Consider the following 144,179-nt stretch of genomic DNA (forward strand, 5'->3'; position numbering starts at 1 on the left):
ACCATTGTGCGGGACTAGTCAAGGCAAGCGGTCCCTTCACTCGCAACAGTTAAAACCTGGACGCTGTTGCCAAGCACGTTAGGTGCTGAATATGATCCAGAAAAGCCATCCAGCTCTGAAGCTGGCTGAGCTGCCCCCATCTTAGTCATTATTAATTTGACTGGGGATAAAACTACATATAAAGGCCACTTTCTGCAACTGAGAGCAAGTGACAAAGCATTTGTCATTACACTCAGCTGCCTCTGGGGTAGGGAGTGAACAGGGCAGTCCTGGTGTGGGAGCAGGATTAAGGGAGCTGTGCTGAAGGAGCAGCCATGTCTGCATGCCAGGTTCATTGCACCCTCCCCTTCACCAATTCCAGCTTGTTGTCCCAGGAAGAGGTGAAGCAGGAGGGTTGCATGCATGAGGCTGGGGAAAGGTTTGAATCAGCAGCTTCAACATCGTGGGAAAATACCCTAATGGCTTTGCCACTGCACCATGATTATGGAAGATAAGAGTGAGGAAGTTTTCCACAGACTTTGTTGAATAGGACTTCATGGCAAATGTTAATAGCAGTGAGCCAAATTCCACAACCCCACTGAAATCTATGGCATTTTATGCCAGGTATGATCTAGGTCAATATTTTTATGATGGTGCCTTCACTGATATACTGTTTGCCTAAGAAATGGAATGAAAGTGATCACAAAGCTCAGCTTGTGCTTAAATGTATGGACATGTGAATAATGCAGTTCCTATATGTCAATAGAAAGGATGGGAGGAAGATCTTTTAAATTCTTTATTGATGAATTTAATGTAGCAGACAATGCCAAGTCGATGGCATGATGAAGGGGCTGGGGTTTCCAGGTGATTTGGGCCAGTCCAATGGTTGATGAAAGTGAGGATTTGGGTCATTAACAATTCATCTCCCTCCTGAGGCTGTGGAAAGAAGTGCCAATTAGATCACAGAGATCTCCAGCTTACTTTCATGTAAAATGGATCGCCAGTGAGAGGAAGCTGGTGAAAGCATCCATCATACTGAGGATTTGTAAGAATGTACTTACATATCACTGCCCTGTATATAAAAATCCCAGACCTCTCCTCCTTCATCCCACTGTCCAATGGTACCAGCTTTCTTTGGTTTTCTAGGTAAATCCCCAGTTCTTGGAGGTATGTATTAATGAATACTCATTTTTTGTGTAAGAAAACATGCAGTGCAAAAAGCACTGTAGATGCAGATGGAAAAAAAAAACAACCCACAACTCCCCCCCCCCCCACCCCTCCATGATCCCAGCATATCCTAAAGATTTAAAATAGACACATAAACAAGAATTCAAAACATGCTTGTAAAAAACTTCATGCATTTTTGCAGCTATTCTCACGCTGTTTGAACACAAAAAGCTAGGCATAATCTGGGTGCAGTTGACGTATCTCCTGCTATAACTCTGTTGGAGTTGAGATGAGCTACATAAACAGACAATTTGGCCCATAATTTTTCTCACGATCAGCAATTTAAAAAAATAATCTCTGAAGGCAGTGGGTGTTTGAACACTGTTGTCTCTGCTCATGCTGGTGCTTTTCCTCACTGCTCCACCCTGAACCAAACTGTAGGTGCTGTTTGAAGCCTTGGCAATAGTGCAGCCTGGAGATGGAGTGGCCCTCCACCTTGTCAAACCACCCAGACCACATTTTCCCTCAACCAGGCTGAGATTTGACTACAATAGGAATAAATCCCTCCCAGCCTGTCCTCTCACTTCCCCAAACAACTGACGTTTAAAAGAAAAATCCATCCAAAGTTGCCTCCACTTCAGGTATGTCACAGCAGTGTTGCATCCTCCCTTCTTCTATGGGTAAACTGAGGCACGGAAGAGACACCTGTACATAAAAAAAATAAATATATAAAATAGTATCTACAGTAAACAGCAGAGATTTCAACTCCAAACCCACATATCCTGCTTGTTGGAGTATTTTTCTTCTTAAACCCAACCTTATGTTTTAACTGAAAGCCTGTTTTTAAATGAGAAGAGAGCAAAACCTGTGGTTTCAGCAATGTGTTTCTGTTAGAACTGGAAAACCCTGGAGCTTTTGGTACATTATTGTGTTCATTTAAAATGTGTTAAAATTAATGGAGAAAAATAAGAAAACAAAAATTATTAAAGGAAGCTTTTAATATGTATAAACTCAAAAAGATTGATGAACTTTTTTTTTTTTTTTTTCTACACAAATGTTTTGTTAATGAAGTATTTTGGTATTTTGTTATTTATTTACCTTTACAAATATCCAAGGACAGCTTCACAGCAGGGTATATGTTATTCCCCAGGAAGTAGAAAATTTGTGGGTTTGGGGAGATGCTTTTCTTTAACATTTGTACCAGAATATAGATCTGATTCACATGCAGAATTTTGTCTCACTAAGATATTTCAATATAGCAATAAGATTGATATCAGAAAAAATTAAGCCTAAATGTAATTTATTTTTTCAAAATAGTTGAAGGGTAGTTTAAAAATTTTATTTTAAGTTAAAATTCTCCAGATATGACAATTTGCTTCATGATAATGATATTTTGGGGCACATTATTCTCTCCCATGGGCTTCAGAGTAGGGCTTATACCTGTCTACTTCAAAGGAAATGTTGAAACAATTTCTGTGATGCTGATACTTTCTTTTTATTTTGATAGAAACAAAATTCTTCTTTGCAAATATTTTGATGGCAAATCCCTAGCAATTTCACACAATTCAATGAACTCAGTTCCTTAAATGGTCTAAATTCCATGAAAACCAGCATCCCAAATCTGTGTCCAAGGGAAATATGTATATATATTTTTGGTGGATTTTTAATGTTTGAATCTTCCCTGGTTGTGTCCCTGTGCCCCATCTGATTTCTGCTGTTCCCACAGACGACTGAGCACTATTACAATTTTGGGTGCTCCTCATTTGAGTGCCCTGGCTGCTTGTTACATCCTGTAGATAGTGACCTGGAGGGCTGTGGGGAAATGGGAGAAGAGGAAGGATGCCTTCTGAGGAGCATCATTTGAGATCCAAACAGTTGTGACCACTCAGCCTTAAAATGGTATTTTTCCCCCATTTCCACATCCCCAGACAACAAATGAGACCAGTCGTACTCATCGCTAGCAGGTTGCCACTCATCTTTCCAGCCTATATATACTGATGTACCTGTGACAAACATGGGAACAGATCTTCAGGTGCAGCTGCAGATCCTTGATCATTTTGAGATGTTTCCAACAGGCTCCTTTTATCTCTACAACCTTACTACTTCACTACCAAAAGCCAACCAGCCATGAAATAGCTGGTTCAGCCACATGAAATTGAACACATCTCAGTCTCTTTTTTTCCCCGTGGTTGTATTTCACACAGAGTTTTGATGAGCTTTAGTTAATAAAATAACAATGAAATCCCCAAAGTACTAACAGGATAATATATGGTGAGAAAAGTGTACTGGGGAGAAAAAAGAGACAATATGAAGAAAAGGTGAGGAAAAACACGAAAAAGAAAGATGAACGAAGAAGGTCAGAAGCAAAATGAAAAAAAGAAAGTAATGGAAAAACAAAAATAAGGGAAAGGATAAAAGGAAAAAGCGCAGATGGAGGAAGCAAAACAGAGAAGATGAATGGGTGGGCTGAAGGAAGGCAAAGGAAGAGGAAAGCTGAGTAAGGAGTGATGAAAGAACTCCAGAGTGATCGGTTTTGCAGGTGCATCTCAGCAGGTTGCCTCTGATCGGCTCTCTCAGGGACACAGCATGTTACCTGGACTAATTTATAAAGGAAATGAAAAGGAAATGGACTTGCTATAATGAACACCATTAATTCACCTCTTCAGACTTCACTGTTTGAACAGAGAGTATCAAACTACTCAATTGTCATTTGTCTATTCCATTCTTCTCTGTTGCCTGTTGGAAATGACTGGTGAGCACATACGCCCCTGAAAGGCTGCACAGCCACTAATTAGCATATATATTGTTTGTCCTGGTACAAATTTATAGCAAACAGCAATATTTTACACTCCAGTAAAGTTAATAAATGAGGCTTTAGGCTATAAAAATTTCATGTTCTTTTGTGCAAAGGTCAATTATAAATAGTTAAGCACATATTCATCCAAAAGCTCTGGGCTTCAGCACTGGAAGAATAAAATATATTTTGGTCAGTCTGTTTGCCAGCTGGACAAATGCCTCTCATACAGCCTCTGAGACACCTCTCTTCAAAAGACCGCTCAGCTGTAGAGCGCATTTGGCTGTGAGATGACTGATGTCCCATTTTATCTTAGAGGAGGAAGATGCTCTGAAGTGTTGGAAGTACAATAGGATCACACTAGGCCAGGCTAGGGGAGACTTTAATGATTGGAGTTGTCTTCTCTAAGAAGGAGTTCTGGGGTTAGAAATCAGATGCATTCACCCAACAGCTCCAATGATGCTACAAAGGAGAAAGACACAGGAAGAAGCTAAAACTAAGGAATATGAAAGGCCTTCCTCATTTCCAAGATAGAAGTTTAAAGATACCTTTTATTTGCATTACGGGAACACGTAGGAGCCACATTGTACTCAACACTATAAATACGTGAAAGAGAGGTGGCCTGTGTTTTAAAGGGCATCATCTGCATATGAGTGATGGAAGGAGATGTTTGGCAGTTATGCGCATTATTACTAGTATTATTCCTTTATAATACAGTTGCAACAGTAAGACTATATCCTATTATATGAGGTCTCATGTGAACATATAAATATAGACATCTCTCCTCAAGACTGAGAGCTTATAAGATAGGGGATCAATGACATATGGATATATCTTCTTTCTAGTGCACGGGGAGAGGAAAAGTGTTGATCTTTCCTGCAACAGTCTTCTTGAGAATGGAGGCATTAAATCATAGAAATTTTTTTGAGGGATCCTGGGCAAGGGGGCCTGTGACATTGGAGATTACAGGATAGACTAGGCTGAACATAGGATGCAGGAGGCTAGTTACTGGGAAGAGACACTGCACATGAGCAGCTGAAGACTTGACACTGCAGAGGTTAGGAACAGAGAAGGCTAGAGCCCAGATCACGGAGGAAGCGGTGTTAAACAAACTGTCATCCAGCATTTGTCATCAGTGTTAACCTGGTAACCAGGCAACTGAGAGATATGTAAGAAGCTCACTGCATCATCCAGAGTGAAGGGATGTGCTTGGAAGGGATGAGAGCTTAAGAGCTCTGTGATTCATGGGATCAGCAACCCATCATCAGAGGCTGTCAGGCTGGCAACTCAGGGGACACACACAGACTTCATAGGGTAGATCAAGGGTGAAGCAGGTAGACATGGACGTGAAGGGAAGAAATCAGTACAGATGATACCACGTCCGACACCACCAGCTCCAACAAAGGGCAGAAGAGCCACTGGACTACAGTGAACTTCACCACAGCAGCAGGTGAGGATGGAGGAATAAAGTCATTGAAACAGACGACTGACATCCTGAGACTGGAGCAAGGACACCCCCAAGTTGGAGTGATTTCATACAGGGGAGGGTTAAAAGTTCCTAAACAAGACAGAGAAGTTTGTCAGGGAACAGAAAGCTGTGCAGGGAGATGAAATCAGGAATGCTTGGCACATGGAGAGATGCAGCAATGTTTTGGGACAAAGGAAGAGGTACAGAGAAGGGGTAGGAGGAAGGGGGAGATACATCATGCCACTGGAAGGGTTGTTAACACTCTGCATGCATCCAGAAAGGAGAACTCAGCAGTCAAAGCTGGGCTTTCTCACTCACTCCGCTTTTTGCTGGGTGAACTAGGAAGCTGGCCGTGTGAACAGAGGGGGTGCAGAGAGTTGCCAGTTCTCAGCTCCCTGTAAGGAAGAGCAGTGAGAAGGCACCTTAAACACCACGGATTTCTATAATGGGCTTAATGGTAATGTTGACTGAAGCTGAACTATTTCCATCATAATAGCCTATGAGTTCATGTCCCTGAATTTCCACTGGATCCATTTTTCCTGCTTGACGTTAAGGGAACTCTGCAGCAGCAGGCAATCCAGCAGAGAGCAATAACAGGATTGGAAAGGAGAAGCAGTCACCCAAGGTCAGTAGAAGCCTTTGGCTGCTAGTGCCAGGGTGGCTCAGCAAAGGTCACCACAAATGGGCAGAGACATCTGTTTTGCAAAAGGCCGATTAAACTATAAAAGAGGCCAGGCCTGAACTGGGCAGTCAGGGGGGTTTCAGAGATGCATCTGGCACCCAGAAAGGGATGGGATGCTGATGTCTGCACTTGGTCAGAAGGAGACAAACCTCAGCAAAGAAGACAATCCAGCTGTGACTGTCATGTTGGCTTTGTTTCATTTACGGCACCAGTTAATTACACAAGGTTCATGTTGGGAACAGCTGGCAGGGTCCCTCCTTCTGTCCTGTTTCTGCATCAGCTGGTTTGGTTATATTCTTCTCAGGATTTCAGTCACCTCCAGGTTCTGAAGGAATTTATTTGATTGTTCATCTCAAAAGTGACCCAAATCAGACCCAGAGGTTCTTGTCTTTGTGTGTCCAGGCACCAGTTCTCATTCTGGTTCTAGTCGTGTAACTTCCCAATTTTAAATTGAGATGTGAAACAATTTCAGAATTTCTTTTCATCTCAAACCATAAAGGCTGACAAAAAGAGGGGGTGGGGGGGAAAGCATCTTTCTGCTTGGGTGTTTTCAGGGCCCCTGTATTCTTCAAATTACAGGGACTCCAGGAGCCAGATAATTTCAGATCCCATTGCTTCAAACCTAGATCCTCCATATTGTACAGAGCTGAGGATTTTTGCCTTTTGAACTTTTGGAATTACTAGAATCAGAATGGAAAAGGCTTCTGAAGTTTAAGATACAGAACTTTTGTTACTCTCTCAAATTCAAGGGAGATTATATGTTTTATGCAGTGGTATATTTGTGACTGGAGAGATCGCTTTCAGAAAATGTTTACACAGATGATTTCAGATATAACTCCTGGGATTTTAAAGCATTTAAATAAAGGTTGGTGAAGACTTTGAATACAGCCTGGATCTCATTGAATAACAGCAAAGACTTGCATTCACCCACCGGTGAATAATATCTGGTCTGAAGGAAGCAAAAATGACAAGCCTTGTGACAGCACACCACCTTCACAAGGGAAGTTACAGAGGTCCTGCCACCCTGGAGTTCAAAGTGAGCAGAAATATGTCAGCAAAAATCCAGACAAAATGGGAATGGTAATATCTTGCATTAAGAGGAGATTTGGATGAGGGTGGCCCTTGGTTGAGAAGAAAACAGCCACACGAGTGTCCCTTTGGGAGACAAAACTGCTTTCAATGGTCCCCAGTTTCAACTGATGTGTCTTTAAACTTGCCACTGATGGTGTGGGTCAAACCCTGCTCTTGGTATTGCAGAAATCACCTGGTTTCTAAAATACTGAGTGCTGGACACTGGGCTGTAGCAAGGGCAGGATAAGAGAGGAATCAGCCCTACTATCCTGAAGACAGGAGGAGATGTTAGAGGAGGGCACACCCATACTAGAGCACACCCAGCTCTTCTGCTGTTATTTCCACCTTGGAAGTGGGGCTGCAGGTCCACACAGGGGGCTGGAAGGAGCCTAAGGAGTGTGAGGGGGGGTGTCCTGTGATCCACATCATCTCCTGTAGCTCCAGCTGTGGTGATCTGAGTGGTTGATAGACAAAGACAGGTTCATTGTCCACTGTCTCACCTGGATATATTAACCCCTCAGGAGTTCAAAAACTCATATGGATTCAGAAACTTGAAAGCTCATGCTAGTCTCGTCAAAGCTTTCAATGTTATTATCTCTGCTAGTCAGAGGTAGATTCCAAACACCCTCAGGAATTCACCTTTAATAAACAGTCATGGGGTGAGGGGGTGGAGAGCATCCAGCAAGGTCCCTGTTATTATATTTTCCTCTTGTTCAGTACTGCTCTCACTCAAATATCTCTGAGCCGTAGGGGGCCGCTGGTGCTGATGGGGATCTTATTGCAATTCATTTGTCATCAAATTAAAATCAGCACATTTGGTTCACCTTGCTGCACTGACTGAGTGCTTTTGCTGGAGCAGAGTAAGGCCAGTGGTCCTTGGCAGTGACTAAGATGGGAGGTGGACACTGGAGACTCACTGCCTGGGGAGATAAATGATCACCGAGCTATTGCAAAATTAAAGGTACCGCAAATTACCCCCTCATCTTTCCATTGAAGTCAATAGTCAAGCTTGGAAAGCCACAAGATTGCCTTCAGACCAGACTTGTGAGGATGTGATGTAGCAAGTGTCATCAACACCTGGACAATGCTGGAGCAGAAGAAAATACTAGTCCTACGTCAATATGGAATAGGTACAGCCACCTGAGTGCCACAGCTAGGCTGGGCCCCTGACATGGTGGTCAAACCGCTTTTCTCCTGGCAGCAACCATCCTCTGAGATCTGGATCTGCTCCATGTCTCCCCTCAGGCTCTGCTGCCCCCCTCTCCAGCATGCTGTACCAGGAGCAACAACAACATCCAGTTGTCTGCCACAGCCCCAGGTCCCTTTTAGTGTATGACGGTGGCAGCTTAAGGCAGTTTCCTCACCACAACAGGACTTGGCATCCCAGGCAGTGTGAGGAGATGTGGGGGGAAGCCACACCGATACAGCCCTGGTCTGGGTCATCTGGTGACTTGCAGAGTTCATTTGACTAAATAGCTGAAGGGGTTTGGGTAGTTGTTTTCGGGCTTATTCCCAAATCTATCACCACCAGTGATGGAGGAATACGGCCTCAGCATCTTTAATGGGAAAGAGTCAGTAGTGGGGCTTCTCTTCACTGCTGTTCAGAAATCTAAATTACAAATGCTTCCCTTTGAAATCTCCTTTTACTTTGGAGTAGAGGCATGGGCTCCAGGGTTTATGTTATGTTTTACTATTTTATTCCCATTCTTCTTTCTTGTCTTCAAAAGGTGCTTCTCACAATGGAGAGGGAGGATCTATTTCTTAGTTTAAGAGGGAAAAAAGTAAATGTGGAACAATACTTGACAAAATAAGCCTATAAGGGAAAATCTTCCAGCAGTCTTGCTTTTTATTGCAAGTTATTATGTACACCCCCTGCTCTGACATTATTTTATAATCCAAAATACTGCCATGCAGTAAAAGCAATTAAATACAAATATAAGATTACCCCTTCCCCTGGCTTAATGATGGACATCTTGGGTAGGGTTACCTGCAAGGTAAAAGCAGCTGGTGTCCCTGTTGCCTTCCACGATGGCTCTTGTCCCCTGCTCTGACTCTGTTGCCTCATACCTATATGCTGCAGAGCCTATTTACTTGGCCAAGAGCTGAGAGCCTCCCAGCTGAGGGAGAAATTTGAGTGTATGAAGCTATTTATTGTCATATATATGCAACCTCTGACAGCAATTTCATTTCTTGTTTTTATTGACCCACGTTGCGCTTCTGAAGTCAATTTTCTAAGCCTACTAGGGGCAGGTGTGTTCCCATGTCCTTGTTAAATGGCCACACTTTTTGGAGCTTCCAAAGAGCACAACCAAGCAGCATCACCTTATGTCCAGGTCTCATACTCCTGGTCTCAGCTGCTGCACACCTCTTCCCTGGAGCCCAGAAGTGGGATAGCCTTGGAGCCAGACAGAGAAAAGCTGTGAGATACAAGGAGGATGGGGAAGGACAGGAACAGACTCAGGAAAAAGGAATGGAAATAAGGGAATAGCAGCAGAATATGATTTGCCATAACAGATCAGGATGGAAAAAAATAAGACAGAAGAACAGGAGGATAAGATGGTGTTAACACAAAAAGCTCGGTGGGGGGAGATGGAGGTGGAAGAGCAAAGGTATGGGAAGAAAGGAGAAAAGAGAGAAGGCAAAAAGAAAGAAAATAATTGAAAAATTTGTCTGAGGAAGGCAAAGAAAGAAGAAGTATGGCAAAAAGAGTTTGTACTTATTTCTCCTGGAGCTGCTGGGTCCAGTTTGTGGAGAAGCATTCTGGGACTGGTTTTTGGAGGCTTTTCTCACTCCATACCTGAGTGTCAACCTTTTGAGCTGTCACTATTGATGGTGGCCTGCTAAGAGGACACTACAACAAGAACAGAGTGGTCCCCACCAAAAAGGTGCATTTCTTCCAAGGGTGGGATCCTGTTTCTCAAGACAAGCCAGGAGATGCTCTGGGTGTGCATGAGAGTCATCTTGGGCTTTCTACACTGTCAGTAATACTTCCTCAGGGCAAATACCCTGTGTCCAACTTTGGATCTTGCCAGCCACAGCCATGTGATTCACACTCAGAAGGCTCAGCCCTGAAAACTGCTGATCCACTTGCCCTTGCTCAAGGCAAAGTGCTTCACAGAATATTTAGAGCTAAACAGATACTTCAGTTCTGCATAGAATTAGGGCCAGCGTGCCCAGTACCTCACAGGATCAATCCCTACCAAAGCAATGGCTTAAGTTTTCATGTACTAGCTTGTGGTAGGTGTTTTAATGTTACAGACATTGTGGGTATCACAAATAAAACAAAAATATAGTTGATGAGGCAGCAGGAAAGGAGGGAGAGTCTTTACCATTTTTTAGCTAAATTCTGCCATTATTACCCTATTACTGAGGCAAAACTCTCTTAGGAAGCTTCTGAGGAAAGCACATCAACACATTTCACTGTCTTTTAACAGAACTGGGTCTGTGGATATACCCATTCCTGGGCCTTGAGAGTTCGACGCCAGCTAGTGCTGAGCAGAGACTGTAACCTTCTGCTTCCTCACTTGAAATCACTAGCTGCCACCCTTGGAATCTGCTGAAATATGCTCTCCACACCTCCTCTGAGCTACCCACTGTCAGAAGCCTCTTTGGATTTCCAATTTAACTCCTCCAGGGAGAGTGTGCCTGGAAGGAAGGAACATAAGCTTACTAAATGAATCTCTTAATCATTGTCATTTTAGTCCTAAAAACCCCAGCCAAAACAATGGCATATTTTTTTGCAGACAAATGGAAGTCCAGAAGTGAATTCTCCTTTCATTTGATCACATCTCTCTTGAGAAATCTTTCTTGTTGAGCTGATTATACTTTTTTTTTTTAATAAAGCATATTTCCTTTGATATTTTTCATATTCAACAAGGTGAAGATTCTAGTCAAAAATGTTTTATTTCTGTGCAGAGGGAAAAATAATGAGTATACCAAGCTTTGAAGCCTTCTTGACTAAACGTAACCACAAGGAGGATCCAAGCCCAGGACATGTCTTGCTAGACCAGGCTGTAACCTGCTATCAGTTTGTGCTAAGACTGAGAAGACTTTTGCCTGTCACCAGTGGTAGGCACAGAGCAGGACTGAACAGCAGCACAGACTCACGTTTCCAGTTCGTTATTGATGCAGCCATACTCATGACGGCATTAGTGTTGCCCCTAGCTCCCAGCTGGTCAAAGTATCATAGTTAGATGAACGTGAATGGGTAAAGTCTACTGTCATAACACATTCAGGGTCCAGGGAGCAGAAGTTACCCATCTTTCTACTCACTGTGAAGCTCACAGGATTTAATTATGTTCCAGTTTGGCCTGGTGATCCTATGCACTCCTTGTGAGTGAACTGCCTGTAGATTTATTGGGGTTCGCCTGGGATTTTCAAGGTCCCTTCCAACGCCTAACACTCTGTGATTCTGTGATTTTGGACAAACGACCAGTATAGATATTTTCTCCCTGTTACTAATTGTCCCGGGTTAAGTCTCACCATGAGGAAATAGCTCTGCCTACAAGAAAGTTGTCTTTGAAGAAAAGACTGAAATGAAATAGCAGCAAGCTTAGTAGCCACAAAGGCATTACCTGCATGCCACACATAAAGAGAAGGAAAGGTATGAATTGGAAGTGGAGCCCTACCTTTTATCCATGCAGTGGGCTTCCTACATGTGGGGAATGTTTTCCCAGATTGGTGGAACAAAAGAAATGCAAAGAAGCCCCACTATCCTCTGCTTCTTCCCCCAGATGGATTAAAATTGTACATTCAGCAAGTAAGCCGAAATGGATTCCATTTAATAAATTCTGTTTGAAAGCTGGAAGGAGGTTTGCAGCCAGCAGAGGAGGGAAGCTCTGGAACAGCCTTCAGCAGGAGGAGTGGGTGGCAAGCAGCAGCCTGACTAGTTTTATGATGAAGCTTGATCAGATTACGAGTGGGATTGTGTGGTGCAGTTGCCTGAGATAGCAGGGGACTGGATGCAATGACCTCTGAGATCTCTTTCCATCACATGTTCTTCAACTGCAATGGAGTCACAGGATATAATAGACATAGTTCAATTTTTTTCCTAAGTTACTTTGCTTTACACCAGCTGAGAATCTGCCCTAGTGTGGCCAAAGTCAAAGCTGGCAACCTTTAATCCTTGTAATGTGTGATAACACCTCAGTCCTCTCTGCCCACACCTGGCTTCCTGATAAAACCAATGATGTCTTTATTCTGCAATGTCTTTTTCTATTGCTGAGATGTTAGCAATGGCCTATCTGGTGGCCACATTCAAATATATATTTTTCCCTTTGTCTGGCAATAAAAGATACCTTGAAAGAGCAAGGATAGTGGTGAGAGTGTCAGGTGGGGTCACGAGGCACAGGCATTCCACAAAAGGGGACAAAATAACAATGAGAAAATACCTCAAAACAATTTCCAGAAATAACAGCTTAATTAATACAGCTTTTGTTTGCTCTGTGGCTGAACCTCCTTTTCCTATGCTTGGGAATAACTACTGGGTAATATTAGAAGGAACTCGACTTTGTTTCTAAGCTTCAGCCCTAACAACCTGCTTTGATAGAGAAATGTGTATGAAATCAGGGGGACCGATACACAGCATGTGACCTTTGGGTTGTGGCAGAACTAACCAGCGCAACATGAACATGGGGTACAGAGTACTAACAATGCACTGCCTGTTTTATATATATATATATATATATCACAGAGGGACAGTGTGCCTCCAATCAAAATGCTAGATGGACTACAGACACGGAACAAAAAAGACTACCTGCAGAAGCTCACAATTCAAGTAAGTTATGACACAGAAAAATAATTCCAGGAAAAAATATTTGGCAAATAAATCTGAAGAATTAGGGATCTCGGTTGTAGGAGGATAACTCACAGAACGACAAAATGAGTCTTAATAAATTAGAAAGAATTTCTAAAGCAAAATTAGCCTAACAACCTGCGGCTAGAAGTTAATTATTGCAGTGCACAGGTACAATGTCACTTCCCTCTGGGTGACCCCAAGCATGGAGAGTGACTCAGTGTGGATGTACCAGCCTGGACATGTCAGAGTTGGGGAGGAAAGTGGGAACTGAGGGTTTGTTTCACTCCTTTATGAAACCCTCCCAACCCATTGCTCATCAGATAACAGATGTCTCAGTGTGTACCCACTCCATTCCTGATAAGAGGCTGACACCGGGTTTGTAGATCTAGCTGTTAAGCTTTGTAAGACTTCCAGCTTTGCAGGGCTTTTTTCCCAGTTTCTGTGGTCAGCCAAAATGGCATCTGTTGTGCTGTTGTTTCTCTACAGGTCTTCAGAGATCTGCTGTGTAGGCACTGGTAGTGTAAACTGGCAGTGCTGGACTCATCCCTGTGCATTTGAGGAGACCAAAAGAAGGATCTAGTTTTATAACCCCATAAAATAAATTTGTCCAAGCTGCACAGGAAAGCAAGACCAGTTGGACTTTTTTCGGATGAACTGATCCTACGGGCAGCAGCTCAAGGGTACAAAAGTTCACTGTGTCTCTTACTGCCCCATATGACCGAGAAGCACGTCTACATTTGACTTGGGAACAGCGTGGAGATCTCCCTCCATCTATGCTGGTGAAGGGGCGGGTTAGAATAGGGAACATGCCAGGTCAGGACACCGCAGCCCCAAACTGTAGCCATAGAGGAGGGAATGATGTCCCCAGACAGACGTCCTCCTCTTGCCAGCACACACAATAGCATGTTTTCTGTGCGTCCCCGCTGCTAGTGAGGAAAGGCTTGAAGTGCTGTCAAAAACTCCACTTTTAAGAAACCTCAGCAGCTGCCCAAGGACACTAGTTTGCTTAATTGCTGTATCAGTACATTCAAAGATACTCACAATCTCACTATCGGCCCTAGCGAAACATGTATTATCCATTTGTCCTTGAAACCAGCCATCGCCTTGCGAAGTGATTAAAGCAGTCTTGTGCCGGATGAACCGTGCACATCTTTTTTTTCTCCTACTCCCCCCAAAAGATATCATCCCTCTGCCTTCCTACTAGTCACGACAGAGCTTCTTCCTTGCAATTTATTATGTTTGCACTCATTTGTTTTCTTTCAGAGAATCTTTGAGACATTGCATCCAGTGACCTCTGGCAAAGGAATGGGAATAGCACACACTTTTATCCTGGCACTAGGCAGCAGCAATGACAAATTGGTTTACTTTTCTGCCTGACACTGGGGGCTTTGAGTAGGGAAAGGGGGTTTTATTAGCCTGGACTTACTTATGCATCTGAAATATGCTTTGTAATCTCTCCTCTCTGATGTTATTTAAAATACTTATTTGGGCTTGTCTGTTACAGTCTGGGAATGCAGAAAGTTTTGCCCGAATGGATGGAACCTTCTGGTGGGAAATAAAGTTGTTATCATGATGTGCCAGGATTTTTTTTTTTTTTTTTAACAGCTAAATATACATGTTCAGTTATGTATGGATGTATTCAACTCTGGTAGTAAAAGGAACTGCAGACACATCCACAACCACACTTTCCAGCATGAAAATATCCAGCCATTTACCAGTGAAAAGAGATTAGAAGGTGTGCACAGCCACAGACACTTCTCAAAGCCTATGGGAACATTTTGGAAAGAAAGCACTTTTCCCACTTCTCCTAAGCAGAGCAGAAATAGCCCAGCAGATGGGGGACTCTGGGTGATTCTTGAAAGTGCAAAGTGATAATAGCGATGATTTTGGTCCACTAGTGCGTGTTTTGTTAGCACTTCTCCTGCCCTCCAGCGCACATACCCCCATGGGCACATGCACCTTGGGGGGTGCCCAGCAGAATGGCACAGGAACTAAAGCAATGGAGATAACTTGTGTGGAGTTCAAAATACTGACCCTTTTTGCAAAGCCTATAAAAGCTACTGATGAAAATCTCTCTCTAACAGGTGGGTATTGTTGCCGTTATTATATTCCTCATTAATTTAAAAATCAAGGAAAGGTTTTAACACTTGAGACTTTTCCATAAGAGTCTGCATAACCATTTCTAAACAGACACTTGTACATTCGACTATTCATCTTCTATTCTGGGTGTGCTAGTTGCTGTTGTTCGTAGGATGATCTGTGCCACACACTGTTCCTCTCAGTTTAGTGCACTATCAGAATAGCATTTTCAGTGTTCCCATGTTGCTGCTATGTCCTGACCTCAAAGGGAGGATCTCAATGCAGCCTCCTCAGAAAACTGCATTTGTGCTCCCTCCTCCGCTTTCTTTTTTGTGGCTGATGTTATCTTGTGTTATCTTAATTACATGCTTTAAGGATGCCTGCTGCACAGATCATTGATGGAGTTTGATGTTTGTTAATTTCACGTTGCGTTATGAAAATCTGGTACATTAAGACCTTGGTGTCTTTCCAAACTATTCTGAAGATATAAAACACTTAATAAGCAACCCGCTTTAACTAATACAGACTAATAGGTTGAGAAGGGAAAGGGTGAGTTTGGGAACATGTTTGTTTGAGGGGTTGTAAGTAAAACGATTTAAGGAGCCTTTGATTAGGACTTGCTATTCAAGGTCAGGATTTAGTGTCAAAATTAGGGTTAGTACTGGTGGGGATAGCAGATACCAATTTGTGGTCAAATCAAGCCAACCTTCATGCTTGTATTTAATTTTTCCCCAACCAGCAATTTGTCTTTAAATGCGAACACTTAGCTAAATCAGATGCAGATGGTTGTTTTTATCAAATGAATGCTGTTTTATCACTTTAAAAGCTTTTGTTTTTAGTCAAGTGAAGGAAGTGGGCAGCACTCCCTTGTTTTTGAAAGAAGAAGAGCATATGCTTTTTAATTTGAAATGTAGCACTAATAGCATTATCCACAGGGGGATAGGCTGTGCTATTGTGGATTGTGGATAATGCATTTATGCTCAAATATCCTTTATTCCCTCCTGAGTGAAAGAATTTAACAGCATATTGTATTACCATGCCATGGAGAATATAGTTTACTCTAAGAGTGAATTTTTTGACAGTATTAACTCTTCTTATAACACCGTGTTGAAAAAAATCCCCAACCTATCATGAACAATGAAAAAATACTGTTGAGGGGAGATCTGGAGATAGTGCAGACAAGAGCCAGAGACAGTTTCAAAAATAGCATTACTGGCACATCCTCTTTTTGTATTTCTCAGTCTCTGCTCTCTCCTCACCAGAAGTTGGTGCTCATGCTACAATGGTGCCCAGCTGGGGATGCAGTGAAATGGAGAGAAACAGGCTTGAGACAAGCAAACTCAGTCCATTTGTGACTTTCTGTAGCAAACTCCTTTTCCCCAGAGCTGTAAGACAAATGGTTTAATAATCCAGAATGCTGTGCTCTTTGCTTCAGCAAAGTTGACTCTCTGCATTCAGCCTTATTCACAGGTATCTCCAACAACCTCAGGGGAAAATGCTGAACAAACGGAGATCACGGCTTGGAGGCCCGGGGCTGGTCTTGCATTGTTTGCTTTTTATTGTAAGGCTTATCTTGCTGTGTCATATGGTTAAAAACTGGAGCCTTGCCTCCAAGATAGCAGTGTGAAGGCAAGGAAAGCTTGTGCGCATTTGTCTTTGGGTCAGTTTTATAAATGAATGTACTGATGCAGCCCTCAACAGAAATGCAAGGGAGAAACTATAAGCAAGAGAGAGCAAGAACAAGCCCTAACTTCTTTCTTGTCATGTGGTTTTCTGAAAATGAAAAATTTGAGCACTGCTCTCATGCTCTCTCACCAGAGAAGTGGCTGCTCTCCGATAATTGTGTGAAGTGCTGGACTGGGTACTTCCACTCCGAGACAGCGAGCACGGCCATAGCTAGCCTAGCCAGAGGTACATTTGGTAAATGAAACCAGGTCTTGTACTCAGTTCCAAACTACCCCAGGATCTTGGGAGAGGAAGCCAAGCCTGTTAGAGCTATCAAAATAGAAACAGATGACTAAGGATGAGAAGCTCAGTGGAAAGAAGGCACCACAGCCCACAGGGCGCAATGTCCAAGTGGGGCAGCAAAGGAGAGGGAAGAAGCTTTTGAAATCAAGCTGGACTCTGAGTGCTAACCCACTACTTAGTAGCAGGAAACACAAGGAGAATTCAGCTGAGGCCACAGCTTGAACCTGAGCTGACTCACTGATGGGCAGCAACTACTTCAGACCCGCTTAGGACAAGACAGAGGTCCATCCTGCAGCTCCCCTTGCCACAGCTCCACTTGCAGGATCACAGAGCAACAATGGTTTTGGTGTCTGTCACAGTGCTTTACTGCGAAGCATGGTAATCGCTGTGTCTTCTTCACCAAAGTGAGGATTAATTTTACCCAGTTATAGCCATGTAAAAGTTTAGATGTCTAAGCCAGTGATCTAGCCCTCCTCTACAGGCTGCGAAGAGAAACGGAGGCATCTCCAGAGAATGAGTCACCTCTTCCTATGTACAGTGTCTAAAGTGGGTGGGATGACTCACCCTCCAAAAGTAACAGTCTCTCTTTCTATGGCTTAAATGACTAGTTTCAGCTGAAAGCCTAACTTTTTGGTGGCAGAAGTTAGACATCTTCAGTGTTACCTGTATTTGTCTCAAGTTATTTTCAAAATTCAGAGCGAGGTAAGAAAGCTTACTTTTCAGTAGATGGCCCCTTCAAAAGACAATTTTGTGCCTTCTCCTGGGATCTGCGCATCTTTGTACCTCAAAAATGGTGTTGAAAAGGTTTGTCTAAGTTTCATGGAATCAGAGAAACTAAAGCCTGTTGGAAACATAAAGACAAGTCACTTGACCCATCCCCAATCCACAGGCAGATAGCTGCAGTTAAGTTTTGCTATCCCTAATGTTTCCTCCTTTCAACATTATCTTCCAGCAGTCCGTAAGAAAATTTCAGTTGTCTTCAATGGGCTTTCATCCAAGCCTGCGGAGAGAGCAATACAGAAAATTCAATTGAAGAGGCAAATCAACAGAGGGGAAAGGTAATGACACGTGAGAGCGAAAAGACGTAATCATGAGAGGGGGGAGAGAGAGAAACAAAGAGATGTGCTTTAAAAATTGAGCAGTGGAGGAACACAGAGGCAATGCTCAGTGGAGAGGAGATCTGGGCAGGGGGAGAGGGACAAACTCATACCCTTGAAATACGCATCTCTCCAACACTGCAGCATCACTTCCATTTGAAAATGCCTAACTGCTCTTCAGTTTAATCATTGCTGCACTTTTGGGTATAAGATGAATAATTAAGCCTGGGAGTAGAATACAGTGAGTGTTAATAGGGCAGAAGGTACTGCAAAGTCCTTATAAAAAGCTGTGCTTGCAGCACAAAGTGGTGGCTGTTCTCTGCGTCCCCAATCATGAAGTGAGGAGCATGAAAGTACTAAATTAAATGAAGTGCATCTGTATCCATTCTGCTGGACTTTTTTCCCCCTGCATTTGATACTATTGCTTGCTAAATAATACCACATCTCTAGCAAAGGATGAACAATGTAATTCTAAATTGTCCTTCCAAATCAAACGAGGACAGACATCCTGCACAGCCCTTCCTTCCATACCTACACCTGAGGACTCCCACAAGCACAGTCTTCTTCCTTATGTAAGCTGGTGTTTAAAGAAAGTATCTGGTGCCTTAAAGAGACAATTCAGCCTGAAGTGGCAGTGTTCTGGAGTTCATCCTCTTTGATGAGATTGCTTCTTGTTGCTGTCAGAAGATCAAAAACAAAGAAATAAATGCCCACTTCAAACCACGAGAGGCAACAATTAAACAATGTCCGAGGAGACACTGGGCCAGTTACACTGCCCGGGCACCTTGCAGTGCCGACTCGTGCATATAGCAAGAGAAGGCACAGCAAGGAAAATCTGTAACTGCGATAAGATGCCGCCCGTAATCCATGGACAAAGCAAGTTATTGCAGTTTGCTGCTTTGTCTACTGTTTTCCCCTCAATCTGAAGTGTCTCTCTTTTCCTGAGCGCACTTCTTCCTCAGACTGTGGACCCCCAGGACAACAAAGCAGTAGCTCAAAAGCAAGCAGTTCATATTTGAATCACCCAAAATGTATTCAGGGACAGTGTCCGAGGGGTGTGGTTCATTCCTGTGAGAGATCCGATTGAGTGCCACACTAAACAGCAAATGCAAAGCTCCTCTTTTAGGTCTTCATTTTCCGCATGCACCAATTAAACAGAGCTATATAAACTAATCAGATTAAGCTGGGAAGGAAGAAAGACAGATAGTTATTTTTAAATACTTGAGAGATGTTTGGGAATGGGAGGTCATAAAGGTAAAGAGGGAGGTCAATAAATAGAAAGGAGGAAATTATTTTTAACCATTGCAGATAAGGTATTTTTAGAGCAATCACCTGAAAGCTCCCTGAACTACACAGAATGATAAGCACTGCTCAACACGGAAGCAGTAATGGGAGCTGAGCTGCAGCTTGGCTCAGAACCATGTTCCCTTGCTCCTTTCAAGTGAGTTTTCAATGTAATGTTGGGTTTTTTTTCACTTTTTCTCCCATTTCTGTGATTCTGTGATTCCTGTCCTTACTGCTGTCACTGAGTATATCTCAGAGAGTCTGGCTCTCATGGACATTTGAAGAGCTTTTCAGTTGTTGCTAAGTGGATATTTTTCCCCCTCTTTGGTTTGTTTTTCATCCTTTTCTTTTTGACTGGTCTCCTCTCACTTCTGCACTAAGTGGAAGAGATGAAGAGCCGAGCCTCCACCAGCAAGCATGTGTGAAAAGAAACCAGAGGCTGACTTCTAAAAGGGCTGGAGGACCTTGGGGCCAGGGGAATCCACCTCTGGATGAAGTGTCATTGAGGGATGCCACACACGGGGCAGGGGGCAGGGTTGCTGCCGGAGGAGCACTGTCCCCATCCATGACAGTCCTATGCAACAAATCTCCAGACACAGGCAGAGCTGCCTGAGGAGCCTGTGTGTGTTCGTCTGTGGTGGGACAGAGGGACATCACTTTTGGTCCTTTTTGCACAATATCCCACAGAGCTTCACCAATTATCTATATCACACTTTGTCAGCAAGGACACAGGATCACCACCTTCATTTTTCGTAGTCTGGACAATGGTCCAGGCAAATTTAGGTGAAGTAAAACACCTTTGGATTGGGGCAAACTTTGAACAGGCCCCCCACAGACATTCCTCACTAATGCTGCAGACAAAAGCACAGGATGCACTGACTGCACTCTGTAGAAAACACTTTTTTTAAAAATCTTTTCTTAGAAAGGGCCAGCTCTTCAAGATTATTCAGCATATATCATATGTGTAAGCTGTGAGTTTAAAACAGATGTTTTCAAAGGTAAGGGAAGATGTCTGAGTGTCTTCCTCAACCTGAATAAGTATTTTTGTCTCCTGGATGCCAAGCTTTTGAATGCGTCAGTATGTTGACATGCCACAGTTCGGGGAAAACAACTGTTTTGGAGACATCTTCCTATATTGTATCTTAGGTTGATCATCTTACTGCATCTCTCTGGCCACTCCGTTGAAAAGGACTGTGCCCTGCCTTCATGGTTTTGCAGAGTGAGGGCAATGAGAAGGGTTTTTCTTTCTTTCAAGGATCAAAGCAAAACATAGAAGGTGCCAAATGATAAATATTTGACTTTGAAACATGAGAAAGAAGAGGAAGAGCATCGTGAAGGGAATAAATCTCTTGGGATGTCCTGCAGTCTGAATGTACATTTTGTATTGCTAAGACAGGAGTTCTGGAAGCAGTGTGTAAAGATGTGTGTTTTACAAGAAGATAGAATCAGCCAGGAGACCTCTGGGAAATCACAGAATGTGTGTACGTGTTATGTTTTGTATAAAATTAAGTTATCTTTTTTTTTTTCTTAGAGTTATTGCTCCTTGTTGTTGTTGTTGTTATTATTATTATTATTAATATTATTTCTTTTTTCCCACTCTTATTTCATCGTCCATATCCCTGTCTTTCAGATCCCTTGTCTGAATGAGTCCTATTTATGTGAAACAGGTTGATAACTCTCATCTCTTCTCTCTTTTGCTCTCAATAATTATAGGTCTCCTAGGAAAGCCGGCCTTCAGTATAAATTTTGTAAAGGTTTTGAAAGATTTTATTAGAAAAGATTTGGATCCTGCACAATTATCAGTTCTGAAAGGTGCTTTGCCCACCTCCTCCAGTGGAAGTGTTATTGATCATTTCACAAAAGGAAGGCATGTACTCACAGAGAGAAAAGTTGAGGTCTGCTTGCCTTTTCAACATCAATGATAAAATTGCATCTCATGTTCACCTCATTCACCTTAACTCCACTGGTCTGCACTAATTAAGGTGGAGCAAGCCGTGCCGTTAATAAAGAACACTGTAATTCAGCTTGTGCTGGCCAGTGATTGCAACAAGAGGAAAAACCCAATAACTGATTCAAAAGATGGCCTTTGATTAACAGAAATATCTGAGGCTTTTGTTCACTGATTGTACAGCACACACTGTAAATCCCTGCCACTATCAATGGCTCAGATGTAAGACTCAAAAGACCTCTGTCCCTTTTAAGTTGGGCTCTAACTTTTAAAGTCCTGCTTTAAAATATTGCAGATGATCATCATAATTCTGCCTTCTATTTTCCAAAAACACTGTTCTACTTGGCCATATGTGCCACTGTCTTGCTCCAAGGTCCTATACCCAGGGCAATCACAACTCACAGGATAGCTGACTCCTTTTGGAGGAATCATCTTGTTCCCTTGAAGTTAAACACTGCTGTAGTTTACAGAATTTTTTGCTCCCGGGTCTGTTTTAGATATCCATACGTATACCATATCAACCAAGTTTGGTTCTCTCTCTCCAGGACAGTTCCTCATCACTACCAGAACAGATTTACTCCTTCCCACCACTACTAGCCATCCTCAAGACATGTCCTGCAGTAACCAGCATGTCCTCTGTGCCATGCTAGCAGGGCTGCAACACAACTCCTTGGCTACCTCCACCACTTCGAGGTGAAAAAGTATGCACACAAAATAGTTTTCTGGGGCCATAGGAAGCCACACAAGAGCAAGAGCCAATTTGGGTGCTGTGTGATATCTCACCATCATGGCTGATTCCTTCTATGGAGCATTAGCCATGGAGAGTGTGATGGACACCAACTTTTGCAGTCTGGCCTGAAGATCAGGGCGGGGTTGTAAGCACATGGAGTAAACCCAAGGGCTTCTCGCACCCCAGTCCTGTCTGGATCAGCACATTACAGCTGTATAGACAGGAGGCAGAGTAACCAGGGATCGCTCCTTCCTCCAAGGCCTCTCAGGAGCAGTAAGAAAGGTCTACAAGGCCATTAGCCCAGATGTGATGAACCTCACTTTTCATAATCAGCTCTTCTGATAGAGCTGACCAACTTTTTTTTTTTTTTTCCCCAGATGAACAGTTTTCTCTTACTGAAATGCAAATTCAGCAAAGTATAATTTTTGTTGACATTTTTAAGGGGAAATTATTGAAACACTCCATTTCCAGTTTAGCATTTGGCCAGTTCTGTCTCATCTGGCATGAAGTAATCAAAATCCAGCAGAGAAGCCCGTGCCTCTTTCAATCATTTACCAGAGTTTCCCTTCAGGATTGCTATCCTGAGATTCCTGAGCTGAAATATAATGGGATGTTGCCTTTTACCCTAAACTTTAAAAACGGCACTTTCCATTTAATTTTAGAACTTTTCTCCTCAGAATGAAAACAATGTTTCAGAAAGCTGCATTTCTAGGGAGGAAAGATGCCTTGCACCAGCTGAATCATAGAAAGGATGGTTTGACTCAAGGCTTTTAAAGAATTAACAGTTGCCACAACAGGACTCCCTCTTATGCAGCCAAGGCGGTGCAGAAAGGAGTTGGTACAGGGAGCCCTGTGTGGTTTAGGCTTTTTATAGTGACAGATTTCTTTGCATAATACATTTTGGGTGAAGCTTCAGGTTTATTTTGTACTTATCTGATGTCAGAAAAGTATATATTAAGTCTTCAAAAAAAAATAAAGGAAGGTTTTTAATCAGCTTATTACAGCTTTCCGTGTATAATAAAGCAGTTATATGCCAGTAAACCTGGAATCCTGCAGGAGTTTGTTGTAAAGTGACAGATTCAGGTCTGAGCTGTTAATGAACAGCCAGATTGATGTGTGATGCATAATGATGGGAGAAATGGCAGCATTGTTTTACGGGGGGGTGCAGAAAGGTAGGATATGCCAGGTCCGTTAGAACAACTGGGTACCCTGGAGTTTCATACCTTGCCTCTGGCCAACACCTGATATTTCAGAGAAGTTAGAGCTCTGCTACAACTGATTAATAAAGTAGCCACACAGTAGACATGAGGTTTTGGCTTCTTAGCTCTCTTCGCCCTAGCAGCAAACCCTAAATTTTCCACTTGACTCTTGCTTCTGTAGGTACAGACATTGAAAAGCACTGACATGGGCTGGGTATGATCTGAATGGTGCTGCAAGAAACCCTTTTTTTTTTTTGTCCTTTGCTTCTGCCACTGATTAACTATGTGACCATAGGTGACTCTTTCAACACCTACTTCTGCCCTCTTTCTTCTTTTAAACAAATAATTTTTAGAGGACTAGTTTCTCATGTCCATGTCATCTATTTGTCTTTTATTCTATTTGTTGTTCCAAATTTGCTAGTCCTTATTTTCATTAACTGGATCCTATAATAAATGAATAAGTAATGCTGACCTGAAGGAAATGCTGCTCACCCTGTAAAGAATATCAGAGAGGTAACAAAACATTTTGCGAATGGGAATATATGCAGAGTGGCAAAAGCAATGGCTCCTGTTCAAAATTTCCTGGGAAGAGAGGGCAGCAAAAACCCACCCTAAAAAACAGATGAAAGACTGGTCCATCTTTATGGGACTGACCCTTGAAAACCCACTGGGAACTTCAGCTGATGCCACACGCATCTTCATCTTAATTAGTGCTCTTCTGAGAAGCTTCTTGAAACGAGATCTCCTTTTTTCTTATGTCTCAGTAAAATGCCAGCTACTCTGGGGTCTTGGTGCATGACTGAGGTCCCCCAGTGCTACATCAGAGATATTAATTCTCATTAGGAAGTGATGCAATTGGTGTTCATTTAGACACGTGTTGTGCACTTCACTGGCTGTTCCAGGGTGCAATGTAAGCGTTCATCTTGGTCTAAAAGGCTCTGTGTATGCTCCATCACAGCAGGCCTAGGCCTGCTGAACCCAACCCAGCCACTGAGATTAAAAAAGTAATTCAGGCTAGCAAGTTGTTTTTTTGATCTTGGGACCCCTGGGCCTTTACAGCTCTGAGATCTGGGATTCCTCCAGAGCTCAACACACATTACCAGTTATTGAGAACTCTGAATTTGAGCCAGAAAAATATATAGGCATGATCTTAACTCATATGGTTTCAAACAATCTCTTTGACTTTTGTGCATCTGCCCGCAGACACTCAGTATTGCAATCCATCGTGCTCAGTACCTTGCAGAACTGAGCCCTTCACTAATCCTTCTAAACACAAGTCTATTGACTTTCAAAGCAACCCGCGAGGGTTTCTTATCTACATTTCCTGAACAAGCTGCTTGCTTAGGCTGAGCCTTTTTGCATTAGTCTTCAACTACAGTTGATTTTGAGCAATGAACAGGATTAGATTTTCATATCAAGAGAGACTGAAAGTACGGAGATAGTTCCCAAGTATCCTGGAGTAAGTAAGTCAGGAGTGAACTCCCTTCACTAAGTAGCTTGTAAAAACAGAAAAAGATCCGAATTAGCCCCTAAACCCAACCCAGGCAATATCCAGGTTTTGCTTTCTCATCCTGGAATGAACCTTAACAGAACCCTGAGTCTAAATGTCTTAAGCAAGTTTGAAAACCAGATCTCAGTAGTTAGATGCATGACATTTGTATAATATGATCCTGTCATCACATTGCAGAAAAAGATTCAGTCCTAAACTACACCACAGCCCAATTCAGAGGGAGATGCTGCACGCTGTCAAGAACCCCAGAAAACAGACTGAAATAAGTATTGCTTCATCTCCAGAAAATGTCTATTGCGGGCTTCTCTTTGCACCAAAATCAGACAAAGGCAGTTCTTTCAGGCTTGATATAAGCATTTGGGATCTTAGAAGTCTGAATCAAAATCCACATCGTGGTAGCATATCATTATACATCTTTCTCAAGGTCACTATCAATGCACGTGAGAGTGGGACGCTCCGACACCAGGAACTGGTGGTGGAAATAAAAGCATACCTGGAATAACCATTCCTGCCCTGTTGTCTCTCCTCTTCTTCATGCAACAGTCAGTCTTAAGACTGAGACTCAAGACAGACTCTGGTCACAGTTCTGTGCAGGTTTTGCCATAGCAAGCCAGTCTGTCCATCTTGGGCTTCCCTCTCCCACCTATAAAAATCAGGCTAGCCCTAAACTGAACATGTCTATTTAAGTGACAAGCTTGTGTAATTCTGTGTGTGCCCAGGACCAAGCGCAATGGGACTTGGATTGTAATTGAGACCTCAAAATAGATTAATAGATAAATTCATAGCTATCTATTAATAAGCTAAAAGATATCTGATATACATGTATCAAAACTTAACTAAATATATACCTGTGTATAGAAATACAAAAGGTATAAGTTGTGTTTCTGTCTTCATAATGTCACATTAAGTCTTTTGGCTTCCTCACTTGAATTTAATGGCACCATAATCCACATGTTCTTTCCTCTGTTCCTGGCAGCATCTTTGAGAACATTTGACCTTCAGCTCCCCTTGGCCGTTCAAGGAGATCTCTGAGAACCTTGGAAAATCATCCCAGCTGAACTTCTTTTTCCTATTTAGACAAATCTATGTTCTAGGCAACATCACTGACAGTATCAAAAAAACGGGTAGCTCAGATACTCAAAAAGTAGTATCCATCCCATATGTTTCAACTAGAAAATCTAGAATTTAAATTTCTTTCTTTTAGACCTCTTTTAAAATTTCAGTCAAAATAACTCAGTTGGATATTTTCTACTGGAAGCTGTTGTGGTGTTAAAAACTAAGGCATCTCACAGCAATTTATCACTGGCAAAAGCATCCCTAATAAACTGAACGAGACTGTGTGCTTTTCCCATTTCATTTTGCTGCTTTTTGTTTTTCAGTTCAATTTGTTTGACTTTTTTGGTAGCATTAAAATATTATTTTAGGCTGCACTTACATTATGTGTGTTATAGATAAAACCTAATGGGCTGGTTTTGTTCATTACTGAGCCAAAACTGAAAAGAGGAGATGATGAGAGACAGAATGGGTTTGGGGAGTGAAAGGAGCCCTCCCTGGGCAGTGAGGTCAGTAATGCACTTTCTTTTGTGCCTGCCTCTGTCTCTTCGGGGTTACCTAACCAGATCTCACTCCTGCACATGTTCACTGCCGTGATCATTTTTTTCTAGCAGTACCTTTTGCAGTCCTCCTGGGGAGGGACCCATGTTTTTTTCCAGGTCTCTACACAAGGTCAAATTTCCTTCTTGTCTCAAAAGCAAGTACTGGAGGCCAACAGGAACCACCCAGAGATTGCACCGCTGTGCAGATAAATACTAAGGATGGAGACCAAAAAATGGTGTACCTGGGGCTGTTCCTGTAGATGTCTTTGCACTAAACTCATTAAGATGTTTAGCTAATTACATCCCATCTTATGTGTCCTGCTAAACTTAATCCAGCTCAGACTGGAAAGATACTCCTCTTGTCAGACCCACCCTCACCACAGCGTCTGCTGATACACTTGTTGGAATTTATCTGACAGGCCACAGAGTTGGTAGTTTGGGCAGTACCAGTGCTCGCCTGTTCCTTATCAGGATTCATACAGTCTTGCATGTGAGAAGGTTTTTTTTGTGTATCCAAGGGGCATAGATTGGTACCATTTGGTTTTGGATTTTTTTTGTTAAACAAAAGGAAAGTCATTTTTGGTTGAACAATGTATTTGTACAAAGCACCCATCTTTTGCCAGTTGAAAATTCAGGAGGAAGGACGGAAATTTCCAACAAGGTTTTTATATAGCTTTTTAGTCCTCACTGTTTTCCATATTTATTTAATTTACAGAAGAGTAATAATCCTGATGACATTAAGAGAAGGCAGTTTTAGAGTACGGAAAAAAGGATTACTGGAAGAAGTCGCAAAGAAAATGTGAGGGGGTGTTAATTTATATGTGGATTAGAAAAAGTATCGTGGAAAAGAAGATCTATAATTTGACTGGGTCCAGCAGGTCTGATGTATCATTTCAAACTTTCCAGGGTCGAAAGAACATGGAAATACCTCCCTCGTGACCTCCTTATGCCTTATCTCATCTGTCTCCATTCTGCCTCTCCACTAACACACACTAACACACACCACCGACCACCCTCCTCTGTCTCTGCTTTCAGACAAGAAACCACAACATCTAACCCTTGTGCCATTTTATCCTTTCAACAAGGACCAGGGTGGATTCATCAAAGAAAGTGCTTCAGCTGGAGACAGGAAGGAGCACACAGTTTGGATTGCCACTCAGCATTTCTCCTTCAGCACTGGGAGCTGAGCAGCCAGGCTGGGGATCTTGCTGCTCCCTGGTGAAGGAGATGCCATCTGCCAAATGTCCTCCTGAGTGGTGTTTTAGCAAGTGGGCTACAAAGCTAAAAAGAACATCCTGTACATGGCAGCTGAAGTCCATCACAGCTTGCTTACAAGATTCTGGCTCCGAAGGGAGGCTGGGCAAGTGGCCAATAAACCTCTCTTACGTGCCCATGTTTCCCTTTGGGGAAAGGGATTCCTGGCTTAGCACGGCCAGAGAGGGCTCTGGGGAGCAGGATGGCACCAGGGAGCACTAGCATTCACTCATCCCAGGTGCAGCCCACCCAAGAAGATGCTAGCTCCATTAATTGAGTTCGCCAGGGTGGTGTGGCCAGTCTTGATTTCTTTGAGGTCACTGGCATAAGTCCCGTTGGCTCAAAGAGCAGCAGATCTCTTGTGTTACTCACGCAAGACCAAACAGGCAGCCTGGGGAGGGGGAAATAAGAGGGGAAATTGTCTCCATTCTTTATTTACCTCCATGCCTTCTGCCCTTGTCACCCTCTCCTCCTTACTTGTCCACCCACTTCTCACGCCTCCAAGTGGACATTTCTGCTCCAGGATGTGGTTGTTCTTGGAGCTGTGGAGGGGTCACTGGGGCTATGCCCTTTGCCTCTGAGGAGGGCAAAGCTACTGAGGTCCAGATTCTTCCTGATGATTTCATGTGATAGCTAATTAATGGCCTCCCCATGTTTCCATGGCAACCCCATGCTGTGCTCTTAGCCCTGATCCAAATGGGCATTCTGCACACTTCTGAAGCTGTAGCATCAGCATGTTAATAAGACTTGCTGACGTCCGTTGCTTTCTGCCACATTGGCTGGTAAGTCTAAATTTGAATAACTTAAAAAAAGCACATTTCTTAGTGAGCTCCCAGTATATTCTGTCATGGGACTTGAAGCAACTGACCCCAGAAATCTTCTGCTTTTGAAGGGAAGAAGCAGGTAGAGTCTGTTCTACCTGCTGCTTTTTGCCATGCTTTGCCCTTGGGACACCTGACAGCTGGCTTTTGGTTTTTTTCCTCTGGATTATTTGGAAGATCCAGCTTTCATGCAGTCTCTAATTTAATTGCAGCAAAGGACAAGTATCTGCCATGATTTGGTAGGACCACCTCTGTATTAGCTGAGCTGGACAACCTCATGGATTGCTCCCTAACTCCTTATACAGGGGAAGGAAGCTGAGTTTCATTCTTGTACAGTCAGAGAATGGTTACTCACATTTCAAATGTCCCTTTTGTCATTAAACTCTATAACAATACCTACTGATCGTGCAGTTTAGTGAATCTAGTTTTAGTGGTGAAAGGACTCTCTGGGCCTCACCTAATTCTCCTCTATTAATTACCGTCCATTCTAGTAATTGTCTTGTAAAAACATCTCTTTCTGACCAAGTGGAGGATTTGCACATAATTTCCTCAGAAGCCCATTAACACCACTGTAGCACTGGTGTGGCCTCTGCAGAGGGATCTGAACTACTTTCTCTTATCAAGACAGAAGTATGCCAGATGCCTCCAGATCTCCTGTTGCCTGCAGAACAAATACCCTAAAGCACACTTGTGAGATATGGCTCTGGATCTGGCTGTCACAGGCTGTCCTCTTACCTGGGGAAGGGCTGATGGGACTGAGCAGTGGCACCAGAGCATGTGTCCTGTTTGCAGTAGACATTTCTTGTCTAGCATCAAAAGCAGAGTGTAGCATGGCCCAGGCCACATTGGATTGGGTTGTTTGGTTTTGGTTTTCCTTTTTCTGACATAAACTTTGAGGCCCAAACGGTGTCTGAGCTGCCAGATAGCTTCATTTTCCCCTACCCTGAAGGACAAAGGAATGAATTCTTGGTATTTTGGCTTCATTCCATGTTGCAACACAGCTCCAGATTGTTGTGTTGATGTGCCATCATACCCTGCTGCCATGCTGCACCGTCAGGTATCCCTAGGTAAGTTCTGTACGCTGACGGCATATCGATGCCAAACTTCCTTCCGCCTCCCCACACTGGTTTGCTATGCTCCAGCTTCACTGCTACCAGCCGTGGTGGAAACGCCAGCTCATGTTGGACAGTGCCTCTCTGACTCCACGGCTGTCTGCCATTGCTTGGGGCTGAACTGGACAGCAGCCATTTGATGTTCTGCTGGCGCCCAATGTCTTGCTTAAGGTTTGCAGTGTTGCCCCCCTTGCTGAAGCCCAGTAACACTGGGGGCTGAGCATCCCAAGGCATTATTAAAGATACACGGGAGCAACCAATCTGATCCCTAACAGTCCCACAAATATGGGGCAAGATTTAGCTAATGTGTCGCTAGGTACCCACAAGATCTGAGATTTACTTGCAACTTCCTTGGCTTCTAGTCACTTGAGCTGGATACTCATCTCATAGGAAAGAAATTTATCGAATTAATTTCACTTTGCGTTAGCACATTCACTATTCTCAGCCATGAACAAATCCCATCATTGAATGCAGGCTGCATCTCGGGCTATAGGTTGCTCATAAGCAGTATTCAGTATTTTTAGAGCAATAACTATAGTTCTTTTCAGTGTCAGCTCTTTGGGTCATACATGTAAATTAAACAGTACATTTCTATTCCCTGCTTGGATGGATGTAACTGTCAGGAACATTATTTCCACTCATAATTACAAATTTGACATTCATTTCCCACGAATACTCTCTACTATTTGCTTAAAACTAACTTCCATGCATACTATTGCTGGTGAATTTTCTCTTAACAGCAAGCTGATGCAGGAATGTCACAACTATAAAGAAACCTCTTTGAATGGTGGGGTCTATAAGCATGATCCTCTACTACACAAAGCAAAGACCAATCAAATGAAAAACAAATGAATGAACAAACTGGGAAAAGCAGGCAACCTTGCAACCTCTTGCATGGACTGACCAGTAGAGATAGAAAGAGATCTCAATGCAAGTGAGGGAAAACACAAAGGCACTACCAACGGAAATCGATGGACATCCCTAGAAACAACTGTTGTTTAATTCACCCAGCCCTTCTTCAGATGCGTGCACTTCGCCACCTTTTGGTAGAAAGACAGGGACTGATGTGAGCTTTTGTGACTAGGACCCCTTCTTGTTCTCTCGCTAACTGCCCAGACTGTTTCTCTTATGCCCTCAACTGCTGGGTCTGCAGGAGAGTTCAGTGAATGTATAGTTTCCTTAAGGTATCTAATTCCTTCTCCATTTGGATGAGCATCTACCAAACCCACACAAATTAAACTAAACCTGAAGCCAAACTTAATTGTCTAAGTCCCTGGTGTCACACAAATAACACCACAATGCATTTAGCTCTTTCAGGAAGAACTGACGTTATTCTCAGAATCTGAGCCAAGGTCTCCAAATAAGGTCAACCTTTCTACAAGACTACTTTGAACTTGATTGAATCAACACGTTAAATCTCGAGTCAGATCTGAATCTTGGACTTTGGATCAGGACTGTCCCTCTTGCTCAGGCCTGTTTTTCCCCAGGGGTCTCCTCGAGCTCTAGAAGCCAGCAGGATCAGAGATTTATTTCTCCCTTCTAGGAGGGCAAAAATTCTAGTCTCTCACTAGCACGTCTCACAATCAACTTTAACTAAAACCCAGTGAGATTAAGAGAAACACCCCACTACTCACCTCCCACTGTGTTCAGGCTTCATCACCCAGCTCAGATGATCCTACATTCATACAATCCATTCAATATACATATTTTTTAAAATCCAAACATATGTGAACACACACTCCACAAAATTTTGCCCACCTTTTAGTTAGTTCAGTTATTTTTTTTGACAACTCAACCTTTTTTAATTTGGCTTTATCCTTGCAAATTCAGGGTAGATTTGGTTATTGTGCTTTTCTCTTCCACCCCTCCACTTTTACTACTTTTGCAGATACTTTAATAAAATTTTCTCATCTGTTTTCTGTATTTTTTTTTGTGGACAAGGGAAGTGTAAGTGAAACAAGGATATTATTTTACAGCCATGGAAACATAAGAAAGTAAAAGGGATTTTTCCCACCCCAAAGAACAAAAGTGACGTGTATACCCTTCAGTGTCTCCAGGTTTCCTTGGAAGTGTGTTTTCTTGCATTGTGCTTTGGTTTTGGTGGTGATCAGGGTTTCCCAGTGTTATTGGAAAACCCAAAACCTGAGGCAAAAAGCCAAACTCAGGTTTGCCTTTAAGTCTAGGTTTATCAAAGTGGCATGTGATTTTGGCTTTCTCTGGTTTAGGGACTCTGTTGAAGTACCTTAAAGATGAGCGACTCTGAAGATTTACAGGTGCTGATCCTCAAGGGGTTAAGCTCTGACATCACTGAAGGCAACAGCAGTCTGATGCAGGGCATGAACTCCAGTTCAGCAAAGTAGCCAAAGGGACCTGACACGTCCATTCTTCAGCAAATGCTGAGACTCTAACTCTGGTGAAAAGTCTTCCAAGATGGAAATTCCAAAGTGAAGACACCCGAGACCTGCACCCACCCTCCACCTCTTATGTGCCTTCTCACCAACGAGGCATTAGTTTTACTCTCAAAGGACTGCCATCACCTTCTGTCCTTCAGCAAAGCTCAGCACAGGCTGCGTGAATAACTCAACATAAAGCTGGCATAAATCTCAACAGAAGAAATATCTTTTATCTTTAACCATTTACTCCCACTATAGGAATAATGGCAGTTCTCTTACATTTACATATAACTCTCATTTGTTTGTTCACTTTGATTTTTTTTGTTTGTCTCTTTGTCTTGGCACCTGCATAGCAGAAAACTTTACAGTTCATTACAGAAGTTTGCCCCTCTCTCTGCTCCTCCCTTTATTTACTCTGCTGCCCCTAAGGACTAGCAAGCAACACCCCCAAGGTCAAGAGAGAGTAAGGTGTTACCCTTTTATGACGGATTATAGAAATAACAAACATGCCTGACAGTTTTACACAGCTGCTAGAACGGGTTTAGTTTTCAACAAATGAAGAATTTCCTCTTTTTTTTCCTCTTTCGTATATTAATTACATTTTACAAATCTTGGTTTTCCCCCCTTTCTTTACTTTCCCCCCACTTTTCTTTCTTCCTTTTTACTTTTTTTTTTCTCTTTTTTTTTTTTTCTCTTTTATTTTTTTACAGCAAAAGGATCAATCACCAACATGTCCATCAAAAAGTCCGGGTTAGCAGAGTTTGGCTGTCATCTGGTCCGACTGTTTGAGGATCTCTGTGTTGTACAGGTCTAGAGCATGGTTCACACGGATGATCTCGCTGTTGGTGAGTTTCAGGCGGTGCTTGAGCATACAAGAGAACAGATCCAGCTGGGGCTTCCCCGGGGCCACGGGAGGCGCCAGTCTATTGATTCGGTCCCGAATATCCAGCAGCAAGAGCATGACGGAGGACGAAGAATAGAACTGCCCACCTTGTGTGTACGACTGGTTGACCTGCTGCACAGCACTGCGCAGTAGGTCAGCGTTAAAACGCAGGCTGTAGCCATACACCTGCACATCCGAGATCTTGATGTAGAACTGACGCTTGGTGGGGTCAGAAAGGTCCACGGGCCCTTGGCCAGTCTCATTTCGCAGTAGGGAGGGCAGCCGAGTCCGGCTGCGTAGGTAGATGTGGACGGTCTCAAAAAAGGTTTTCCACCGGTTGCCCAGTAGCAGGGTCCAGTTGTAGCACTGGCTGTTTTGGAGGCGGATTTTCTCCCAGCGTGGGTAGCCATACTCCCCAAAGGGCATGTTCCAGCCCTCGGAGTGACTACCACTGAACGGGTTGACGTAGACAAAGAACATGGGGTCCAGGCTGCTGTTGCGCATCTGGCAGATGCGCATGGAGATCCCGATCACCATGTGGATGAAGTCCATCCGGTTCTTGTTGCTCTTCAAGGTGAGGGACATGCGTTTACGCCACCTGGGGTCGAAGAAGGTGTCCAGGCGGATCTCGTTGCTGATGAAAGTGGTGTGCACATACAGGCGAGAGTCCATTTTCTGCAGCAGGTACTTCAGCTCTAGGTCTTGGAAGTCCAAGTCCGTCTCAAAGCTGATGAACTGCTCGCTCCGCTCCGAGTCTACGTTCTGAGGCTCGCAGCGACCTCGGTAAAGCTTATAGCCCTTGTTGCATGAGCCGCAGAGAGAGATGTTGGCAAGGCTGCACATGGCACAGCTGTTGTTGCCCCCAATGATGCAGGGGATGGGGCGCTGGCACAGGCTGGTGCCGCCATGGCAAACGCAGCTCCGCTGGCTTTCCAGAAAGGTCCCCCAGAACCCATTCTCATTGCAGTAGAGCAGGGACTGGACCCGGGTAAGCCATTCCTGTATCGTCCTGCAGGCAGGAAGAAGAAAGCATTAGCATTGTAGAGCCTCACAGTCTCTTTGGTGTTGGTGTCTTACTAGAGCCACAGTGTTTTCAGGGATATATTTGAGGCAGAGCACTCAGAACACTGATGCCCTGCTGCGGCATGTGCAAGCTATTCCAGCCTGTTTCTACACTATATCTTTCATCTGCTGTTTACTCCTTCGATGGAAAGCAAAAGCCCTCTAAGAAATAGCTAGAAGTTAGAATTGATCATCTGAAGTCTCTCTCTTCACACTGCTCTAGGAGCTGAGACTGGCACAGTCTCCTGCCACAGATCCTATCAGTGCCACAGTGACAAAGTTCAACCATGGGAATGGAGCTGATAAAGCCATGCCAGAGGCTGAGGTGCTATCAGACATTGCAGGTCAGCGTAACTCCTAGCCTAGTAGGAGGAAACTCCTCTCCATATCATTGGCAATTCCCCCCATTCACCGAAAAGAGACCTGTAATGGGATAAGGCAAAGCCAACAGTAAGGTCTGCTTATGGTGCAGAGCTCAGTAACAGCAGAAAAGAGGGTGGAAGCCAGGGTGGATGGAGAAAAAGCTGACAGAACAGTTTCTCCTTAAAAACAATCTGCTGGCAATTAATCTCCTCTTAGAGCATCTCCCCTTAACAAGTAGCCACACTTGCCCATTCCCAGGCCCCACCACTCCCATAATTGCTGTATCAGCACCCTCACCTCCACGTCCTGCAGCCCTGGAACAACTCCTAATGAATGACACTGTAACCCACATTTGCTTTTTGTATAACCCACTTGCTATGTCGCCTTGCTGCCCCCCTTTCCCTTCTTCCCACCGTCCCGGGAAATCTCAGCACAGCGACTCCTTTCTCAGCAGCCTTCAGCAGAACGCCTTGTTCAGCCGCCTGCTCCCTCCCCTCCGCCTTCCCCTCAGCTAATGAATACTTCATTGTCTCCTCTGGGCAAAAAGTTCTTGGTAGCACTGCAGTGAGAGGACTGGCTAATGACAAATTAGGATTCAGTCCCTGTAGAATGGGAGGAGTGATTATGGACAGAGGCTCTCACAGCTGGATTAGTGAAATTCATGGCACCTGCATCGCCTGACCTCTGAATAATCATTAAGCTGTAGGCTGTATCAAAGAAGGCATTAAATGATACAGCAGCAAAGAACAGCAAGATGATTAGGGGGAAGAGAGAGTGGAGGGACAAGAGTATGAAATAGAGGAAAGTGCTGGAAGGAAAGAAATAATCAGGAGCAGAAGCAGAAAGGGTGGGGGAAGAAAGAAGGGGAATATATACAGGTAAAAGGAAAAATGAGAGACAAATGCAGTGGGCAGGAGGAATAAGGATGGAGAAAGAGGAAAAACTGAAACAACAGCAACAACTGAAAGACAGAGGACAGGCAGGAATGAAAAGAAGCAGGAACAGCAAAAGGAAGAAAAATGAGACAGTGAGGGAAAAGGAAGTGTGTTAGCAGGAAAATTCTGAAGCCTTTGATGTGGGAAGAGATAATTTTCACATTCCTTCTGTGGCACAGGGCTGTCAGGGTGTCTCTCCCCTACTCAAAACTAACGGGAGTTGTCCTGCTAGTGGAAAAGACAGGGTTGGCTGGGGAGCTTGGGAGCAAGGCAGTGACCTCTATAAATATCTGCTGTAGAGGGAGATCGTGACAGCCCTGGTCCCTAGAAAAAGTGCACAGGGTTCCTGGTTTCTAGGACAGCTCTGCTTCAGAGAGGAGGGGACAGCTCAGCACAGTGTGACTGAAAAACACGTTGCTGACAGCAACAAGCATTCTCAAAACCATCCCCTGGGGGCTGAGTCTGCCTTCTGCTCACAGGTGAATTTTGCCTCACTTTTTCAGCAATACAAGTATTTTTTACCCCACCTGAAGCCTTGCAGTTCCTGTTTGGAAAGCCAGCCAAATGTACTTGAATTTGGCAAGGCACCTAGATTCCAAGTTTCAATCTCCCTAAGGTGCTGCAAACCCACCTTGATTCCTTCATGCACCTCCTTGAAAGCTTCTTTCTTTGCTTCTAAGCACTAACCTAAGCATGAAGCTGAGGGATAATGAGCAAGTGGAGGATGAACTAAAAGCAAAGCAACCCTCCAATATATGCACACTGGCTGCCTGGGTTCACTGGGTTGGGGGAATTGGTGAAGGGAAGCACCCAGTTCCTGCATGCTGCCTCTTCCCATGATAGGGGTTGATGACAATGATGAAAATCAGAGGCTGCTTTGAAAGGAATTCCTCCTGCAGCCCCAAGCTTTGTCCCTAGCTCCCAAACCCACTGTAATTTCTATCAAGACAAGGAGAAGCCCAGCGGCACAAAGAAAAAGAAGAGCTGAGGCAGGAGATTGGTGGCAGACAGATGGTAAATGTCCAGCTCCATCAGGCACCCTCTCAGCATCCCTACCCCTGTCCATGAGGTGAGCACAGTATTTCCCTGATTTCCACAGCTCTCTCCATGTTCACATTTGTTGCTTTTTGGGACTGGGCTTCCAGATAAGGTAGCAATGGTTGCTCGTAGGGTTAAAGGTGGTTTCTCAGGTGGGTCTGATGAGGTATTTGGCACTGTCAGAGGTGTGCCTGTGAGCACACACTGCCACCGCTTTCATACAGCTGCCAATAGCCTCGTACAGCTGCACATGCAAACCATAGCCAAACACATGCAGAGCAACTACCATGCATAGATCTCAGTTCCAACTCTGTGCAAGTGAACACAACTGTCCCGATTTCTTCACGCACTTGCTTGTGCACAGGATTCCCAGTGTATCTGTGCAGTGCTGGTTTCTTGCTTTACACAGGTTTTATATATTAATAAGCAGTGCCATGCTATACAGCAGGGAACGCGATAAAAATTAAAAGAGTCAGATGACCATGTGCTGTCTGTCTTAAGTGGGCTCTGTCTTAGAGGAAAAAAATACTATCTTTCTGTCCTTCTCTTATACTAACAGTCTCACAGAGCAAAACGAGAAAGGAGTCTCATCTGATATCTTGCAATCAAAACTAGAAATTTTCCTGTTCCCCAGATCAACTTTGTAGAGGAAGGACAGGAGGAGATCAGGAGAAAGAGGTGGTTGGGTTTTTCTTGAGAGTGCGTGTACATGTCTTAGCATTCAGCAAAGACACAAGTAGGGCAAAAAAAAAAAAAAAAAAAGGTGGCTACCCACCATCTGCTGATGGCAGCAATAAAGGATGTAATTAAATGAAAATGCAGAATCCAGGGCAGAGCTGGGCATCGGCTACAAACATGACAATGGGAAATGTGATAGAGTGAGAGAGAGGAAAAGTGGTGTAAATTACCCCATTTTGTCTTGCAACTGGGACAGGATAAGAATATACTGCAGGGCTAGTCACAGCCCTTCAGCTGACAGGAGGTAACTTCTTAAAACACACCCCCGTGATTGCTCAGACTCATGTGAACACAACCAAGAGATGTCAGGGCAACACGGAAGCTGAAAAGAGCTGCTGTTTAAAAGCTGAAAGCCAGTAGCAGAGTAGCCATTGGCCTTCATTTTAATTATTTTCTCTTTCATCAAGGAGTCATCAGTTTATCTTCCGCCTTAATTTCATTGCAAAAGTTACATTGCTTAATGTTTGCTACTTCTGCCTGTTCTAAGTATAAAGAACTAGAGCACATGAAGTTAAAGAAAGGAAAACTATGTCTTCAAAGGTCACTGCCAAGCAATTTTACATTCAACTTCGATATCCTACATTCCAAATCTAAAATGAAAAAAAATTACATCCAGGCAAAGCTGTGAGTGATTTTGCCGTGTTTTCTTGCTGTTTCTCGCTGGAGACATGCAGTCCCCTGGCAATGCTGGGAACTGGGAGCCAGGTAATCATGCAGAGCTGTTTCACCATTTAAAATCTCTTGTGACAAAAAGATTGTTTTGCAGGACAGTGTTGGGCTTTCAGATCAGAAGCAGAGGTCAGGTTATACAGAAAGCTGATGAATAATTTTCTTTCCCCCTAACTTGTCATCTTTTAGGATTAATCAGGCCTGGGAAGGGGAAAAGGCTGATGGCTGTCAGCAGCTTTGTTATAGGTGGTGTCTGAGCTGATTAGAAAACCAAACCATACCAAAACAAAACAAAAAAAACAAGCAAACCAAACAAAAAACCCACCCACACACACACAAATAAATCAAAACCATGATCCCGCAGGATAGATTCTTTTCTTTTTAATTGCAAGAAGAAAGGTAGGAATTTAAACAAGTTTTCATTTGCAAACTCACCTCTCACTGTCCAACCAGCACTAGCTGCTGTGGAGGTACTTTTGGGCTTTCTGTATGGAACAGTCAAGTAAAAAATGCTGCTTTTATTCTCAGCAGCTGTGAGAAGTATTCTTAACTAATGACAATTTGGCTGGAGCCCAGAACTTCTATCAGCCCCTGCCTCCTTTGGATGTTATTTATATTTTACATCCAGAGTTTTAAAAGGCAACTATAGGCACTCATTCAACATGGAAGCTAACACAACTGAGGAGTGGTTTCTTTTTTAAAATCAGCAAACTTGCATACAAAGAGGTGTTTTTTAAGGAAAAGCACTGCAGGGCAAATATATATATTTTTGTTTCCTTCTCAGCTATTGCAAAAGGTCATGGAGAATCAGCCTCAATGCCAAAATCCCTACTCTGTCTTTCTTTTGGAAACTCCACCTCTTCCATTCCCTGAGGAATATCAACAGTAATACTATTTCTTTGTTACACTGCTTCTGAATATATAAAGTAGGCTTACTATTATGTGTATCAAAGAGAGAGAGGCTTGCTCTTAATAGAACCTTTCCATCCTTTCAAAGCCACTGGCATGCTTGATAAGCATCTGTCGTTCTGTACAGTAACAATTAGAAAATTAGATAGAGTATTTCCAAGCCCTATGAAAAGAACGATGAAATGCATACCTCTTCTGCTACACATCTGTCTCCTGAGCCCCTCCCCTGACTAGCTACAAATGCAGAATGACAAATAAGAAAAGAAATGATAATATGCCTGGTAGTGTTGACTTAAACAAATCAGGCACATCAGTCAGTTAAAAGCGCACCTGCCATCATCTGTTTCGTCCTCCTTCCCCCAGATTTTATAGTATTAGTTGGAGGCTCCCTTTCTGCATGGCTGACTTTTTAAAATAGAAGAGAAATGTTAAAGACATATTTATCTGAATGCTTTGCAGCAACATAGTTGGCTGGATATTTGCTCATTGTTGCTTCACTTTGTTGTTGTGGCACAATTCAAAATAACACCTGGACGTGCCCGTGACTCCTCCACCAGTTGGCTTGTTTATAGCAGCTCAGTCAATTGGCAGGAACGGGCCAATCTTAGGAAGTTCTCCAAAGACATTTTTTCATAATCTTTTAAACTTAATAATATTTCTCCTCATCCCTAGTAAGTCCATCAAGTCTTTGTCCAGAAACATGACGTTTCTTGGTAATTAAAGAGATGTTAAGCCCTGGAAGACTGTCCTGGGCTGCACAGTGATGAAAAGAAAACTGTGTGTTTAGCAGCCAGGGGGCTGGATGATAACAGGAGACAGCAGTCAATCAGTTAATTTTCTCTTGAGACTGAAATGTAATGAAGTTACAAAGCTCTTCATTCGCAGGATGGAGAAACAGCAATGATGTCTGAGGCCATCAGAGCTCTGCTAAAGGAAGGTGATGTCCATTAGGTAGTGACAGAGGTGAAAGAACAATTCCTCTACAAATGTAATTTGGCCTGACTCTTCCAAGAGAAGCATGGAAAAAAAGGCACTTGGACTCATTTTTTCCAAACCTTTCAGTGTTACTTCACTCCAGACAATGTAGAAAGAAACAGCAAGAGATGTTTATGAAAGTTCACAGATGCAAGTCTCCAAAAATGATTGGAAGCAAAGTTACACTCAGCCATAGGTCAGAACTGAAAGGAGGTAGTGGGAGGTGGCTATTGGATATCAATAGCTGCTGCAGCTGTGATGGAAAATCTCCTCTTTCTATCTGTAATATCATTGTTAAGCTTCTGGTCACTGCAGGTTTGCAGGTTCACTCTATATTTTGCAGAAGATATGTGACCTATTCCAAGTGAAACTAAAGCTTCTGTCTCACTCTGGCTATAATCTTTGAGGAGCAACTCAAAATTGAGCTGAAGCATCTCGTGCTCCATATGTCCACTTCAACAGCAAATGGAGGCTTAAAACTTGGCTGTGGTACATGAGGCAAAACCTCTTACACAGCAGCTTAGACTCCTTGGCTCTCTGATGTCAGCCCTGTAATATTCTCGCAGAACACCACGGAATAAGTGTGCGCCCTTCACCTGTGTAGGTAAGACCACACAGAAGGGATGTGGATATGCTTAGGTATGTGATAAATGTTACTTACAGCTCCAGAAATTTCAACCCATTCCCAGACTTTACCATTTTCCCCCAAACCTCCGTGTTAGCACACCCTATATCCAAACACTTAGGCAGCTGGGTTTAGGTCCAAGCCCAGGAGCAGTTCCAGCAGTCACCCATCACACCACACCCCTCCCCAATGAAGGATGAAGGTACCTTTCTCTAGGCAGCTGGTGGTTAGGATTGTGCCGACACCGGACACTGAGGCCAAAGAGTTTGCGGGCAGTGCGCTGGATCTTCTGGCGCTGGGCTTCCAGGGAGCTCTGCAGCAGCTTGTAGCGGTTCTGCAGATCCCAGTCATTCCCCCAGTGCTGGTGGATGCTCCCAATGGTCAGGAAGTGGTTGCTAGGTAGCCTTTTCATGAAGGATTTAAACTCATCTAGAACACACAAGAATGTGGACAAATACAGAGGTTTCTGAAATGTAATGAAGTTACAAAGCTTTTCATTAGCAGGATGGAGAAACAGCAATGATGTCTGAGGCCATCAGAGCTCTGCTAAAGGAAGATGATGTCCGTTAACTCACTGGTCTGTCATTCTGCCTCAGGAAGCCCACTAATTCCATGGCTGTTGCTGCTCCCATATGGGTAATAAAACCTGGAGAGTATTAGGGTTAAACACTATGGTTAATGTGTGTAGGGTGGAGGAAAAAAAAGAGAGCAAATTCCCTGGAGCATGGGATTATAGTCTAGAGGTTATGAACAAAAAGCAGAGAGTTGCAATCATTGTCAGTTAGAAAGTTCTCATTCAAATTGTTTTTCAGCTGCTCCAAAAATGCTGCTGTTTGTTGAAGTCAAATCACTTTGGCTGTGTCATTTAGAAAAAAAAAAAAAAGGCAAAAAAAAAAAAAAGCTTTAAAAAAATCCCCAGAGGAAGAATTTGATTTGTGTTAAAATGTCCTGCTTTCTCATTTTTTAAAAAGAGCATTCTCATTCTTTTTTCTCATTTAACTTCTTTTGAAGTTAAATGAGTTGCTTTATGTAACAATGAAAACAAAATAAAATAGTTCTCAGGGCAAAGGTTAGAACAAAATGTGTCAATTTTAGCCAAAGGAAAAAATCTAATTGATCCAAAAACATGTTGTTAAAGGTTGTTTTGTGATGACTTCATTTCTGTTTGATGTTGTTCAAGAATGAAAAAAACATTTCACGAAACAGAAAATCTGATCCTGTTTCTGTTTATGATCACCCCTTTCTTCCTAACTGAGAAGTATAGTTTGCTTAGACTCTGATTACCAGGCTGGGACATCCTCACATGGAAAAAACAGATGGTTCTGACTTTCTTATTTGAAAATAACCCAATTTTTGATACCAGAAAACTGTGTTTGACAGTGAGACCTTGAGAAACACGAGGAGTGAGCCAACAAAAACCCCCATAAAGTACAATAAAGAAAGGAACAAAGTTCTGCACCAGGAGAGAACAACCCCATCAGTACAGGCTTGGAAACCACCAGTTGAATAACAGCTGCTAGAAAGGTCCCGGGGGATATGGTGGGCACCATGCTGAAGGTGGGTCTACACTATGTCCTTACTGGAAATAACAGAAACTGCATACTGGGCTAAATCCAGTAGGCTGGGGAAGTTAATCTTCCTCTCTTCTTGGGACTACTGAGGCTGTACCTGCATTTCTCTGCCAGCTTTAGGGACATCCAACTAAAGACGGGTGCTGAGAAACTGGGGAGGGCACAGCTGAGGGCTACCGAGATGTCAAGGGCCCAGAGCACAAGTCCTACAAGGCCAGGTGGGGGGAGCTGCACTTGTTCAATCTGGTGAAGCAGATGCCAAGGGGCAATCAATTACAGCCTACCACTGCTTAAAAGGGACTCACAAATATGGAGACAAACTCTTCTTATTAGAGACAGGTGATATAACAAGGAGGAATAGAGAGTTTTCAGCTTGAGAAATTCAAGTGATTTATTGAAAAACTTCTTCACGTGGAGATAATGCAGAACTGGAACATGCTGCCCAGTGACATAGAAGAATCTCTCATTTTAGATTCTACTAGACAAAACCATGGCTGACCTGATCCAGTGCTCGTGGTAGTCTGGCTTCTAAAGGGAGGTTAGACTACAGCCCTGCCATAAACCTCACAGTGTATCCAACAAGAAATACAGCCATCTTTCCCTTTTCCAAAACTACATTTTGTAGTTTCCATCTACAAAATAATGTAGAAAAAATCTACATTATTTTTCTTCTTTTCCTAATCCTGCTTTTTTAAAATTCCTTTATCCCATTTTCAGAAGGAAAAGAGGACAATAGCCAAAAAAAGGCAAAAAATGAAAGCTTGTAAAGGCTGATATCTTTTCAAAAAAAGAAATAATCCATAGAATTATTGCAGAAAATCAGACCAGATAATTTACAACCTATCACACCAAGCTTATCTGTATTTGCATAATAGATTTCCTATTATTCAGCAACTTGCAGTTCATGCTTAACTGCCTAAGAATATCTATGCATTAGTCAGTACCATCATTACATAGATGGTGAACCAATGTCCTACTCGTCACATGGTGAAACTGAGCACCTTATAAAAATAATTATCATTGCACTATCAAGAGACATGGGACATCGGCTTGCCTCCTTTCTTCCCCAAAGACAACTGAGATATGTATTTTTTTTTTTAATCATCTCTCAGGTTTTCACTCTATTTGCAACGCTGCTTTCAGTGCCCTTCTCCTCCCCAAAAATGATTCTCTCCTGTTCAGTGGTTCTCTGAAACTATCATCATGCATAATTGCTTCTGTTGACCATGCTGGTTACTCCTGGTACCTTTCAGCAGTAAAAGCCTTGCATTTGCTTCCCGCCCCTTATAAATCAATTTCCTCAAAAGCCTGTTTGTGCAAAAGAACAAGCTCTTTTCCCTCTGATGATGAATGCGCTACATTTTTCATAGAGACGGGTAAGGGAGAAATTTCAGTGCGGTATGCACATTTTGATACTGCAGTGCAACGCTGTGGGAAAAACAAATGAGCGAAGAAATCCGGTAAAATAAAAGCTGGATGGGGTTGTTGTTGTTTGTTTTTTTTTTTTTAAAAAAAGGGTGAAAAAGGAAAATACTTTCTAAAAAGAATAGTTTCTTCATTATTTATTTATATTTATCCCTGGAGGCCCCAACCAAGACTATTGGCTGCATTGTGCTAAACCTTGTACTTTTCTGCAAACAGTTCATTCTTAACCCTGGGAATTGCCAATTAACTAGTAAGTCTGATTGCATTTGTTTTTATTTTCTTTATCTGCACAGAAGATGTTGATGATGGCTAGGACTACATCTCCCATAACACAACACGCTCTTTTTGCTGTGTCACCCGGTCCCTGCAGGCATTCCCATGGCAATGACTCATCACCACAGGTGGTACAAGGCAGAGTCCAGCCTCTGGAGAAGAATGGTGGCATCACAGTGAAATGGCCACGTCAAATGTCTTTCAAAGATGAAATTTTCATTTTTCCAGTGCTTGTCTTTTCAGTTAAAAAAACCCAACACATTTTCATCAGAAAGCAATAGTACTGCAAAAAAACCCCATGACTTTTAATCAAAAGGCTGTTTTAAAATGCAGAATCACAGTTCTGATGCAGAATTTTTTGGCCAGCCATACTAAAATGCCAAGAATAAGGCAGTGTTATTTTTCTCAATTTATGCATGAGCAATGAAGCATAGGACTAAGAGAGCTTCTGAGCTGATTTAAAGCAGCATCAGTTCGCTGCAGCCTCCTTGACTTTGAAGATGCTATCCCAAATCACACCAACTCTTGATTTGCCCCACACGATTTTTTCAAATTGACATAGGAATCCAACACAGATCAGAAACAGAACATGTATCTTTTAGGCTATCAGCAGCTTCCTGTGCAAACGGTATTTGCTTTCAGAGCGCTCCTGTGCCTTTCAGCCCACTTTATTGGAAAAGCCTTCAGATGCCATTAGAGATTTCGTTTCTGCCGTTCATAATGAAGAATCCTCTAGTTATTGGGAATATTTATTAAAACAAAGAAGCAAAATACTAATACTATAGTCTTTTGTGACAGCAACCTTCATCTCAAAGGAGAAGTTCACGCATGATGCAACAAAGTGATGAATGAGATGCAGCAGCTTTAAACATAAAGATAATCACTCCATCTAGCCCGGAAAAGCCTCCAGCCCTGGGTGGAATACGGCTACAGCACAGCGTTGCGCTGCGCTGCGTCACTTTAACACGGCAAATGAAAAACACCTTCCCCTGTTGAAATCTCAAGGGGAGGGAGACTGAATATAATTATCTACCACAGTCTTTGCTTAGATCAAGTGCAACAAGTACAGAAGGTAACAGTAAAACAATCACTGTGGGACTGTAATTCTTCTCTCTTCATAGGGCTCTCACCTTCTAAGTGTCTGGGTTAGATCTCCTGGGAATGTAAAGCGGTTTGATGAGTGGTGGCCAATACGTGGCTCTTGAGCATCTTCTGTGAAGAACCTGTGCCAGAACTAGCAACTAGTAACACGCAACTAGTAGCAGAGCTGTACTGGCAGGCACTGCCAGTAATCCTAATTTGTGTAGTACTGAGCTAGCAGAAGCTTCTGAAATCCACCTTTCTGATTTGCCCTGGTGTACCCACCCCATCCATGAATCTGTACAAACTCCCAGAAAACCACTGACCTCTTCAGCTAGTGACCTACTGCGGGAACTGCCCCAGCCCTGGGGCTACCCACAGGATATGGGGGGATCTTGTGAAGACGGTCATCAGCCTTGGGCCATTAACTACTACTCTGACTTTGCTCAGCTGAGCACCAAGCTGACAGCATGAGTGGGACATAAGAATCTGTGCAACAGCAGACATGCCAGCAGGGTCCACATATTGAAGCATGAAGCAGTCCTCAACAGCCCATTGAGGACACATCACAGGCCGCTTTGTTTCAACCATTAAAGGGATTAAGGTGACCTTCAAGAGGAAGAAAGAAACTGCTGCTGGGAAGACTTCTGAAGAATTCTTCAGTGTCTTGAATGGAGCTAGATGGTCCCTTCCTCATAGTTTTCTTTCCTAACATGGAAACATGGACAGTTATGACAATAATCATTAAAGAAAATGTGTTGGAAAATAACTGGCTAACACTAAGAGATGAGAGTCATCACAGGGATAAGTTCTCAATGAAGTTCTGCTTAATGCCCATGTGGCTTCAGGGTAGGCAGATCATTTGATAAAGGAAAGGATGTTATTGCACTGATACTGTTGCCCTCTTCGCTAGCTCAAACCCTTGAGCATGCACATCACATAAGTATTACAGCATGCCTGCTAGGGGTGTTACCAGCATCAACGTGGAACAAACTCTGCTGATACCCTCAGCGTCACGCTGGCAGAAAGCGGAGGGAGAAAAGAAACGTTCACACCAGCAGACATCGGCACTGTAGGAGACAGAAGTCATTTTCTCTTCTCCTCTCTATCTCAAATGAGGTGTCATCTGGCCTGTGCTCTCTCTCTGTGAATTGCCTTTCACCAAAGCAGAATAAATCATTCATGCAAATCTGAAAAGCAATTTCTGCATCATTCATATTGTGGAAGTTTCTCTGTAGAACTATTAAAGAGAGATTCTGAGTTGAAAAATAAGATCTTTTAATCAAACAAATTCTTCCATGGAAAATATCTCTATACAAAGAACTATGTGTGGTGTGTGGTTTTGTCTGTACAGGTAACAGAGAAAAAAGGCACTCCCTCAAGACTAAGATCACATTTTTGGGTTCAGTATCCTCTATTTTTTATCCAAACTGGAGCATTATATTGAGGGAAGAAAAGATTCTTAATTGGTATGACATGTTTTGTTTGAAATAGGACAAGGGGCAATGGGTGCAAGCTGGAGCACAGGAGGTTCCACATTAAGACAAGGAAAAACTTTTTCACTGTGAGGGTGACAGAGCCCTGGAACAGGCTGCCCAGAGAGGTTGTGCAGTCTCCTTCTCTGGAGACATTCAAAACCCGCCTGGACGCGTTCCTGTGTGACCTGCTTGGGGGGGGGGGGGGGGGGGGTGTTGGACTAGATGATCTTTCAAAGTCCTTTCCAACGCCTGACATCCTGTGATTCTGTGAAATAAATCAATCTGAAAACGTGTTTTGCTCAGTTACCTGAATTCTCCAGATCTTTATAGGCTTCTGTCCAGGTCTTGGCCATGTTTGCTAGTGTGTACTCCATGATCTGGATGTCGGTGATGGGGCAGTTGCACTGCGGGAACTCCTCCGCACACTGGCAGCCGCACTGGCTGTTCCGGCAGATGTACTCCCCCTCGCCATTGCACATGATGTAACTCAAGGCAGACTGGACAAACTTCTCTTGTAAATACTGAGGGAAGATGATCTGGAGACCTGGCATAGAAACAAGAGGCAGGGATGTGGAGAAAAAAACAAAAAAGTCACTTCAGGTACCTGTTCATCTTTTCAAAACCTGTTTCATTAACAGCTTGGGAAAGTGATGCTGAGGAATTAAAAGCTGCTGGGATATTTTCCTTGGAGCTGTCAAGAGTCAGGAAGGTGGGGTACAAATTGCTGTCTCCAGTGAAAGCAGTGAGTTAGCTGAGAGCAGAGCCCATCTGCTCTCTGGGAGAAAGGTGACAAGTAACTTCCCCCTCCCCAATGCCCAGTGTATCCTCTTCATCCCAGTCCTGGATCCCAGTACAGTACAAAGCACATAAATGCGAAGCCTTCCTTATTCCCAGGTGTGGGTTTTTTCATACTTTGCAACCAAGTGCTAGTTCAGAAGTGATGAGCATTATGCTATTCTGACCTGTTTTGAGAGACTAAATAGGTTTGGTACCACAGAAACAAGGAAACTACACACTGAAAGAGAAAAGAAGAGAGAAAGGAAAACAGGAGAAAGGAAAATAGTACAAAGAGGGATTTATAAAAGACCCTTGCAGAGCTAAGTGCCCAGTATAAATATAGAAGTTGGGTACCTGAGTCTTTTCAGTTTGCTCCCTGCTAGGAAGGCTACTTGCCAAATCCTATAAAAGTGCAAATGGATTTAGTGCCAATGATTTCAGTGGTGCTCTGAAGATTTACATTAGCCAAGAGCTCTATCCCCACGTCTCTTTCTCCATAGCAAGTGTTTGTGTATCCATCCATCTGTGCAGGCATTAGTGTAGGTGTACGCTTGCTCAGACACCAGAGGACACGATAACAGTTTAAGCGTTTGCCCTGTGTACAGCGCACATGTTTTTCCATCCTGTCCTTCTCCAGCCCCATCTCCAGGCTCCCTACAGATGTCCCTGAGGATTCACAGCTGTTTTCTTCTACCTGGCAAGTCCTGCTTGTCAGACTTGGTCAGCATCTGTGGTGCACGAGGCAGAGATGACAATAACGGAGCGAGCCTTTCGCAGGAAGCCTGTTCCCGCTTTGCCTTCCTTGTGAAAGGTCCAGGGATTTCAGTGGCAGATAAAGGAGTTTATGGCTCGAACAGCAGCACTGAACTCCAGTGTAATGAAGGCACGCAGGTCAATTACCCATCTGTTTGTGTTTCTATTGCGCTGAATTACTGTACCCGTGGCTGACAGCTCATTGGAGTGGAATGAAAATAAGACAATAATTCAGAGGATGAGAATGTGCAGGAAGGGCAGGAAGGGCTGTGACTCCTTTCAGGAGTTCAGGCCCATCTCTGTGATGGGTCATGTTCACCTCAGACAAGAGAAAAGCGGTGCGCAGTGCCCCCGGGACCCCCATTACCCTTTTGCTTTTGGTTCCACGGAGACACCTCAGCCTTGACAAGGCCCCTCTGGAAGCCCAAGTTTGGGGGGATCAGGGAGCTGTTGAAGGCACAGGGGCCTCCGTTTCCTCTCCCCTCCTGCTACTGCCAGGGCATGGTCTCTGTGAGCACCATGCCCGGTGGCAGCGAGCTGCCCTGTTGTCTGACCTAATGCACAGCTGAGCGTGGAGCAGTGGCAGCCACCAGGCAGGATGAACACAGAGCAACCCTCAGCTGGAGAAGACATTTGTGACCCTTGCACAAGAAAGGATTTCAAGCCTGGCATTTGGAGACACTATGTCTGCGTAGCCCCTGCTGCCTTTTCTGCAGTGCTGTTGCAGGGATGGGAAGGAACATGCAAGGGGCTGACCAGAATCTACAGCATCCCTGCAAACACCTTAAAACTAGCCTAAGGAGAACCAGCATTTTGAGGCCTCTTTGGTCTTTCCTGAGACGTTTCTCAACAAGAAGCTCAGCTTTGTTCCTATTGTCCCACTTTCAGGGATTTATCTGAAGCAACCATCACAGAGGGATGGTACCTTTTCAAACCTTCACACTGACATTAGGGATGCTCCCACCTGCCAGGCTCCGACTTTCCTTCAGGATGGAAGGAAATTGCAGCACTACTGGAAAACAGAGATCTACAAAAGGGGTTTGGAGAGCCTGAAGGCTGCAGTATTCACTGAGATTTCAGGCTCACAGGAGAGGGGGGCTGGACTTCTTGATGTGCATTGACCCTGTTTATTCATGGTCCAAGTCCCATGAATAAATCTTTCCACTCTCTGCTTCATGGTGGAGCAACCTGCCTTGGCCTCAGCCTTTGAATATGAGGCCCAAACGACCGCAGGCACTTCAGCTCACCATATTTTGTCTTTGAATTTCAACTGGGATAACAGCACCAACAAGCTGTGTGGTCCCAGCTACAACTGATACTGGCTTTGGAGAATATTTTTTTTTCTGGAAGGTAAAAAAAGCAACTGAAGTTTCAGGGGAAATATTTCCCATTGCAAGGGGTATCCATTGTGTGTCTCAGCACACGCAGAAACATGAATACCCTGTAATCTCCAAAACGAAACATGGTCCCATCATGGTCCCATCCTATACTGCAGAGTGCCTCATGTGGATGCTTGCTTTTTGCCCATAAAACTCGTGGTTTCTAAAAAAATATTTCCAGGATAACCTTCTCTTGTAAGAAATAATCTCAAGTTTAAGAGATCATCAGACCCTCTGGACACTTAGCACCAATTCAAAAAAGCACTTCTATAAATACTTAACTCTAATCAGGTAAGCAGTTCTGATCCGTGCAGTTAACTGTAGCATTTAACAAGCAACATATATTCAAATATGCGCTCAGATCAGGAACACAATGACACACAAATCCAGCTACTCATCGAAACACAAGTGTGCATACACCAAACACAAAGCCCTAACTAAAACTGCAAACATGCTGCAGGGATTGTGTGTAACTCCAACTCCAGCCAGGAATTTCCCTGCGGAAGAAATTACTGTTAGGGTTACTGAAATGCAATCATGCCTGCTTTCACATTTGTACTTTAACATATACACACACACAGTTTAACATATACATGTATGCATGTATAAAAACACCCACACATTTATCATCATACCCAGAGAAGGGCAGATCCATATCAACATTTTTGGGTTTGTATTGAGCATCCTTGTGACTGGATCCTAGCAAGTTATTTTACAAGTACTGGGCCAGTAGCATCTCACTCAGTCCTGGTACCCTCCTCATTCATATGTAGCTCCATACCACACCCATGACTAAATATTGCCGAAATTGAGTTGATTATAGCTATCGCTAAAGCAGAGGTGTGATTAATCATTTTTAAGGTAATCTTTACAAACATGAGATTGTAAGAAGGCCATACTGGTTGAGACCACTGCTCTGGGTCCTTCAGTTGCCACCTTTAAAGCAGGAAAGCTGTAGTCCCAACGACTGTAACAGCACACCAGCCCCACAGAGCAGCTTGCAGCTGGCCATGCTAGCTGGAAAAGCCCTGCTGCCAGCCATGACCTTAATAAAACATCCCAAGATGCTATTTTGTTCTCTGAGAAATTTATTTGAATATTGAAAATATGATTTTAAAAATTATTTTTAATCTTTCAGTGTTGTCTACTGATAAAGCAACCTCATGTCAGCAGCCAAGCAGGGGGGGCAACCTGGTCTTAAAGACAGAGATACTGGACCATTTTCACGGGGTGAACACCTCAATCCGAGCCAGGGTGTACAAGGAATGGTCTCATCCTCCACAGCAGCATCAGCAGCTTAAAACAGATGCAGAAGGTTAAGTTTGCTGGTTCGGGAGTATTCAGGAGAATATCTCAGTTTTGGAGGTAACTTACTGGTCAGAAGGAGGAATTCTGCCACACTGCAAACCATAAAGTTCCTCTTTAAAAATTAAGAGCACCACAGATTTGGTATAGGTTTGTCTTCGCTAACTACAGGCAGAATATGAACTGTATGAAAAGGGAACATGTCCTTATTTCACCTAGAAAAACTATTAGAGAGAGATGTTTGGCTTTAGACTGTATATAAAAGGCTTCCTGCATTAAAAGAGGTAAATTTTCCCAGCTCTAAATTAGAGCTATTTGAAACATTTTCCATAGAAGAGTTCTCTGTTGAAAATGCAGTTTCGTTGAAGCATTTTGTGAGAGCATGTTGACTCCAAAAGCACTTTTGACAGGGAAAGGTCTAAATGTATTTTTTGTATTTCCTCATTTTGTTTCGCTGAAAAGCTGAAATGTTTTGTGTTGTCATTACTGCTCTGCCCATCTTGGCAAAGACTTTAATGTTAATTGTAATGTAAATTTTAATATTCTATTACCATATTTGACGTAACAAACTACCCAATATGCAGTATTTCCTGTTTAATGTCACCATGTATAGCACAGATTGAAATAGTGCCATGCTGCAATATTGACATATACTGTCACACTGTCCAAGAGGATATTTCTCTGGAATTTTAATTTCCCAAAACTTTTCTAGGTGTTGCTCAAATTTGCAAATTTCAGCCTAGGACACTTTCCCACCACATTGCTGTACAGCTGTTAACATCTTCCCCTCCCCCGCTCTGGTTGACTCCTTTTCCAGGCAGCACAGGCATCTTGTGCATCAGCCACACTAGAGGCAGAGACAAGTGAAGGGACGGTTTCACGCCAGTGGCAGGGACAGGAGAAGGCAAAGTGCAAGTAAGCGTGGTCACCTGTGAGATCCTGGCCCACAACAGGAACCCCCCAGTCCCGTGCAGGGAGGCTGCATCACCGCACAGCCCTCCCCATGCACAGGACAGGGAACCTGCCCCCAGGTAATGCTAGGAAATTGGGAAACCTTCTGAGCTACTGTGACAAATGTACCTGTATATAAACCCCAGGGCAGGCGTCTAACCCAGAGGTACATGCGTACTGGGTCCACAGGGGTAACTGGTTTATCAATGAGTGATGTTTTTCTGTCCATGTAACCACAGGTGCAGAACCAGACATCCCACACTGTGCATGCATGCGGGTCCTCCCCTAAATCTCCAGGCTGGCTGACCTTCCCGAACCCTACACACAGGCATGAAGGTAGCTTAGCTCTGGGTCTGGCCATCAGATCTCCTAAAGGGCACATCTTTGAAACCATGACTCTCAGGGCTGGGCAGCAGCAAGCGAGTTCAGAAACAGAAATTCTCCCTGTCGCGAAGATGCTGCTCTTTTATTGAGCCAGCCTCGGAGCCAGAGTGACACGAAGGTAGTAACATGGATTTCTGTCAGCAGCTCATGCTCGGCTGCTAATCAGATCAGAGGAGACTCGGTCATGATCCATTACCTGCAGCCCTGTGACTAATTCCTAATGAGGCCTCTCAGAGCAGAGGAAGGATCCTGGGTAATTATCCCAAGAACTGCACTCCAGATTAGGCAGAAAACACTCAGGTGTAGCTTTAAAGGTCACTTTGTTCTATTAGGAAGAGCTCTTACCTTCCTCCCTTCCCTCATCGTCTCCCTTAGCTTGGCTCTAGCCCCTCTCTGCACTGTGGCTGACCCCTGAGGTCCTCTGTCTGCTCCCATCAGAAATCACAGCCTCATCCACCCTATATCCCCTCTGTCTCCTAAATTTTGCCTCTTCCTTCACCTCCTTCCCCCTCCCAGGCATCTCACTTTTTCTCTTCTCTTGTAGGATCAGATAACCAATACAGATCTATTGATTCACCTACTTACCACTTTGTTTGCCTATAAACCGAGCTGTCTGCTTATTTAGCTGTTTACCTAGTTATCTGATGTGTCATCCTTGGGTTCTCATTACCAGCAGCCATCATCACAGTATGCAAAAAGCCTCAATTTGTTTATTGTTAATTAGGTAAGAACCAGAACTCAGTGATTTAGATAATCACCGGAATAGTGAAAACAACCTGCCTATTATTTTTAAAGGCAAATAATAACAACAATAATAATACATCCACAACATGACTCAGTAAATGAAACTCAGTTTCTGTGAAACCAAGATTAAAACAGCACTTGCCAAATTATACTCAAAGCAGAAGATGTAATGTAGCCCATTCATCTGAAAAATTAAAATTTGTGCAAGTACAAGGATTCCAGAAATAAAACCATCTGGGCAAATGAGCAATTAAATCCCACATTTCCTTATTTTGTCAAAAACTTGGGAATAACCTCAGTAAATTACACACCCAGTGAATTTCCTCCTTCTACTGAAGTTGAATTCTTGCTAACCAGCATGTATTTATTTATTAATTCAGTCATGACCTCTATCTGTTGACTTCTGGACTAGCTCCCCAACTGGGACTGAAGCCATGGCTTCTAGCATCCGAACAAAACCTCTGTGACTTTTCCCAAAGATTATGGTCATTAGAGAGTCCCAAAAGCTGATCTGCAAACCTCTTACGCAAATCAGCAATTTGGGAGGAACACAGAGAGACACGGACAGAACGTCCCTTCAGTATTAATGGAAAAGGTCACATTTATTTATATCGGTGTATGTATAATACACAAAAGTCCATCAAAATTCAATGGCAGGGGGCACCTAGACACTTCCCTGGGGTCCAGTCTGCAGTTCCTTGCACCTTCAGCTCAGTCCCTGCCAAGCCCTGGCTCTGCTGTGCCGAGCATCATACAAAGCCATCAGAAGCCACTAGTGCTGCTTCAGGGAACTCAAGTGAAGAAGGGGATCACAGCAAACAGAGGCGGGGAAAAGGCTAGAAAACAGGCCACCCCTCCCTCATTTCATCCCCCCACTCCATGCCCCGTTACCATCTCCCTCATGTCTGTGCCCTACCTTGCAGGTGGAGTTTGCTCTCAGTGCTTTGCAGAAGGACAGAACTCACAGAGTCCAGATTGTCATAGCTGTTACAGCCCAGGGGGCCAGTCCGAGTTTCTGTTACCTATGGAGGATGTAGAAAAGAGAGAGCATCACATCTTCCCCAGGCAGGTTCAGACCTTGTAATATACTGACCCCTTGTCACCAGCTGATTCAATCCAAAGCACATCTTCCCTAATTGGGAAAAAATGCCCCACACTGGACAGACACAGCTAAACTTTGGCAGAGTCACAAGCTGAAGAAAACAGAGTAAATTGTGTCTGCTTTCTTTTTAACACTGTGTGTTATTCTGGGCTTGGCAACAAGGTCCTGCAGATTGATGCTTCTCAGAGTATTTCCATTGGAGAACATCAGAAGCCAGTAGAGGAATTATTCCCTGGCTTCTCTTGTTGGAAAGCAAGATAAAGAGATAGACTGCCAGCCCACAACGATGCCTAGTGCTCCCACAACATATGTGCACACCATCCTTGTGCTGAGGATAGATGGGGGCAGTGCTGTTGATGGGGTTGTTGCTGTTGGTTTCCAGCCATGGAGGAAAGCTGCCCTTCCTGAATTCACAAAGGGTGGTTATCTGCTGTCACTGTTTCAATATCTCAATTCAATTTCCCATCCAGTAGGGAACAGACTCAGCCATGAGACACCACAGAACAATAACAAGAGCTGAAACCTTTCAGAAATGGCTAACAATGACGACTCCATCCACATTACCTTCCCGAAAGTGAACTCTGCAACAATAAAATCCCTCCCCAATATAGGACGATTGCTTTCAGAGAAGGCAGCCTTTGTCTGCAGAGCCATTTTCCCTATTTTGTATGCTCTGAGCAGCTCCCCTTCCTTCCTGCTGCAACTCCCAAGCTGTCTCTCAGTCCGTTTATTCCAGATGCATCAGTAATGCCACACTGAGTTTTTCACCTTTTCTTGTCGTAAACTCAACTGAGAGATGTTTAGCAGTCTTACACCCACAAGAGGAAAATACTGCTGGGTTGCACAGGGTTACCCATTTCACAGACCTGCCTTGCCCTTCCCACATCCATCGCTGATCTGGATTATCTGTTCCCTCTTTCCCTTCCAAAGGTCACTGCCACACATAGTGAAAGTCTCCAGTCCTACATGAGCATTACTCTGAATGCCCACCCCTTTCCAGATACTACTGGCCCTGGGAAAATCAATTCTTCGGTAAAGTCTGTAAGAGACCTATTTACCCTGGGAAATCAGTGTGGGAACAAAACCACCTGTGATCAAAAAAGACATCACACTGGACTGGCAAAGTCCTTCCCCAAATCCCTAGTGTTGGTACGGACACGCAATCTTCTTTCTCTTCTCAAGGCAAGATACAGTACCTTGATTGCTCCGGTAGAGATCTGGATCTCATGGAGTCTCCTCATGGTGCCATCACGGTCTACAAAGTAGGAGGAAGCAAGTTGGTGCAATGCTTCAACGCTCTGGGTAGCGTTTCCTGACTTTCTGTCGAGGCGGCTTTTGTCCATGTACATGGTCAAGGCCTCCTCTCCTGCAGCAAGGAGAACAAAAAAAGATTTCAGTAAGGCCCAGGAGGCTGCCTTGTAGGGTTGTCTTAACAGGAACACATGATGTCACATGCTGCACCTAAAGAAAGCAAGCCCGACACCTAAAGCACTCTTAAATGAACCCACCATTCCTCACCAGTACCAGAATCTCAGTGTAGTACATATGAGCCTCCCCTGGCCAGCCAGAAAGGCCAGGTTCACCACAGCTGTAGATCAGCTCCACCAACCTAAGTCGATAACATTTTGGAAGTTTATCAGCCAGCATAGCTTTACTATAACTGTTGGAAAGGATTCAGACCATTTGGCCCACTTGAGGAACACTTTCCTCTGTGGATGGCACCTCTTGAACGATGCACACCTGACCAGAGAAGATGCCACTTATATGCAATTCTCTCTGACCCGATTTTTAGAGGAAACAAATGACGATTTAAGCTGCAAATAGGACATAGGGACATAGGTGGGTACAGATGACAAACAAATGCTAGTTATACCTCTTCAGCTTCCAGTGATCGTGCAAAAGGGGAAGGGCAGGGGGCTGAGTGAAAGACAGCAATCAGGGGAAAGAGCAAATGAGAAAGTTTAACTATCCACCCTTTCTGCTCTTTTTTTTTTTTTCCCTGTCCTCAAGTCTTATTCAGTGAATTTAAGTAGAGAGCGAACAATATCGTGCTTGAGAAGGGACAATAGGTGATTTTCAGCCAGTAATCACAGAGAATCTGGGAGTGAAGGAGTTAAGACCTGATAGCACCAAACATCCTAAATATTGGCAGAAACCTGAATCTAACAAAAGATATACAAAAAGCACATAAAGCTAAGAAGTAATATTTACCTAAAAGTTCAATTTGTGCTGTATGAGTCAGATTAAAATCCAGTTCATTCTTAACATAAGGCTAGCATTATAGACGGAGTAAAAGGGTAGAATACCATTCTGCATTCTTAACATCTGCAGTTCTGATTTTAATAAATGATGAGAATAGATACCTAGGGTAGGAATGTGCCATTTCTACATAGCTCTCGAAGAGAAGAACAGTACTTGTTCGGATTTGATAGATGAACCACTGATGAATACATTGCCTCTGGCAATGATAGCATGGTCAAAAAAATGCACCGCCACTTTTTAGGCCAAGGAATATTTTGCTGTTCAGTATTTTTACATTTTAATTGTTATTTAAGAGAACAAGCACTTTTCTTAAAAATTTGTATGAGCTGAAATTGTTTGATTTGTCCAAATAATTTCTTTTATTGCATACATGCAAAAAAAAAGACAACCCAGTAAGCCCTTCCCCTTGCTTTCCCTGGAAATTTTCCAGCTTTTATCTGGAAGCCAAATGCCTGAAAATGAACCAAAAATATTCTGGCTGAAAATCAAAATATTTTTATTGGATTTCAGTTTTTCAAGCGATTGATATGTTGAGGATTGAGCCTTTGGCTTTGAGATGAAAAATGGAAATTTTTGGTGGAAAGAAGGTATTTTTCATGAAAAGAATTGACCACTTGAAATCTTTTAATTGGCTTCATGGGAGCTAGGTGGAGAAGTTTGGCATGTAAAACTTTCTCACTTTAATATTTTGTTAAAAATAACTTACTATCCTTTGACCATGATCAAAGTTGTAGTAAGTAACAGTATCATCATTGTTACTTCTCACAAAAACACTTTCCTTGGAAAATGACCACCTTTGATTTCCTTTATCACCGTTAACAATACCATGTGTTGAGCAGTGTGAGGAGACCTTGGCAGGGAGGAAGGCTCTGTCACGTCAGGCTCTATCCAAACAGCAGAAAGATGGTTCCCGTCCCAGGGGATTTAAACCCCACACATCTGATGAGACACAACGGGTGTATACAGCAAACAGCCGGCAAGGGACACGGCAGTAAGACGACTGTGATTAGTGTGAGAAACAGCGAGCGCTGCACACCAGCTGCCTGGCTGCTGTCAACGCATTTTCAGGTCTCATCTTTGAGGTGAGTTTTACAGGAGGATTTGAAGGAAGGTCAGACTCTGTGAATTTTCAAGGAGGCAACTCATTTTTCTGGATGGGAGTTAGTCAAGAGGCTTGGGGGAAGATGGGCTGGGTCGGTGTGAAAGTGTTGTATTCTGAACCAAAGGTTTTGTATCTATCAGGCAACGGAAGTATTGATCTGCATGGAGATGCAGCAGACTTCAATGATGCTTTGCCTCCATTTCACAAGACTGCAAAAGGACAGGGAATACCTGGGATGTTCTCTCCTTTACTGCCATTCTCAAAGGAACCTGTGGGACCCAGGTATCAACTCTTCTTCAATTCCACCAGTAACTGGAAAAAACAGCTTTTTTTCTGGAAAAATATCATGCCAAAAGCGCAAAAATCAGGACCTTTTCAGTCCAGACCAGCTCATTCTAGTAGAGTAATGCTGGTGCTGGAGGTCCCTTGGACATAGAGCAACTGGGAAGCATGGGTTGAATTGTATCAGGCAATAACATCGGTTTCTGATCACCAGGAGATCTTTGGTCCCCAGAGAACATGAAGCAGGCAATGAGCAGCTGAGACAGCTCCTAGACATCAGACAGGAGAAACCTGTGCTCTAGGGCAGTGGAGATCTGTGATTTCCCCACAAAAGCTGTCACTTTTCCTCCCTGAGGTGTTTGGACCCTTCCACTGGGAGGAAGAAGAAAGAAAATAGGAAAGTATTTGATGCGTCTCCTGAGGGACAAATACTGTCCCTAGGGGTGAAGGGTGCTGAGCAGAACTAATATTGCTGGAAACCTATTCTGTGTACATGTGTTCAGACCTGGAAAAGCACAGCATCCCCATGGAGAGTGCGCATGAGAAAGCAACCCTTAGATCAAGAGAGGTTAATAGACTTTTGCTGCATTATTAAGTCTTAATTTCTCGTTTATTAAGCTGATGCTATGTTCAAAGTTGTCTTTCCTTCAGGGCTTTCCCTGCAAATTGGCTCTCAGCTCTGTGTGCTCCATCCCAGAGCATGGATGCCCTCAAAATGACCCTTCACCAATCCCTTTGTCAGAACTAAACTGGAGCAGAGCTGTGTTTTTATTAGGCTCCAGGGGGACCTGGCTGCTCTGTAGGTTGAAAAGCATCAGAGCTGTTCCTCATGTGGCCAGGTGTGAAAATAGCTGCTGTATTCAGGTGGGCTGGCCTGATCCATCACCCAGCCTCCCGGGGTCCATGCAACAGCTGGCATTTAAAACCAAAACGATTTCCTGTGTGTTTGTCACTTGTCTGCAACCTAATAAGACATCAGGCTTATAAACAACTGTAAGCCAAAGCAGAATTCTTGTAACTTTTCCAAGGAGGCGTGAGGTCTTGGGAGAGCAAAGGTGCCAGGCCACGTCTGGTTTTACATCCCAGTGGTCTTGTTGGGCCCACAGACTGTGATTAGAGCATGTCCTCCTTGCATAATGCATGCCCAGCTTCATCTACATTTTCTCTGGGACCACCATTGCCAAGATAAATCCTTCTTTTTTCCCCTACCGTTGCTCACCATGCTCTGGGCTGATGGAGCATTTAGCACTCCTCTCCAACACCAGTTCTCGTTACAAGTCTCTGCATATTTAAAATTGTTGTGTTGTAAAATCAGGAGAAGAAACAAGCCCCTGTGAATAATTCACAACCTCACCCAGGCAAAATTAAAAATATATTTCACCATCAAAGGTCTTTCTTATTTCAAATTTTCACGGATGTAAGTGGCAAGAAGAAAAGGGCACGTCAATGGAAAGAAAAGTAAATCCACGAAAAAGTCCTCTCACTTTACTGGATTCTTACTTGGCTGGCTTGGGCCTCAATTAAAAAAAAAAAAAAAAAAAAGAGTTTATCCTTATGCAGACTTCATTAAGGCCTGATGCAGTCACTTGTACTCTTCAATGCATGGAAACCTGCTTTCTCTCACATTTCTTGCTGATGGAGTGGACAGTTTGAGTGTCTGGACTGGAAGAGCAGCCTGAGGATCTTTGAAGGACGTTTGCCACACAAGAGGCCATTTGACTTGATGGAACTGTGCCAATTTACCTACCATCTAATTTGTGCAGGAATCATATGCACACATCTAATCTCATCTATGCCTCATCCCAGTGTCTGCAGAACGCTTTGGGAACAGACAGATGGCCAGAAATTCCTCAAAGTTCACTACAAACTTTGCAATGTGGCAAGGCTGGAGGTTGGGTACGTTAGAAGAAACAACGGCAACAAACTGTACTAAAATTAAGATCCTTTACCACCGCGGAATCCCTCTTAACAGACAGCAGTTCTCAAAGAAAAGGCATTTAAATGCACACCCCAAAAGGATAATGAATCACAAAGATAATAATACAAGAGAGAAAAAAAAAGAAAGCAGCAGCAGATATCAAGAGGGGCTGCTGATTTTCACCCCTCCTGTTTTCAATACTCAGTACTTGAAATGTTTATGCAGCACCAATAGCAGTGCACACTCATGGGTTAATGGCCCTACAGTACTCCGTCTTATGTCATCACCGCCATACCCTGCTTGCACATGCAAACCTCTCTGCAGTCCTTGCATATACATTTTGAATTTTACTTAACTACTGTTTTTTTTTCAAAAGTCTACTCCATGTTACTGCTTTCACTTATGCATTCAGCACAGGCCTTTCTGGTGGTCTCTCCCCCTGCTGCACACGCTCCCTGCCCAACTCCTTGAACTCCCTTTTCCTGAAGCTTTTTAAAATTCCTCCAGTTCCAGCAAGAAAGGATGATTTTCCCCCTGCATTTTGTTTCATTCTAAAAAAAAAAAAAAAAAAAAAAAAAAAAAAGAGGGATCCACACATTCTATTGTCAAATTAAGGACAGAGGCGCAGGAATGACAGACAGGCTCCCCGGCTAAATGAAGCATGTTTATCTTGACGCACACCGGTACACACACGCCGTTGTCAGAGGAACACAGGTGCACACGTACCACAGATGCTGAACTCGCACACCTCGCGCTGCGAATTCATTTGCAAAGGCTATTCATACTCTGGAGGTTTTCACACTGTCTGCTGATGAGACTGGCTTTGGTTGGGGGAGCTGCAGCCTGGCTCTGTTGCTCCCAGCCAGCCTCCACACAGCACAGCCGAGGTTTGCAGGTGCTCTCCAGTGCCTTCACCACCCCACCCTCAACACCCACACAAGAAAACAGCCCAGGTTGCCACCTACCTCCCAGGGTGGCAGAGATGAGGATGTGGGTGCCGTACTTTTTGATGATGGTATCAATGAACTGCTGCGTGGTGGGTCTCCTGCCCAGGAGGCGGATGCTCCTCTGAAACTCAGGCATCAGGGGCAGTGGATTGTGGAGCAGGTCCCTCCGCTCGATGGCTGTGTTCCTCACCTTCCAACGGGCAAACTCCCTATGTGACAACACAGAAACGCAACAGGGGTGAGGCTTCGAGTCTGGAGGGGCGGGAAGGGAAAGGAGGAGGGAGAAGGGGACAATCCTGTTGGACACCCCCAACTGGATACACACATGAGGTCACAAGGCTAGACAGAGGGGAAGGGGGAGGAGAAGAGGAAAAGTGAGACATTACTGCACAATAACAATACACTTTGAGGATCAGAGTCTGGACTGATGAGGAAGTACCCTCAGAGTCTCCAGAGATGTCTGGTAGAGGGCTCCATTTCCCTACAAAGAAAGCAGGCTGGTTCTTTCACCCTCACACACTTCGGGGTCTTACACCTCTCCATAATGCAGCAAATGCTGGTTTCTGTCAGCAAAAGAGCTGGTCAGTTAGACAGACTGTAGATCTAGACCAGTCTGATCGTTGCTATATCCCTGTGTCCACAGGCCTTCCTGGCACGCTTTTGCAAAGCAAGGCTGAAGCAAACACTTTCCCCAAACATCTTAATCTTTCAGCACCGGGAATACGGCAAAAAAATCACTTTGAAAAACAATACATTTGATAAACCATCTAAAAGGATCGATCCAGATATAAGCAGAGGCCAGGATGAAAATGGAGGATTTGTTTGTTTTGAGTTGTTTTTGTTTTGTTTTGTTTTAAGAAAAAACCTGTGAAGTGATTTTCAAATCCTTTTTTTAAACTGATAGCAACCGGGAAAAAAATAAAGCTAATGTTTGCAAAAGCAGCTCTTTATTGCAGGTATCCATTTTGAAACGACACAGAGGGAAATGCCTAGAGAAAACCTTGCACACCTGCAATCTAAAAATCAGGCTTCTGAAACACATCACCAGCTGAGCACCTAAAAGATGAGAAACTTATTCATGTCCCTTGAAAAATATTGAGCAAGTCCTTCTTAAGAGGAAAGGATATTATTTATAACTACTCTCTCACAGTGCACCTGCACTATCTTAAGCTACCTCCCAGATAATCAAGTCACAAGCTTCTCTGTCACTTTTCATTCACTTATTCCTGTAACTCGGGTTTAAGACAAAAATGTCATTTAAATAATAGTAATGACAATACCTGGCACTGACGCGTCACTTTCTATCAATGTGTGTCAACCAGCACCGGCAATCCCACTTTGCTGGTGGAGAACCTGACGTGCAGGCAGATTTAGTATATGCTGTAAGTCAGGTGCAAAGCCACGATCACAAAACAGACTTTTTCGCAGGTTAATTCTACATTCAGTCCACTTTATGTGTGTCAGGTTATTTTAGTTAATGCAATTATGCATGCATTTATTTTGATTGCACCCCATCACAAAACCCCAGGCTGCCTAACAGCAGCTGCATTCATTAAAATAGCAAAGTGCCAGCTTTTCACTTCAAAATATCTCCTTACACTTGAGCTAATGCCCCCTCTTTAGCTCCTAGGCTTTCATAAGCCAAGTAAAAATGTCAAAACAAAACACCCCTCTTACCCCATCCTTAGTCATTAGTGTCAGACCTTGAAATCAACAGAAACATCGGTCTTTCCTAGAAAACTCTTTGTCAAAAGGCCAAAAATCCCCAAACTCAACACAAAAAAACCCATACACCAGGATCTTAATACCAGGAGTGGAGAAAACATAGACCATTGGCTCCAAAGTTGTCTACAGATATCATTACCAATGTCCATGTATTCACTGTATAGAACAGAATATACTTTTTTTTTCCCCTCTACTGCCCCAGAATAGTATAAAAGCACTTAGTATCTGTGGAAGGGATATGCTGGGGGTCCCACAGTTGACTTAATGATTGATAAAACCCTAAAAGTAAAGCCAAATAACTTCTCTCTGACCCTACAGAGAGGGGTTGCTCTAACAATTCCTGAGCAGAGTTGCAATCCCCAATGACAGTATACAAGGAAATACCCTCTGCATGAAGAAGGAATGGTCCCTTCAGCAGTTACATTGCATAGGAAGTTGCAGATCTGGATGCTAAAATACAGGCAAGGTTTTATAATAAATAGCGATTCCCATGTTCCTATCACAAAGATCATCACTAGCAAGCATAGGAAAAATGCCATCTGTGCTTCCTCTCCAAAGAGACAATTATTACTTCCTGTAAAACTCAAGCACACTTTTGCTCTCAGATTCTTGATAATGCTTGCAGGAAGCAGTAAAGTCAGGAGGGACTAGAGCCCTCCAGAGCCAGCAGGTTTTCAGAAAGGGCTGGGGGAATGCTTCGTGTTCCCCATGTCGTGGTCTGAGCCCCTGCAGCCGCTGCTCACCCCTGCCCCGTCCCCTGAGGGATGGGGAGGAGAAAACACAACCAAAAGGCCCGAGGGGCGAGACCCAGCCCAGGGGGGGCTCACTCACCAGCGATGGGCACGGGCAACAGGCAGACTCAACCCGGGGACAACAGCAGCAATTTAATGGACAACCGCCACCATCAAGGATAACGAGAGATACAACCAGCTCTGAACAACCACCCACCTTCCCCCCACCCCTCCCGCCTTCCCGGGCTCAGCTCTGCTCCCTCTTCCCCCCAGCAGCGCAGGGGCAGGGAATGGGGGTCCCAGCCCGGCCGGCACAAGGGCTCTCCCTGCTCCTTCCCCCGCAGGCAGAGGGGCCCTCGCAGCCCTCCCCTGCCCCACCGCGGGGTCCCTCTCCCGGCAGACATTCCCCCGCCCACCGCCCCAACGCGAGTCCTTCCCGCGGGGCCGCAGCTCCCCAGAGCCGCCCCAGCGCGGGGCCCTCCCGGGGCTGCCGCCCTCCCACCGACGGGCGGCTCCAGCGCGGGCTGCCTCGGAGCCACGGCCTGCTCCGGGCCCGGCCCCTGCTCCGGCCCGGGGCCCTCCGCGGGCTGCAGGGCCACGGCTGGGCCGCCGCTGGGCTCCAGGGGCTGCGGGGGCTCGGCCGCCCTCGTACCGCGGGCCGCAGGGGAGCCTTTGCTCCGGCACAGCCGCCCTCTGCCCCCTCACTGACCCGGGTGTCCGCAGGGCTGGGTCTCTCCCGTCCCCTCCTCTCCTCCGCTCACCGACAAAGAACCACGAACAAACAACTCCTCAACAGGTTCTTTCACTTTTAAACCGAGTTATTCGCAGAGGCGCCACTGGCCTGGCCTTGGCCAGAGGCGGGTCCGAAATTGGAGCCGGGGGAGCGTCTCGAAGCCTCTCACAGGAGCCACCTCTGTAGCCCCCTCCCCGCTACCAAAACCCCGCCGGACACTGAACGACCGCACCCGACGGAGCATTTGGTTTTGTTACTGCCAAGTTACCTATTCCAAAGCAAAGACCGTACAGTTGAAACATGCAGCTGATCAACAGGGCCCTATTGATACATCAGAGCCCAAACCCTGGGAGTGTCTCCCTTCAGTGCCTGGAGGTGGACAGGGCACAGTTACAATTGGGACCATGGACTAGAAAGCAGTGGGCAATACAGATGGGAGACAGTAGGAACAGAGGATGAAAATTTGTTAAACAGTGTGTTCATTTTTTACATCAGGTCCAACATCTTCTCATGACACCACTGGCAGGAGGCAAAACGAGGAGTTTAAAAGAAATCATTGCCTTATCTTCAACCTTGCCTGCTGCCAAGGGACAATTGCAGTCCCCATTCGTGCAGTAGACAAGCCCTTAGCAGAATCCACATCTAAAACCATGGTGAAGGACACGTCTTCCACTCGGTTCTCATGCATGCCATCCCTCCCCAGGGTTTCCTACTCCTAGGGCATATCATTGAGGTGAAAGCCCAGTTATATTATACTTTCCAAATGCTTAGTTATGTGGCTTTCATAGCTGATGAGAAAAGCTGAGCAAATACGTTATGATGAATAATTTATGCAACTAACTTAGATGTTTATCTTCTGCTCATAGAATATCCATGAGCCAGTTGCAGTTCCCTCTAATTTATGCATTATTTGAATTTACTTAGTGACATTTTTCAGGCACTTTTTTTTTTTTTTTTAAGATTTTGCATAGTGTTTGGCTGAATGCTTTCTTTGTATGCTGCTGATTGGTTGGGATTGGTCAAGCAAATTATGCAGTATTGTTTAAGATTTCTGATTAATGATCATAAATACATTCTAAACTTGGCTTCCCCAGTTCCAGAATATATTACATTAAAAGCAACCCTCTAAATTCTAGCAGTCTTCCACACAACCTATAGAACTCTGTGCTGTAAGATGCACCCAAAGCCAAGATTATGGTACCGTTTTGGAAAAAAAGACTTAATGTTAATGGATATGGCTAGTGAAATCTTTTAGAATTATCAAGGTGATATTTGATAGAGGGAAAAGTATAGCTCTGGCCTTAGGGAATGATCAAACCTGTAACTCCTGAAGCCTGTGAAGAAAAATCTTCAAGAACAGGTTTTCCGTTAGCTTTCAATGCTAGACTTTATTGCATTTTCTGCAGAAGCAGCTGTTATTGGCCAAAATTGATTCCATGGCATTGGGCCAGGTAAGCATGCTCTCGTCTGTCTGTCACCACTGAATCCTTGAATCTGTGAACCTTTGGAGGATCTACCAAGGCCTTGGATTCATGGATCATGTGTGCAAAAGGGCACTAAAATCATTCCTCCCAGAAATCATTCTTGGATACCATTTCACCGATCATTGCTTCTCAGAAGCATCAGTGACATCAGAGTCTCAATACCACTACCTGGAAAGCACAGGTGAGGCCTCTACAGGTCTCAAGGCACTTTATACAAGAGGAATATTGCACCGTGGCCTGCTCATTTTCCAGGTGAAGAAGCTGCAGAAACTTGACCAGGATTATGAGGGCACTCCATGATATGTTTAGGATTAGTACAGTCTTCTGACCCTCAGGGGGAATCCCTAGCAAGGACCTGAACTTCTGCCAGTGGGGAAGCTTTTAAGAGCTTCGGAAAGATGATAAACCTCTTAGCAAGGAGGAGGAAGAGTCTGTATCCCTGATGCAGAGACGGGATAAGAAGAAACTATGACCTAACGTCTGAGTAGCGGGGGGAGAGACACTTGTTTATGCTCTAATGTCTCGCCAGTGTAGACAGCCAGTGCTGATGTGGAGTGCACCCAGGAAAATGCCTGCCAGGTCAGCGAAGGGGAGTCTGCTCTCTAATGTCTGGTGAAAGCACTGAAGACACTACTCTTCTAATGGCTGGGCGGGGTAGGAAGTGCTAACGCCTAAAGGGGGAAGGGAGGTGAGAGGAAATAGAGGGATGAAGTATTGCCTCACAGAGGCAGATACGCATATTTCAGGCCTTCCTCCCTGTCACACTAAGGAGATACATTTTATTTGTGCATGGCTATATCTGAGAAAATACTCGCCCCTTCAGAGTTTGTGTTAATGAGCTCGCCATCAAGGCCATGCATGTCAGAGACAGAGGGAGCCACTAGGGATGTCTCAGTGTTCATTAGCACTATGACCCCTCCAGGGAAACAGAAAAAAGGGGAAAAATACGAAAGAGGGAGGAAAAGTCAAAAGCCTGGAATGGGTACATCACCCAGATCCCCCACTACACCCCCTAGGAGAATCCAAGGGCATGAGCGCCTCTACCCAGGGAGAGAAGTCTGAAAGAGAGAAGCCGTCGGACCAAATTAAATCCCCCATCTTCAAACGGCCAAGAAAACCAAAGGACGTAAGTGAAGAAACAAGTTCAGTACAGACCTCGGGGGCTGGCGCTTGAAACCAAAAAGAAATTAAATGCATTAAACAATGATCGAGACAGAGTCTGTTTGAAAAAGGAAAAAAAGCAGAGCGGGAAGACGCTGAACAAAGCCTGTAACTGTCACGCTAACTAGAACACCCCAACACCTCCTGCTGCTGGATACATTGCCTTCAGGGCAGTTAGTGCATCCCACTCACAGTGCACACTCAGCGAACAGGACCAGGCCCACTGCTCCCTGGGAAACGAGCAAGGAGAAGGAACTAGGCTCCTTTCTGTTCAGCCATTCTTTATCTTTTTTCATAGATCATAGCTTAAAAGCCATCGACTGCTCCCATAGGTGATGAGCAGACAGAGCCCTTCCAAAGGCACACCCTCTTCAGTAACAGCAAGGTACAAACATTGCTTGGTGTCCTCTACCTGGCATACTGCACACATTATGGGCTCTGATCTCAGTAGGATCCCAAGTTGGAGCCTTCTTGCTCTCTTGGATTTTGGTGTGTATACAAAGGCATGTGCCTAGACACATCTCTACCCCTTGTTTTCATCCAAGCACCTCACAATCGTTAAGACAGGCATTTTTTGACACCCTTATGGGTGTTGCAGACAAGTGTGATTAGCTGCTAGAATGAGTGTGACCCAAACCAGACAGAGTTTAGGTCTTGGCCAGGTAAAAAAACCAATTTTTATGTTAGCATCAGGAACTTAGCCCAAAGTCCTCCAGAATACTCCCAGATACTCCTACAACAGAGCTGTTGGTTTGAGAGTTTTTGTTTTGTCTTTCCTTTTCTCAGCCTAATTGTCCCCAGTCACAGGCTGCACAAAGTCATAGTTATCTTCACTCCTCAGGGTGATAGCTCTTCCAGGTTGTGTGAGCCCTTGACTCTGCAAACAGTGCCGTGGGGGCAGGATACGAGTATGACAACAGCACTATAACGCTTATCTTTGACTTCCAGATCTGGCTTAATGTGAGTCTGTATGGGGTATCTGTGATTATGAAGGGGGGGGGGGGGGGGGGCAGTGATGTTTTATTTCTAGTCTATGCCCTCAAAATGCCAGACAGCCCCAGGCTGAGCAGTGCAATAGTCTTTTCACAGTTTCTTCTGCAGCTTGGCCTCCTCTCTATCTAGGCCAGCATGAAGAAATCAGTCTTCAAAGCTGAGCTTTTCAAAGGACCTACAAGAATTAGTTTCCTGTGAGGGTTTGGCACTCATCCCCCCTAATCTATTTAAGAAAACTCCAGTCCGCAGATTCAAACTAGTTCCAAATTAGACAGAGGATGAAGCTTTGCCATAAAAGAAAGAAAAAAATACCAAAAAAAAATCCAGAAGTATGAAAAAGAAATCACTTAAGCTGAAAGTCTGACAGCATTTTGCATAACAACCAGGCAAACAGACAGGCTCACATATGACAGCTGGCAAGTGAATAAGATAAATAAATTGACTATTGATCTATTGATAAATGCTGTGCTGCCTGCAGCAGTTTTATTCCTATAAGGGCATTTACCTGGATAGGACCAAACCCAAGGAGAAGACCAGCAGTGTTTGGATCATTCAACAGAATCACATGGCAGAAATAAAACAACACTGTTGAACTACGTACTCCTTCACCTGTCTCCACATGACAATGGAAGAATCTTCTTTTGTTTTTTTTCCCTTGGTCTATGCTTTGTCCACATGCTTGGTCTTGGCTGGGGTGTCTGAAACTTCAACTACTTCCCCTTTTCTGGGAAATCATTTCAGCCTGTTGGATTTTCCTGTTACAAACAGAGTTTTGTTTTCATCTCTCTGATATCTTTCTTAAAAATTTTAAATTGTTCCAGGATTAAAAACTTGAAGGATTTGGGGTTTTGTGGGTTGTTTTTTTTTTTTTTTTCTGTAGAAGGAGAGGGAGGTAAATAATAGGTCCAGAATGACACAAAGTTTGCAAGAAGCATGAAGAAAGAAAATTACTTCAAATTTAGGCGGATTTCACATGACCTTGAAAGTGCCTTGGTAAACAGATTGTTCCAGCACTGAATTAAAAACCAATCAGACTGACATGACTCCGAGTCTTGTCTTCTCTCTTAGGATGGGGCTATACTTGGGTCTCTTAGGAGGCAACGTGCAATTGTTGGGTGTTGAAAAGATCAATTTGATTAAAAAAAGATGAAGTTGGAATGAGTTTATTACTAGAGAGATAAAGCAGAGTGATTCAGCATAGGTAAGTACAAGTTAAAAGATAGGTCATTAAATTTGATTATTATTAAGTTTTCTTAATATTAAATTTGGTCTTGGCCAGGACATGGCTATGATTCCTAGCTCTGACTTCAAATCTAAACATAGCTACTATCGTGATCAGACAATCACAAGCAAACATGGCAGAGTAGGTTACTACCCCTTCAACTGAATGGGGTCACCTCCAAGTTACTCACCAGCTACCTTGTCTGTCCTCTGTTGATCTGTTCCCGTACTTCACCAGAGTCAGCTGCTACAATTCCCTTTCATCACACCCATCAGGTTACGGTGCAAACTGCTTGTGGGACATTTATTCCACTCAACTGTCCCCATAATGTTCTTTGTGCAGATTTCATTGCAAAAAGCACACACCTTGGGCACAACAGATACCCTTTCCAACACCAGCCTGCTTAAGCCTTGTCCACCCTGGAGACTTGCTTGTAAGTAGTTCCCATTACTGTTAACACCATTTCAGCTGTTTTCAGCATTGGGCTGACGGCACTTCTTCTAAGCCACTACAATTTACGTAAAGGTTGATACTAGCTGCTAGAAGCTGGAGTGACATCTCTACAAGAGCTCCCAGCATTGTTAGCACCGCTGCAGCTTAACAAACATTATCAACAATAGTAAATGTTCTGTTCTGTTGCTGCTTTCTTCCTAAAAGCTTACCTTAACCAGACATGGTTTATTAAGCTACCGAGGAAGCTATCCTAATAGGCTGCAGGGCCCTGTGCTCAAAGCACTGGAATGGACAATATAGAGACACCCATTCCTTCACTGTGAATTAGGATAAAAATCACAAGAGATGCAGCCAGAACAATTCTCCACTAAATACCTGAGGCAGCCTAGAGAAACTCATCTGTGAATGAAGCATTTTGAGTTCTACAGTTATGATTTAAATTACACTGATATTATTTTTCATGGAATGGTCTCCTGGATTTATGTTTCTATGAGTTTGACCCAGAATTCAGGATCAAGCAGATCCTGTGAAGTCAAGGAGCTGTCAAGAAGATGCTTTCAAAGAACAGCAATTCTGAAGCAACAGATGGAAACATCTGAGTCATTTAAGGAATTTTAGATAGTCTTGAGGAAACCTTCTTAGCCAACAGCAGGTTGGAAGGGGAGCTAAGACACAGGGTGTTGAGACAATTAACTAAGGCATGGGGCATAGACAGGAAAAGGCCCCAAATTGTTCAGTCTTGTGCTGTAGCAACTGGTTTGGGGGGCGGGGGGAACAACACTGAAGTGTTTGGATTCTAGTAAGTTAGAGGATCAAACTCTTGATGAAGTCCCTTCTCCTATGGCTAAGTAGTACATGAAAGTATTTAAATCTGTTACTTTTGAAAGCAAGTTTGAAATGGAAGACAAACAGACAGATTTGGTTTTATGGGGCAGGTAACAAATCACCCAGGGGAGGACTGGCCCATGCTAAGTCATAGTGAGCAGTCTTTACCCCGTGGAGCTCCTCAGCAAGCTAGGCCTGCCCTGCCCCAAAATTCACCATATAAATGCACTGCCTACCAGTGTTCATATGAGCACAACAGCATGAATCAAAGGCTGTAACAAGAACACAGGAACAAGTTATTTCATTAAATTGCTCTTGCTTCATTTCCCAAAGATATAGGTGTGTGGACTACAAGCTTTTTTTCCTTATTTCAGCTGTAGCAAGCTGATAACCTCAGCCTGTGACTCCACAGCCCCAAGTTTGCTCTTTACTTATCATGATTCACAGTTAACTCAGATGAAAAAAAGGTGAGAAATGTGGACTTGAACCTTAATTTCTCATGTTACAGGCTGAGGTACCTGGCCACTGCACTACTGGCAACTTAAGCACAGCATTTGTCAATATTGGAAAAGTAAGTATTGGAAATTTAGCCTTGATTGCCCTTTTTCTCAAAAAGCACAGTTTTCTCCAACACAGCATGCAACCATGTTTCAAAATTTGAACTGTTGTTAGAAAATGGAGCCATCACACCCCTCTGGTCAGTTGTGCTACTCAGTTGGCAAAGGCTCAAATTCACTATGTCACAAGGAAAAAAAAAGTGATGTTCAAATACAAAGGCCCTCCTGCCTCCCACGCTCAGCTATGCCCTCAAGGCAGTCCTGGCAGAGCCACCTGGGCACAGCTACCACACTTGTGGGCTCAGCAAGAGCAGGCAGTGACGGGAAAGCTGTCCCCTCGCCCACCCACTCACCCCTGAGTCATTCTCAGCTGATGGAGACGCTAGCGATCATGTAAGGTGGGGGTGGCTTGGATGCCTAAAGACAGCCAGCTGGCAAAGCGACCAGTTTACATCAGGGACCTTTTGCTGCAGGCCAGTTGAGGGGCTTTTGTCCAGATTAAGTGAAGTGAAGGGGGTCCATACCCTTCCCTGCTGCCGAATATGCTTCGGATGGAAGGGCATGCTTCAGGCTGCATGTAGAGAATGTATGGGGGGATCAAGACTTGGAGATAAGCCAGGACAGACGGACCAATCACTGCCTGCTCCTAAAGGCATAACTAGATCCAACATGTGGTCACCAGCCTCAGAATAACCCAGGACATGTGACGAAGACTAGCGTTCTTCATCATCCTGCTGTTGCAAGGGATCTTGCAGAAAGTGTGAGTACATGGCAGAGGTATGACAGTGCAAGTAGAACAAAACCTGTTTTGACATCGTAAAATAAAACCACACTCCCCCCCCGCCCCCCCGCCACTGATCCTTGCTACTTAATTCCTGTAGTGCTGTGACATTATTTCCTCCAAGTCAGTTTAGGAGAAAACAGTGGTTCCTCCTCACTGTTCCTCAGGACACTTGTTTCTGTGCCTTCACCCTAACAGCTGTGGCTCAACATCCCTTTGGTTTCCACGCTGTGCTGTTGCGTTCAGTCCACTCGCCAAGGGCTGCTATTTTAACAGTGATATCCAGCAAGCAGGGATATACTCAGTGGTTATATGCAGAGAATGTCCTCTCTCAGCATAGGATTCAGATGGTAACTGGGCCTGAAATTATTAGCAAAGCACATGAGGTAAAAGGTGAAGGGCTAAAAGAAATTAGACTGCAGAGTGTAGCTGCAGCAAATTCAAGCCATCCACAATCAGAGACATTTGTGCTTTGTTCAAGATTAAAAACCCCCAAACCTGTCCCAAAAAGCCTATGACATTTCAGAATTACAGTAAAATTGAAGAAATTTTCTCTAGGAAAAAGGTGACCCATTTCCTCAGACTACATCCCTCTTTAGCAAAAAAACCTGAACACAAGCTGTGAGAAAGCCTTGAACGTTCCCTGGTTGCTCCAAAATCTCATTTCAACAAAAATCAGTTTTGATGTATTTAATTTTCATTCCTAGTCATGCCATTTCAAACACAGACTTGTTTTGATGGAGGAAATAAGAAGACTACAATAAAATAAAAATTCACAAACTCTTGAAGAAAGGCAATATTTTTGCATGTTGCAAAGTGGCCTCCAATAAAGAGACAACCATGCTTTTTGTGCAGCATTTCATAAAGGAAAAGCTTCATTTTTGTCCTGTCCTATCCAGGGAAGAGGGACTAGTGAATGCAAATGCTTTTCTTTTCTGAGATCTGTCTGTGAAGCTTCGAAGCATGTGCCTGAATAGCCAAGTGCTTAGCAATTTCCCAATCATGAGTCATGCTTCCTTTAGCTGTTATTTGTGACTTTGATAGATGGATCTCAAAGCGCTTTTAAACAAATATGTCACTGTAGACAGAGAAACTAAGTCAGCAGGAGACTAACAACTTTTCCAAGGAGGAGATCCAGCATACAGCACAGCCATAACCAAAATTAACCTGGATCTAGAGGAAGGCCAAAGTATTTCACCAGCAAGGACTAAAGTATGTTGTGGAGTCATGGCCAAACTTGCTGCTCCAGGCAGCTGCCCATTTTGCCTGTGTCAAGAACCACTCCTGCCCAAGGTCCTTGTTGCCTGCTCAGGGCTCGGTTCAGCAGGATGCACTGCTTCCCACATCACACTCTGTAAGGCTAACAGTGGCAATGGCCAAACACAACCCCACAATGGCCAGGCAGAAGTACGTGTCTATCAAAAATCACCACTGCGCGTAGATTCCCAAATCCCAGCCCTTTGGGGAGGGCTCAAGAATCATGTGCAAGCAGTGGAAAACCATGAAGCGGAGCAAGCTGGAGGCATGCCTCAGGGAGCGTGTTGGACCTAATGTATAGCAAGAGTGAGAGGGATCAAGTGCACACCCCTGGTATTTATCTTCTACACGGTAATAGGACCCCAAAGGCAGTGAAATCAATCTAATGAAATGCTAACCGCTTCCTTCGGAAAGGTTATGCTGATTGCCAACTGTGCTGTGTTCAGATCAGCAAAGAAGAACATGCTGGATGATCTGGGAGAGAATGCTGGAGACCTCTAAGGCCTTCAGCAATGCTAGCCTGTACCACTTCAGGTCGTGCCTGTCTGAATTCTTGCCATTTTATGAATATACCATAGCCAGGAGACTGTTGTAATGTAAAAAGGACCACCAGAGTGCTTCCTTAGCTAACTAAGCCTCACACCCAAAATAGCTGAGAGGGTTGTTATACCTATGCTGTGGGCATAAAATCTGCAGCATTCTGGAAAGTTCAGTGAAATAGCAGTACATGCAAACTGCCCTATAACACGCACAGAGCCACCTAAGTAGTTGTCCACACAAATCACTAAATTCAGCTATTAAAGCAAAATCCACTCACATACTAAGGTTCAGATGTGAAATTCAGGTCCTGGAGAAGTTGAGAGCAAAACCTCCTCGACTTCAGTGCAGGCAGCATCCAGCCCCATGTGCAAAAGCAGTCTCAGAGCCCAGCAAGTCTCTAGGCTGTAAGCAGAGGTACCCTCCTGTATCAAAATTTAGGGTTTGGGGCAGAGGGCTGAAGCCAAGCCCGGCAGCTACGCAAAGGGCACAATCCCCTTCCCTAGATACAGGGCTGCTCCCTATGGGGCAGAACAAGGCCAGCTGCAAAGATTTATAGCCTCACCTTTCAAGGTCTATTTAGGGGGAAAAAAAAAGAGGTCAGCTGTGTGGGGAGGGTTGGGATTTTATGGATATTTTATATTACTATTTTTTGCACAGGGGATTGGTGTTTGGGTTTTTTAAAGTTTAATGGGGAGTGAAATAGAGGATGAAGGGGTTTTTTCTTTAGTAAGGGCTCTTATGTCTCAGATTTTCATTTTGGCTTGGCAGGTATTTGCTTTGCGCTTTTATCATGGGTTAGGTTTGCTCTTTCCCTCTCACCTGTGCTGCTTTCTGTCATGGTAGGCTTTTTTGTTTGTGTTAAGCTAAAGTCAGGGTCTCTCTGAGGCGAGGTAGTGGAGACTTAGTCTGGGGGGATCAGATGCTGCAGAAAAGCTAAGGGGAAGACCTCCCCTCGTGGTTATTTCAGGGGGTGAGGACTGAGCAAAGTAAAAGCACAAGCTCTTACGGTAGCTAAAGCTATACATGTGGCTGAATAAGGGATTATGTGCTATTGCACATCTGAGCCTCTGCTCAGAAATAATGAACTGGACCCCGGAATTTTGAAGCACATGCATATGTATATATTTATCTGCTGAACAGAACAACAATATCTGCAATGCTTTTTATTTGCCTTCTGGGTTTTGAGATTTAAAGACTCATATTTTCTGGCTTTTCTTTGCAATCCTAAAAAACAGTCTATTCTTATTTTTTAAATGGAAGTTGTGAGTTACACAATTATATGACCCAAGCTTGAGGTACTTAAAGAAGACAGGAAAAAAGCTAGTATGAATCCCCCAACTGCTACAAATACTGGAGGAAAAAAAAAAATAATATATCTGCACATTCTTGTGGAGAGCCGGTCCCAATGTTTCCTGCTACTAACTAGAAATCTCACAACTCCCAGTGCTGGAGCAAGTGTCAGGAAGAAAGGGGACAGGTGAGTCTGCCCCCTTGCCATGGGCTAGGCAGTTATCCCCTGGGCTACAGTCCTATCTTCTGCTGAGCTAGGGTAAACTGCCAGCTTAGCTGAGCTGCTGCTCAGGCCAGCAGGATGCTTTTTAGCACTCCCCTCCATGCTGAGGCACTCAGTTTTCTTCTTTCTTCTGCTCTTTGGTGGAGTTGCTTCCTCTCTTCATGCTTCCCAGCCGTCCTTTCTTTATTTTTCTCTCTCCCAGCTGTTGCATTGTGCTGAGCAGTGCAGGTTTAGGGTCCTACAGACCTTATTCTTGTGGCAGGACGTAGAACCTGATGTAAACTTCAACTTGTTCAGGGCAGGGGCTGTTGCAAGCCTGATGGAGGGGAGAGAGGCGTCCTAAAACTGCCTACAGTGGGAGGAATCAATTATACGGTCCTGTGTAAGAGCATCACCCAGAGGCCTCCACAATAAGTGCATGGTTATCTCGGATATTGTGTCTGCAGCAGACCTGTTTGTCCCTGCTCCTCGTGCTGTTACTTGCGAAGCCCAGCTGCTGGTGTATTTGCTCATCTCTGGATATAAGAAGCAGCGACTCCATACTAAGGTGTCTTTCTGCAGCTCTGCTCTGCCCCTGATTTAACTTGCTCCCAAGAGGAGATGTGCTGGGTATTCCCACTTCCCTGAGCCTCATCCCCCTGCCTGCCCGTCCCTCCTTGCCCCTTTTATCCCCGTGTTTGGATGGGCAGGTGGTGGCTGTATTTAAAGCCTCAATCTTCCTGGGCACTGAACCATTACAAACAGCGCACTCATCAGCAGTGCTGAGTTTCACTGACTGATTGTTTTCTGATTCTGTTTGGCATTTTATCCTGGCTGCATAGAAAACTTATTATAAAATCATGTTTGTGTTCCATAGATTATATCTGTGGCTCACTGGGGCGGGAGTATGAAGCATGACAGACAGAGTCAGACGGGCATGGCTGATGAAAGCCCCTGCCAAGGTGACAGGGGCGAAGCTGCAGTTCAGTCACAGTGTTCGCAGAGATCAAAATAAGAGAGCCTTTATCAGCCATGGGTTATTCTGGGGGTAGTTTAGCTGTTGCAATTCTCCTGACCAGATCTGTGCCACATGCCACAAATAAAAGTTCTAAACTCAGATTAGTTTTATATCAGATGACTGCAACAGTCCCTGCTGCTATTAAAAATCTGTTAGTCTTTCCCCCGGATAGCCCCAGGCTAGAGCCTGCCATCCAGTCTCACCTGTATCAAGTCCAACAGCCTCTGGTAGAACTGGAAAGAATTATTATTTAGGCTTTTGGTTGTTACTTGGGTTCTGGGAGCAGCCTTGGAGCTGTCTGCAAAGAGACCCCCCATACTGTCCTAGAAGTTTAGGACTGTAATTCTTCGAACGGCAAAATCTGGTGCCTGGCAGAGTGGGAGATGGGAAGCTGTGACCCTGGAGGGTCCTTTTATTCCCATGTTCCTTGGTTTGTGATACCAGCTGCTAAAATCTCTCTGTCCTTCCACTGACTTCCATGTGAGCAAAAAAAAATGGTGTCCTGCAAGATCATCTAGGCATGGCAAGAGAAGAGACACTCTGAGTTGCATATGCCACAAAAATAAAGGCAACCAAACTTTTCTAACCGTGCTTTTTCTGTCTTCCTCCTAGCTTCATTTCCTGAATGCCTCCCAGCAATGCACAGAGCAGCATGACCAGGATCTGACTGATGGCATTCAACCTTCCTTCTCCTGACCTCTCTCCTGGGGAGAGCTAAACAAGTAGACTAGTGTTTTGTCAATTGCTTGACACAAACATTCCCAAAACAGGAAAGGTGTCCACGGGAAAAGGTCAAGTATGAAAACAAAGTGTCACCTCTAGAGAAACAACCAGACATGGCTTGTTGGAGAGGTGGAAAAATGTTACAGCCTCCCTCTCTCCAGAGTTGTTTTTGGTCTCTAAAACATGCATTTCAGGAGAGGGCTTCTCTCTTGAGTACAGACAGACCTGCCAGATTCTCCTGCCCACTTCCACTGCTTGTCTAAAAGCAAGCGGTCCCCCGCCGTTCACAAGTTGATCACAAGATGCTGGTGGTGCAAGAGGCTTCACGTCAGTGGGTCTGGCCATCTGGAACACCCTTCATGTATCTCTCCATCTCATCGACTTTGTTCCATTTCAGTCTCAGCTGAAATTGTATCTTTTTTCTCTCCTCCCTTGCCTGTGACTCTCTTATTTTCTCCCTCATACGGTCTCTGCTGCTATTTATGATTTATTCTCTGTAACTGTCCTATTTAATGCTGCAAAACGGTTGGGAAGGTGGTTTCTGTGGATGATATTGTAGAAAGCAAGTGGCCTTCAGGATCAGACTGGGGGCTCCTCTCCTTGCAGTGAGCTTGGGTATCACCTTACTCCAAAAGGACTGAATGCCCTTTCCTGGAGGAGCAGCATGGGACGTTACACATGCCATCATACAGTCTTCACCCAGGGTGGAACATGCCTTTGAGAGCCCACAGGTCCTACGGTCTCACCATTTCTGGAAACCCTGGGGTCTGCAGGAGTCAAATCAGCAAAACATGATGAGTCTCTGAGGCTTCTTCCTACACTGGGATTTTTTATCACATGAACTCCATGCTGCAGCTGGTTCTGGGAAGGCCTCTGCCCACACACTAAATAAATTCTGGTGCGGTGCGCTGCTTCTCTATGGAAACCGTACCCTGCATTTCTCTCTATAGGATTTTTCTCATTTCAGGCTCCATAATAAATTAACGAGAAGATGTTTTCTTTACACCAACCATAGGAGAGACTCTTTTCTGTACTTGATTAATCTTTAGTGATCTATATTAAATATTTATCTGAAGAAACGAGGCCTGTATTGCAGCAACATTTTCTATTATGAGACTTTATCATATCAAAAGATATTTTCCTGGCACTGACTCCTTTGTAGATACCCAGCCAGAATTTCCAATGGAAGGGCACCCTTTTTTTTTTTTTCTCTTTCTCTCCGAGTGACCTTTTCCCTCCATAACAAGCTGCTGATATGTTAGAATTTACTGGGTTATAAACATTTTTTATCGAGTGGGAGGAAGCTGGGTGATTTGGCATCAGCTTCCCTAATAAAACCCAGGGGAGAGGCTGTGATGTTTGACACCAATAAAGGCATGGAAGGAGCTGCAGCCTTCTGGGATGCTGGTCACGAATGACAAGGGGAGTTAGTGAGTGTCAGTCACGTAGCTCTGCTCTGCTGAGGCACTTTTGGAAGGAGGCCAGCTTGCTGGCACGAGAGAGGGAGCTGGGAGGGACCTGGAAAAGGGCTCCTCTGTTCTTTCCCAGCGTTACTGAAATTGTGTGATCTATCACACGGAGCAGTGAACTGGGATTCCTAAACCCTCTTTTCCTGCAACTGGGAGGTGCATAGGCACCAAACAGTTTAGATATCTAAGAAGGGATGAAGACCTTGATGTTGGGTTTCGGCACTGGTCCTACAAGAACATGGAAAATGCAGGTCATAGTTTGATTTTGAATAAGTAATTGAATTTTCCTACCTGAGATAGACCTGGCATCGGCTACAGATAAACAGAATTATAACTCATTTTATTGAGGTAGTGTCAAAAGGAAACCCAGACACAGGACTTTGCTTGTGGTGTCAGGTGCTGAACAACAACACGGCAAAAAATGGTCCAAGTTCACCAAGAGCCCACAACCTAATACATCTCTGCCTCCCAAGGGAGCAGTCATTTAAACTGGTCAATAACTAACTCATTCCACAAAAGCCTGAATAAATCATCTGATGACTAGATATACACACATTATAAATGTTTAGGTCTGATAATATATGACTGAGCTGTTATTTTGACAAATAGCTAGTGAATAATATATTTGATGAACTGCATAATATTTTACTAATGATTAATTTATTCATTCGAAACAAACAAACAAAACCCAGCTATCATAAGGAATTCTAAGTAATAGCTACAAAGAGCTTTGAGATCCCTGGATGAGCTGTGTCTGTTATTTCTCCTTTTATCATTGTGTATTTCTAGTGATTTATTACCAGGGATAATAAATTCATGGCTTATGTTATGGACAGCCTCATTTATGATTGTGACAGATCCTGTTCAAAAGTTCCCGATTCTGTAATGCCCACTAAAAGCTACAGGAATTTGGCACTTAGAAGTTAAGTATCCTACAAAGTACTTAAACACCCTTTTTAAGTCTGAGCTAAGCTCATCTGAAACATCACCTGCTGCTTCTGACTGGACACAGAGTGTTGTGGTTGCGGATATTTCCAGTAGGGCTAGTTACTACAGGATGGCAGTCTGTAAGATTTAGTTGAGGATTGCCCTGGCCGTAGTTCTCTTTCTCCCTCACTCTTAATCCCATTCAGAAATATAATTTCTGTGAGTTCACAGAGAAGATAAAGGACCAAAGAGCAAAAGCGCTTCCTGAGAGCTCTTCTGCAGAGGCGGACTGATTGATTACAGATTGGACACTGCTCCAACTTCCTTTCCTAAATGAAAAATTGAGAGCTCTTAAAAATTGAATAAAATATGCTGTTCTAAGAAGGATTTCCACTGGCACAAGCACAATAGGAGGTAGTAGTGAGTTGCTCAATATTTCTGTGTGCACTGGCTAATCCTTTACTACTCAGTCCCTTTGCACTGTCCCTGTGGCATCTGATCATAACTCATCTGTAATTGGTAAGAGCTTCAGCTTTTTGTCTCCAGACAAAGCTTAAATTGCTCGCATTTGGGAGAGCTCTGACTTCAGCTGCAGCTGGAGCTGTCCAGGAGATTATTTCTTTCTGTAGCTACTTTCAGGGATGCAGAATCTGGCTTTGTTCCATGCTGGAAGAATCTGGAACAGCTTGTAATGTTTTCACTAGACAAAATGTTGTCAAAATAGCTCATTTCTTAGATCTCTCTCTTTTGCCATAGTCACTAGTGACCAGAGAGGCCAGAACTTCAAAAACGTGTTAAATCCAAGTCATCAACCTGAAACACTATATACTACTAACATAAAGCATTTTGACAAAACCCTACTTTGGAGAAAATACTTTTCTGCCTCACTGGGACAATCTTATTAAACTAAATTGCAAAGACTTTGCCATCCTGTCATTTGCCTTCCTCCATCCTTGTAGAACTTCACCAAATCTTCTCCCCTTTTGGCGCACATTCCCCACCACTATGAATGAAAATCCCACCCCAGTGTTACAAACACTTGCAGAACTGACAGAGAGCTGAGATACATCTGTGCCAGCTAGCAGACAGCAGCTGTGCATATCAAGTCTTTCCCTTCAGATGCTCACCCACAATTGTACAGAAGACAGTCACCAATGGAGCTAATACGTTCAAGTGGGGAGATAAAGCACCGTCTTTTCTTCCTGTAAGCTTATTATATAGTAGCATTCAGGCTCTTCCACACTCTTGGTTCCTCCTTTGTTATATGTTAGAAGAGCTGGTAAGGCTTTTCCTGTCCCCTGCCATAGAGCCATTTGACATGAAAGTATTCTCAGATTTCCTTTAATCCACCATAGGCCACCCAAGATGCTTCAGACACCCCAATATCTGCATGCACCTCAAACATCAATGCTCTTGTCTGCACAGAGGCATGTATGAGGCTCTGTGAACAGCTACAAGCATGCTGTGCTCTGCTACTTCCCTACCTCTTCAGTATGCGTGACTGTCAGACTGGATGTGGACTGGCTGAGTAACCACGTGTGTGGAAGGCAAGCCCACCACTTAGCAGTAATGGTGGCAATCCCCCTTTGTCTCACCATACCAGCATCCCTGTCTTTCTGTGTGTGTAGGTATTCCAGGAATAAAGTGCCCCTGGGTGGTGCGTATACCTCATAGAAATTTTGGAACAAGTTGTTTCAACAACCAAAGGCTTTTCTCCTGTTTCAGACCAATTAAGTTCATCTGAGATTATCAAACAATTAGCAAAACTTCAGTTCTGACATTGCTAACTTATTCACATTTTTCTGTTCGGTTTACAATCTTGGGGTAGGATGGAAGACTCTAGAATATAGTTCTCTCTGGGTTTGCAATACTATTGCTTTGTGTATTGCTTTCCCTGCTTATGCATGCTGACGAGATTTACTATTATGAATTGCCCCACAAAACTACCTTCAAACTCAAATTTAATAACCTAAGTTTTATGAAGATCAATATTATGGCTATTCTCATTCATATGATTAGTACTAATATAATTTTGGGAAATATTTATGCTGCAGTAGTGACTAGAGACCTGGATTAAGAGGAGATCCTCAGCATCTATACAGAAGAAAAGACACTGTTCTCTCCAGCAGTGTACTGAAGTGCAGTGCTCAGTCTCTGAGTCTCCATGGGTTTGGATATTTTATGTAAGTTATCTAATAAGATAACAAACCGGCCTTACAATCCCTACAGCCATATTGTTAACTGTTTGAAAATCGTGAGTCAGGTTCCAAAAAAGAATTGAGATTGGTTTTAAAATTCATGAGACTTTTTAAATCTGATAAACTTCAGGGTGGTGGGTTTTTTCTTCTTTTTTCCTTCTGCTCTCTGAGTATGTAGGAGTTGTATTATCAAGTTTTCCTCTGCAATTATGAGGCCTGTAAACTTTAAAAATTGAGCTGAGGCTCTTACATAATCACAGGACTCTCAAAGTGTGGGCTTTGAAAAGACATCAAATAGTCTTGAGATACAATTCATCATGTGACTCGGCAACACTCTCCTGCTGAATCAGTATGGCACAGATTTCAAATATCAAATACTCCCAAGAAACAGTTGGGAGTCTTTTACGGGTAGGAAAGGGGAATCTGAAACTTTCACAGTCTGTGCATGAATGGGGGGTAAGGGGAGGAAAACGGGGGAAGGCAAAATGCAAGGAGAATGTGTTAGTCTGGTAGGGACTATTCGTTTAGCTTTAACCAGAGATGAAGCTAACAACCTTCTTTTCTTATTCCTGTCTCTCCTGCTTGCTCTTAACCATGCAACACGCAGTTCTCCCTGTGTACCAAACTCTCTTATTAGCCTTACCCAGGCTGTGCGCCTGCACTCCCCAGGGAGAGCCCCAGACATTGGGAGGGGAGTAAAAAGTAATGTTCTTTCTGGGTTTTTGCTCAAGAGCTGGAAGCTAATACTGAAATATTTAAGGCTGAATACTCAATAGGCAGGTTTTCCTTTACTGAGAAGGGAAGAACAAATACGAAAGAAAGGGGAAGAAAAGCAAAATGAGATTGGGCAGGGACACACGGACAATGAAAACACCTTTGCTCTCCTGATGTAGTGCTGGTTCTTCCACCTCCAGGTAGCTGTGGGGAGGCAGCATTCCTCATTGCTCAGTGTTTGCATCCTCATCCAAGCTGAATCCCCTGAGTGCACCGTGACAGTCAGCTACTGAAATCAAGTGCTTAACCCCAGCCCGTGCTCCAGCAGGCCTGCCAGTTGCTACCAGTCCATGAAACCTTTGTTTGCAGCTTGCAAAGAGGCACTTTTATTGCAGAAATGACAAGATCTCTAGCCACATCAGCAGGGGGGTCAGTGTCAAGATGGTTGCAAGAGCTATCACTAAGTCAGTCAGAGTCCAAGACAGGTCCCAGCTATAAGTTATAGGGGAACTGCTCTTCCACTGACTTTTCGTGATATTCATTCATGGGAATGAGAGGTCGTTGCAGTATCAGGCATATTTGAGCCTCCAGACCCTGGTGTGCTAACTGAGAGCACAGCCTTCAAATGGGGTTCTTCCTCAATGAACCTTGCCAAAGGTGTAGCCCTAGGAGATGGAAAGCATCCAGATGCTTCTCCTTAACTGATCTCTAAAATACCTAGTTGCTCCCTGCCCTTGCTGAAACTGATGGCAGGAGAAAGCGTAACATGGGTTTTTGGGCCAGTGAGTGTTGGAAGGTACCATGCCATATGAGTGTACAAAGGAGTCACCTCAGTTTGGGCTAAGGAACTCCAGGAGGCAAAACACCTCCTGCCGTAATCCCAGAGCAGAGAATTTCTATGTTGCTGCTTAAAAAGTGCTGCGCCCCATCGGCACAATTCAGCCTGCCCGAGCACAGGGGCAGTCACCTGGCTCTTGCCACCTCTAGACGAAGGCTGTCCGCAAGCAGAGGCTGTGTTAGTGTAAAATTTGGCCCTGCAAGGCTGTCTGAGAGCCATGTACAGCAAGAGAGGTCATTGTTGGTGCAATTCTGCCATAGCACAGCTTTTATGAAAACTCTCCTTTCTCCAAGTAAGCTCTTTCGTTGTAAGTAGACAAGGAAGCAGGCCTGACCTGATTGGGAATTTGATGTAATGGCTTCCTCTCCCGGCTGCTTACCCCTCTGCTGGGAGCTGTCTGTGCATTAAAGCAGATGTTGGTTGCACTCGGGTCATGTTTCCAAGCTTTCTTTTGCAGTCGTAAGGGCTAGAAACTCTTCCCTCCCTCCCCGCGCTCATTTCTTAATTAAAGCTTAAATTCTGATGTCGTCACATGACTGTAGGAGCAGAGCCCCAGGCAGTCATTTAGTGCTCTGTGTTGTCAGCGGGACTTTGATTTAGAAGCATAGCAGATACTTTAGAGAATCCCATCCCTCCGCTACGCCCCAGCCTGGCCCTACTTGCAGCTGCCGGTGTCAGACCTCAAGGCTTTGCCTTCCAGGGCAGGTGCTGGAGCAGGTCGGAGGCTTTCCCACGCCGCAGAGTATGGGGCTGGGGAGGTTCTCTGTCCTGTTGGAAGAGAGTGGTTCAAGACCCAGGCAGCTGCGAGGAGTCTGGCAGGAGGGGAGGAGGAGGCAGCACCTGCCTGCAGCCTGCGCTGCACAGTGCCTCCAGCCCAGAGAGCCACCGTGACCTGCAGCTCCTGTCTCTAGCCCTCTCCTCCCCTCCCTCTTGATATTTCTCACCTGACTGGATGTATTTAACCAGCAAAAATGACTCCCTGGTGAAGGGAACCTCATTGCACCTTCCCGTAAATACTTCGTGGTCACTGTGTCAGCGGTGGAAGGCTGCGAAGTGCTGCGGGTGTGAAACCGGGTGTGCTCGCCCCAGACACAGAGCTTCCAGGCTTGGTCACCGGGGAACAGCATCCCTGATGCACAGACCTGGCAGCCTAAATACTGCCTCCACCCCGCTCGCCAGGAGCAGACCAGGCACCGCCTGCCCAGGGCTCTCTATTGGGGAAGACGAGGCTGCACCACGCTGTCTGTGTGCTGTGTCAGCTCCTTCGCTGGGCGCGTGTGCTGCGGCACGCAGCGGAACCCTTGGCTCCGCACAGGCGTGTTTGATTTCACACCGCCCGGAGAGGAGATCCTGGCACTGAGGGCTGACCCAAACCCTTCTCCTTCCCTGCTGCAGGCAAAGCTGATTCCTGGGTTTCTTTTCAGATCTGTCCTTGGGTTCTGTACGTGAGCTTAGTAGTTTAACATGGGAGACCAGCCTGGATGGCTCCAACTACCCCGGTGGGACGCATCTTGTTCCATTTACAGAGGCTGGTGGGTGGCAATCAGCAAAAAAGAAAGGGAAAAAAAAAAAACTTTCTGGAACCCAAGGGAAACATTAGAGGGATCCAGAAATAGAAAACCCCCTATAATAGATACATTCATGCCATCTCCCATTGCTACTGGTGCCAGTACAAAATTACTCCATGCATCTAACAGGATGACTTTTTTTTTTTTTAAATGTAACAGCTTCTCTGCTGAAATAAGCATCTGCCTGATTTGAAAGCAGAATTAATAATTTGCTCACAAAAAAAAAAAAAAAAGAAAAGAGTGAAAGCTTCTGCTTGGCTTGTTAGCCTTTAAAATACACTCCCAAGCTACTGGACCATTGTCTGCTGGTCTGAAGTAATCTGAGATGAACGTGCAGAGTCATTGCTGTCGCAGCGTGCTGGGGAGCAGCCTTGGGAGGCCTGCTTGGCAAAGCCCTCCGCTTTTCATGCAGAGGTGAAAAGATCCCCCCACCAAGTAAGGCTTCGGAGGGCACTGTGTAGAAAGCTCCTTCCTGGCCCAGCAGGATGCAGATCTCTTTAGAAAGGTTCAGTGACTAAAACTATTTGTCTGTACTGCTTCTGGGATTCATTGGGAGCATGATTAAAATATTTCATTCTGGATTCAGAAGGGGAATTTTTGTGCTTGAGCCTGCAGCTCTGCAGAACTGTGCTAACACTCAGCCGATCCAGCTAAGAGCTTACCCGGGTCAGCAGGCAGGGCAACCAGTCAGTGATATGCCTTTCTAGGCATACAGCTCACGTGCATGCTTTTCTCCAGAGGAACTGCTGTGTCCTCTCCACAAGCGGCCTATCAGAATATGAACTTATCAACCGCATTGCTTCTGCGCCATTCCCTGTGGCCTAGGTGTGTGCTGCCACATTGAGATGAGAGTCTGCCCTTCCCCAAAGCTTGCCCAGATGTTCTGTTCCCCTCTCTTAGCAGCTCTGAGCATATCAAAGGCTGGTGCCATTTATACTTCCATTTGCCTTCTGTTCTCAAGACTATCAAAGAGAAGGAGAGGTGTGTCCTTCTGTCAAGCCCTGCAGCTGCCATTGATGTTCGCAAGCCCTTGCCATCTGAATCCAAACGCAGCCAGAGCAGCTGCTCCTCCAGCCCCGACAAGGACCAAGCTCCTTGTCTGCTCAGCCCAACACCCCCAAGACTAAGTGCTGTACAGCTCAGCCAGAGCCATTCCCTGCCATCCCCCACTCCTGTCTTTATTCTGTTTATGCAAATACGTTAAAAGCTTCGCAAACTCAGGGAGAAGCATTATGCAGGGAATGTAACAACACTGGTCCCTGAACTGCATGAAGAATGAAGGTTGTGGCTAAAGGAGAGGCTACGTGATGGAATCGGCTGGTTTACACCCATCACTGAATGGTTCGTGTTTGCCAAGCTGCTGTGTTAGAGCCGGTGAGACAGGAATGTAAATTGTGGCTCTCTTGTAAAGTTACATAAACTTGTAGTAATGTCATTTTTAGATTAACATTTACATTGAAAAGAACACTAGAAGGCTTCATTGTTTACATGCACTATGGAAATAGATTTAAATTTTTGGTTTACACACATTTATTTACAAGGCATTTACTGATTACAAACCAACGTACATCACTCGTTTACATGCATAATGTAAACTATGGAGATTTCATATTTTTTGCCGTGCAATGCTGTACGGATTTCCATTGCTCATTCCAAACAGAGGCAAGAGCCTCCTTTCATCTCAGCTCCCTCTGTCCTTCAATAGCTCTGTTGCCTCTCCTAAAAAAGCCTTGCCTCTGACTGGAAAACATAAAAGTTGATGTCCCCTTTAAACAGATAGCATAAAAACCTAATAGGAAAACCTTGTCAGCAGAACTTCAGCATGACTAAAAAAGCCAAAGCAAAGATTAAAAAGCCTGACAGTACCTATCAATTTGTACCAGTGCAAAGCATCACCTTAATGCTGTTTGAGAAGAACCTCCACGGTCCTTTTTGGATGCTCCAGGCATTCAAACAACTGGAACAAGACTGAAAACTTGCCAGGATATGTGTGTGAGAGAAGAACTATGACTGCACCCGTGTTGCACAATTTGTCTCAGTCAGTAGCACCCAGGTCTGAGCATCCAGCTTTGGTTTGAACAAGCATGAGCCTTCCCACAGCAAAGCTGCAATCCTGCTGCTCATTTTCGCTGTGCCTCCCTTCCCCAGCAGTGCTGGGGAAATAATTTTTTTTTCTTTATCCCAAGATGCTAAAAGCTGAGCGCAAGGGAACTCAAAGCTGAACCCTGGGGAATTTTGAGATTTCAAAGTCGCAGACTGAACAGTAAGGACAGACAGTTGGTTTTTTCTTTTTTTTTTCTCCTTCTCTGTTTCAAGGACATAGAAACTGCTTGCAAATTCAACATAACTTGAATGAGCAAGTTGAAGAGCAAACAGCTAAACAGAATACTTTCAAAATCAAAATATTTCCCTTTTGACATTTTTTAAGTGGCATTGGTTGACTTTGTGTTTTGAGATGAACTTTTATGCCTTAAAAATTGCAAAAATAAAAGTTTTTCACTGGGATAATAAAATTAAACCAGTGAGACTTAAACTTTTCACTGAGCCTAAAATGAAATGTTTTGATTTTTTCATTCTACTGAAAATTTGAACAAACATCCATTTCAGATCAACCCATTTTTAATGTTATTTTTGTTCCGTACAACCAGTGAGCCACAAAATCAATTATTTGTACAGCTCTGCTGACCAGTGGATTAAATTCAATGCAATAGAGAGACAGCAAAAAGGGTCAATGAGTAGTGGAGAGGTGGGAGAAGAAGAATGGACTAAAAAAATGGTGGAAGCAACTCTAATAGATCTTGTCTCTGCCAAAACTTAAGATTGCATTTTCCCAACCATTTTAATACAGCTTCAATCCACTTTGCTGCTGAAACCAGCAGTCTCACCAGTTCCCTTAGTCCCCTTCCTGCCTCCATCCACACAGTCCTGTCCCTTTACTATCACCTCACCACACAATGAATGAGACTGGAAAGTGATCTGGTTGAAAATTAACTTTTTTTTTTTTTTTCTTTTTCTTTTTTTCTTGACAGATTAGTTTTCTGCCAGATCACTTCCTCAGTTGTGGAAATCACAGGTTTGCATGAAACCTGCCTGGAAGGTCTGGTCAGGAAAGGCAAAACTTCTGTAATAGAATCTGTTAAAAACAGTCATAGAAACCCCACATTCTCTAGCCAGATTGTTCAAGTCCAGTGCCTGAGTGTAGGAGTTGCATTCTGCTTTTGCTTAGAAATGATAAAAGCTCGTAATGCTCCCAGCCAGACAGCCAGGGCAAGCAGCCTTATAAAATCCTGCTGTGTATGCAGGTCCTGGGGCAGTGGGCAATGCTGGATATGCTAGAACAGATTCTCCAGCCAATAAATTGGTAAATTTTCCTTGAAGCCAACAGCTTCGCATATTTATGTCACAGAGATCTGGCTCATTGTTTTTAATTTGTGGCACCATAAAACGCTGAAAGTTTTGTGGGACAGTTTTGTGAAACCAATTTTTTTTTTTCTCTTTTTAAAAAGTTTTCTTTCCTCTAAGGGAAAATATAAGCAGCAGAACAGCATATGCATTTCTAAGTCAATTGTAGCCGGTGCTACTTGCACAGCAAACACCCTCGCTTCATGATAATTCTCTTTCTCTTTGCCAAGGGAATGACACATTTAGAGAGCACGTAGCCGCTCAGATTTGTGGGTTTTCTAGGACTAAATAAAAATCTCTAGTGTGCCTGAATGCATTCAGCAGTGCAAATCCCTTTACGAGCACCCAGTTCAGTGTCCACTCTGAATCGGCGAAACAGGGAAATTGCAGAAATGTTGGTTAGATGGGACCCTGAGGGTCCCTAATCCAACCTCCCACTTGAAGCAGGACTATCTCCAGCTCTTCAGCACATCAGCTGTGGCTTTGTCCAGCCAAGCCTTGAAAACCACCAAGAATGGAGATACCCCTCACCTCTCCATTGACCTGTCCCAGACCTGCACCACCCTCCTGATGAAACAATTCTCTGAGGTGAAAAAAAAAATCAGCTTTTTTTTCCCCCAGCACCATCCCAACCAATTTCTAGCTAGCTTGTGCAGCCAGTTACTCACAACCTTTCCTGTCTCAGGAGCTGTATTTCCTTTTTATATATCCAGGGACCTTACTGTAATGTGTGTACGTAAGCAATCGGTTTTGTCCTGTCACTCTGCAGGCGGAGAGATGGGACAAGACTGGCTGGCTTGTTGTCACACCCCCCATTAACTTTTGAATCTGTTAGTGCATTTTAACCAGACTTGGCAGAGGTCTCAGAATTATTCTGTATTTGCAGGTTTCATGGAATTAGGCAGCCTCTAAATGGTCCCGCTGCAGGGGAAGTTGCAAGGCAAGCAGATCTCCTTTTTATACCCCAGGGTTTCCCTGCTCTCCTACACAGAGAGCCAGATTTCCTGGTCCCTACTGTCATTTCAGAAAATGGAATTAAACTCCCACACGTGGAAAATCCACATTTCTTCTTGTGCATGCACATTCCACTTCCAGCCCTGTGTGATCATCCACTTGATATTGCTGTTGTCCCTTACGTCCAAACGTCTTGCAGCATTTAATTAAGTCTGCCCAGCAACGCAGCGCAGACAAATGCTGTCATCTCTCATTCTCCTTGGGGCGGGGAGGGAACCGAGGCGTGCAGAAGTGAGCTTACCCACAGCCACACCATGAGCCTGGGGCAAAAACACAGGTACTGCCCGCGTTGCCTCTCTGTCAGTCTAACTGTGAGTCCCTCTTTCCAAGGCGGTGTGTCCTGTCCCTGCTTTGCTGTAGGAAAGCTGGCAGTGGCAGCCTGTCTACCCGGCTGGACGAGACTATCTCACCACGTCCTTCTTTGCCTCCTGTGTCTCACCTCCAACATTGAACAACAAAGCCTCCTTTTTTCTAGAAAAGATTTGTTTTTCTAGAACTTGCTTAAACTGAGCAGCGTCATTAGTGAAATGCCTCTGTGTCAGTGCTTCGGCTTGGCTATTTGCATAGTATATTCAAGTGCTCAGTCTACTGTTTCTTTTGCGTTGCCTCGTGGCTAAATAGTCAGTTTCTGGGAGAAGACAAAAGGACAACACAACAATATGCTTCAAAGAAGTGGGCTGAAGCTGTTAACTGCTGTCTTGTGGTAATAGGAATGTTCTTTGGTCTGAGCAGTGCCCTAGTCTCAAAGCCAAGCTGAGCTTCATTTGTTTTCCAGGCTTCATGCAGTACCTAGTACCCAAGGCTCTCATAACTAGGAACAACAACAAGGATAGTGATAATGAATATTCAGACATCCCACAAACCACTCTTAGCATCTGCCACCCTATCTGCATTAGCATCAGAGTGCACAGATAATGATCAAAGCAGCATTTTCCTGCCAGAGGCCCCCCTAAACCAGCCTTATTAGTATGAATTGGTGCTGATTAATGTGCTTCCTTAATGCAATTGTATCTACCCCTACTGTTCATGATTTAATATAAAACATCTCCCCCTCTGCTTGCCTTCCTCTTAATATCACATGCAAGGTGCAAACCTTCACCAAGGGCTCCAGAAAAACCAGTGGTCCAAGTTTTCTGAGAAAGAGACCTAAAATCTACTAAAATGAAATACACAGAAGGAAAGAATTAGCCTTTGGAGACTGTAACAGCAAACTGGCTTTCTATGCTAGGATGGTAGATCTGGATCCAGGCATCCTATGAAAAGATACCAGCAGCTATGCCATTCTACAGCAGTTCTGCTTATGCAGCACATAAAATAGCCTTGCTAACTAAAGCAGGCTCTTTGCTTGCTGCTGACAGGCTTCTGGACTTCAGCTGTGAGGGAAGGAGGAGTGTTGCATGTTTTAGTTTGGTGTTGCTTCCTTTTTAACATCACCTGTAGAAATGAGAAAATGCTGCATTTTGCCTTACGCTGCTGTGTAGCGTTGGCAGTGCCTTTATCTCTGCGGGTTTTCAATGTAAATGACACGGTCCTAATGCGCTGTGTCCATGCTCCCGCACAGCAAGACACTGGGGAAATCACCACTAAACAGGCGACAGTGTTTCAATTAGGGATGGGTGAGGTCCTCTTGCCTGATTTCACACCCGCTCCAAATCCTTGGTCGCTGTGGCTGGTTTGAGGCCTGCTGCTATTTGCCTTAAGAGAAGAGCAAGTGCTCGGGTCAAACCTCATTCAACAAAATCACAAACGGCCCAAGGAACTGTCTGACTGAGGGACAAAGAACAAACCAGCCAACCAAAAATAAAAAAAAAAAAATTTGGGAGAAAAGGAACATCGAAAGAGAAGACTACACAGAAAATTCCCATGGTCCGTATCAGCTGCTTTTCTAAGGAAAGGAGTGATATCCTTAATGTAGAATATGTGCCTCCCTTGGGCTAGTCTAGTGCAAAGAGCAATTGAGAGACATCATTTGGGAGGAAAGAGGCTTCTATGTTGGAATTAAACAGTTGACAAAATCCCAACAGCTTTACAGATTCTTGAAGTCAATTTAAGAAGCCCACAAAATGAGATTTTACCCCTGTGGGTTTCACTAAAATTATATGTTCTGGAGGGTGTGTGTGCTCGGAGTCCAGCTCTTAACTGCTAGAATTGGCTGTGGCTCCACTAATTCACCGTAGCTAGACTGAATTTGACACTCCTTAAAAAATGCATGGGCCCAATTTTTAAGTGACCAGTTCTGCCAACAGGGCCAGATGTTAAAAACAAACAACCCTCCAACATCTAGCCATCCTCCTACCTAATGGCTCCATCTGCTCTGCTGAAACACATGAGGTTTCCCCCTCCTCCTCAGCTGACTATACTGGGAGCAAATGTTAGCCCCAGAGTGTGTTTCCAAAGTGTTCAGCTCCCAGTGGCTCAAACCATGACACACATGGCTGGCTTTCCCCAAGCCCTCAGCTTAGTGCATGGCACTTGGCCATGAGATGTGTCTCTAGGTCCCCTTGCAGTCTTCCCATGTCTCTCTAAATGCTCTCCCGAACTACTTACACTGGACTTTGTCTCATTCTCAGTTTCTTTTGTGACTAATGACTTCTCCAGCATTGTGACCATCTACAAGACCCTTCTCAGATGCCTCCTATGCATGCAGAATGCTGCTGCCCATTTTCTCCCATGTTGGAAGAAGGAGGACCTTGTGTCCTCCCCATGCTACAAGTGTCTTTCATAAGGGCTTTGGCAATATTCAGCAGAAATGGAGAAAAACAGATTCCTTTCTGCTTCCCATGTATAAAGTTGATCCTGAACCAAGATAAGCCTTCAAATTCTTACCAGTGTCCTACAAAATGAAAGGAAATTTGTTCCTCACCACATAACGGATAAAACTAGAAATTGCAGGCTTCACATACAAACAGGATTTTCATTCCTTTATAAAAGTGGGGACAGCAAAGCCATGGTGCAGGCTGACGGCTCTGGGTGTGAATTCTCTGTCACGGGAAACCTTTCAGGAGAGGTTGCCCACAAACCTCTGTCAGATGTGGCACAGGTATGTCTGAGCCTGCCTTGGGGAAGAGGCATGGATTAAATGACCTCTCAAGGTCCTTCCAGACCCGTTTCTCCATGATTCTTAGAGACAGGATCCCAGGCTTGATGGATCTCTGGCCTGACCTACAGTGACAGTTCTTAGATGTGTCTGAACACATACACTGCATGCATTTCTCTCCCACTACAGCCCCTGTAGACTGCTGTGGTGGCATTCAGGGCTGAATAGCTCTTTAGCAAAGGGCAGAGCCACTGCCAGGGGCATTGTGTGGGGCAGAAATTTGCAGTCTCGATCAGAGTGTATGTTGTCAGGCAGGGCAGGAGGAGAGCTGGGGATATCCACAATCAGGGAGAAAGCCTTTTTGAAAACGGTGTGCTTTCTCTGCTCCTCTGTGCAAGCAAGGACAGCGAGACATCCTTAGCGGAAGCACGGCAGCAGAATTTCTAGCTTTTGGGGCTGCCTTCCCCTCGAGCTGTTTTGAATGAAGAGGACAAGCCAGGACAATATCTTCAGCCCATGTTACCCTGCCCTTGCTCTGCGGGCTGGTGTGAGGGGAGGGGATGCTGCACTCCCTGGAGGCCATGGGACATTTTTCTTCCCCACACATAGATGACGTCTTGCACGTCGCTATTAGTCTGCAAGTGCTTTTGGCTCTCTGCCCGTGGGAGAACACTGGCTGCACACATGTGGTTTCCCTGCTTCCCCCATCCCCCAGCCATCGTGTATGTCTGCGTGCATGTTGCCAGGCTATTCGCTGGTACTTTCCTACCTGCTAGCTTGCATGGTGTGTTTGCAAGTGTCTTTCTGAAACACAACAGGACTATATAATTATGTAAATGCGCACACGTCTACAAGGGTTTTGCAGTCTCCTTGGGTTTTAGCGCAAATCTCATGACACTTGCTGGCTTATTCCACTTCACTCCAAAGTGCTTGCTGTTTTAATAGGAGGCTCATGTGAGCACCCCAGCTTTTCATGTTAAAACAAAAGTCTGTTTCTGGATATCACAGCTGGCAAGAAGAGCTTGAAACAGGCAACCACAAAGGCTTCAAAACCTCGAAGGCAAAGGAAAGTCCGAATTCTGCCTATTCTCTGTAGTTTTTTAATTGGAAGACTTTTAAAACAAGATCAGAATTCTGGGGGCAAGTCCGACTCATACATGGAGATAACGTACAAAGGCCTGTGGCAAGTAGTACACAACTAAGGCTGAGCACGCACAGCATATATGAGAACTGCTGGACTCATGTGTCTTGACATCTTTATGTCTGTTCTTGTGCATGTGAACCTTAAGCTATTGGCAGTTCAATGTCTTGGTCTGCCCACAGGAACCTTGAGTTGAAAAACATGCTTGTGAACCTGCCTGTGAACTTAGCTGTTACCACAAATGAAGCACATCTACACCCTTGGTCCCCTTTTATCTTGTTCTATATTGTGCACTTTGCCATGGTACCAATGTGCCCTCATCTCACTATCAGATCATTACATCTGAGCCTTTGAAGCAATTTGCATTGCCAGCTGAGGACCATGAAGAACCAAAGAGGCATTTCCAGGTGAAATGGGGACAATGATTCATCTCTTATTGACTACGAGCCTTGAGCCCATGGGAACTTGCTGAGTTCCCACCACCTAAGAATTTATCCAAGCTACAGGTGCTGTAGGAAACCAACGTACCTGTATATTTTATATCTGGTTGTAAATCCTTGACGATGTCTTTCCACAAAGGATAAGTAGCTCCGTGAGTGGTGGAAAGGCCCCCTGTCTGAAATAAGCCAATCAAATTCCTTGGAGACATGTTGGTTGGTAGCAGCTGGGTCCTGGTGGGAGGGCTGTATTAGTATATGGTCCCATATAAACAGGAGGTAGAGGAACTCAACAAGCCTCCAGTTCATGCTTTTCTGTCTGCCTTTTTCCTCTCATTCTTGCTCCATTTTGTGGAGTCCTGTTGAAAAAAAAAAGGGAAATGGAGGAAGGAAAGAGAGAGAGAGAAATGGAGGGGAGGAGAGGGAGGAGGGAGAGAAAGAGAGAGTTTAAAAATGGGAATTGCTTTGATCCTTTGACAACCGTCTCTCAGGGTGAAAACAGACATGAAAAATCAAGATTTAAAAGACTTCAGTCTGCCTGTGTTACAGCTTAGAGTATTTGGCAGTGTTTTATTCATGTACCTAAGTGGTGCCTTTAACCTCCCGAGCATATATCACCTCTGAAATAACCAGGTCCTGACCTGAGACATCCTCACCACAGCTTTTCCATCATTTCCCTCATGAAGTTCTCCACAGTGCCGCAAAGGCAAATGAAGGCTGGGCGCAGAAGGTGGCCGCACCCTAGGCTACAATTACCCCTTTATTGTGCCTTTAATGCTGTGCCAGAGAAACGTGTCTTCTGCTTTCATGTTTCTCTGATGATCTGTAATCCATACTCCATGCAACCTGAGCAATCTATAAAGACCCAGCTCTTACTTTAAAGTCTTGCCAAAAAAGAAATAAAACAAAATAATTACCCAGGCTTCAGTGACAAGCACATGCGGACACACAGACACACACACACAGACATACACACGACTATGAAATCCTGACAGACTTTGAAAGATAAAAATCACCCCAACCTGCTTTCCTGCCTGGGTGTTTAGGAAGTGTGTGTCTGGTGGAGGGGGACAGGGTCTGTTGCTATTTCGATTACGGTAGAACCTCGAGGCCCTTCCCAAGATCAAGGCTCTGCAGGGTGATATACTGAACATGCATATTCAGCGTGGGAGATTTACTAGGGAGCTTAAGGGGATGCTTCACACCACCTGGTGCAGGGCACACTGTCGCTCACATGATGGGAGAGCGACTCTCCTGCTGCAACCCCCCGTCAAACGATGGCTGCGGACAGCCCTGCCACGAGCCAGCTCCTCTCCCCGATGTGTTTAATGGCTAAATAGACAAGACATATGATGAGTGGGAAGGGAAACAGAGGGGTGAAATGACTTGCCAAAGGTTACACAGCAAGCCACAGATACAGCTGGAAGAGAGCCCTCGCCTCCTGACTCCCATTTCCAGCGTTTCAGCCATTAGATCATCCTCCTCCACAGTCATGCTGTTGGCACGATGCCCCTCTCCGAACCAAGCCACGTGCTCCGTTGGTGGAAGGTGAGCAGCTTGCTTAGCTGGCACCCTGCGCCTGGCATGGACCCCCTCCCCTTCTGCTTCCTAACTGCAACACGGCTGCAACAGCAGCCCAGCATGTTGGGTTGTGCTCCTCATCTCTGGGAGCTGCTGATGCTGCTCTGAAAGATTCCTTGCCATACGCGGAATGTGTTCCTTCTCCTGCCCACCTCCTGTCCATCTGGCTGGCTCGCTGAGTTTTGTGGAGGATGTGCCAACACGGTGGGCATGCCTGGGCAGGCAGAGTGATCCTGAGGCTGCATCCCCCACTCTGGGAGCACAAACCTGGCCAAAAGTTGTCCTCAGGATGGGTGATACCCACCTATTTCTGCAGAATATAGTGCAGAGCGACTATAGCTACTCTTTAAAGCAGGAGAGATTAGGCTGTGCAGAGCTCTGCTACAGTGAGATTTAGCGTCAGGTTTATTTGTACATCTCCAGAAACCCTTCTGGTTTTGAGTTTGAGTCCACTGTAGGCACTCTAAAAGTTTGTAAATCTCATAGAGAAAACGCTTTGCTAAGAGTGCAGGAGAGGCCAAACCAGCGTGTACTGGAGGCACCATGCATGTTTGCAGCACTGTGTGTGGATGTGAGACCTTGGCTAGTGCAGCAGCATTAGTATAGACCAGAGGGCATCAGCATTTGTGGTCGGTGTGGCTGTCTCCTCTGCTCCAAGAGTTTTCACTGAGAGCATGGCAAAGCTGCTGCCCATGGCAGCAAGTGTGCGTGTCTAATGTGTGGGTGGATTGAACCCGGGAGTGTGACGGGGAGCACAAGTGCCGAGTGTGCGCGCGCGCCGGAGTGCGTGGGAGTCTGCACGTGTGCACAGCATGTGTTTGTGGAGCTGCAGTTTGCTCAGCAGCACTTAACAAAATGAAGTTGTGTAAGTCTGGTTAAAAATGACAGTCAGCTGTTACATTACATGAAGAAATGAAAAAAATTAAGTATGGAAAAGCCAACGAATGTTCGCTTTTTCTGTTAGGCACGTATACACTTCTTTCCAATTGCAGATAGAATATTACTGTTATTAAACCTAATGGTATCTGTAGCTCCTGACTGAGGAGGTTGTTGCTGTTCTGGAGGCATGTATTTAATATTAGTCTTGACCACTGACTCCTACTTTACCTGTAAATGTGACAGTTCCCAGTGCTCTAGCCCCTTGCCTCTCAGAAAGGACTGGTTCCACACTACCTTACAAAACTGGGGTTTGGGGATTTTCTAGCTCCACACAATGGGCTACAGAACATCTCCACTTCCACTCATAGTGGTTACGAACCTGAGGTGATTACTGGGAAAGGATCCTAGCTACATGCCACCCTCAGCATTTCCAGATTCAGTTCAGGAGTCTGTTTCTCCTGCTTCTCCATCCAGGCTACTTCTCTGCCTTGCTGCTTTTTGCAGATCTACAGCGCTGTCCCATCACAGTAAGCAGCTGTAAACTCAGCATATTTGCCATTAGATGGGTATGCAGATTTGCTGCTGATAACAATCAGTTGTTCTGTGCACATTGTCCAAACTCACTTGGTTGTCTGTTCATTAAACTCGTCCATAACTACTTCCTTCATCAGCCAGCCTGGATCGGTTTTCCTTTAAACATTTCACTTTCTACTGAATTTCTATTGCAAAGAGAGGAAGGGAGCTTTTATACACCAAGCGGAGTGATAGCTCATCTCCAGTTCCCAGAGCGGTGCAAGTGCCAACTGAAGTAGGAGAAGAGCCAAATACAATGTGTTTCAGAGAAATCCCAGTGTGTCCTCCCACATGCGAGCATCATACATTGGGGAAATATCAGCTTATAAAAGAGAGGAGGTATTCACTAATTCCCCCCACGCACCTCTTCATCCTCCCTTCCTTTGCTTTTTGTTCAGAGTTAGAGTCAGGATGATTAGAGTTGTGATGGCTCTTAACCAAGGGTTAAGACATGGGAAGAACATGCCTTGAGATCACTAGAAGGAATGGACACGTCTCCAGTCTGGAAGTCGTCTGTATCAGTGCTGAGAGCAGGGCATGGTGCCTGAGGCAATGGAGGATGGTAGAGTGCAATTGGGTCTAGACAACTATCACACCATCAACTTTAATTTTTTAGTAGTATCTTTTTCCCCCCTGTAGCTGCTGTAGAGATGTTGTTTCACATTAAAGATTAATACACACCACGGGGCTGGTCCCCATGGAAGCTGTAAAGCTTGCTAAAGTGGGATTATTTTGTGTCTAAGGCAATATTGTGAGGTGCATTCAATCTAACTTCTAACAAGTTTGAATCTGAAATTAATTTGTTAGGTTTCTTTATGGGGCTCCACAGATGTAAGATACATTCTGGGGATTTTGCAAAAGGGACAGGGGAAGAAGCAGCAGGAAAGCGATGTCTCCAAGCATATAGCCCTTGGGTGGGAGACCCAAGACTAACTAAAAGCTAAACCTGGCACAGAAGCAATCTCTGCGCTAAAGGGGAGGCAGACACTGGGTTTTGATCCAGGAGTCCAGTATTATGCTCAATTCTGCCCCAGACACCCTCTGTGATCTTGGGCAGTGCCCTTACATGCTTTTTTGCCTCCCTTTCCAATTATCAGCGTGGAGACACAACAGTACTTGTTTGACTACTTGGATCATGAACTTGTTGGAGAGGCCCTCATCTGGGTATAGCACCTAGCAAAACACAGTCCTGCTGCCCACATGGCTCACTAGGTGTTCCTGTCCTATAAGCCACAACTAACAACCGTCTCAAGATGTCAGCAAGCTTTGTCAGCAGCAGTTAAAAACATCCGAGCTACAAAGCCCGTTTCCACTCAGGAGCACTACAGAGCAATGCAGCGATCTGGTCCTTCTGGTTCATGTCAACAAACGTGATGGTGCAATTGTCACGTCTGTTAATAAACGTGATCGGTGGGTGAGCTAGGACATAGGCTGGAGTTCACAGTAAGTAAGTACTGGGAAAGGAAAATGTTAGATGTGCTGATTCTGAGTCAAGTTACAGCCAGTTTCCAGCATCGTCCATCATGAAGGCACATCCATCAGTGCAAATGGAGATTTCTGTGACAACCCCTTTTAGTTTGTTAGGTGGTTTAAGATGGCCTTATTCTAATCTGAATTCAGCCTGGAACATTAAATGCTCCTTGTCTTATGAGTCTTTAGGATTCTTGGAGGAAAAATAGGCAAGTACTTTCTGTAAAGTGCAAGTTGTATTTGAATGTACACTTAATTTCATCGTGATTGATATCTGTGTGTTAATTATATTCTATTTTAGGCAATACCTTTTCTGTCACAAGGCAGTGCCTTTTATCCAAGGAGTTCAAATTGAATTAGAGACATTAATTAAAGCTCTCAGCACTCTAGTAAGGCAGGCAAGTGCTGTTACTCCTATTGTTTCTTGAAATAAGAAGAAAGGAATAGAGCTGGGTGTCTACTTAGCCACTTAAAAGGTAATTTTTATACAGTGGGGTAGCTCAGAATGATAGATTTTGCACAAAATGATATTGCAAGGTCTGTTTCATATGAGGGAGATCGTGTAGCCCCAGATCGCTGCTATAAACAGGAAAGCAGAATGCAGGAGCTCTGACTCTCCATTGCTTGCTGTGAGCACTCCACTACTCCTCTGCCACCTGGGATTTTCTACCTTTCTTCTAACCTCTGTACCTTTCATTTATCCCTTCTATTAGATTCAAATTGATCTTGCACACATCCCTTCTGTTTTCTCATGCTCGTTGTTGTAAACTCTTTCCATCAGAAATGCAGACTCGGGAAAGAGAAATTACTGGACATATTATTTGCAGTAAAGAAATAAGTCCCCTATCTCTTTAAGCTTCATGCACCAATAATTCTTTCTTGTGTCCCACATTTGGTTCTTGGCAGGTTGAGAGAGGTTTCTGCCTGCTGCCATTTACCAGAGGGAAGAGGCTAACAATTGCTGTTTGTATCTGAAACGCTTCTGTTCTGCAGCAACTTCACACACTGCTTTAGGATGCTGATAAATTAGTAAAAGACTGAAGTGTCAAGGGAGAGATGAAACGGCTTATGTTAGTTTAGAGCTCGACCCTGTAAAGTGACGAACATCTGACCTCATTTCAGCAAACAGTTTAAGTGTATCCTTAATTTTAAGTACAGGAGATGCTCTTCTAGATTTTATTCAACTATCCCTGCTTTAAGTTAACTGTACACTCACATTCCTGCTAGACAGGTAACTACTGCCCTACACCTTTAGGATTTAACTCGTGTTAGATTGCTGGGTGCAACTGGAGCAATAACATTTATGTCCTGCACCTAATTCAGAGATGGCCCATGAAAGTGCTGGAAGGCAGTTACCACCCATGAAGAAGCAGCTTTAGCTGTCCTTTGGAAACACTGACCAGCGATCCAACCAAGCTGAGGACATCTTTTCTGTGTCAGGGCCAGCAGAAAACAGGGAACATGGATGGAAAGGGATGGGAAAGTAAATCTGTCGGGGTTTGTTAAGTCATATGAACTTCTGTGGATAAACCTGAGCTCTGGGAAAACAGAATTTGGCCACTTCTGACCTAGATGTCTTTATAGCTCAAACTACAGGCACTGTTAACTGACTGGAGTCAGAGAGGGAGCTGCAATTCAGCAGTGGCTCTGACTTTCTGGGTGACAGTGGCAAGCAACATCAGACAAATCCCGAATGATTGAAAAGCTATTTCTTTATGGAAGTGGGATTTCTCCATTTCAGGCAGTGATGGGCGAATCCCTCCCCAAATCTTAGTAATTCTGCACTGATGAACGTCTAAATTTGCACTTATCTTTAACCATTTCAGTTTAAAATATTCACCAGTGGTTATGCCTGAGGGATATTTGTCAGCTGAAATATTTTTGGGTGAGGAAAGGCAAGGATAGAGGATGAGAAGTTCCTCTTCAAAAATACCAACACAGTCCACGAATTCACTTCATTTTTGCCAAATTATTCATTGAAAAAAATAATGATGGGGAGACATCAATGTTTTGGTTGTGAGAGCACCAAGGGAAAACTTTTCCAAATCTCCATTTGAAACTACTAGATGTTTCTCTCCTTTTGATTTGTCTTTCCAGCCTCTTAAGAGACAAAAATGATAATTTCTTTTGACCCCAAATGACTTAGAGGAGAAAAGGTTTTTTTCTTTTCAGTTTGTCAACACTTTGCTTATAACTTGTCAGAATATTCAGTGAACTAAAATCACCCTACAAATCCTTTGTTATTAACGTAGTTCAACCAGCAGCCTAAAGGGAGCAGGTTTTGTGCAGAAACTCTAATTACTCCCTGCCTAAGCGAGGCGAGAATCACACTGCTAACAACTAGGTACCTGTTCTCAGCTTGTTTGTCCCCACACTTCAGCTAATTATAAACTACTGGTGTTATTATGATGAGGAAGAAAGGCAGCTTGAAACCGAAGAACTGTGACAGGCATGCAACCTCCATCAAGTCAGTGTCAGGTGGTGCTGGACAGAGGGAATTAAACTCCATTAGTCCTCATTGTAAATCTACTAGCCAAGGTGCCAAAGCCACCACTCTGAAATCCAGGATCCACAGACACTTAGTTCGGGGCTCTGCTTGCAAAGGGGATCCATTTAACAGTGCTCAGTACATTGGGAACTGAATTAAAAGGAACTTCTGCATGTGCACACGCTAACATGGTGAAGTATCACATTTTGAAGAGTCCTGCTGAATCTGGGACTAGGATATTATCATGCTAGGTGCTGTACAAACAGAAACCAGAAAGACGGTCCATGCCCCAAAAAGCTTACAATCTAATTAGAAGACCAAGGACACCAGATGGCCAGGGACAGATGGGGGAACGCAAGGGAACAGTGAGATAATACCGCTCAGCGGGCTGTGGAGCAGTGGTGTCAGCACACCAGCAGCCCTACTGTTGGCAAGATTTTGATAGCTATTGTCATAAATGAGAGTTATAAATAGGGAGGCTGGATAATGAGCTAGCTTTGTAGATGTTTGTGAGGAACTCCTCTCATTTGTGAAGTGGCAGAGATAGAATGAGTATAGATGATAATAATAATGATAAATTGCACTTTTCTGAGCTGCTTATTAAAAAAAAAAATATGGTGGGTGGTGAGCAGTGATTTCTATTAAACACTGCCCTGAACTTGAAATTATTCCTACTGTTATTAAATTACTGTCCAAGCTAGTCCACTTCCCCATAATTTCGTTCTAAGTTACACAAAAATGCATCTCTGTCTTCTGTCTTCCTCAGTATTTATACACCTCATATCAAAGTTCAGTAATCTCATAAGTGTTAATAGGTTTTTATCCTTGCAGCAGCTTTAGGAGATGAGGAAATGCTGTTTTGCCCATTCTGCAGAATGGGGATAGAGACACGGAGTAGATTAATGGCTTGTCCCAGATCATTTTATAACTGCTTCAGGAATTCAACCCAAATCTCTTAAGTCTCAGCTCAATGCTATGTCTCCTTGCAGTACCCTTCCTACGCACCTTCATGCTACTATTCCAGAATTAGCTAAGACTTGCCACAGAGCTACTCAGATTTTTTTGGATTGCTCATTTTATGTCAGAAAAATGCCAATTCATCAGAGGCAAAACACTGTGTAGAAATTTGTTGATTTAAGGGAAAAAAAAGCATTTTGATAAAGTCAGCTTTTCTTTGGAACAGAATGTGTCAAGTGTTCTGTTTGGAAAGGATCAGTTCAAGATTGCGTTTTGTTTGTCATTACATGTTGAGTAATATACATTAAAAATCAAAATGAAGTGTTTTCTTAAACAGTATGTTTTGACTGAGCCGAAATAGATTTTGTAATTTATGCATAAAAGGAAACATTGAAATTCATTTAATACTTTTCTTGCATTTTGGAACAAGAAACACCTGCAAACCATACACAATAAACTAACAAAAGCCATACTATTCCCTACAATTTTTACTGGAAATTTGAGGAAGAGAGGATTCTGAAAACTAAGTTCAAAGAGGCCTGTGGCAGAGTCCAGAAACCCTGGTTTTTGCTTTCATGCCTGTTCTGTTCTGTTCTATGTGCCAGTCTTGCCTTTCTAATGCATTCCACTGCAACAATTTGGGCCTGTAAGCAGAGAGCTTGAAGGAAAACAAATCGATGCCAAAACTGCCCTGAAGAGCAATAATGTAACGTTCAATCCAAAAGGTCAACTGTTATCCCACATCTGACAGTCTTTGCAGTATTTTTGGTTGTTCTGAAGTTATTCCTGGGCAGGGGCTTTACCACCACAGTCACATGGAGTGATCCCGCGCCATAGGATTCGGGAAATGCAAGCTAACTTGCAAAATTATGCTAAGCGTAATTTTGATATTCTAGGAAGCTGAGGTTACCTAATGATCCTTGCAAATGATTTATCTTCCTGTTTTTCTTGTCCCTCAGAAAGAAGCTTAGCTTTTGACCTGGGATTTTGCGTTCCTCAGCTCTTACTGGAGGGGCAGAAGGAGTTAAAATCCACAGGCCTTTGCTTTTCCTGGTACAGCTCCTGCTGCTTGGATAATGACAGCCTTGGCTGCCAGGATGAAAAGCACCATTTAACTCAGCGCTTCCTATGGGCACCAGGTTCTGCCACCATTTGTGCTGGATGAAGCCAAGGGAACCAGGGGCAGCTGAAGAAGGGAGGGAAAAGGGACCTCGAGTTGGTGGCTGCGAATTCTGGCCCCTGGCAGATCCGCCTCTCTTGTCACACTGACCAGATGAAGATATTGCTCTGGCCATAGAAATCTCCCTGTGCAGTTAGCCACACCAGCTCCTGCAGCCACTGCATTAGACCCTTGTGCAACAGTCCTGGCAGGACACTCCGGAGACAGGGTGAGACCTCACAAGGACAGCATGGCTCAGACTTCTGTAGAGGAGCAGAGCTGCAAGCAGAACCAGGCTGAGGGTAACCGGTCACTGAAACTGGTTGATACCCCTGAAACTACCTGATGGATGCTGCCCGGTGACTTAGAGGTGTGTTACACAAATTGCTGATTTAAGGATTTAGGACAGATTCCTTTAGTGCATGGGACAGTGGTCTGAGGCTGAAAACATCCGGGTCCAGCTCCTTCTGCTGCCCTGCCTCCTCATACAAGGGAAGTTACATGCACATTAATGCACAGGCACTTAAATTCAGCCTAAAGATGTGAGCTGGAATGTGTAATAGCCCCAAATAACACCATTTTATTGGCAGCTTCTGAAACAGAAGCCAGAAATCTTGAGTGTAGGCCTCCTGCTCTAAGCACGCATCTACGCAGGCTCTGCAGTCGCAGGTTCTGCTGCAAGGTCTATTGAAGTCAATGAGCCTTGGGTTGGATCTCATTGCAAAAAGATAATCAAATATCATATTAGCTCTTAATTCAGAACAGAATATTAAATTAGAAGCTCAAATTAACCTGAAACTACATTCATATAATGAGAAGATTTAAAATCTGTATCTCATGAAGGTGGGAGAATTCCTAGCCAAAGCTGTTCTTACCAACCTTGAAGCCCAGAGCCAATCTAGCTCCAGCACTGCATTTCAGCCTATTCCCTAAGTCTGGGATTTCCGCTGAGACAGAAGGATGTGTGGAAAATAAAGCCATCTTATACTTACCAGTATTAATCTGTCAAACACGGAGGGCTGTTACTAGCTAGACCCCAACCAATGCTAAGAACTGAAAAATCCCAGAGGATATTGAGAATCTGCACTGGCATCTTACCATCACGAATAGCCTCTTCCATCAGCCCACCAATCCTGCAACACAGATTTGCTAAAAACTGAAGGAATTTGGTCCTTGCTAGGATTAAAGTCCAAAACCACTCAGGTCTGAGCATCTCAAGCATTAAAGCAGTTTGGTACCCAAGTTTAAGGCCACCTCTAGCTGTGAGTTTTATTTATTTCCTTCTTTGAGACTGTTCTGCTCTGTGCTAAATCTATCTTCTGACCACCTGGAGCGTTTGAGAGTCTTGGCTGTGATGCTTGTCTGTTTAGATAGACTGCAAGTAGAGCTGGTCAAAAAATTTTGACAGAACAGTTTTTCGCAGGAAAACGCAGCTCTCTTGAAATCGAAACGTTGCATGGGAACATGTCAATTTTGACAAACTTTTTTATGTTTAAAATGTCAAAACAAATCATTCTGATTTTTTTCTCTTCATTTCAGTTATACTGAAATGTTTCATTCTGAGAAGATAATCACATTAGTTTTATATTGTTTCAATTAATTTGTTTTGACATTCTAACATATTCTGTATTGTATTGATGTATGTTTAAAATACACTTGTATATTGCATGAGATATTTAATATTGTTTTGTTTATTGTAAGTGTTATCATTATACAGTGCCAAATATTTCCCATAGCATTTTAGTGCTTCAGCACCACAGAAACAGAAGATATTGATGGTCTCAAATGATTATTGCTTTTGAATTTTTAGGCCACAAGAGCTTTGTGGGACCATGGTTCTCATTCAAACTGGAGCATAAAAAACCAAACACAAATCAGAAGGCAAGAATTTCCCAAGGAAACAGCATGTCCATTTTCCAAGCAGCCCTGTCAGCTCAATGACTGCAGAGCATAGCTCTGCTCCCCTCTGCACATTAGAAAACCAACTTCTTTACTTGTTAAAAAAAAAAAAAAAAAAAAGCAGATTTTCACAGGGTGGAATTTGTGTGTAATATTTTTATGAGCATCAGAGATTTAAAAGTCTGAATATCATTGACCTCCTGGGGCCTTTGGCTTCCAAACCACTTATGTACTTTTAAAAGATATATTCCACCTCCTTCTTGGAAGTCTACCTGATATTTTTTTCTTCTTCTTTTAAACCATATTTTTGCTCCTCTGCATGTAGCGGAGGGGAATTGCTACCCGTGAATTTGCGCCTTCAAGTCTGTGTAGGTGGTGGTAAAAGTGGGTTGAAAAAAAGGGCAAGGCAAGTGGCAAAAGGAAAGGAGCGACCGGCAGCGCAGAGCAGAGCCTGTAATGAGGCAACTCCATTGATTCTTCATTTCATGGATGAAAATGTCCCCAACGGCTCCTGTGCATTCGCTGCACTTCGATAAGAGATTGAGGGCAGCGGGGCTCGGTACTGAGGTCTGCACGCCGTCGTGCTGCTGGAGCCTGTCTGCGGGGCTGAAAGGTGAGAGGACAGAGAGTCCATTTTAAATGTACGCACGGAGAACGATGTATAGAAAGGCAGGGCCCTCACACAAGGCCGTGCATGATGGTGGACAGAGCAAGAGGCAGAGCATGGCTATGCATGGCCACCCTCGTTTCCCTTCTCCTCCCTTTCATCAGGCTGAAAGAAAGTTGAAATAGGTAGCGAGGGCTGCTCCTTCCCATTGCAAGGCTGCCAGCACCCCTCGGAGAGAGGGGTTCATCCCAACCACCACATGGGCTTCGCGGGGGTGAGAATGGTGTTTCATGCAATGGGAATAAAAAGGAGAAGCATCCCCAATCTTTGGAGGTTCATCTAAAGTAGCGGGTGGCTTTTCTATCTGCTTTTCCTCTTAAAGGGACATGTCTCTAGTGCCAGGCACTGCAGTTTGAAATCTGAATTCCCCCACGCAGCTGCTCAAAGTGCACCTCTGCATGCAGATTCACATGGTTATCTACCGTTGCTCCAGCTGGCCTGTCAGTATAGATTACAGCTTCTTGCTAATAGCGAGCACTGCTGTAGCCTGAGACTTCCATTAAAAGCTGATGTTTCCACCTCCCCGCCCCACAAATGGCTCCATCCCCAGCCAACATTTCTGTACGCGTGGCCTCATCTCTGGGGTGGGAAAAGAGCAAAGTGCCTCAATTTGTTTTTGTGTTAGGCAACAATGGAACAAGTTGAAGGCAGAAAAAGGTGTTTGAGGATGATAAATTTTGAAAACTGTGGATTATGTACTTGAAAGTTGAACCTATCCCTTGTCATTATCACATCTGTAATATTGTAGCCCCGTTTCTCTGACAGCAAGAGCAGAACTGAGCACTGAATTACCCCCTGGAAGAGTCCTTGAGGGAAATGCTTCATTACTCCAAGCCACCCTGTGGAGTCTCTTTGGAAAGGAGGAATGCTCCTGCAGGGAGAGATTGCCAATCCATGCCAGACACTGCAAATCATTAGCCCTTCATTGCCAGAGGATTTGAAGGCTGCTGACAGATCAAAAAGAATTGGCGTGGACACTTGACCTTTCTCCATTGCCAGAAGGAAATCATTGACCAGGAAGAATAGCACATGCTCTACTAGGCTCTACAAAGGGAGGGAAGAGGGTCTGGAAGAATTGAGAGCTATTTGTAAAACAAACACTGCTGCTTCAGCACAACCTGTGCAGTTGGCCAGCTTTGCCATCACTCGTGGGCATGCTGAAGGGGTGAATTCCAGCTTGGCATGTGTCAGGTGCCATCACAACTCCTCCTGCTCCAAAGAGGACGTTCAGAATGAATGCTCAGAAGACTTTCTTGTGGATACTGAAAGATTCACACCTTCACAGGCTGGAAACAAGACAGGACATGCTAAACTGTAGTTTACAGTTTCATTGTCATGGTATCCTGCCAAAGGGAGTGAGCAGTCCCCTCCACCAGCATGCACACTGCTGACTTCTGCTGGATTTTCCCCACTGCTTGATAGATCCTACATGCCTCTGCAGCCTCCCAAAGTGACTCTGTCTGAAAACAATCCAGAGCAGGCATCACATTTGTTTTTTCAACTGCCTGACTCCCAAAAAGATCCTGCGCAATCAGCTGGCCAAATCCAAATCTGAAAAACACCTCAATCACTGGTCATGATTAATTAATTCTGCTTCAACATTCCCCAGGGCACCTAGCAGCTAGTCAGAGCTGCTGGAGAAAGAGACACTGCTGTGGAAACGGAATAAAAACAGACTTTCCTCAACTGCAGCCATGGAATTAGATAATAAATAGCCAGCTAGATAAATAATTTTCTGTGAGTGGTAAATCAAATGCAGAACAGGTGTACAGCTGGCTGGCTCATCCCTGTGAAATCAAAGTTGTTTGGAAGGAGTTTCCAAAGAAAGAAGGGTATTTAGAGTCTACTGTGCTCATGAAGACATAGCCTGAAGTTATCTATCGCGTCTAATGTGACTGTTTACAATGACAGACAGCTATTCTTGGACATTTTATTCTTAGTATAATATTCTTGGACCAAAGCAGCTCAAGGAAGCTTCCTCCTAATTTACATCTCTGTTTTCTCCCTCCTCCTGCCTGGATTGCAGACTAGACAACATCTTTGTTCCCACGGCATCAACAGTTTCCCCCCCACCAGCTGTTGTGTGCTTGGCCTGTGTTCCTCAGGGAGCTATAGGTATCAGCCCAAAGCATGAATTCTTCAGCCTCTTCTCCTATCTGCCCCTTAAAGGCCCCTCCTCCCTAAATCCATGGACTCTGCCCAGATTTGTCCATTAACCACACAACAGAGGCTCCAGTGACAGCAACGTCAGGACTTGAGGAAGTCAGCAGGAGTTCTAGCAACATCCCGGATTCAGGTACCGACCCTGTGATGTGCATTGTACCAAGCAGATGGCGGTCTAATCCCTGCCAGCACGCAATGCCCAGCGCGCAGAGAGCACCCGTAACCCCTGTCTGATTGAATATGCATGTTTGCATCTGATTTTACTCGAGCACTAGAAGTCCCTGTGCACAAACTCATCCAGATAAATCAAGTGTGAGATGTCCACACTTGAGGTCCTGCTACAGCAAAGAGTAGGAATCTGCTGGGTCCCCTTTGCCCACACACCTCCCAGTGCTGTCTTCGCTCTCCTTTTGGCCCTTGTATCCCTGAGGATACAAGTCCCACCTTTCAGATATGCTTATGCTCTCCTCCTTCGCCATTCAGTCTGGGCTCTGTGCTCCCACTGCAGTGTGGGTTTCCAAGTGTGCAGCTGGTTCCTCTGCCTTCCTGCACACCTCCACCTGGAGTCTGAAATCAATTCAGATCACCTCCTTCCCTCCCTCATTGCTACTCTTCTCCTTCACCCACCTTGCTCCTTCTTTACCCACCGCAGCAGGCACAGCCAAGACACATTATTAACACTTGCCACGTCATTAGTAATCTTCTACAGAAGGAGCACAGGAGGAGAAAACAGGAAAGAGTGCAAAAATGGAGAGTAAGGAAAGTTGAATTAAAGGAAGAGTAACAAAGAATTTAAGGTGTGAATGAGAAAGTGCAGGAGTAGAAGCATGAGAAAAATCTAATGAGTGAGAAAGAGATTTATAATTAATCTGCAGTCTAGTGAGAGAGCAGGGAAATGGATGTCAAGACCATAGGCTTCCCTGTATGCTTCTGCTGCTGGTTGACCCTGTGACTTCAGACAAATCTTTTTATTTTCTCCTTTTATCTCCCACTGCTGTGTACCCTTTGAGTATTTGTTATTTGAGGTACGAATTGTCTTTAACTGTGTGTAGCATAAAGGAAACTGCAATCATAGGCACTAAAGATGCGAGACATTATTTTTAACACATACTAAAATTAGGCACAAAAAAGTGCTTAGGGATTGACTGACAATGTTTATTAATTCAGGTTGAATCCATTAGATAGTTACTGTCAAAAAATGGGATGGGAAAATTTTAGAAGAATCAAAGTACATGACTGCATCATTTCTTAACTTAAACGCTTCGTGTTGAAATGTTTACAAAGTCGACCTAGAAGGAAATGAAAAAAAAAAAAAAACCAAGCAGAAGTGAAATAATACAGTTGTGAAACAAACCTATGCATTTCTGCAAAATTTAAAGTTTTGAAGTGATTTTCTATTTTCCCTTCCTTCTAGTCCCACATATAAAGTCTTTTCATTCTTTCATTCTTCCCCCAACCCCAATTATGTTTGAATTGCTAAAATTAATTTTTTCCCTTCATATTTTGTTTCAGAAGCAAACTGACCAAAAAAAAAAAAAAAAAAAAAAGAGAGAAAAATCATTATTCGCCTGTCCCTACTAGGAATTACAGTAACTGTCTGTCAGATCTTCATAACAACATGAGGGATCTCAGCAAGGCTGTTTCTGTGAGTTTCCTAAGCTGATGACTGTCATAGTCCTTTGCTCACTTCTAGTATAAACCTGCATTCACAGAGAACTTAAAGTGAAATAATTAGACTTGCAGAAAAATAAAAGAGAAAATCCTTGTATCAAAAATGAGATAAAAGTTCCCAGAAAATAATTGGAGACTGGATTTACTTTTTCCATTAGAAATTACCATATACTGCTGTTTTATTTTAAGATAGTCACTCCAACCCTTTTTACCCTCTATTTCTCTGAATCCTTTCTTTTCGCTTCTCTTGGCTCTCCTCTTTTTTTTAAGTGCCACTATCTCTAACACGTAACCAAAGAGGCATCAGGTCCCTACAGAAAATAGGAACGTGTGATGTCCAAGTGCATCTAACTGAGCAACAGAAAGCATAGGTGCCTGCAATCAGCATCCCTGATTCAAACCACCGAAGATGCTCTGAATGAGACACAGACACGCGGGGACGGGAACAGCATGTACCGGGGATCCTGCTCCTCAGGCATCGTCTGGCAGCCGTTCCTGCGTCTGATCTCTCAAGCATAGGGCCCTGCTCACAACCACCCGCTGGCAAGCTCAGTCCCAGAGGTATTTAGGGAAGTATCACCTGCTTAGCTTCCTCATCAAGTGGATTTAAAGAAAATTAGCACATATATAGGAGTTAGGCACCTAAATATCTGTGGGTGTTTCTAGATTGTCACAGAACTTGGCTTCTGCACTCCTTAGCCGTAGACACTGCATTTGTATTAGTTTGCTTTTGGGGTTTCTTCAGGAGGAAACAAGCTTCCACTAAGAAGAAATCCAGTTTGGGGTATATTTTGCTTTATTAACATCAGTTGTGGGCAATATGAGCAAGTACAAACCCTCCAAGGGCTTGCTGCTATCTTCAACAGTCCTTCAGCGTTATCCCAGAAGACACTGCGCACTCAAACACTCTGCATGTGCACATGGGGCATGGAAAATGCATCCTGAGCATCTTACTACAAGAACACTGCATTATTGAGCTGGAAATCAGCCCTCATATCCTTTCAAGAGCCTGGAATTTTAAAATTAGACATAAAAATAAATTCCAGGGTGTATCTCAGCTCTCCTGTTGATATCCTTTTCCCAAGCTCCAAATGTTATTTCTGAAGGTCTCCAGACAAGCAGTAACACTGTGCAAGCGTAGCAGAGTATGTATTTGTCCCCAGCCCTTCTGTCCACCTTTATTACGGCACCCAAGGGAGGGTCATGCCCGCAGCATCAAAGGAGTGTCCCTATTATCTGAGACACAAAGAGTTTGGGGACTGTATTTCACTCGTTTCAAGGCTCTAGGAAGAGTTCTCTTGGAGGAGCAGCAATGAGGAAAAAAGATGCCATGGACAAAATTTCTGTCTTCAAACTTGAAAACAAACAAAGTAATGAGAACCACTGCAGAAGAATCCACTGGTAGGCAGGACTTATCAGCCTCTTTTGCTCTTCTTTTTAATGTAAGCGGCTTTATCATTAATTGCCATTTACTGCAAATGCTGAAGTTGGTAAAAAGACTAATAAGCTGCACTAAAATAGTAGTCTCAATTCAGGGTTCTTAAAGCATGATGCACATGTGTGTGTGAGCGTGTGTGTGTGTGTGTGCGTGTGTGGGCACAGGCACACTTGCACACTTCATTGTGTGTGTTGTGTAAGTAAAAGCCGCATATCTGTGTGCAAGGGAGAGAAACAGATACAATTAGCATATTCTTCCCTTATATATTCCAGTAAAAGGCCAGCTTCATTAGAGGTCTTAGGCAATGAGAAGAGAAATTAATTCAGGGCAGATTTCTAAACACCGAGGCATTTTGCTGGGCTGGAGGGGAGATAGATGCAATCCAGTGCTGCTTTCGCCCAGCACCGGAAATGTAAAGACTCAGCACTACTGAGCACCAGTCTTTGGGAAGCTATATTTCCTAAGGACATGGGTTGCTGAATTCTTAAAAAAATCCAGATTTTTCCTCATGCCAAACTTGGAGCCGAGTTCCCCGGGTGGTTCACATCCACTGTGTGAGCTGGAGGGTTCAGAACCGCAGCACTGACTGTAAGAAATTCAGCTCCTATGCATGGAAACACATGCATTTAAAAAGCTCTTCTGAAAGATATCAGCCTAAGTGACCTGCCCAAGGTCATATATAACATGTCGGTGACAGCATCAGGATTGAACTATCTTGCTACGGTGCTGCTTTATTCACACAGTGCTGTTGCATCCCAAAACAGCTGCTGCTCCTGGTCCGCTGCTACCTTCCACTCCGTATCGCAGTCTCCTTAGAGACACATCTGTCCTGTGCTCCGTAAACCATAATATACCTATAGTCTTTTATTCACTAGCCGTCACTGTGCAGTTTTATTACAGATCCCTGAATTATCCAGGCTAGTCTACAACCTATTTAGTCCTGCCAGCCATTCTCCCTTTCGACCCTCGCTTCAACTTTCAGCCTTGTCAGTGTTTTAAGTATTCCAGGTACTTGAAATGCAGGGACAATTCTGATTCCCTGGGGGAAATACAGCAGAATTTCACTGAGGCCAGTCTGCTGGTCTCTCTCTCTCTCTTTTTTAAATGCAGATGGTTGGAAATCAGAAGCTAGCACTGGTCTCTGTCTCTGCAGACATATTTGAAGCAATCTTCCAAGAATACTAACTCAAAACTGCCATTTTAAAGCTCTGATCCCCGTTCTTGCCATCTATAAAATTTTATTCCCCTCCCTTCTCTGCTCCTTTCATCAGAAATCAGTCTTCCAATAATGCAGGTAAACTGCAATCCTACCTCATAGCTATATTTTTTTGGCATGCATCTTTCTCATGCATTTAGCAGAGTGAAAGCTCCCTTGTCCATCCTTCCCCTCTCCAGCCAAGCCTATAAGCACAGTAATCATCACACCTACACAACACCTCGTCGGCAGATTTGCACCTGCCGGTCACATCTCTCTCGTTTGCAATCCACGGAGCAAAGGAATCCGTTCGTCCCGATGTGGCAATTTGTCTCAGTGTTCTCACTTGCCTTGCCAGTGAACTTTGTGTTCCTACCTGCCAGCTCTCCCCTCCCTTCCTCCCAACCCCAGCCACACATCTCTCTCAGAGCTTTATTCCTTTTAGTGTATATGCTTTCCTCACAGCCATCAGCTTTTCATCCTTCTCACCTTTCTGAAGGAAATGTAATTTTATTACCTGTCTCAGCCCCAGTGCAGGTGACCGTGGAAGAGTAGTCTCCTCTCTGCTCACCTAGAGATGCTTGTGGCCACTGGACAAGTGGCTCTCAGCAAGTGTCATGTGTTGAAGCTGAACACCCCTGTCTGCATACAACAGCCCGTTCTCTCTTCGCCCAAACGTCTGTCTTCTTAACAGGAAAAAAATGGCTGATATCAGAGCAAGAGTATGCAGAAAGGCAGGTTCCTTCTTCTTCCCACCAACATGGCCGAAGATGGTGGAAGACCATGGACAGGATGCAGGACTGTGCCCAGCACATGGGAGACAGGGTGGACCTCTGTGTGGGGGAGGCACCTTGGAACCCTCTGGGGTGTGGGGCTGTGGCACTGGAGAGAAAATGGGGGGAGAGAAGATGGGACTTTAATGGACTCCTTAACTGATCTCTCTCCACATCAGTTTGGTTAAATCTCTAGATTTAATGTACCCAGGCCTTTATCTCTGCCACAGCCTTCCTGTGGAACCTTGGGCAAATTCTTTAAGGTGACATTTTACAAACACCTCGGAGGCTGATTTTCCAAGTGTTCAGCATATCCCACCCTGATATTTAAGGTCCTGTTTTCTAAGATGTTTCGTTACTTCCACCGACTGCTTTCAAAATCTGTCAAGGCCAAGCCCAAGCTCCTATTCCTGCAAACTGAAATGCTTCCACTGACTCTTAGTAGGATTTGAATTGATCCCCAAGCCTTGTGCTGCACTTCCTCTGGTACCGAGCAGAGGTGCCAGCATTCCCTGTTTCTTTTCCCCCTCCTCTGTCTAGACTGTGGGCCCTCAAGGGCAGGGAGCTTGCATCTGTACAGTACCTAGCACTGGGAGACTCCAGGCTCATCTGAGCTCTGCACCATCCTGCAGATAATGGTGGTGATAGAGGAAACTGAAACGTGCAGCTCAGGGTCATTGCCGCTGCTTATAACGGCCCATTTTATGTCCTACTTCAATATCTACTGTAATCAGTGAAATTACTTTTGTGGGAGTTGACACAGAAGAAGAGATTGCTGGATTGATATTCTGTCTGGCATTGATGAAAACCTTTTTATAATACCTTAATCCAGCACCCACAGAAGCAATTTGCTAATCTCTTGCTGACTTAGCTTCTAGCGGGATCGACCATATCCAGTCATATTACCTGGCCATCCATATTATGTTCTTTCTATGCAGAGAGAAAACGTCCTTCCTGACCCCAGAAGATGGTCAGCTTTTGCTTTGAAGGATGAGATCTGATTACCATTGTCCTAGATTGCAGAGCTGCAAATGCTATTAATTGCTACAGAAGTTATGTAGCCTTTTACACTTCAAATCCATCCAGACTTTCATCTCAGCGACATCCTGCAGCAGGGAATTGTGTAGCTTCACTGTACACTGAAGAAAGGACTTTTTCCTTTTAATTTGCTTTAAAAGTTGTGCCCTTTAATTTTGATGTGTCCCCTTGTTCTTGTATCATCAAAGCGTTAAAACTTTTCTGATCGGTTTTCATTCTAACCTTCATATACTTTTGTACTGGAACCCAAACGTCCCTTCTTACTCCTAGCTTTCCCAGACTAAATAAACTATTATTTCCAGGCTTTCCTTATTTAACTTGTTAATATTTGTAAAGCTATTTAAAATATATTAATATGGTTCAATTATAATACCACTTCTATTTTCCATCCTTCCTTTTAATGTCTCAAGTATCCATCTAATTTGCCATCAATCTCCATTGATTCTCCCTCTGATGATATGTTAGCCTTTATAATACCCCGGGGAATATTTCTCCTGCCTTTCTGACCAGCATTTTGGAACAAAGCAGCTGAACTCCGGCAGATCATAAACATGATTCACTCTGGACTCAGCATGTGTATGGATTTGCTGTTGCTTAGACTTTGATCCTTGAAACAGGTTTCATTATGTCCATGGGACTGTAATTAAAAATTCGCCTGTGTGATTCAGATTGCAGGATGAGGCGTTTTGCAGTTGTGATTGCACTGGGTCAGCGACACTTGAACACGTGTTTGAAAGCCTGTATTCAGTATTCTTTGAGCAATAGCTAAGCACTCGATTATATTTCCTGCAGAAGGGGGGCCTGCATGCCATTGAGACAAGGGGTACGATTTGATGTCTAGTCAGACACAAACAGGGAGATGGATGATGAGAAACGGTTATTCACTCCTTCTCTTTCCCATAGAAAGTTGGAGGCACCCAAGGAAGATCTAAAAAATCCCAAACAAAATACTTTCACACACAACTTATAACTAATTCAATTACTGCAGAATATTACGAAAAACAAAAGCAAAAAGGAAATATCTGTACCCACAAGAGCTAGGCTTCCTGGTGACACTGCACGTGACAGTCCTGAGACAACTACTGACTTTGCATGTCCACAAACAGCTGAAAGGTTATCTATCCCAGGACTGACAGCACTCATCCATGCCTTTCTGATCCCTTCAGTGTCCTACTGTTTTGGTTAAACCACTTCTCAGCTTTTCCAGGCTTAACAAGGCCTGATCCATCTCCACCACCACAACATATCGCTCCTTCCTCCATGTCACTAGCAAACAGCCCGAGCAACACATCCAGTTCCGATCACTGTCTTTTAATGTTAACTCTGCTCCCCCAAGAAGCAAATAAGAGGATTGATACACATGTGTCTCTAAATGCACAAAAGGGATTTAATCAAAATACTTACGAGAACTCAAATTACTGCTATTAGGTTACTTCAAGCCAGCATCGTACAAATATTTTGGGAGAATCCTAACTGGTGGCTTTTCCCTGGCTGATTTGTTTTGTCTGTTCACTGGCCTAAAATATGGTACAGCAACCCACCATCATTTTCAAATACTTTATAGTTCTCTTTTAGGAGACTAGAAGCAGCAGATAAACACAGCATCAGCATTCTCAGGCATAAAACAGTGAAGTCTGGAGTTGTTTTGCAGAAGCAACTCTGAATTTGGACGACATGACATAAGTGGTTCTAGAAATAGCTGCTGGTCTTAAGGCTATGTTACACGTATCGTCATTGCTGCTTTTTTATCTCCGTTCACAATTTAGCACCAACGCTGTGCTGTCTTTGTTAGCTCTTTCCTTTGACTTTCTCAGTAGTTCTCAAGCATTCTTCAGTCTCGCCTTGTACCTCCGAAGCTCTCCCTGCTCCCTCAAAACACACCTTTGATTTTGACTGCAAATCTCCCCCAGCACAGAGCAGTGTGAGAAATGCCTGGAATAACTCTAGCCTCTTAATGTCCTAGGCAAGGAGGTGGTCTGAGCCAGGAGGGACCCATAGCCACATATGTGCCCCAGCATATGTCTGAGGGCTTCGCTTACCCGCTCACCATCTGTACCTGCTGGAAGAGCAGTCACATGCCGAAAGCAGTCAGGCTGCTCCGGCACTCGTAGCCTGCCTCGCTGCTGTCTGTTCCACCGATCCCCTAAGTCCAGTGAAAGATTCACACCTGCTTATCCTGGCTCTCCTACCTGCCCGGAATCACCAGCCTCCTCCCTAGGGTCGCAGCTCATTTCCATCTTTCCTTGGTTAGTTTCAGTTTCTTTGTAATTTTCTAACTATTGCTCTGAACTATTGAACAAATTTCTTTCATTTATTCTTCTGGCCCTGCAGCCACACCTGGAAGGTGCTGCCCGCACGAGGCAATGGTTTTAAAGCTCACCCTCCCCATCTTCCACCCTGCTTAGCAAGTCAGCATCCACGACGGCAAGGAAAAATTACTACAAAGGTCTCCAATGTTAGCAATGTATCTGACAACCTCATACACAGCTCCAGCAGGGTAAAGAGATGGCTAAATGGGATCAGTTGTGCCGACTCAGGACTTCTGGCCAAAACCGCATCCAAAATCATGATGGACACAGCAGAGTCCAGAGCGCAGGCCAGGTTCTAAATCACACCCTAAATCAAACCCTAAGAAAGAGATCCTTACTCACCATGAAGCCAGTTAACTCCCCTGGCTTCGACAGGCTGTGATGATTTACAGCAAGTGGTTCCAAGCTTTTCACAGGTACTCGCTGTACAACATATTTCAGCTGTAATATGCATAGATATAAAAGTCCAAGCTATAAGAAGACCTGTCATAAGGCTCCATGCGTTATCTTCTATAAACACCAGGTGAAAGAGCGCACTTTATCTCAGGATAGCCGTGAGACATGCCCCAAGCACGAAGAGACTGCAAGAACCAGAGCTACTCTACTAGAAATCGGGCAGAACGGGAGAACGGATGGGGGGTGTGAGAGCTCCCTCTGCTCCTATATTCTGTTTTGGTTTCTGACAAAAAGCCCTGGAGAAAATTGTTTTTTCTGGATCTTCTCTTATATGTGAGAGCCTCTCATAGCTTGGCTTGCAAGCTTTTCTGTCATTGCTTGGTACATGTCAGCCCAGAGCTGGCTTTGTTGTAATTTGTGAACCTCTGGGAGGAAAGATGTCACTGTGATGGCAATACTCCATTGAACAGTGCCCACTGCTAACACACGGAAAGAATTCATTCTAGGGCTTGAACGCCATACTGGTGCTCCTGGCACCTGAGATTCTACCTCTGCCCAGCGTTTCTATCACCAGTATAAACAGTGAACAACTACAGTATGTGTCTGGCAAAGGCTATTCACTCTGTCCTCCTCTGGAGGCCACCAATTGAAGCTGTTTTAGATTATTTGCTCCGATCAGTTGCTGCTGCTCTGACTTACTGTTATTTCTATTGCCAGTGTGAGAGGTGATCCATCAGCAGTGCAACTAGTTGTTTTTCTGAAACAGGAGTGGGGAATCATGTGTATGAGAGCTCAAGCATTGGGGAACGCTGTGTCAACACCTAGAGACATGCCATCACCAGAGCCGCAGGGGCATTGCTGCCGCCGGGGCTACCACTCTCACCCAGCACTGCACTCCGAACAGGCCTGTCAGCAGACACAGCAACAGCGTTGTGCAGAGCTAAGCTCTGTCAGCTGCGCCTTGTAGGCAACAGTAAAATGGATGTAGAGCACATGACTTCAGAAGAACAAATAGCAAAAATAAACAAGCGTCTTTCTCTCCTGTGATGCTGCTTGCAGGTCCTGCCTCAAGGCTGCAGGAAAACAGCTCACTGAGCTGGGGGCTGCGAAGGTTTAGACATGTTGTATTAAACTCCCCAACGCAACCACAGGGGGAATCCTGGGCCTGACTCTTAGCTCCTTTTCAAAATGACATGTTTATGCCCAATTTATGCCACCTTCACTTACGATCAGATCCAGCATCCGTGAAGTAAACTTGCGTCCTTCAACTGTCTTCAGCTCAGTCTAAATCAGCTGCTCTTCTGATTTCTGCTCTTTCTCCCATTCCTCTCTCCCACTAGTCCTAGCACTTTTTCTTCCCTGAAACAGAACAGCTTAGCCCATCAAATCAGCAACAGCTACCCTACGCATACTCTCGAACCCTGGTGAATGTCACCCAGTCCAGCTCTGCCCATGTTTGACTCTCTCCAGACGGAAGAACCCTGTCGACATATCCAGTTTCCTTCCCCAAGCCTCTCTGCTTGATAACGTTTCCCTTTTCCGCACCGGTTACAAGCCAAAAGCCTGCTGCAGCCCCGTCCAACCGAGCTCCAGTCCCAGCAGCTTGGCTGGACGTGGCAGCGCAGAGGCACAGCGAGCAGCGAAAAACCTCCCGTGGCATCTGAGAACACCCTGGGGTATCACACGCAGCGGGGAGTAGATGCTTTGCCCTGACTCAGCGCAGCACCATTCGGTAACTCAGCATCCTGCTCCGGGCGGCAGCCATCTTCCAGGCAGGGGGGAGAACCGCAGGATCAGACCATGGTCCAGGGGTCTGTTTAGAAGCCAGATCTCTCTGTGCGGGGATATTCTCCCTTTCGGGGGAGCTGCTCTGTGCAGCCTGGAAGGAAATGGGCCAAGGTCCTTACGGTTGTTAAAAATCTCGTGATACTTTTGCAAGAGGGATGGTGTAAATCAAACCACAGGGCACAAGCTACCTAGCTCCGGGTAATTTATATTCTGCCTCCCTAAGTTCATCTCTGCACTTTCAATGCATGAAGTGATTTTTCACTTCCCCTGTAGTATTTGCTGGCACGGAAAAGCTGCTGGGCTCTGTCCCAGAAGTCGCTGCATTTCATCACCGGGTAAAAGATTCCTGCCTGCACCGGGCCAGATCCTCAGCAGAACTCCCGACCGCCCCAGCGGGTTTGCAGCCGGAGAGGATCCGGCCCGAAGCCATTCAGCTGCACCTGGGCTCCCCGGAGAAGAGAGCCCTGTTGTGGTTTATCGGCCGCCCCCCTCCCGCCCCCCAGGTTATTATTAGCGCTTGGCTCCCGCTCGGCGAGGCCGGGCCGGGGGGGGGGGGGGGGGGGGGGGGGGGGTGCGGGCGAGCCCCCGCTGCTCGGCTCCGCTCCGCTCGGCTCCGCGCCGCTCCGCGCCCGGCCGCTGCGTGGAGCCACAGCGCCCCCTCCTGGGCCACGGCGGCGCCGCCCGCCCCGCCGCCGCGGAGGGGCTCGGCGCTGGCGCAGCGGGGCGCGGAGCGTATGTGTGCGTGTCCTTCCCGCGGCGGGGTCCCTCCCAGCTTTTCCGACCGCCATGGCTCGGGTGCTGTTGGGGCTCTTCACCCTCCTTTCTGAGCTTTAGCGATTTTTTTTTTTTTTAATTATTTTTTTCCTGCCTTCCTCACGTCTCTGCATCAGCCGTAACTACGGTGCGGAAGGAGCGCCCTGGATAATCTCTAGAAATCCACATCCATTTCTGGAGGAGGGCGGGGGGATAGGTACGGGTGCACCAGCTCTGGACTGGAGTCGGCTCTTGCAGCCCCTTCCCGAGCCACGCGCTCCAAGCGGGCAGTGGGACTTGGGCCTGAGCGAAGACGGAGGGGTTTGGCTTTGAGCTGTTTCTGTTACACAGACGGCAGTGATTATTGTCTGCTGGCAGACCTGCTCCCACGTAGCGTTTAGCATCAGCCTCACACGTACTTCCAATGTAGTAAACAGCGACAGTGAGGAGGGGACACAGATACACTCTCTGTCACCTCTTTTGGGACACCTTTCACCTATGTTAACCCGATTCACCACAAGCTCCTCCTTTCCAAAGTTTTAACACCGACTTCAGGTGGCCTCATTACATTCCTGCTCTTGGAGGGTTGCACAGTCTCCTTGCTAAGCCCTACAGAAAGAGGGGAAGGGAAGGAAGGTCAGAGGGGGATGTTGAGTAAATACATCTAACGCCAGTGACATCATCTCCCCTGCACGTACTATGCCACTTCTGATCGAAGGGGCTTGCAAAGGCACGTGAGTATCTGTACGCTAAGGATTTGTTCTGAACCAGGGTAAGACTGAAGTGGAGCCTTGCACCGTGTGTCATTCAGCCATAGATCCATACGTGGTTTTGCTCACACATACACTCGCACATGGAAAAAAGCAACGTAACTAGCAGAGCACTTCCCACACTCACAGACTCCAGCTCTTGATCAGAGAGAGCATGATGGGTATGGGATTGCCACTGCTCCCCCCTGGCCATTCCCCCAGTTCCCTGTCTGCTGCTTGTCTGCCTTTCCAGTAGAGTGAAACCATAATATTGAGTCCCAGGAACATGCAAAGAGCTGTAAAACAAATGTAGACACACAAAACGTAGCAGGCTTTTTCTGCTGAGTTGCAAAGGGCTTTGGAGTCAGGCAAACCCCAAATCAATGCCTGGAACTAACTACACAGGAGAAGACTACACGGGAGGAACAAACCACCTACTGAGAGACCTGCAAAGGCGGCAGTGTGTGAATGTTCATGGGGGTGTCTGAATGTTTGATTCGCATAATGAGAATATCAATGCAGTTATTTCTGCACGTTATGGTGTGTGTTCGTGTGTAGATCAAGTCTGTGTGCCTGAGTGCGGGGGAACTGCGGGGCTGCATAGCTTGAGTAAGTCCTTGGATCCACACGAGAGCAAGACCAAGATGCTGCGTTTAAGCTCGGGGTGGACTGTGCAAGTTCGACAGCATGTGTTTTATGTGCTTAGCATGTACATGCATGCGAGGGAGACCACGGCTGCTTGTCTATGTCGTGTGTGGGAGGGAGAGAGTCCGGGTTTGTCTGTCTGTTGCTCACAAGCAGATCTGATCAATGTTTTTCCTTTGTAAGGCATTAAAAAAAATAAAAAATCCTTTCATGTTTCTTACACCAAAGCCTTATCTCCTCTTTACTCACTACCTCCTCCTCTCCCCATCCCCCAAATACTTCTCTACAACTCTCGGAAAAGCAGCTTTACAGCCATTAACAAATTATTATTATGCACCCAGATGAGCAGCCAGAGCAAAGCAAGAAGGACCCTTCTGTCCTACCTAGCGCAGATGTCAATCACAATTCTAAATTCATACATTAAGACTGCCAGAACTTCATCTGCTGCTTGTTTCTCTCCATGAAGAGGAGACTGCATCTATGAAGTGACACCCCCTCCCCTTCCCCACTCCCAAGTAAAGCACGGAGGGACTCTCCAAAGCCAAAACACGCACTCACACCTACAGCCCTCCTCTCTTCAGATCATCGCTGGGTCTTTAGACTTAGGCGATGCTGGCCCTCGGGGATGATGCAATGGCGTGGAGATGCCTTCTGTCCCCCTATTCCCCACGGACTGGATAAGGCAAAGTTATGCTCCACACCAGCCTCGCAAGCAGTGGTGAGAGCTGAGCCGGGGAAAACCAATCTCCTGCGCTGTGGGATGCAGCCCCCCCACCCCCGCCATCGCAGCCCTCCCCCGGCTCTGCCGCTGTCTCCCGGTCCCCACCAGAAGTAGAGGCAATCAACCCGGTGTGGGATTCGAGGCGACAGACTTTCCTTTTCCTCCGCGATTTGCTCGTCCCTTGCCAAACCGGAGCCGTGGATTAAGTGGAGATGACACCATCTCCTTGGGGATGGTTCCCCCCCTCCGGGATGTCTCGATACCCCGGAATACAGATGGAGCCTGGCTACCTCCCACCCCCACCTCCACCCCCGCCTCGCCAGCCGAGTCGGGGGCTGAACCCCTATTGCCGGGCGTCCTCCAGGGGGCTGCGTCTTTCCCCGGTAGGAACCAGTGCTCCCAGTCCTCCCTGTGCCGGCGGATCTCGGCCCCCCGCTCACACACAATCGCTAACCGGGCTGCAGGACTTCTGCCCCCCCCCCCCCCGTAACTCCGTGCTGCCCAGGGCGGGGGGTGCAACGCAGAGGCGAACGTGTGCGCGGCTGGGGGCGGAGAGGTGCGCGGGGCGCGTTACACAACGCGGCCGCGGCAGGACGGGGGAGCCCGGCCGGGGCAGGGGCATCGCTGCAGCCGCAGCGCAGCGCTCGCCTTACCTGATGCTAATGTCCCTCTCCGGCGGAGATCTGCTCGCCCGCGGGTTTTATTCGGCTCGGTAGGAACTTGTGGGAGAGCTTCTCTGTCCAGCTCGCATACTGGGTGCTGGGCTGATAATGCAGGCGTGAAAATCCTGGGGCTCTAGCAGTCCTTTTCATGCTCAGACAGAAAATCCCCTTCCTTGATACAGATCGCGGGCATTAAGGGCAGAGGCAAAAAATTTTAAAAAAAAATAAATTCCTTTTTCCCCCCTCTTCCTTTTCCTTGCTTCTCCCCCCCCCCTTCCCTTATTCCTGTGCCCCCCCTCTCTTCTGCTGCTCAGTTCGTAGCCATCGGGGGAAGGAGCAGAGGCAGCAGGGAGAATGGAGAGGGGGTTAGAAATAAAAATGAAAAGGGCTCCAGGAGGGAAGCGAGAGGCCGGGCTTGCCACCGGGGGAGGGGCTTGGAGCGGTCTGGAGAGGATGAATGGGGAAGAGGAAAGCAGGGAGGAGCCCCAGCCTGGCCATTTTATTCTAAGAAGTGTTTTGTACATAATTAGGGAAGGGGAGGGGCCGGGGAGGGGCGCAAAAGGGAGCGACTTACGCTCCGGCCAGACGGAGCCTGGGCCGTAGGAAGGGAGGATGAGAACGGGAAGGGCCGCTGGACGGGGCTGTGGGGGGATCTAAACTTGTCTGCCCCTCGCATTTGGGGAGGAGGCTGCAGCGGCTCTGGTTGCAATTCCAGGCAGCCCCCAGCCATTTAATTTTTTTAATTTTTTTTTTTCCCCTCGCCCTCCCTTCCCCCTTCGATTTTCTCCTCCCCGGAGCCAGGCAGCACGGGGCCCGATCCTCCGAGCAGGGAGCTGATGGCGGGGAAGGGCGGGGGGTGTGTGGGGGGGTGTTGGGCAGGCTGTCTCCCAACGTGGCTCCACACCCGGGGGGGGTTCCCATCGCCCCTCGGGGATGAGGGGGAAGGAGCCGCCCCCCGCCCCAGCCCCGCCGTGCGAGCGCGGTTCAGCACCGCGGACAGCGCCGGCCCGGCGGGGCGGTGACGGGCGCGCAGCGGGACCGGGGCCCCGGCGGCTGCGGCTGCTCCTGCCCTCGGCCCGGCCCGGCCCGGCCTCGGCCGGCAGCCCCGGCAGGGAGGGAGGGCGGGCGAGCCGAGCTGAGCCGGGCCCAGCCGAGTCGCCCCGGGAGGCAGCGGGCAGCCGGCTGCGCTCCCGGCCGCCCCCTGGCCCGGCTGCTCGGGGGGCGGGGGGTAAAGTCCCACCGCTGGGCTCCGGGAAGGTTTGGGATGGGGAATGGAGAGGAGGGTGCCTCAAGGGCATGACCTATCCAGACAAATCTCAGCAGCTCAGTAAAGGCAACCCAGCGTGGGAAGAGCATTTAACAGTTCCATCCCGTTGTGTGATGTTTCTGGCCAGGGACCCCCCAGACAAGTCGCTCGCTGTGGTGTGCTGACAGAAGGGAAAAAATTCATCCACCTTATGCAGGGTACATAGGGCAAGGAGGGCAATGGGAGATGCCCTCCTTCCATCTCCCTTCTCTGGCCTGCAAGGACACTCTGTCCTTCTCTCACTCATCCCCTGTGGCTACAGAACATTGTCTTAAGCTAAATCTTCAGCAAATCTTTCCTAAGCAGAATTAGAAGCTGTTTGGTTAAACTGGTCTGATAGGGCTGAAGCTTAGCTTATCTCAGTTACAGTGTACCCAAAGCTCCTGAGTTTTACTTTTTCCAAGTGACTGTTCAGCCGCAAAGCACTCTTCCTGGTAAGCCATCCCTGATTCTGTCACATTGGCTCAAATAAAAGGCTGAAATGATTCTCACAGATTCCCCTGGTATAAGACCACAGCAGAATCGCTTACAACATGGCAGAGAAGACTGAGAGATCCATTCTTATACAGAACACGTAAACCAGTGTGAAACACTTGTTTAAACAAATAAACGGTGTTTGGGATTATCACCAGTGTGTTCATTCATTGATGCTTTTGGCATTTACCAGAAATGGAAGAGGAATCATTCTGTCCTACATGAGGTTGGTTGAAATCAAAGCAAAGGCTCCATGAACAAGCACTGCAGTCACATGAGATTTACCGATCCAAATAATACTGGGTGTAGTGAGCAAAGACACCTACACAATACTGGGTGTCTTTCCTCACTACACCTGGGAAGGCTATTGTGTGATTTGGTCTAGCAGGACCTGGCACTACTCAGCCTGATGTTTTATAATCCTGTGACGACGGAGTGAGAGAAAACAGGTGAGGTGATACTCTTCAGGCACCCAAAGGTCTCACAGACCTAGAGAACAACTCAAATATTCTCTGCAAAGTTACACCTTCTTCCAGAAAGTCAGAGTCAACAACTCTTGGGACCAGTGTCCTGCCTGGAAATAAGAATTGCTATCAATATCATAAAAATATATCAAGAGGAAAACAAAACAAAGCTGAGAGTAGTTTTACTCATCATTTTCCTGTCACAGAATGTTTTCTCTCTTCCCCCGCCCCAATTCATGCACCCACTATTGCTGCCTTTTTCCCAAAAGCCTTTACTGTCTCTGATCAAAAGAGGATTATTTGGTGCATTGAGTATTCAACATGTTCTCTTACAGTATTGTTGTGTTCAATGAGCTTTGCTCATCTGAATGGACACTCACTGCATAGTCCACTGGTTTAATTTGCTGCTTTGGAAACCTAAGCAGGTTACAGCATATTTAGCTGTGTGTCTGTTCTTATGTGTCAAAGATAAGGTTTCTGGATGCCACTTTTAAAAACAAAATTATTTCACTTCAGTAGCTTTCTCTTTTCAGTGGTCTCTTTTTTTTTTAGGTCTCGGATGTTTCAGCTCACCTTCTCCCTGCAATGAATGCAGCCTGGATCCTCACCCCAAATCAGCAAAGCTCTGTTGAACAAGAATTTTTATTTCTTCTTCCAGTAAGCACTATTTTTGAGCTGTTAACAATTTTAGCATGTCCAGTTCCTCACTTATTTCTCTCTCTTCCAACAGTTGTCCTAAAAGTAATGTTTAGAGTTATTTTAACTGTAATATTCTTCCAATGAAGAAAATAGAAACTAGTCAATCAAGGGAGGATATGAAGGAAAACAGAATTCACAGCACACATGGTGTAAAAAGAGAGTCTCCCATTTGCAAGCACTAGGCAAAAAAAAAAAAAAAAAAAAAAAATATAGTGGTGATGACAATGGGGAAACAGTAATTCAGTAATTTGGACTGTCTATTAAAAGTTTAGGAAGACATCACATGAAACTGAGAGATCTGGAAAGCAGAGAAAAGTGTCCATGCTGTTCACATAACTGCATCCACAAAACCAAGCGAATGGGTTTCCACAGCGTGCTCCAAGTGCGGTGTGGGTGTGGGTTAACTACAGTACTCAACTAAGCACTGCACAGCTGCTCACTCAGTCCCCGCCACACCTCGCTCCAGTGAAAAGCAAGAAAACTTGGGGGTTGAGAGAAAAATTGTTAATAACTGAAGGACTGGTAGAAGATTAGAAAAAGAAAACAAAATAAAACAAGGGATGCAAAGGCAATCACGCACCACCTCCCACATGTAGACCAAACCCCAGCTGTTTCCCAAGCAAAAGATGGCTAACCTAACCAAAATCCCCGTTTTTTCACTTTTTATTGCTGGGCATGTTTTTATATGGCACGGAATATCTCTCTGGTTAGCTCAGGTCATCCACCTGGTTGTGTCCTCTACTAATGTCTTGCACACCCCTCAGTTTACATACTGGGGGAGCAAAGTGAGAAACACAGGCGGCCTTGATGCTTTGCAAACACTGTTCAGCAATAGCTAAAACATCATCACGTTAACAACACTTTTTTTTCAAATCTGAAACACAGAACCATGTGAGCTGCTATAATGGAAATTAACTCTGGCCCAGGCAGGCCAGGACAAAGTGCCATCATGCAGTGCAAAAGGAGCTGTATGTGCCAGCTGCATACAGGGAATACTTCATTTCTATTTGTGGTTCTACAGCAAAAAACTCACTTCAGAGTCCCATGACATGGTGAAGATAACCAGACCCTACTCCGAGTTCTTCTCATGCTACTGGCAAACTTTTTCTTTCCATATACCCTGTTGTGTTGTCCTCCTTGAGGGTGCAGAATGTATTCTTGTCAAGGTTTAGCAGACTTCGTTGTTTATTACAGACTAAAAACAGATTAAACTTGCTTTGTGAGCATTTTATTGATATTCTGGTGCTCTCCCAATCTCTTGTGAAATGTGTTTCCTCGTTCTCCTTTGCAAATAATATCACAGTAAGTAGTGATCTTATTTAGACTGTGCTTTGTGTTGGTTGCAGAGATATCCAGATCCTAAGCATCAACCATATTTATTTGCAGTTGGTATGCCTTAACACGTGGGTGTGTGTCTCACTGTTCATGAAGCAGGATGGGTGATATGAAGGGCTGTGTGCCCAGACAAATACCAGGCTGTTTAGATGGATGGTGGGAAGGAGTCTGGGAGTGGGATCAAGGGTCAGGGCTAGAAGGCAAGAAGCTAGCAGAGACTGTTTCCGCCATCCCCAATGCAGAATCAACAGTTTACAATCAAAGCTTGAGCAGGGGTTGGGAGGAAGGCTGGAACCCCCTGCCAAGCTAAGCAAAAATGTTGGCAGATCCCAGCAGAGTGGGAAGAAAGAGTTAGGAATTGTGTTTTTTTTTCTGAAAGGAGTTTGTGATAGCTGGTTCCTCTGCATTAAACTGAATCATCCTCAGTGCAGCTCTAGAAGCCTGGAAGACTCTGAACTCACTAAACTCCATCTTTGCACTGCTCCTAAATTAACATACCCCGAATTTATCTTTTGAGAGAAATCCCTTTCCAGCATCAAACTAACAAAGGAAGAAATGCTATAGCTTCAAGATTGAACTTGAGCTGTCCTAGGCACTCAGCTTTCAGGATGCTTGTTCTGAGCACCATGAGCTTCTGGGGGCTGCAGAACAAGATTTTCAATCTCCTGAGATCTAGCTTTCTGATTAGCTTTTTCAGTATTTTTTCTAATGGTCTTGGGTAGGAAGCAGATGTCTTGTGAAAAAGAAGTAATAGTGGTTTGTCTCTCATTGAAGATTAAAACAAGACAGCTACCACTATAAGGTCGGTTCTAGGAAAATGTAGCAGGCAGAAAGGACAGTGAGAACTGATTGTTTCCCAGCTGTCTTTGATATGAAGGTTCCTGGCCAAAGATAACTGATGCAAAATTAATGATTTGATCCATTGAATTCATGGGGAATTAGAACAGGCCAGGCATTTGGCTTCAAGTCTAAATATTCTCTCCAGTTAACAGAAAGGGGTAATTCTAACTCTACAGGAGTAATCTTCCTGTTACCTTAGACACTATCTTTGTCACAGGATGAATTTCCTCCTGAAATTAGCTTGCTCTGTGTTGGTTTTAAAGGGAACAAAATCAGCAGCTTAGACTGAATTCCTAAATTTTAGAGGGATGAAGCTAGAGGAGTTGAATACTTTCCTCTAGAGCTTACTGAGGAGCACGGAAGCGCAAGCAAATGAACCCATATCTGCTGATTTTCCCATCTTAGTCACAAATCCATCCTCTTTATTAGCAGTCTTTCATATTCACCATTGTTACTATTATCTGGTACCAAGCACAAGTCATCAGTATTCATCACCTGTAGCTTAGTTTCTTTCTGAACTTGGACTAAGGCTTTCAAAAGAGAACTACTTGTAACTCCCAACCCATCATGAACTGTACACCACACAGAAGGCTTCAAGCCTCACTCTGCCTCTATCTGCAATCACTCAGCACTTCAGACCACTCAAAAAAAATGTTGGTAGATGAAAACCGCATGCAGGCAAATGCAGGGACTAGAATGTTCAACTGAGCTTTTTTTCCTTATTCCTCACTCCAACATGTCTGTGTTCTTGCATCTGTTTCATATCTCCCAGAGCCCCAAAAATGCTCATTGCAAAAGAGACGGCAAAGCGAGAGGCACTGATATCTCCTGATATTTATGAATCAGGGATGAGAAACAGATCTCTTAGCTTGATTAACAGGGGTTGCTGGAGGGAGTGGACAGCCACTGTCATTGGTAGCCTAAGCTAATTCTGAAGCATGTCAATGAGAGTTAGAGGGTCAGTGCTTCTTTTCTGATTTACCCAAGAGAAGCCAGTGCACATCTAGCAGGGCTGTGCTAGGGTCATATGATCGGATGTTAGTACAGAATAACAGTACCAGCCACAGCATAAAATAGAGTTGTAACATGTCTACACATCCGACTGCATGACTGTTAAATTGATGTTGATATATTGTAATTGTATGGGAAAATTTTTTCAGCTTCTGGAAGGGATGGCTTTGTCTTTTTATCTCTGGGTTATAAATATTGACAAGCCACTTGACTATCTGCCACACAACAAAGTGGTTAAATTCCGTTTTCTGGAGCCCAAGGATCCAAATCACCAGGTCAGGGAGTCCAGCACCTTACAACATTTTCATGCAAACAAATTGCACTATTTCAAAATAGTCTAGGTCAGAATGGACTATCACCTTTCTCTTTGGACAGATCAATATACCTGGCAAGTATTGAATATAGGAACAGGAGTAAGAAGTAATTTTTTTTTTTTTTTCCCCTGGGTATCTTTTAATATTTATTTGAGAGAAAATTTGAATTTGAATCACTAAGGAATGACATGTTTTAGAGCGTGCTGCTACTCTGAGATAACTGCACTTTGCCTCAGGTATGTAGTGAGTCACAAAGTTGATAGCTGGTGCATACCAGCACCCTGAGAAGTAGGGTTATTGTTACCATACAGCAACCACATGCCTTGAGCAACGTTATTTCTCACACACAATAGTGACTTTTCATCTTGTTAAGAAAAAGTTGATGAGATCGATTTTCAGGAGCTATGTTGAAAGGCACATGCCTAAGTGCTGTACACAAACTCTCTGCATAAACACAACCTCTCAGGCTATTCTGGTTAGTGGTCAGAGCAAGAATGGACAAATCAAAATTGAGGAATCTGTTTCCAGAAATATGGTCAAGTAAACCAAGAACAAGCCATAGTGCACCCTATCCAGGTGTCTAGGACCAAGATCTTAAGTGTATAGTGTGAAACAGCTGCCAGACTGTTTAGGTGTAGCTTTATGCCACAGTTTCCCAAGCAGCATGTTAAAGACTATGTATAAACTTCAATCTTGTTTATTTTATTTGGAAGCTGCCCAAAGCAAAGACTGCTGCTTACTCTGTGTACGCACACCTCTCCCTGAGCAGTCCTGAACTCACTTGCTACCTTTCCCTGCTAATGGTAGCGTTGCTAACAAGGAACTTTGCCTACATGCTTCTTCACCGCCCACTGTCCAGACACACTCTGGTATCAGTGTCTTTCAGCTTTCCATATCAAACACTTACATTCACTGCATTTCTTCAGGAGTGGGTTGGACATTAGGCAGAAATTCAGTCTAGGGGATCCCACAGGTCCTTATTTCCTATCTTTTCCCCTCTTGGTAACCATCTGTCCATGGCAGCTCTGAACCAGCCCAGATGTCTCCCCTAGAGCACTGTCATCCCCAATGTCCCAGTGCTGTTGTAGTAGGTTCATACCCTAGGTTCAGTCTTTGGAGCCAACACTGTTTTTTTGGTTGCCAGCAATGAATTCTGCACACAGACTCAAGGAAACTTAAAGGGCTGTGGCTGTCAAGTGTTTCTTTACCTAGTGCTCAGTTCTTGTTTTCAAGCTTTTCTTTGGCTTGTGACACCTTCTCCAGAGACAAACATTTATTTCTCTGCTAAGTGTAGAACATTCCCCTCCAAGCCAGCCAGCATTTAACTCTTCCCATGTTTCTTGAGGAAAATCACCCAGCTGACCTCTGGAGGGAGCAATCTATTGCATAAAATGTGCAGGACCAACTCGGACACCTGGGTTCTGTTTTCTGGATCATGCTGCTGGATGGCCACATAATCTCAAGGGGATCACTTTACTTTGATTCTGCTTCCATCCATGTAACACAAGAACTCCAATCTAATGCTCTCGTCTTGTCGGGATTATTGTTGCTTGTATAACTTTCACCTAGAAGCCAAAACTGAGCTAACTGCAGTTACCCACCCGGCTTTTTTTCTACACAGAAGCACGAAGGCAGGATGGTAGCAATGGTATTTGTGGGATATGTTAGTACTGAGAGCACCATGATTTGCACCTACATCTCCTCTCCTGCAGTTACCCACACTAGCAAGACTAAGCCATCAACACTCTACCAAAGCCTCATTTGGCTTGTAGATCATCATGCCTCACAGACCTCAGTGTCACAACAGGTGAAAGCAAAAGGAAGCAGTAGTCACCCTGTTGTTTAGGAGAGGGATGTAGAAAAAGTATGTTTTACACAAAACCTGAGGCAGAACTGGGACAAACCCAGATATTCCAGGCCTCAGTTAAACGCCTTTAATCTCCGAATCACCCATCCTTTCACATGTGCTCACAAAACCCCTATATAGAGGCAAAGTAATTATTTTTATTCTCTTTCTTTCTTTGCTGCTTCACCAATAGTCAATCAATATTGTCATCAAAGCTCTGAGAATAGGTTCAGTTGGTCAAACTGCACCCTGAGTACAACACAGAGAGAAAGGAAAACAAAAACCCCTCAATCATGTAGTTCTTCCACAGCCATCAACAGTCCATTTGCTTGGAGAAAGAGCCGCGTCCATGGATGTCTGTCTCACAAACGACAAGGCACACAGGCCTATGTTTTCAATAGGCGTTTGGAGCCTAGGAGACATTTCTCACCAATGACAATTTGTAGGTGGGTCAGATTGAGAGGATGAACTGACTGAGGCATCCTTTAAATAGCTGGCTTATTGTATACTTAGTGTATTCCTTTAACAGGCTTATGCTATCATTAAGTCTTGTACGGAAGAAGGGAGCCATTGTGCCAGTGTAGCACCGACCTAATTAGCTTTGCTGGGGATTTATTTAACAGGTTTATTCTAACAAGTTTATTCTTTAAACGTCTGATAACTGATTTGTTATAACTCTTTTTAATGAGTCTCTGTCTTCCTCTGTTGGGTTTAATTCTTTTTGCTGCTGCTCAGTAAGGTTTTGCATCTACATAGAAAGCTGATTGTACTGTGTTTAGGCTTTGATAAGCTTTATTCTTATAGCAGATATTCACTTCAGTGTATTAAAGTAGGTGGATGTACCTATATTCATGTGAAAAGGAATGTGGGGAAGAAGAAACTTTTTTGTATTACATTTCAGTACAGTGCCTTTCATCCCAGTGAGGCCTAAGCAGTCTTACAAACTATCGCATTCAAACCCTGCTTACTGAAAGGAAAGACTCCTACTGATTTCAGTTGGGTTTCTAATCAGATCCATAGACAAAACTCCCAATTGGTGCACTCATCAACGAAATGGTAGGTGGAGAAATGTCTACAAGATAACCTCAAGTGTGGGTAATCCTGCTTATATATCCACAACAATCTGGGTTTCCCTTGGGTGACAGGGTGAGATGCTCCCTAGACTTTTAGAAGAGCAATATGTTAGGACATAGGGTTGTTCTGACCCTGGTGTTGAAGGTGAGAGAGATTCAAATCCTCTGACTGAGAAAAGCATTCTGTTACAGCCTCTTTTCCTGAGAAAGGGTAGTGCATGTCAGTGTGCACAGATGCACATTTAGCTGCTTTGTATAGCTCCAAACACCTCTATTCTGAATGTACTTAAACATAGATTTAGCTTCACTCTAATGAGACACTGTTTCTATATTACTTCTGCAGGTAGAGAAACTCAAGCAAGAGCTCTCAGAGCATTAATCAGAATTGCCCCATGGATCACTGGAATAGATTTTAGCTTTCCCAGACAAGTTCTGTAATCTCAGGGTTTGTGTTCTCCACAGAGAAAGAAACATCACCTTGTTATAGACCAAAAGATGACAAAAAAAGCACCTATGTTTAGACCAAAATATATTACTCTTCAGAATCACATAATAGGAATGGTAATTAATGATACATAATTTGATTAGTATTTGAGCATTGTTTATGTATTATACCATAACTACAACTAGGAAATATGGTTAATGAGTTTTGACCCACATTGTTATAATACGTACCACTTGATTAAGATCTTAGTGGACAGACAAACTCCTCTTTTGATGAGCTTATTCACAGTCACATTCAACCAGGATATGCCTCAGCTACAGAAAGCACTGTGAAATTGATGTCTGGTGGCAGAATTTTGTGTTATCTTTAGAATGTTATTTTGCACAGCAAAGAGAAAAGAAAGTTCAGGGACAAGCCAACGCTTTTGCCTCTTAGAAGCTGTGAATGTGCTGTAAGAATGAAGTCTCTGCGGAAAGGGAAGAGGGAGTGTAGGTATATGTATGTGTGCACACAGGGAGACAGAAAGCCTCAATCTTCTAGATTTATTTCATAACGCATTTAGGATAAGATGGAAATATTCTTATCATTTTTATAGATGAGAACCTGACAGACTGAGAGGACTTATCCATAAAGTAACATAGAAAAGATGTGTCCAGACAGCAAATTTAACTTCCAAAGTAGCAAGCCTGTTTCCTAACCCCTGCATCAACCTTCTTCTAATGGAAACTTTCAGTCTGTAGTGCCTCAAAACCCACAACTTCATATCATCAGAAATAAGTGAAGTAGTAACTAACATGCCTTTATATATAAGGGAAGCCTAGAGGCCCTGGAGATAATGTTTGTTCCCATTTTCACCACCTAAACTCTGCCAATGTTGCTTTTGAGGGTCTGCTAGCAAAGGTTTTACAATTAAAGGGAAAAGGAAAAATTCAAAATTATTCTCCACCAAAATTTTACTAAAGTGTTCACACATTGAGGGAATTATTTCCACCACATGATGATATATCTACTTCCTGCTATTAGGGATAAACTTTTCCACCCCTTGGAGTCCAAATGGGGAAACATCTCTAATAACAGAGGGCTCAGAGTAATCCATCAAAAACATGGTTTCCCCAAACAGGCCATATTCACAGAAGACAAAAATGTTCCTTCTCAGCACTCATTATAAACATAAAAACATACTAATGTCTACAGACTAGAGATACATTCCCTGATGAATTTTTTTTTCATTCAAAAATGTTGGTCTACTGACAGCAAACTTAGGAGGGAAAAAGTTTTTTGTTTCAACAAAATTCCTCAATCATGGGATTTTACTTACAGTAAAAACAAAGAGAAATAAACTTTCAGTCTGGTATCATGGATGTGCAGAAGAGTCCAGGAACTCAGAGTCTGGGACTCTGACTTGGGTCTTACTTAGTCCTCATATGGTGCCCCTGAGGTCTTTGCCCAAGTACTGAGGAGAGTACTCCTTGAAGCAGAGTTTGTAGGAAAGGACATTGTGGATCAGCCTTATGGGTTTCTCATTCCTCCCATCCCCTGTGTTTGACTATGTTCTGCTGAATGGTCTTGAAGGTTGGTATAGTGAGGGGGGGACAGAAATCACGGTCCCTGTGCTCTTTGACACATAAAGGGCAGTGCAGAGTGGGACTGCAGTATGGTTTCTCTCCATTCCCTCTCTGTAAACCCCAGGCAGTGGCTGACATTGAGGAATGATTGTGTTTTACTTCTGGAGTACATCCATATATACAGTCATAATCCCTTCCCTTGCAAGTAACTTGAGACAGAATGAGAAGAGGGGCTCTGAGGACCATAGTCCCACCCCATCATCACCAGCTCACTCAATGCTCTCCAGTTCTGTGACAAAAAGCCATTTCAGTTTTAGGCAAAGCCTGACCTTAGTTAGCAACAGTATAGGTTGTGCAGAGACTGTTGACTGAGGATTTCTTTTAGCATTTCTGATTAAGAAGGAAACCTCATTCCCATGGCTCTTCAGTTTGACTTGGAGTCTATAAGTATAAATCTCTACCATTAAAAAAAATAAAAGCCTCTTCCAGCACTATGGCTGCCCAAGTGTCACCATTTATTTCTATCCCACCACCTGCAGTTTTGTGTGACTGTGGGACAGGGCCTTTGAGTAGTAAATTATGACTGTCCGAGCTGACCTCCATAGGCTTAGATCTTATCTATCCATGGCAGCAAGGCCAGCTTTACCAGTCAGCTTCTATTCTGTTTGCAGGCATAATAAAAAAAAGATATACCTTCACTTCCCACCAGTTTAACACAGTTGTTTAATACAGTAATTCTGTGAGAATGTGCATGTTGTGAATGACTTATTGTTATTACATGCATTTAGGGCAGCCTGAAGATTCAAAAACAGAGATAAAAGTGTTATTATCCAAAGGACCCCTTCGCCCACAACAATGTTTATGAAAATCATTTTGTTCTCTTGCAATTTGATTTTCCATTTTATTAAACTGTAAAGCATTTTAAAAGGAGAGTAGAAATACATTTGCTTGCTAGAGCCACCTCAATCAGGAGAGGGCATGGGATAACCTTTCCTATTTCTCTGCTGCCTTCTGAAAAGAACCATGGTCTTGGAAATACAGCAGTGGGACTTATCCCATACTGCAATTTTCTGCCAACTAGTGGTAGGGCACCAGAGAGGCTTAGAAATCAGGCTGTGAAGGTGGGGAACTACTCCCGTGGGTGTTAGAACACAGGTATCTGTTTCAATTATCACAACTCCACCACTTGAGCCACCCCCAGCAGGACTCTCTGAGTTACCTTCACTTTTGCAAAGTGGGAGACTAGGAAAAATCCCTTTCTCCCATATTATTCCAGCCCCCCCACTCCCCCACCCCTGTTTCAGAGAAGGACTTTTATTATGGTCCAACTTGTCATTATAAGCTTCATATACATGGAGCTTCAGCTTACTGAAGCTCCATCACGTCAAGGCTTTGTCCATTTGCTTCATTTTGATTACATGAGAACTGCTTCCTTCATTTGGCAAAAAAGAAGGAGTCCATTCATACCTCCTTACACCAGCAGGAAAAAAAAAAAAACAATAATACAAATCTTACTTAGTAAAAGAGAGGGCACACTCCACCGCTCCAAATCCCTTTGTTATTGTTGACTTTAAAAGCCTTGTATTCTTAAGTCATTATTACTACCTTGGAGAACTGACTCTTCATTTTAGAATATTCCAGATTCCAAAAGTTCCAGCTATTCAGACACAAAACTCCTCAGCCCAGGTATGTCTCTACCATGTCTGAACATCCCCTAGTACAATAGAGCCCCAATCTTTGCAAGAATTCTGAATTGTTCTCATGTTGCAGCTAATGGTAGTGTTTTCCTGATTTTTCGCTGGAGTAATTTCATCAGTTGCTGATGATGTGAAATAAGGAGATTGTTCCTAAGGCTTCTTAATGTGTGCTTTTTCTGCCTTTTGAAGGTTAGTCAGAGCAGGCAAAAAAACATCAATATCACCCCACCTGGCACATGGGATCTTGTCAAGTCTACCAGCTTCAGAAGTCCGAGCTGTGCAGGAATGCTGTCAGAAGTGTAGAAGTAATGTTTTTGCCATTGTTCTTTTAATTAATGGTTGGTTAATGCTTGACTCCAGCTTCTGCATAATTTCTCTAACCACTGCAATTCCAGTGATAGAGCAAAGGAGCTGAGAGGGAAATGCTATTTACTTAGAAAACAGTACAGAAAGAAATAGTATAGATAGCTAGAAAATACTATATACTGCTAGAAAAGGAATGGTGATATAGCAGGTCTGTTCAGCCTTCAGAAAGGAAAGCTCCAGGAGAAAATCCATGCATTGACACCAGTTCCACGTTGCTCAGTGGAATGCTAAGTTCAAGCATTAAAAAAATTACAACATTTCTCTACAACTGTTGTAAGGTACTTCCTGTGAAATACAAAACTAACTTAAATAGAAAAAGATATTTTATTTGACTTCTATTTTCTGATCCTTTAGAATTATCACAAAAGATATTTTCTAACTTTTCTCTTCTGCTATGAAAACTGAAAACTTGATTCTTAAAGTATCTGAAAGATGAACTGTCCGAACTATGACACCTGGATCTGGGTCTTTCAGAAAGTAATTGATATCATGAGATCTATAACCTGGTTAAAACAATACCAGTGCACATTACTATTGAAATCTTTTTTTTTTTCTTCTGTATTTTAGCAGTATGCCTTTTGGGAAACATTGTACTCTTCATTATTTTGTAAACAATACAAATTCTCAGGTTTTCCCTTGCAGATGTTCCATCCTCCTTTCTGACTCCATTCTCAGGCTGCAGCAAACACTGCTGAGCATTCCAGGGATTGCCTCATTTCAGAGGTGGTGGCTTCCTTTTCTCTAAAGTTTCTTGAAGGTCCTTTAAGAATTACTGCCATGAGAAGCTTTGCACTGCTTTCTTGAGGATGTGGAATTGCCAATATCCTGAGATCTTTAATTGATAGAGACTCCTTTTGTGATATGCAAGTTTTTAGTCAGAGCTAGATCCAAGTGAGCATTTTTATAACATTAGTGTGTTCACAATTATATGTCACTTCAGTAGTGAGCGAGCAAATTTGTACTCCTTGAATTAAAACATCGCAAAATGACAGGACGACATGTCAGCTGAGAAACAAGGCAACTGATCGTAAAGGTTGTCCTCCCAGCAAGCTGTAAAAGGGAAAGTGTCATTACCCCTGTCCCAGGAAGCTGCACGGTTCCTGAAGAGACCCATCCCAGAGCCAGATGTAGAAGAACAATCCAGCCCAACTGGCTTTTCCACCCACTGTATTTTCTAAGCGTCGATTAGATTCTGCAATCACAGATCAATTGATAATTTCATAAAACTAAGTGAATGGTTGTCAACACCGTAATCAGCTCAGTGTGATGAGTACTCATTGACCTTCAATTTTCTGCCCAGGAGCATATGTCAAAGAAAACTCCTCTTTGCAATGCCTCTCCCTCCCACACTCCCCAGGCTACTGCTCTTTATGGACTGAGAAAGCTTTTGTTTAATTGGTTACAGCAAACAGAAATAAATAACAACAATACTCAGCCTGCCTCTAGTGACTCCCAGATGGCTGCGGGAAGAAGGCTTTGCTCCACAGGTGGCACCCAGGAAAAAGTTTGTAAGGGAAAACACACACAGACTTCTAGCTCCACAACCAAGGACTGTATTTTTCCTGTGCCATAGTAATGGGAGCAAAATGAGAATCATGGGAAAGAGTTTCTTCATGCCTTTTCCACCCACCCTCTGGAGCTGGCTGTGCTGCTGTCTTGTCCAGCTCCTCAGTGTGCACAATGACATGGCAGACACAAAGCTATTTCCCTTCTCTGTTCTTCCTCTTTTCCCATCCCATCCCCCTGGACCTACATTCATCCTTGAATGATTATCAATATTAGCCAAGACATGGAAAGTTAGGCAGAGAAATTACTGACAGCCACTCAGAAAAAACTGACCTGAAGTCTTTCAAAAGCATCAGTGTATTTCTTACTTGCTTCCATATGCTCACCATTTCACCCCAAGTTAATGCAGTGATTCCTATTTACTCATGTTTCTACGTGTGCATCCCTAATTTTTTTTTTCTGCAAGCAGTTTGTTATTCTTAGAGCTTGGTGAAGCATTTACAAGCCATATATAAATTCTTTTGCTGCTGCCAGAGTATTCCATGAACAGATTTTAATTTTCTAAAGAATCTTTGCTGTGCAAAGCCATTAGTATTCACAACCCAGACTCCTCTTTTAACAGATGCTCAGAAATGTTCACAAGCTGATCGTTACTGTGCAGCAATTGGTCACTTAAATCATGAGATCCTGTTGAACCTATTTCCATATTAGATGATGGCTCCCAAACACTCACAACTAGAGGCTCACAGAAAGTTTATGCAAGTCCTCACACAACATTGCATTCAGCAAAACATGACTGTTCAGCTTCATGTAGCCTGAAAGTGAACACAAATAGCTGGCTATTTAGAAATTCCAGCTGAGGTTCCAGGAACCTGGTGTTGGAGAACTGTTCCACAATTGGCTCTCTACATTGCTCTCTAATCATGAAAAAATACAAGCCTTTTTGACTTTGGCATAAACATGGCATGAACTGTGAAATTAACCCATGTTGTACATCATTTGGAATGACCAGTCACATGCAGCCTCTAAATAATTAGCAAAATAATTAATAACCTGCTAAATAATTAGCACACATAATTAGATATGGACAAAAGTGAGAGCCTATGTCTGTGTGCTCCTTGAGTTTGGGTTGTAGTAAACAAGATCAGATATTGAAAACTATGTTTTAATTCCATCATTGCATAACCTGGCTGCTGTGACTTTGGGGTCACTGTTGTAATAATGTAATGGGGATCTCCATAGTATTTGGATAAAATGACATCTCTCTCTCTTCTACCATCCCCTGTTGATGAATATTTCGTGCAATTTTTTTTTTCTTTTTAATTCTTCAGAATGTAGGATTTACTGTTCTTTAAACCCACCTCCAGAAACCAATGGTGGGCAGCCAGGACCATGTGTACAGAGGACATGTCCTATTTTTTCATCATATTTCCACACACACCTCTAGAATCACATATTCAGGCCTGACTTTCCCTAGCTGAGTTGTCTTTCTCCAAATGCATCATCATTCAAGCTAATTTGAGTGACACTTTTCACCTCAAAGTTGCCATGAGAGAAGACAGAGGAAAATAATTTGAGACTTTCTACAGCAGGAAGGAAAGTACCCCCTGAAGAAAAATTTGTTTAACTTCCTTCTGTTTGTGAGATAGTTGCACAAGAAAATGCTCATTCACCAAAACCAGAGGAAGCTGTTCATCTCCATGACCAAAACCAGCAGTACTAGCTATGCAACAAAGCCATAAGAATCCAGAGGCCACCTTCGAAAAGTCAGCAGATGGCCACCTGGTAGAAGGACATTCAGTATACATGCCTCACCTCAAAAATTACAATGGACAAGCAGGAGCCTTGTGTGGTTCCTGAGCCATCCAATGAACTATTCATCACTGGAGGCATGACCGCAGGCAGGCTGGCTAAGTGGCACAATAAGCAAATCCTGTCTGTCTCTCTCTGTGTTCTGTGCAGTTTCAAGCGCTCATGCAGGTCTCCATCTGTGGTTGTGCTGAGCCAGGCCTCCCCTGGGTGGGTGTGGGGAGTGAAGGTTTGGCTGCATTCCCCCCCCTCCCCGAGGCTGATGTGATATATTAGGTGCAGGTGACACTTGGGTCAAGTGAGCACCTGTTCTCCTGAGGCCTCAGGGGAGTCTTACTAACATGGGAAGAATTTATTTAACAGCTAGAAACTGGGGGAGATTATCACAGTACATTCTCTCCCTGGGAGCTGTAAACTGCTGGAATTCACTTCACCCCTTTGGGACACTGCAAAGAAAAGAGGAAGGGTCTCTACAAGGGCGTGAGGAAGGGCTGTATACTATAAAGCTGATCTCTATGTTAGCTTTCAATTTGGATTGCAATGGTCAACAGATATCCTTGGTCGGCTAAAAATAACAACTCAATTTCCCCACCACAGAACTTTGAGTACAGGGTTGAACCCATTTTATTTCACCCACAGGGTTTGTGGGTTTTGTTAAGACAAGGGAGGACTTCTGCACAAAGACCTTTTGGAAAGCAGGAGCTAAAACCATGGTCATGCATGTACATATTGAACATCTCATGTCAGTGCATTTGCCTGCTGCAAGATTAAAATAAAGATTTATTATCCTTGACAGGTAATTGAAGAAGTGAAGCCCCTTTGCTTATTTCATCTGAGCCTACTAAGTCAGGATCCCTACACCACTGCCTACCCCGTCAGTCAAGAAAAATACCTCATGTTATACAGGGAGGTCTAGGAAAGTCCTGTAGGTCATCAGGCTGGGTTGAAGGGGAAGATGTGGCCTGTGTTTGTGACCACCTGATGGTGTTGCAATAGTTCATGTAAAATGAGTTGTCTTAGCCCAGCTTCCAGCGAATGGATGTGCAGTGCACAATCCCACTCCAAAGTTAGCATCCTTACGAAGAGTGTCAGGTCTAAGCTTAAGTAGGCCTGGAGTTGGAAGAAGCATGTTGGACAAAAGTCCCAGAGATGGGGCTGAAATGGTGTATTTGGTCACATCAGAAAACTGCACAGAATTTCTGATCTCTTTATAGGAAGAGGGAACAGGGGAAAGGGGAGCAAGGGGGGGGGGGGTGTGGAATTTTTCCCTACTTGTCTTTAAAATGTTGGTTTCAGCTTTAGTTTGAAAATTATTTTCTTTTGCAGTTTCCTTTAATGTTGCCTTCTTACTCAGAATAGCTTTAATGGTTAAAAAAATAAATAAAAATGCAGTACATTCTCTAACCCTAGACAGAAGTAATTTTGTTGTTCTGGTTTGTTTTTTTTTACTTCTCAATTTGACAAAAAAAAAGGTGTTATTCACCAGCCCTGCTGGAATCACTGCTCTTCTCCTACTCCTAGTGCTCGTACTCCTGGCATCAATTCAGTAGATGAACAGAGGATTTCAGTCTCCTAAAGCTGCCAATCCTGCACCTTTCAAAACTGCCAACTGCACTTTCTATGATAGCAACGAACTACTGTGCTAGTGCCGACAAAGCCTGCAAGCCCACAGACAGTGCCGGGAGCAGAATCCAGGGTGAGAAGCCTGAGCAGCTCCATGGAAATCAATCATGGACATCTTGTTTTCAACAGGGGTCAGTTGAACACATCCCAGTCTCTCCTGATCCCTAGATGAAAGTAAGAGCCACAAAAACAGCTCTTCCTCCTCAACAGGAGAATTTGGGATTTGGCCAAAGAACTTTGCCAAACAGGAGACTGGCTTATCCAGCTATTAGAGGAAGCTTGCAGCAGCATGCCCCTCCTCTACGTGCTCAGAGACAGTGAAGCAGCAATGTTTCTCAGTGTCACTTCTGCCAGATGAACCTCTGCCTTTCTTGCCAAGTGCATCCTGTTCAAAGCACCAGCGCCCTTATATCACCTGTGGCTGCTGTTCCTCCAGCAGAGTACCACTCTCTTGAAAAGGGCTGGCTTCCACTGTGGAAAACAGATGACTTCCAGTGACAGAGACTCCTCTAGAAAGAGTCACTGTAAACAGAAAAAAAGACGACTTCTTATTCCTGGGATTCCCTCACTGGCCAACCAGCACTGATCCTTCTATCTCATGTGGTCCTGACTGGTCAGAAAAAAATCCCTACACACCTCCAGAGACTTTCTTCAAGGCCATATGATTCCTTCCACACTCCTGTGCACTCACCCAGCAGTTCCATTGATGCTGAGAAGGGATAGCCATGGTAATTAAAAGGTAGCAAAGCTCCACGTCTGCATGAATAGGGGACAAGTCAATACAGTTCAATCTGCTGCTGAACTGACTGCAATCGATTTCTCTTTCTGCCCATCCAAGGCTGCAGCTGTAAAGTACTCGATCTGATCAATGGTGACCTTGAGAGCAATGAAGAGAGACAAAGCCATGCTGCAAACAGAGGGAGGGATGGAGAGGAGCCTTCAGAGCAAGCAGAAATGAAAGAAGGCAGAGCTTAATCTTCCTCTAGAGCAAGGCAGAGGTACAGTTTGGACAGCTGGTGTCAGCCAGCAGGAGCATGCCACGTGTAGGCACGTGTCCTGTTTCATCAGCCCTCCAGAAAGAGCAGCAGAGTGGTCATCTGTCCCACTGATTGGCCGCATCAGGAGGAAGAGAGGGGGATTAACCAAGGAGTAGAATGGTTCTTGCCCAAAAGATTTTAGGAGTGATACCACTGAGATATTACCACTCCCTATCTACCATCTCTATCCTGCAAGGAGGTGAGGGTGAGGAAATACTCAGAAGCAGGCAGTGCCAGGCATCTCTACTTGGCTTTAGGATGACTCTGTCCACCTCAGGTAGCTGCTGCAAAGTTTTACAAAGAAATAAAACAAGATTGTGTCTTAGCACTTTCCCCTCTCACACTCCTGACCAGTTCCAACCTAACCCAATCACCAGTAATGAATTAATAATTAATCAATCACTACCTGATTTCATTTTCAGCTTGCAAGATGAGAAAAAGAAATGAGATCTTAAAATAATACTCTGCAATGGGTTGTGTCTGTCTCTGGCAAATGCAATTTAACTGCCTTAATGAAATGCTAATTGGTAGAAAATATATATAAAAACTGTCCTGAATACTACACTAATTAAATTTCTTTTCTCCAGATCTACAAGGCAAAATGCTCAGTGCAGAAAGAACAGTAAACAGGCTCAAAGGCTGTCCTTTTCAAGATGGGGCAAGATTACAAAGAACTGCACAAGGGTTCGTTGGAAATAACACCATTGTTGTTCCTAATTGTGTGTGTGTGTTGTGTGCGCATGTGGCATAGCCAAATAAAAAATGATGTTTATGAAGAGCTGCCTGCTCCTTTGGTGATGGACTGGAGGCGCTGATCCGACAATTAAAGCATCATCTCAGTAATAGCCATAAATAAACAGGCAGCATTAGAACAGACTTGCAATAAAGATGATATTAAAAGCAGAACAAAATGAGAGGCAGCACTGAATGGGAAAGGGTGAAGTGTAAGTCACATTGATCTGCTCTGCCTTTCCTGCCGAGAATAAGGAAACAATGAGATGTCCTTACTGTGTACCCCCAATACTCAGCAAAGCTGTTACAAAGGAAGTGAAGGACAGGTCTCTAACAAGGGATGATAAGTTTGTAAATGGCTTTTAGTCAGAAAAATTAGAAAAAAGTGAGTAAAGTGGACACAACCAGAGCCGATTAGAAGTTTTCTGTAGGGGCTTGTACAAGGAAGCATTGATTTGTCAAAATTCCAGCTTCTTGTAGACCAGAGTCAGTTCTGACCTGTCTTCTACAATCCATAAGAGTTGTGAATTGTCAGAAGTGTGATGCTATCAAAGTACCAAGTTTCCAACTTCAAGGTGCAATGGCTTTTCATATAAAAATTGTAGATCACAGGACTAAAAGGATTTCAGAAAAACAAACCAACCAACCACAAAACAAAAAACAAAACAAGCAAACCCAAAACACTCAATTGCAAACACAAAATGCCAGCTGACCTGACACAGATACTGGACACTCCCCACAAATTACTGACCTGGGAACATCTCTGAAGTTAAAAGTCTTTGTCCTCTTTTGGAGGAGGAAAAAAAAAAAAAAAAAAAAAAAAGCGCTGACACTCTGAAAACTCCCCAAGCTGAGAGCAGTGTCCTCTCCATAATGGACATACTTCAGCACAAACTCATCCTTGACATTGCCATTGGCAAAGCATTGCCTACCTGTCTTACACAGCATCAGTTTTCTCAAGCAAGACACCAGCAATGTTGAGAGCTTGAGTCCAGCAGTCCACATAGACAGCAGGCTTCACATGCTCTATCAGTATTACTATCTTTAAACCCAGCTCATCAGCATAGTACCTTCCTAGAGACTTTAAATGCCTTTGCAAATAGCCTTTCCAGCTGAGTATAATTACCTTAATTAAACCCCCACCTCAACCTTCTGACTGGAAAAGTTCACGTAATTGCTGTGTTTGTCTTAATGATCTTGTTAGTAGCAGGCTTAGAAAGTCCTTCAGCTCTTCTGCTGGTGGGCTGAGACCCGAATACTTACCATGGGGGAGGTCACACAGGTGTCTCTGCCCCTCTAGTGGGGTGGGTATTTGGTCTGAGATCTCAAGGGGAAGGATGGATGACAGAGGTCTCTCTATGGTCTCTTGTCTTTAAGCACTGCTGAATTCTGGCTACTTCTTTCTTTGGTGGGATAGGAACCTCCAAAGACTGGGCTGGGGTGTGTCCTGGTGCCCTGCCAAGGCAAGGGGATCTCTTTGTTATTCTCTATGCTTGGCTGAGGAACAGATATCAAGATAGCAATGGCCATAAGGTAGAAGAAAATACCTTTTCTACATGGTCTAGAGCAGCCAGAGATGTTTCTTCACCTCTGGTCTAAATAGAACCATCTGGTTTTGTCTCTGCTTCCCAAAGAGCCCCTTATGGTTTGTAGAAAGTAGAGAATAACCATTTTTGATATACATCCTACTCATCTTCTGTCCACTTCCCATGGCTATGTCTATGCAAAGCTAACCACTCTCTTCCTCTAACCATTGTAACCAGCCTCATGAAGTCTAGAAACAGGTTTGATCATTTACAGCTAATGTAACACCTGGGCAGCAGATTATTCCTAAAAGGTAATTTCTGCTCTCCACTGCCTAATCCTTGTTCCACTGCCGAAGAAAATTTAATTGTCAAGCAAAAAGAGTACCTCAGGCTTTGGGCCGTAGGCTGTTTGGAGCTAAAATGAGATAGCAGCATAGTCTGGCTTGAGTGGGTCTGGGAGATGAGATCCTGGCTGCTTCTTCCTCTTTACTGGATATGTAGACACCAGCACTGCTTCTTTTTCCTTGCTGCCGTGAAAATTGCCTTACTGAATTTTTAAATAAACCGTGCTGGTTGGAATATCTAAAGAGCCTTTGCACAGACCCTGACGGGACTTTTTTTTTTTTTTTTTTAAATTAAAAACCTTGGCCTCAGGCGAAATGGAAATGTCTTCAGATTTGCAGTCAGTGCTCATGTAACATATCTGAAATGCAGTTTATAAACTGGTGATTTGATGGGATTTGTTCCTGGGGGCCGTAATGAATGGATTTGTGGAATCTCAGAGCCCAGGATGGCATGACACAAATTGCTACCAATGACCATTACAAGGCACAAGGGGAGAATAGGAAAGAACAATCCAGTTCTAATTGCTGAGTTGTGCATGGGAGTCACGTTGTTCCCTCCTCCCAACCTCCCTCTCATCTTTATGTTTAACCCACCAAGATGTCCATTTTGTGCCAAGGGCAACACCTTAAAAAAATTGTTCCCAAGTGGAAACTTCTATGGGCCCCAAAATCAGCCATCCATGTGAATCATCCACCTGATGGAGATGGGAAATTAATGACTAAATACCTGCTGCTAAAGGCTGAATGGGAACTGTACAAAGAACCTTGCGGTTCTTGCGCAGAAGGAGGAGAAAAAGGCTTGAACTTTGTCCTGAGGCAGCTCTCCCCACTCACTGAGCTGGATCATCTGATTAACTAAGGCCACAGGGAAATCCTCCTAGAGGAAAATCTGGGGAAGGAAGGATGGTAGTGAGAAAAAAAACCTTGCATGCTCTTTCCTCTCTCAAGGATACAACTCCGATGGCCTTAGCTAAGGATTAAAGAGATGACAAAGTCACTAATATGCTTGGGTTAAATAGGTAAAGAACACTAGAGGAAGGAGCCACTGAGTTGAGACTGGGGACTACATGTTGAATGGAAGAGGGGAAGAAGTGACTAGAGAGATGCAGTGAGGCCAGAACTGTGTGTAGGAGAGGCAAATGATTGAGGTAATTTGCTGAGGCCTCATCCAGAGCGTGCAAAGACAAGTGGTGCAGAGATTCATCAGTCATTGCTAATGCAAGACTAATGCAAGCTGGGAAAGCCATACATCACTGTGCAGAGCTGGGTCAGAATCAAATGCTTCAGGGATATTAGCTCTGGGATGGAGCCCCTTGACTGCAGCTCTTCCTCCTCTGCACCTTCACACCAGACTCAGTTGTCTCCTTATCCTGATGGGATCATCTCACCTGGAATTAGCATGGAGGGAACATTCACTGTCCCCATGGGCCAGATAGGTCCCAAGTCCTGAAGCACTTGGGAATCGCACCATGCCGCAAACAATGTGTTGCCGCCACAGCCTTGTAATTCATACACAGATATGTCCAAACACATTATCTTTTTTTTTTTTTTTTAATGTGGCTAATCCAAAGGTACCATTGATCTCTCCCAGCCCATACTAGTTCAGTGTCAGCCTTCTTTCTTTATCCCACCATGTTCTGATGACTTTACCTATCACCTTATGACACAGCAGCATCCAGCGCGAAGCGTGCTAGGACCTGTGCAGAAGGAATGCATCACGTCTGAATCAAGGAAGAGTGTGTTGGGTCTGGCTGAGGTGGAGTTAATTTTCCCCACAGAAGCCCTCACAGTGCTGTGCTTTGTACTGGTGTAACGGGTCTGCCTGAGCTGCAACCCTCACCGTGCTGTGCAGTGGTAGCTGATAACACACCAGTG

At 44.4% G+C, this 144,179-nt stretch overlaps 1 protein-coding gene across 1 annotated transcript; it reads right to left on the reverse strand.

Annotated features, from left to right (window-relative positions):
* Nucleotides 1–32,699: 32,699 nt before the first annotated feature.
* On the reverse strand, nt 32,700–92,627 carry BRINP1 (BMP/retinoic acid inducible neural specific 1). Its single transcript, XM_086475697.1, has 7 exons — nt 92,410–92,627; nt 59,897–60,087; nt 54,564–54,733; nt 53,182–53,287; nt 46,280–46,516; nt 40,352–40,574; nt 32,700–33,840 (listed from the first exon to the last, which is right to left on the reverse strand). The coding sequence occupies exons 1-7, from the start codon at nt 92,625–92,627 to the stop codon at nt 32,700–32,702; spliced, it is 2,286 nt and encodes a 761-aa protein (XP_086331823.1).
* Between the last annotated feature and the right edge of the window lie 51,552 nt (nt 92,628–144,179).

Source organism: Leptosomus discolor, chromosome 19, assembly GCF_034619465.1.
Source record: "Leptosomus discolor isolate bLepDis1 chromosome 19, bLepDis1.hap2, whole genome shotgun sequence".
NCBI classification, from domain to species: Eukaryota; Metazoa; Chordata; class Aves; order Leptosomiformes; family Leptosomidae; genus Leptosomus; species Leptosomus discolor.

What these genes read in the sequence shown, in the direction of transcription:
- BRINP1 (XM_086475697.1), bottom strand. Translation starts at nt 92,627, where the DNA reads ATGAACTGGAGGCTTGTTGAGTTCCTCTACCTCCTGTTTATATGGGAC. An exon ending in ACCAGATATAAAATATACAG is followed by an intron (nt 60,088 to 92,409) that starts GTACGTTGGTTT and finishes GTTGTCACATAG; the next exon opens with GGAGTTTGCCCGTTGGAAGG. An exon ending in GAGCAAACTCCACCTGCAAG is followed by an intron (nt 46,517 to 53,181) that starts GTAGGGCACAGA and finishes TTTCTATGCCAG; the next exon opens with GTCTCCAGATCATCTTCCCT.